Here is a 114,262-nt window from a genome sequence, read left to right as displayed (position 1 = left end):
TACTTTATCCCCGAGTTGCAGGGCGTTCAGTGCAATGAACCAGAATCCATATGAAATAATATTTACCAAGACAGAATTAATAGGTTCCATTATTTTTCAAGCCATAGCTCAGTTCGATAAGGTGTAATATGAAATACACATGTTAAACAAAACCAGGCTTCAGTCAACAAACTGAAGGGGTACTTTATAGATGAAGATTAGGATCAATTACATGATTGATGGTTCTCATTCCTGGAAGTCTGGGTCGACATTGGATATCCAAGAGGCCGTAAATGTTCAGGAGACTATTTGCTGAATCAACATTGACCTTCGGTTCTCTGACCCACTGACACTGTCATGACCTCGACCATAAAGATAACGCTGACGATTATGTAACTGACCAGCAGTTCCTGACCAATACCAATCCATTTCCAGCTGTGAGACCTCCAGATTACCATTACTGATTGGTGCCCAGATGTTCTCGTACTTGGGACGGAATGTAATGTTGTAATGCTCATTTGGCCATGTGGCACCAATGGTGAGGGGATGGAGGTGTAGATATGGATGAGAGAAATCACGTGACGAAACCATTCCTTGATATCATGTGCTACTGCCATCCTTGGTGACTAACATATATATATATATATATATATATATATATATAAGTTTGATAGAAATAAGTAATTCCAAACACTAAATGGCGTATCGGGCCATCATCATCATCATCACCAAATAGGAGGAAATCTAGACTTGATTCATTTAGGGCTTTAGCATTGCAATAGGGACTGGGGAAATAGTGCGGTTCAGGGATTGTGAGAAAGCCTACCATACTCGGTACAGTTTAATCAAGTGATATCCAGCCCCAAATACCCAGAACAACGCATCGTGTTTCCAGAGCGAGGTTAGATGTAGATTCCATCGCGCTAAACGAAATGTAAATTAAACTCACAGCGAACGAACATAATAAGGTGTTACAAATAATATTACGTCGCAGTCAGCTATAGAATTTCAAGCTCTCTGATGTCTCTAAAACTTCACCATCATCATCATCATCATCACCATCACCATCACCATCATCACCATCATCATCATCATCACCATCATCACCATCACCATCACCATCACCATCATCATCATCATCATCATCATCCCCGTTTCCAGTGTGTTAAACATCTGAGATCTGGATCACTTCGGGCATTCCTCCCACATTAAGCAGACACGCCGTGGTATAACTTGAATAGTGTTGAATACGACATCAAACAAAACCCACTCACACATAATTATTTTAAAGTACCCACCGACAATGACTACACTACTTGTCTATCAGTAGGATCTTCCACGACGCTGCAATCATCAAGTCGATCAATTAGAAATGGTTATTGTGATAAAATACCTCTGGTGTACCAATCAGTATCAAATATTTCCTATAGCCTGGGTAAAATTGATATTTTCCATCTGAAAAAAACAGGTAAAATATGACAATGATCTCAAATATATTAACCCCAAATCATGTCTTTGTATCTACTGATTACACGTCTCCAAATAGACGGACTGTCAAAGAGACTCCCCTTTATAACACATGTGACGCCCCTTTATAACACATATGGCGCCCCATTATAAGCCCCCGTCTTTGTTTACACACTGCATAGCAATAATCGTGGCAGATCAAGGCCGTGCTTAACAGTAGAGGGTAAACACAGTGCGAAGGTCGAATATTATATAGTAAGTGGTAATGGTATGTTATTGACAACATGCTAACATGTGTTCAGGAGCATGAACCATGCCTCGCCATTCATTGCTGTGTCGTGCGTTATTGTCTTCACGGTCGAAGGTTTCGTTTTGATTTCTGCACCGTGGTTAGCAACACGACCCATCTGTGCACACATTTTGTAACTATAGCAACAGTTGATGGGTTCCAGGCATATTTGAATTCTGAAACTGAAACTGTGTGGTGTATATTTCAACTTCAACTGTGCAGTCTGTTAATGAAAAAATACGGCTATTATGTTCCACGTCAGATGTCGAGTTAACCTTGAGCGACAATGACCTCTATGGTGATACTGTAAATAGTCAACCAGGATCGCCATTCGATACTTGCCCTGGGATTCGATCGGTCCGTGATTATTTACAATACTCACATGACGGTATGTGTAGCTGTTCGATATACAACAATAGCAGAACTTAAGACCGAAAATAATATCTTCAAATGGCATTCCAGAAGCTGTAGGTTCAATGAAGCCCTTGATTATAAGTCTCTGTTAGCGACCTCGTGTTGCAGGTGCTGATTGATGATGAAGTAAGTGTCTCCCCAATTACATTCCACCAAACTATGGCTTTCATCACCGTTACATGAGGCATTGTTATAACTGAATATAACTGTTATAACAACCTATATAACCTATATAAGAAATAGAACCCATCAGTTGCGTTATGTTCATAGCAGTATCAGGACTGATGGGGTGTTACTTTTGTACGGTAGTGTATGCATATTATCACTTTCACATGATAATGATACTGTCTAGATGTCTGATAATATTATTATGTCCCAGAATTCTTCTTGAGGCTCGTTTTATCATCCTTATATCGTAAAGGTGGGGTTGCCTGGCCACGTAGAAGTCTTGTTCGATTTCCTGAATAGTTCCTAAGGGAAGTCAATTTCTGTATCTCCGGGAATTGTATTGAGGCTCGTTTCTTAATCTTTATATTGTAAAGGTAGGGTGGCCCAGTTGTTAAAGCACTCTGTCGTCACTCGGAAGTGCTGGGTTCCATTCCCTACTTAATTACGGTCAGCGAAGCCCATTTCTGTTGTTTTCTGCAATGGTATTCCTGGAATATCGCTGAAGACGAATCAAAACGCAACTCATTCACACTCACGTCCATACCGAACCGTTAGTCGTCGATAAAGAATACATGCAGCTTGCACATATCTGTCAAATGTATGCGTCGGTGTAGGATGACTTAGCATAGTTCACTACAGCCATTGTCGCTGACATAGCAGCGGTTGCAGAAATATACCTGTCATGCTGTTGACGTAGACAGGTGAGACCCACTGACTCGCTCAGGTAAAGGCCAAGGTGTTACAAACACAGCGTAAACAGACCTGTCAACACATTAATCAAATAGATGCATCGCTGGCCGTCTTCCCTTTTAACCGCAAACCAGACTGACGTATGGCTGTAGGTATTGTGCGCCATGTGAGCTACTCTGTGATCACCTGTAACAGTACACGAAACAACACAACTACACGTCGCGTATATGTTTGTCGCTTACAACGTTGCAGTATTGATAGCTCTGGCGAGAATTAAGGAATTTCCTGGAGATGATTGATTACATATTTCCATGTCAGACTTACTTCATTGTGTCGTAAATCCGGGTCCTGTCAATCGTCTTGATTAATGTAAGTATGGCGACGTTTCGACTATACCATATATAGTTTAAGTCAATTTCGGAGTTTTAACAGCATAACACAAATGGCTTCTTAATCAAACCAACGAATCTTTGAATAGTGGGTCAATGTATGGATGTATATTTATATAATATGTACATTATACAGTCTAATATACACCAGCTGTCTAATTAATACACATCGACTCACTCACACACTAAATCTCAGGCACACACACACACGCATTCTGCCACCCTCTCAAACAAGAGGATGATGCCGAATACAGATAAACCGTATTGCAGACTGTCAGCATATTCCATCTTCTCCGACTAATGTCATGGCTTTAGTGCAGGGAATGCTGAGCATGCGCTGTAGGCTCGGCGTTACAACAAAAGCGTCCGCTCAGCCTCGTCAGTAACGACAGACCACCGAGGGATCTGCCATCGAGACGCACACGACACACACAAACACTCTTCACCCTAGTCGTAATCCCTCTAATTTCCCGAATGTTGAAATTCGTCACTGCACATATACGTGTTTTAAGCTGTTGCTAATATTTACATAGTCTTACACGCCACTTTTGGCAGTGGTCACGTGACCTCATTCCACGTCTTCGATTCTCACCTTAACGGGTTTAAATTCAACAAAAGTAGACAGTTATTGAGGAGGTAACTCTTTTGTATATTCCTCGCAGAGGCTGTCGTGACAAACTTCTGTCTTAAAACTGGATATATATCTCTCGCGCCATGACGAGTCGGTGATCCCATCTCAGCGCCATCTCGAGGCGATAACCCAGCACCCCCTTCCCCCACCCCCTCTCCACATCATGTCGAGGCTATGACCTTGACCCAGGCTCTATGGTTTGCTGTTGACACGTAGCGTAGGGTTTATTATCATTTGCTCAAATAACACAATGCGCAAAAGCAAACAAACAGATGTTAACATAGCTGATCGGGCCCTTGACGCAGGTCACTTGGTCCGGCTGATGCAACACTGTCATAATAATTCAAGATATAGAATTTCAGCGAGGAATCAGAAACGTCAGTTATCATGGTGAATCAGCACATACACAGCTGAAAGTCTTCGTACTTGGTCGCACCGAGAATTGCATAATGTCATGCTATTTCGATAACTATCTGACGTAAAGTTATGTGCGGACTCCTGTGTATTAAGTGCTTTCTACAAAGTCCGAAATGTTACCGCTATATTAGTAGATGTACGTACTTGACTGTACGGACTTTTACCAGATTATAACAAGTTATACTCATGCCAATAATGGTTGTAACCCCTCCCACCCCAACCCCCCACACCCACACACCCACACCCCTCTCCAATAAAATAATTGAAGGGTGTGACAACCATTATTGGCATGAGTATATTTGTACTGTACCTTTATTTCCATTATAATTCCATACGACAGATCGGAAGTAAAGACATGAAATTAGGTTTTAAAGGAAAATATACCGAAAACAATTATTGCGAACTTGTTCCAAGTTCCAGTTTTCCTATATACAATGTATATTTAGTTATTTTCCGAGAGAGAAAGATTAATGATATTTGTGGAAAGAAAATGAAATGTTTGCCTGAAAGTGCAGAATGCACACGTTCTGAAATTGGTTTCCAAACACTCATGTTTGGGGGTGTGGCTAAAGTCTAAGTAGCTATGCATGACAAAGCTTTTCATTGGCTGATATGTGTTTTTAGGAGATGTGCATACAGTTTCTGCTATTTCTGTTAATTCTACGAAAATGTCGATGGTGAGTGTTTGATGTGTCACCATTGGTCTTGTGGACCTGAATAACAACAATACTAATTTCGAAAGTATCATATACTTGCTACAGAGATCATATACTTGCTACAGAGACCATATACTTGCTACAGAGATCATTTACTTGCTACAGAGACCATATACTTGCTACAGAGATCATATACTTGCTACAGAGACCATATACTTGCTACAGAGACCATATACTTACTTGCTACAGAGATCATATACTTGCTACAGAGACCATATACTTGCTACAGAGACCATATACTTGCTACAGAGACCATATACTTGCTACAGAGACCATATACTTGCTACAGAGACCATAGAGACCATACACTTGCTACAGAGACCATAGAGACCATATACTTGCTACAGAGACCATATACTTGCTACAGAGACCATATACTTGCTACAGAGACCATATACTTGCTACAGAGACCTTATACTTGCTACAGAGACCATATACTTGATACAGAGACCATATGCTTGCTACAGAGACCACTTGCTACAGAGACCATATGCTTGCTACAGAGACCATATACTTGCAACAGAGACCATATACCGGTATATGGTCTCTGACTGGCTGACAGCCTGTTTGGTCTCCATAAACAGTAGGTTCTTATTGTCCATCAGCTGACCGAGGAGTCCCCAACATCCGGTGGGCGCTTGTAACGCGTAGATAACGAGTTGCGACACACACTTCCCCATGAGACATCTCAGATTTACGCAATTTACAGCCAAACTAAAATTGAAAGAGCAGTGTGACAATCGGTCACCGGTGTCTGTTTGGCAAGTGGTTGCAGAAGCTGTCACTTCTCTCCTTCAACGACATAGTCAACATTTCCAAACAGCTTCATCTTCGTGGGTGGTACAAACTACAAGGGTTGTAATCACAGTGTTATCCTGCTCAATCAGCAGTATCTCAACTAATGTGTACAGACTGCCGGCATCGGACATGATTTGTTGGCGTCTCTCTAACCAGGAATTGAGAATAAACTCTCAATCAACCTGCGCATATGTTACAGAAAGAAAGAAAAGTATTTTACTTATGTGTCACATGCAGCATGGTAACACTATAAAGCACTTAATATAAAAACAACATCCGCCCAAAGGAGCTAATTATTCCCCGACCTAATGTAGCCGGGTGGGGGTGGGGGGTTACAAGTTTGTTATTACCCGGTCATAATGTGGCTTGTTAATGGGCCAAAGAAGATTGTAATGGGTTCACAGTCAATGCACCCTTCCATAAATTATGTTTTAGTCCATCCACAATGGAGTCACTGTCACAGAACTTTCATATTCTATACGCCATGGTAGTTTTATGGTGCGAAAAGGCACATCTTAATTCACTCGGTCTACACCGTACGTTACAGACAGACCTCTGTACATAAAATCCGGTTATCTTACCAAACTGTCTGTAGGTATGAAGCTTATTGCCATCAGGTTGCTCTCGGTTATTCCAAGGTTGAGTATTCCAGTTCCAATAATCCAAGGATAGAGCCCATAACAAAGCATGATTTAGTTCAAGTTAAGATATACTATACATCTCCGGCACTGGTAGATTAAGGTGTTTAACATATTTAAAACATTATTATTCCCAAATTCTCTAAGACCATCTACAAAGAGCACTCCGTATTATTGAGTGTTCAGTATTATACAGTTTATGCTGAAATCTTAGTAACTTCATACTGGCTTTGATAACGAGACATCCAGCCAATGTCGCTTCGAGTAGCCAAACTGAGAGTCTTGCTGTCGACAAGGCAAAATATAAATGCCTCTTTAGTTCCGGTATTCATACAACGGAATTGGTTGGTACTCGTAGTATGGCACAGCATCAAGGTTATTGTTGTTTGTGTTGAAGACGTTACGCGAACAACCAACGTCAGCTGTAACAACATCCAGTGCACGGCAAACAGGTAGTCTGTCATACAGACCCTGAAGCAAATATAGCCAAGAAAGCCCACGCAAGTCTAGATTTCCTCAGCTTCTGAAAATGAAGAAAGTCACAGGGCTCCTTTTCATTATATTATATTTTTTTTTATTATGAACTTTTTTCATTAAAATATGTTCATTTCAGAGACTACTTGCTAGTCTAGGCAAACAGGTTACGCCATATCGTTTGCAAGATTTTCTTGCCGCCAAACTCTAAAACACTTGTAAGCGCTACTGTAAGCTATACCCCTCTCGCCTAATCGTGTATAACAGTGGAATATTGTTTGTTATTTCGGTATATTTGTCGGTATTTCATTTCAACCAAATAAATGATTAATACCTTTAACTCAGCACATGTAGGTGAATCAGTTTTATATGTATATTTTGTTCGATATTGCCTAACTGATTGATATTCTCCACTCCAAGACTGAGGCGCCACATTCCTAGAAGTCCCCAGCACACGGCGATTCCTAGTCTGTCGTACAGACCCTGAAGCAAATATATCCAAGAAAGCACACGCAAGTCTAGAAAATGTGGCAAGTCTAGATTTCCTCAGATTCAGGAAAATGAAGAAAGTCTCAGGGCTCCTTTTCATTATATATATATTTTTTTTACTATGAACTTTTTTCAGTAAAATATGTTCATTTCAGAGACTAGTTGTTAGTCTAGGCGATTCCATGAGCGTGGATTCCGATGTATCCGCTCTGACAGGTGGCGGAGTGAGTCAGCTAGTTGACGGTGTATGACGGTGTTGACGGTGTTGACGGTGTATGTGGTGTCTCACTCTGAAAGGACATTAAGTATTCATATTTCAACTTTATATGCTGATGCTGTGTTGGTGGGTTCGTTGTTGCAAGTGTTGGGTCCCTGACACACGTACACAAGTCTTACAAGTAGTGGTACAAGTGTTGGGTGGCTTACTCACGTACACAAGTCTTACAAGTAGTGGTACAATTGTTGGGTGGCTTACTCACGTACACAAGTCTTACAAGTAGTGGTACAAGTGTTGGGTCCCTGACACACGTACACAAGTCTTACAAGTAGTGGTACAAGTGTTGGGTCCCTGACACACGTACACAAGTCTTACAAGTAGTGGTACAAGTGTTGGGTCCCTGACACACGTACACAAGTCTTACAAGTAGTTGTACAAGTGTTGGGTCCCTGACTCACGTACACAAGTCTTACAAGTAGTGGTACAAGTGTTGGGTCCCTTACTCACGTACACAATTCTTACAAGTAGTGGTACAAGTGTTGGGTCCCTGACTCACGTAAACAAGTCTTACAAGTAGTGGTACAAGTGCTGGGTCCCTGACTCACGTACACAAGTCTTACAAGTAGTGGTACAAGTGTTGGGTCCCTTACTCACGTACACAAGTCTTACACGTAGTGGTACAAGTGTTGGGTCACTGACTCACGTACACAAGTCTTACAAGTAGTGGTACAAGTGTTGGGTCCCTGACACACGTACACAAGTCTTACAAGTAGTGGTACAAGTGTTGGGTGCCTTACTCACGTACACAATTCTTACAAGTAGTGGTACACGTGTTGGGTCCCTGACTCACGTACACAAGTCTTACAAGTAGTGGTACAAGTGTTGGGTCCCTGACTCACGTACACAAGTCTTACAAGTAGTGGTACAAGTGTTGGGTCCCTTACAAACGTACACAAGTCTTACAAGTAGTTGTACAAGTGTTGGGTCCCTGACTCACGTACACAAGTCTTACAAGTAGTGGTACAAGTGTTGGGTCCCTTACTCACGTGCACAAGTCTTACAAGTAGTGGTACAAGTGTTGGGTCCCTGACTCACGTACACAATTCTTACAAGTAGTGGTACAAGTGTTGGGTCCCTGACACACGTACACAAGTCTTACAAGTAGTGGTACAAGTGTTGGGTCCCTGACTCACGTACACAAGTCTTACAAGTAGTGGTACAAGTGTTGGGTCCCTGACTCACGTACACAAGACTTACAAGTAGTGGTACAAGTGTTGGGTGCCTTACTCACGTACACAAGTCTTACAAGTAGTGGTACAAGTGTTGGGTCCCTGACTCACGTACACAAGTCTTACAAGTAGTGGTACAAGTGTTGGGTGCCTTACTCACGTACACAAGTCTTACAAGTAGTGGTACAAGTGTTGGGTCCCTGACTCACGTACACAAGTCTTACAAGTAGTGGTACAAGTGTTGGGTCCCTGACTCACGTACACAAGTCTTACAAGTAGTGGTACAAGTGTTGGGTCCCTGACACACGTACACAAGTCTTACAAGTAGTGGTACAAGTGTTGGGTCCCTGACTCACGTACACAAGTCTTACAAGTAGTGGTACAAGTGTTGGGTCCCTGACACACGTACACAAGTCTTACAAGTAGTGGTACAAGTGTTGGGTCCCTGACACACGTACACAAGTCTTACAAGTAGTTGTACAAGTGTTGGGTCCCTGACACACGTACACAAGTCTTACAAGTAGTGGTACAAGTGTTGGGTCCCTGACACACGTACACAAGTCTTACAAGTAGTGGTACAAGTGTTGGGTCCCTGACACACGTACACAAGTCTTACAAGTAGTGGTACAAGTGTTGGGTCCCTGACTCACGTACACAAGTCTTACAAGTAGTGGTACAAGTGTTGATGTTGATCTGGTTCCTCCACAAAACTGACACTGGAACTTTGACAAGGAATGAATGTAGTCATTATTCTGCTGATTCCGCCGCATTGTCTCTTATAATTGCTCCATCAACACCAATCCATTATTAAACATGACAACCGCTCTGAAATGCCATCATGGCCATTACCCCGTCATGTATGAATGTACAGTGATTGATTCTGCTGTTCTGCATTTTACTTTGGTGGTTTACAGCAGACAGACACTTGTCTGTCAGACATGACCCAAATAATCTACCTGCTGCTCTATGTCCTCCTCCACACAATGAATGCCTGTCAGGGATTAATCCTGACTTCTTGTAATTACCTATCACAGAGGGCAATCAATAGGAACAGCACACAGAAAACGCCCAAAATGCAGGCAGATTGATCTCAGGACGCATTGCTGACATAGCCAGCGCAGCGCCTCAAACAGCCGGAACCCGCTTTAGCGTCAGGGGAATTCCCTCAGTGGCAATTGTTTTCGATAGGGGGGAGATGTCGACTGTTTTACGCGTTATTCCCTGTTTGAAATCGAATTTAGGTCTAAATTAAGTATACCCTTAAGTAGTAAAGTCTTCAAAGTTTGAATTGCTCAGTTTACTGGACCTTCAACGATGCGTTAAGGACAAGAGCACTGAATTAGCGACGTGTAATCACGTAGGCCTGTGTGTGTGTATGTGTTTGAATGTATGTGTGTGTGCATGCGTGCGTATGTTCGTGTTGCTGCTTTCACTAATCCGTACTAGTTCCATAATGCCAGCTCACCGAGATAAAATGCTTACCCAATTCAGACACAATATACATACCAACGAGTTATTTTAGTGACGAGTACCAGGCAAGGAACTACCATCTTATGTCGTTTTGCGATTTAATTGGCCTTAATCTTCCATGTCCAAGGTCACAGTGGAGCTGAAATAATCATAGACACAATATTCTGGACTAAGCTATGTGAGAGAGTAAGCGAATTTAATTTTACACCGCTTTAAAATATTCCAGCAATACCACGGCGGGGAACGCTAGAAAACTGAGTTATGTAGCCACGTCGAAAATAAAAATACTGATATTCATTAAAACAGTTCCTACTTTGTTCGTTTGTCGTTTAACGCCGCGTTATTTTGCAGCTACATGACGGAAGTCAGTAAATAATTTGAACCAAACAATCAAGTGATTGAAATCCAGAGGTTTGATCTATACAATTGGGGTACAAGGACGTGTGTCAATGAGTCAAGAGGCTGACCACCCGATCCCGTTAGTCGACTCTAACAACAAGCATTGGTTGCTGAGGGCCAGTTCTAACCCGGATCTTCACTTGCCTGTGGTATGTGGTGCATATCAGGAATGGAAGCTGGAATAAATGAGTAGCACGGAGGAAGTCATGTCATCCCCAAATTGTACCTTTGCGTACAGTTTCGCCAGCCACATTGTTGGAATATTGCTTAGTGCAGCGTTAAACAGACAAATGCAGTGTCGCAGACAGTGATAACTTCATGTATCTGGTTGTTAGGGTCAACAGGTAGTCAAAAGCGTCAGGTTTATGTTTGATTTAGTTCCTCGCTCTAAAGAGTATGGGTTCGAATCGCGGATGCGACTTAATCCCGAGAATTCTGACTACTCGTTGACTCGTCGGATCTTAAATCTAGAAATTATGCATGCGCTTTCGTAGAGTTGAGGTAGAGTTGCGTCCCTGTGAATGCCGGATCTTTCTTTTTAGAAATTATTCAAGGTTGTGCGCTTTCGTAGAGTTGAGGTAGAGTTGCGTCCCCTGTGAATACCGGATCTTTCTTTTTAGAAATTATTCATAGTGGTGCGCTTTCGTAGAGTTGATGTAGAGTTGCGTCCCCTGTGAATGCCGGATCTTTCTTTTTAGAAATTATTCATAGTGGTGCGCTTTCGTAAAGTTGAGGTAGAGTTGCGTCCCCTGTGAATGCCGGATCTTTATTTTTAGAAATTCTTCATAGTGGTGCGCTTTCATAGAGTTGAGGTAGAGTTGCGTCCCCTGTGAATGCCGGATCTTTCTTTTTAGAAATTATTCATAGTGGTGAGCTTTCGTAGAGTTGAGGTAGAGTTGCGTCCCCTGTGAATGCCGGATCTTTCTTTTTAGACATTCTTCATAGTGGTGCGCTTTCGTAGAGTTGAGGTAGAGTTGCGTCCCTTGTGAATGCCGGATCTTTCTTTTTAGACATTCTTCATAGTGGTGCGCTTTCATAGAGTTGAGGTAGAGTTGCGTCCCTTGTGAATGCGGGATCTTATTTTTTAGAAATTATTCATACCCAAGTAGTGCGCTTTTGTAGAGTTGAGGTAGAGTTGCGTCCCTTGTGAATGTCGCATCTTAAATCTAGAAATTATCCATAGTGATACGTTGTCGTAGAGTTGAGGTAGAGTTGCGTATCTTGTGAATGCCCGAAACTTATGACTGTACATGACTCCGGGCCTTCCTCCCACACGAAGCAGACCCACTGTGGAATACTGTTCAAAGCGGCATTATATATGTATTGTTGAGCAAGAAGAGTCTGTGTTGATTTGGCTGATGGTCGTCATGGTCATAGCCTAAGTGGTGGGTTTCTGTTATAAATAATAAATCTGTTATCATAGTTACCGATGCACACATTATGAAAATATGAAATATTACTTCGAAGAAGCTGACATATTTTGGTGATAATGTCGCGTAAGTTTGGTGAAAATATGGACAGCTTACACAGGTTCATCGTCTACATAATTTGAAATGATATGATCATGCTACTGAATCAGTTTTAATATTCATTTATGATATTGCTAAATCAGTTTAATGTCACGTTTATGAGAGACGCACGAGCACAATCGACTGAAATTTAGGGCAAAGTCTTCCATAGTTAAAAACGTTATTGCACAATTTTCCATGTATAAGTTTACACGGTCAAATCCGTTACAAATATTGCGGTAGAAATGTCTATGGTTCTATTAGGCTATCCACCAAGGCTAGCGGTTATATAACATATCTGAGATCATATGCAGATCAATAAGCAAATATTACAAGGTTAATAAACCAACTCAAATTTCCATAACATATGCATGTACAGGGTCCTATGGGTGACACTGGGCGAAAAATGGGTAATTTGGACATCACAAGCCATCTTGGTTTCGAATATATATATATTCATTTTATATTTAATACATTTTTGGCAAAACATGTTTAAGAATCATGTTCAAAGACAGAAGTATCTTTTGTAGGGGAGTTCCTTTTTTGTGACAGTTAAATTGCACAATGTTACGTCTACTGTTGAAATACTGCAAGGTGTAATCTGATCTGTGTGATGAAATAATGTTAATATGTTCTGTTTATATGAAACACTTGAAATACAAATGTCAGCAACTGTAACGTGAGAAGAATACCTGAGGTTTTCACGTCAACATGGTGATTAACACTATATTAAATGTCATCGTGGTAGATTTACGATCACTTGTGGTTGGGCTCACTGACAATGTTGATTTCGTCATATTCAAATTTTTCTTCGAGATGAGAGGTTCATGAAAATTGCATTAAGGATTAACTGAATGCCTTGTTACTATAAATTAGCCATTCGGTATCACTTAATGATGAGATCTCAATGAATGTGAATTGAACAATAAACAGCGTAATTAATTGAATACCCTGTTACCATGAATTAAGCTTTTATCCACCCAGTACCACTCTGTGATTAGAGAGGGGCGGTGGGGTAGCCTAGTGGTTAAAGCGTTCGCTCGTCACGCCGAAGACCCGGGTTCGATTCCCCACATGGGTACAATGTGTGATATTGCTGGAATATTGCTAAAAAGCGGCGTAAAACCATACTCACTCACTCACTCACTGTGATTAGAGATAGTTTCAAACTGGGTAATTAAGAAGAAATTAAAGGTTACCTTGTTACTGTTAATATGTTCATTCACGATCACGTTTTCATGAGAGATAGCTGAACCTGCTCATTTAACAACGTAATTAATCCAATACAGTTTCACTGTAAGTTCATTAGTTCCTTCAGTATCATGGAGGTTGTTGAAAATTGCTAAAAACAACAACAAAACAACAATACTTGGTCAATCACTCGCATGACAGTACTGTTACCCTAATGACACACGGACATGTATATATATATATACTGTATATATGTCAGGTAAGGTTGTTTCTCAAATCACCCACACTGACAGCCCTATATATAATCAGGAGAAAGGTGGGGAAAACGTGCATATTAATTTACCGTTACACGTAATCAGACAGGTATGTGGGTTTCTCCTTTTTTGAGAAGTTAGAACATTGGTGTGTTTATGAACATCTTCCATGTAGCTATCTTCTTTTAAGAAAAAACAACACATTCACAAAAACAACTAAACATGTGAGAAACATGAAAGTAAGAAAAAGGTAGAAAAAGGGGATTAGTTGTGTAACAGGTTATTTGCTATTTTATGCTGTAGACGTTCTGTCACATGGTCTACACGTATTAGGCCCCAGATATGAATTTACAAAAAAATATAGAAAATAAAATAGAACCATATGCTCGACATTTAACGTGATATCTTAAATATCAACCTGGTTTATTAGTACGGGGGCGACATTTTATCGAGTGTTACAACACAGTAAATTCATGATGTCGACAACAGCAGAAACTATCCAGTTTTCATTTCCGTTCTCTTATGTGCTTTTCACTTGATGTGTTGAAAAGAAGATATCAACTACTAAATGTAAATAATACATCTTGCACAGGATATTTTTATAATCATATATAATTTCACCAAACAAATGAAATGCATGGTTGAATCAGTCGTTCATCTACGGTATATCCCGTCGGGCATGGCGCATCTCCGCTATATTCTGTCGTTCATCTCCGGTATATCCCGTCGGGCATGGCGCATCTCCGCTATATTCTGTCGTTCATCTCCGGTATATCCCGTCGGGCATGGCGCATCTCCGCTATATTCTGTCGTTCATCTCCGGTATATCCCGTCGGGCATGGCGCATCTCCGCTATATTCTGTCGTTCATCTCCGGTATATCCCGTAGTGCATCGTCGGTATAATCCTGCTGTGCATCTCTCATGCTGTAAACCTCTCCTAAATTGATCTCAGCGGTTTAAAACATGGACTCACACAAATGTCTGTATACATGGGATAATGGAAACTGTCTGGAATGTCGTTCACATAACTTCAACAAATTATCTTATAAACTAAATTATGGCCAACAATGTAGTTTATCTGACACTGCTTATATGGCGCTGGGATCGTGCGCTGCACTGTGTACGACCTGCTGCCTCGCTGTTGATAATCCATGACAGTCTAGTATTCGGATTAATGGATTTGCCAAACATAGCACCTTAAGTTTTATCTACACTTAAATTTAAATTGTTATCAAGGAAAAAGACATTGAGCTTATAAAGGATAATTTGAAGGTACCACTGCGATATATAATGGTTTGTTCACCTAATTATATCCTTCTGGTAACCCCGGGTAACCTGTCCTTGAACTTGTCACAGGGAGACGTTATTAATTTTTTCTCCACCCCAAGGATTACAATAATGTGTTACGTAACGCCCTGTCACAAGAAGCCCACACAGAGACGCTGTGTCGGGGGATACCTGTCCATCTTCATCAGAGGGTTTGTCATACGGATTACCCAGCTCATCTCGCCCAGTTTACCACACACACGTCTTGGGGGAGAGTGTGTGGGGCAGGTACATCTCGTGACCGTGTCGCCTGCAGCAACCACCACGTGTCCGTCACATCTTAGACGAAGTCCAATTGTCGCTGTGACAATGGCGCCGTTGGCCTGACCGTCAAGCGACACCGCATACTGTAGTCCCTGTGACCCCACGTGTGAACACTCACCCTGATGCCTCTCAACTGATAACATTTTCCACAATTGCAGATTTTTTCTGCGTAACTCACAGCTAATTTATAATGGGAGAATGAAAACGACACTTCAAGTAAAAATAGCTCACTTGAACGAGGTGTCACCTTGTCAGCGATAGAACAGTTTCCATTTATTAGGGACCAAAGTAGGCTCACCGAGGCGGGAGATATATAGGAGATAATCTGGGTCGTCATTGTTCATAGTTTAGAACATTAAAAAACAGAGACGTACAGATGTGCTCACGACGTTTAAATAAGGAATAGTGTAGCGTAATGTGAGACATCCATCTATGATGTGACCGTGATGACCAGTCACGCTACCTTCGACAGTTTACGCTTACTGCTGCAGTGTCACGTACTAAAACATCTTCCTTGTAAAGGAACCAGCATGGATCACGTGATTGTGTAAAACGAAGCACATTACGTTATTTTACTGTATGTAGCGCTATATGTTTTATTGTAGTCGTAACTTGATGGAATGAAAAGTTTTGGGGATTAGGGACCGTTCATAATTTATGGCTGGGGTGTGGGGTGTGGGGTGGGTGGTGGTGATGATTTTTATGGAGAAGCCTGTACAATGTGAATGCCCCCAAAAAAAAAAAAATTATGTACAAAATAAGTGACCCCCTTGCATGTCATGTACAAAATCAATGCCCCTCCCCTTCCCATAATTTCTAAGCATAATTTTAAACATATTTATATGTACAAAATTCCTGTCCCCTAGTACCTATGTACAAAAATTGCTGACCCCCTAACCCCCTGAACAAAATGGGTGACACCCCACCCCCCAACCCAAAAAATCACCATCAATCCCCCTAGCCATAAATTATGAACGGTCCCTTATTTTGCTTCTTATTTCTTGTACAAACAAGAAATTCGAAGTAGATCTTGAAATCAAGATTTACATGTAAAACGAAAGTAGAACCAGCTTTTTGAGTAAGTACTTACGGTAATATCGAACTGTAACGAGAGATGCCTTAAGGCAGAGGTACAGAGTTTAGTTTCAGCAGGAGGTAACCACCCCCAGACAAGACGGATCAGATACCCCTCAGTTGTAGACAGTGAGGAACATTTGAATAGTATTTTTATTCTTTCCGAATCTGATCTTCTTTAAATAGACTTGGTATCCATGTGCTCCAACATTAAGCCCGAGGGACACACTGGTGTACAAAAAGATGAAGAAATAGCAAGATTGTATATTTTGATAAAAAATACCGAAATCCGTATATAATTTACATTAAACTTCATACCTGGCATTTTGGTATTTTGCTGCTGGTGATTTTTGATTACAAATATCATTATTGTTGGGGGTGATAACAACCTTTATATTCTCACGCGGGGATTTATTGTCTTGGGAGTTATAATGTGCTTTCAGTAAGCAACTGTTTATTTGTGTGATGTTGATTGAGAGACAATGCGCTCCATACCTGCTTAGCAACACCAGCAGTGCTTCGCCAGTGCTGATCAACTTTATCTGAAAGGTGATTAACCTTTCATCTGAACACTGAGAATCTGCCGTGTAAAGCCAGCTGTGATAGTCCTGGTTGATAGGTTGATTAACACATCCATGCTCACAGGGTCATCCAGAAGCCCCATTTGTATCGCGTCGAAAAAACACAAGTTTTAGTGTCCCCAGAAATCCGTACCACATAAACCTCATCGGGTATTTCTACCAGAACACATACCCTTCAAATACGTTAAGGCCAGTCTGTTTCGAAATTGTCGTTGTAAAAATGCCGTAAACTTATAGTATGAGTCAACAGAGTGTTGTATGTCGCAGGTTGACGATACAAAGCTGTACTATGGCACTCGTGTTGGAGCGTGCGATTAATCATGTAGAGTTACATCCCTTAGGCGTACCAGGAACCAGGAACCTATGAACCTATGATCGTTTGTGAGCACCAACACGTGTTTCACAAGAGCGGAGAGGCCCGCATCACTGCAGACTTTCGTCCCACATCAAGGTATAAGTTCTGAGATTTGTTTTCCGCTCTCCCCAGCAAGGTCAAGGGTCCACTTTCAAGGGAGATCACAATCATCATAATCTCTTGATCTTCAAACGAAGCCACGCTTACATCTGGACTCATAAAACAATCCCGAAAATTTACAAAAGTGTCTCCCAACCCCCTTTGATGACAGGTACTGGGGTCGTTAAACTCGACAATAAAATTACGATAGCCAATATATGGATGATTAAGATAAGCAGGACCCAGGATATAAGGATACCAAACAGAGAAGCATATATTAACCCACCAGCGTGACAGGGTTTTCTTGCAGGTCAAATGTTTTCACATAGTCCCACCCCCATATATTTCCAATGTTAACTATTCCGCGTCCATTTGCCATCCAGAATGTTTGGTCGGTGATATAATGATTTATGCCTGTTTTTGAAAACATCGATCAATGACCCTTTCAACACTGAGAGTTGTTCTGGATAACGTTAAGTGTGCATGGTAAACAGTGTATATTTGCGCAGTCTTCGAAGTGAAGTGCCATGTGCACGTATTTGGAATCCAAACCGGTCTGCGACGTGATCAAGGATCTCAGTTGTATCGTGTCCGTTATAGTCCTGTATTACTGAATACACTCGTGTATCAAATAACTATATCATTCGGGCGCAATAGTCCGTTACGTCACATGCTTTCACAAAGCCCTTTCTTTATGCATCCATAAATTTCTTCCAATACATGTGTCTAAACTGTGGACCGAACGTGATAATGACACGATTCCTGAAATTACACACCTTCTTCTATATCATTATGGTCGAATTATACACAGGTGTTTGTTTCTACTGAAGCAATACAAGGGTTAATTAGCGTGGTTTAATCACTTTAAGAAATGAAAGCTACTTCTCTTCAACTTCTTTAGAAAAGGAGATTTTCAGACATCGCATTACGTATTGTTTTACTTCTGTATTTGAACATCAATCAATGCACTCTCTGAAGTAGGGCCCTTATTCTCGAAACGTTCGTAGCCCTAAGAATTCTTAACTTTGATCGCAGCCATTGTGTTAAGAATGGGCTTAAGAAGTTCGTAGGGCTGCGGACGTTTCTAGAATAGCTAGCCAAGGCCTCCTTTCACAAAGCATTAAGGTGATCGTAAGTCACTAAGGTAACCTTAGTGCAATGTTAAAGAATGGGAGTTAAGGTTATCTTTAGTAAAGGTTGCTTCATGAAAGAAGCCCCTGATTCTTAATCTTAATCAGATTGGTAAGTCTAGCATCTCGGGAGCGGTAACTAACAGTGCTTGTTTGAATGGACCATGCATCCATTGTGCTAAAAAGGGTTTAGTATTCCAAAATGGATTTGCAGTTGGAAGTAGAAGTGCCTGATGTAGATTTTTTCAATTTCCGTCTACCTTCATCTCAATGCCGACCTGCATCCTTTACTAGGTATATATTCAGCCAGCTGCTGCAACAGAGGAAGCCTTGATATCTGTATCAACCATTGCAACACCGAGCGTTCTTCCTCTAGCCGACAACTGCCATGTGTTATGACAATATCACTATTTGAATATCTGCCCTCATTATATGGAGCAATCTACGTCGCCGTCAGCGAGACAGACGCAGCCCTTGTACATCAAGGTCCAACAGTCAGCTGATCACAACGTGTCTCTGTGTGAGCCAATAACGTGGTGAGTACGTCAGCGTCAGCCACAACGACTTCATTCTTCCACATCCCATGGTTTCTGTAATCACCGAATTACTCAGAGAACATCGGGGAAATATAACTCCGTTTTTTCCCTGTCTGTTTACTAGATGCGGGTTCAAGTCACGTCACTAATATTTAACGAACCAGACCCTGACCGACATAAATTTTGTTACACTGTGATTTGAATGGTTTTATGTTTTAACGGTACCCGGTCTTCCTTTACGGAACTCCAAACTCGCTTCCCGTGATTGACGTAACTACCGATTGTGGTAACTGGCTGGATCTAATGGTGGCTAGATCTAATGGTGGTTAGATCTAATGGTGGCTAGATCTAATGGTGGTTAGGAAAATCAATCATTGATTTCGCAACCTCACAATGGCATTTATTGAAGAATTCCCGGAAATAATGATATTAATTGGAGAAGATTATCCGTTTTAGGGACTTCAGAAGATCCAAAGGTATTGGCGAGAATACTTCGATGAGTCCTTGCCGAGCCGCTGAACATAGAATGAAACGACATTATTGTTTACAAGAGAAATGCACCACTTGGTTTGAGTATAAGTTGAACGTGCTTAGTGATGGAGAGGCTCATTCCAAAACAGAACCAGGCCGTCGGTCTGGTCTGTATCCAATGTAGGATAAGGCCATATATGGCTAACTGGAATATAAAAACATACTGGTAATGAAAACATAAGTAAGCAGAAAGTCAATTGTCAGATATGTTCAATATTATGACACTTATGGGAAATATTTGACTGATAACATGTTTTTATTCCCGAAATTTGGAAATATCAAATAAGGTTAAGTGATCAAATTTTTCAACTTCCATCTAACCATGAGCATTTCAGTCCACAACACAAATTATATGATTTACCATATCTTCCTAAAGTCATAGTCCTTGTTGCCAAATACCGCGGCTATAAACAACGCTCAGTCACTGACACTGTCCTTATCAAATCCTATCGCGAGACTCGGAACTGTGAGCATGTTCCCAATAAAGGATGTCACGGCTGAATACAAAACAACGCTGCGTGTACTAGGTCAGGCCAAGTTTGTTAGACTCCCCACATCTGTTATTGTACAACGCAAATTCGATTTGTACAACACAATCGTTAAGAATATCCATGCTTACTGTAAATCTGACCAACCTCCGTGAAATATATCCTGTTCATATCTTATCATTGTATGGCCCTTTGAAATGTTGCTTGGACTGGGAGGGAAAAAATTCACAATGTCCCCTTTACCCTCCCCGAAAGTTGTCGAGCTTCACACAAAAGTGGGACACGAGAGACTCACTACGTTGTGGTCCTTTTAAAGCAACGTCCGGTCTATTCATGTCATATGACAAAGGGCACAGCTCAGCGTGTCGCACAGAAACTGGAACAACTTTCGGTCGTTTTGCTTTTTCGCACGAAATCCACGAAACATCTAAATTACATAGACTGATCAATCCTTTAAACCCGGGATATCGGCAATACATACCCTTATCAGTCTTTCAATCCACGAAGCATCGACAATACATTGACTAATCAACCTTTTATACCATCAAGCATCTGAAACACACAGACCCGTCAATCCTTTAATTAATGGAGAACAAACAAAATTATAGACCAGTCAATCTTTCATCCCAGGGACACTCAGCTTCCACACAGTCGTTGAAAGCTAGGAGCGTCTGTCGATTTCAATAATTTCATAATTTGCTTAAATATGGCTGAAAGACCATGGTCTACGCGACGGCTGTAATGTGTCCTTAGGATCACGGTTCTTGGACATCCTCTGGACGTTTTGGTGATGATGATGATGATGATGATGATGATGATGATGATGATGATCATAGTACTGATACCGATTTATGTAAGCGACAGTTTGAAAAACATGTTTACATGTCGAAATAATGCAGAACGATAATAGAAGCCTGTGTATGCTGCGGTAATATAACACTATATAAAGCTAGATAATTACGATACATGTGTATAACACGATCGGTGACAATAACAAAGCTTATTTACAAAATGTACAATTATATGTCAATGATATGCTAACAATGATAATCGGGTCAGTTCAGTATTTATAAAAAATAGTGTTCTCCGATTCTTATGAATGAGTGAGTTTAGTTTTACGCCGCACTCCGGCGGCCGATTCTTATGACGGAAGAAGATCAGAAGTAATCAAATTCATTTAGTATTTCAACAATCACAGGTGACGTTTGGACTTAATAAGGTAGTCCAAAGGCTAGGGCTGAATGGCTGAATAGACCCATGATTGCTTAATCACAGCACGTAATGTTTTCGTCTCCTATTCAGAAGTAACTTGAACACACGATTAACTTCTTAAAGATCAATATCTTATTTGACATTCAGTATGACAACATTACACGCTTGATCGGTCCACCACGTCCCTTCGCTAAGGTGTTTTTTCGACCTTGGCTCAGAATCGTACGCAGACAAGGACTGACTGACTGACTGAGTTTGGTTTTACGCCGCTTTTAGTAATATTCCAGCAACATCACGGCGGGGGACACCAGAAATGGGCTTCACACATTGTACCAATGTGGGGATTCGAACCCGGGTCTTCGGCGTGACGAGCCAACGCTTTAACCATTAGGCTACTCCACCGCCCCCCGCAGACAAGGAAACAAATACTAGTGTGCTGACTAAGATCCATTTGTGTCAGGTAATGAATAATAATAATAATGGCCTTTTATAATGCGCCCATTTCCACACACTTGTGCATGCTCCAGACGTTAATGCTGCTACAAGGCTGTAGTGTACTATAAGTCCAAGGATGTATAGTGATTCTATTTCTAAAATAGCAAGTCAAGATTGGCCGACAGTGTGTGTGCGTGACTGCATACCATAGCAATTTCGCAGTTCCACTGTTTTCTCTTTGACTATGTTTCCCAGGATTCTATTTTTGTACATTCCCAGGAACCATATATACTAGTGTACTTGCTGAACCAACGCTGCCACGTGTGCTGTAGCGAATAAATGGGAGACTAGCTGGCCAAGGATCTATACTTCTCTTGACCGTTGGTCAGCTACTGCGTAGTTAGGTAGATTACATCCTTCAGCGTGGTGGAAACACTATCTGCAGTGTGTGGCATGGAGTATGTTAGCTGTGGTTAGCTCGACGTGAAGCAGGGTGGTTTTGTTCTGAGATGAGGAGAGACATTTTGTCTGCTTTGGTAGAATGATCACAATTTTCCATTCGTGTCATTCCGGGACAGGCCGATGGACGAGGTAAGGCAAGAAGCAAGTGGCGATGATGATGATTATTATGATGATGATGATGATGATGATGATGATGATGATGGTGTTGAATATGAAGATGACAATGATGATGATGGATCAAAGTAATCAAACATTCTATTGGTGAGTAAGAAGAGTGAATCGATGGCCGCAAATGTCAGTGAATCCACGGTGGGACAACATACATCAAAGCAAGATGTGTGAACAAATATGACTGCAAGACATGTAGCGAGCGAGTTTAGTTTTACGCCATTTATAGCAACATTCCAGCAACATCACGGCAGGGAGCACCAGACATAGACTTCACACATTGTACCCATTGTACTCGAACCCGGACCTTCGACGTGACGAGCAAACGCTTTTACCATTAGACTACCCAATCGTCCCACTTGCATTGTAGATTCCCCAGGGATTGATACTGGAAATACCCAATGCACACTTACCCACTGACCGCGACCGTAAATACTGCAGTTGTTGGAACATATAATACGTACATAGTTATTATGATGAATGAATGTAAAAATAACCACCTAATACCGTATAATGTCATAAAGTAATCAATTGTAGCAACCTAAGTCGGCGACTTATCTGCACCTCGCCACACACCTGACTCTAATCACGGACTCTGCCAGTGTAAATATCAGAGGGTTCATTAAGCCGCCAGGCTGGCACTAGCGGTTCCTGCAACATTTATACAGATTACGTTTCTTGTTCCACTGTAATTGGGTTCTTTGAAATGGATTTATCGTAGTAAGCCACGAAGTGTCTATCACAGGCAGGTCTCTGTGGATCTAAGGGAGCTCCTCGCACCGTTATAGCAATGCTACAGCTTGTTATCCGCGTGTTCTTGTGCGATACCTACGTTTTACACACGACGCCTGCACATTCATCCGGTCATATGGCACGGCTTTAAAGTCTATTTTCTACTTCAGCTCACATGTGTTTTACCAGAGACATCGGTGTTATCTGTTGATTATGGTTAGGGGTGAATGACAGTTTGGTCTCATAGACGGTTGTGCGCAGATTTTGATAGAATAAATATAGTGAGCGTGAGTGAGTTTAGTTTTACGCCGCACTCAGCAATATTCCAGCTATATGGCGGCGGCCTGTAAATAATCGAGTCTGGACCAAACAATCCAGTGATCAATAGTATAAACATCGATCTACGCAATTGGGATACGGTGACGCGTGTCAAACAAGTCAGCGAGCCTGATCATCCGATCCCGTTATTCACCTGTTATAATAGCTCATTTCTTCATGACCTAAAGCAACCGTCAAATATTGTTTACTTATTTATTTACCAGCAGTGATGGCAGCCTGTGTTGTGTGAGTGAGAGTGGGTGGGGGTGATTGGGTGGGTGAGAGAGAGAGTGAGTGAGTGAGTGCGTGTATTGCTGGATACGTCGCTTGATGACTATCGCTTGCAGTCAGTGTGTGAATGAGTTATAACGCTCACATCCGTTTTACATCAATATCACGTTTGCTTCAATGAGTGAGTGAGGATAATGATGTCATTGAGCATGCTTACGTTAAATATTGATCATTTTCACATAAGAGTTGAGATGAAATTCTCCTCGTCTTCCGTTATCGGGTCCAGTTACAACCTGTCTACCCACGTCTTGTACTGTCATGGCACTTGACACGTTGTTGTGAAAGGCCATAATTGAAGCCATTACTGAGGAAATCGATCACGTCCAAGTAAAGTTTTAGGCCTTTGAAAGCGGATATATATTTTATTATAATGTTGGGGAAAGAGGGTTTCTATACATCAAACACGCGTAGTTAACAACTATAGAGGATGATAAGCCTGTTAAGCCTGAAAGAGCGTTGATCCAAACTATCACGGGACTGCCAATGTAAAAAGCCTGAACGACATTCATTCTGACGTCAAAGCGCCTTATATCGATGTACATTGAACGGAACAGAGATATTTTTAGACTGAGGATAGTCTGTTGGACCTGGTGTGAGTCTCATAACCCCACGACTTAACGTTATGTGGGCCATGGGTATACACGTGTGAGCACGGAAGGCTGGTAGGAAAGGCCGCACTTGTGAAAATCACAACCGTTGTATTGATCAACATTGGTCTGATTCATAACCCACAGGAAAAGCCGGGAACGGGTCTAAGAGTATGGATATCTATACATAGAACAGGAGCATTATGAAATGCTACGAAGCACGGCCTTATTGACAGAGGCTAACATACCCTTGCTTTCGCTGTGATCATGAAAATGTTGATCAGTGTGGGGACAGTACGAGGTTGTTCGCCAGGACTGACACTGTGTTCATCAACAAGCAGTCAATGGAGGAGCTAGCGCAGCTATTGATCTACGGAACACTCACCACTTTCATCTACTATAGTGTAGAACGTGAGTATCGTCTGCTTCTCTCCCTACGTCATCCCATTCCCGGAAATCGTCTGCCGACCTCTGTTTGGTATTTCCCGCCAAAAATAACTCGGCTAATAATATCGTATATAATTTGAGGGAATTACCTGAACTCACGAGAGTGTATCTGTGTACATCAACAGAATTGAGTAGAATTACAAAAACCAGTGAAACGATGCAAAATCTAACAAATACACATGCACGGGCAGAGGTATACTGTATTTCATCTTTTGAGATTTCCCGAGAGCGTGCATTTCGTTTTACGCGCTTTAACACCATTCCAGCAACATCACGGCGGGAACACCGGAAATGGTCTTCACACATTGTATCCATGAGGGGAATCGAACTCGGACAATCGGCATAATAAAGAGATCATTTTACCACCGGTTCCCCCGCCGCATCTGATATTTACTAGTGTTATTTCTGCACGTTTTCTCGCCACGTATGAATTTTGAAATGTATACTGTCAGTGTGAAACAACATCTGTTGGTGGTTTCCGACAGATTGGAAGTCCCCGTACTGAACTAGGGTAATTGGTTGGCCTGTGTTCAATTCAATGTCACCTTCAGTGTCAGCGTATGTTCACATGTGGTTTCCTCGTATCTCTGACCACTTGAAAATTTGATGCTGATGTGTGGATGTATATATTTTGACGAGTATGATATTGATGCAACACAGCTGTGACCATTGAGTATCATTCGTTTATTGACCTACCAGAGCTGACAGAAACACACACTAAGTCATCGAGGTATTGATTCACACGTCCCATTCAGCAATCTTCCTGTTCACTCACTTATCCAAACTCGGTTTATGCGGAGGAATGTGTTGTACAGAGTTGCCCCCCTTCGGTGAGCCAGGAAACTGTTACTGTGGGTCCAAACCCCACAAAACTGGAAAACGTCTGAGTACTCAATCACAGTGGGTTTCCACCTATAGTATGCTAACATGTCGTAATATAACACAGTGACCGTTTACAGCCACGTCAACACAACTGAACCCGTTCACTCACTCACTCCGAATAAAACAGAAACCATGTGACGTCATACTTTAATCATACGGCATAGTCACAATTACTTAGACACCCCATAAGCAGATTGAATTTTTCCTTCATGGGAATACAACTAAAATCACAATATTACTTTCAATACAACTGGTCATCTATCACAAAATACTCCATCCACCAAGATAAGTGTTTTTTAATATTTGAAATTGTTTTTCATTGATCGCCGTCACCAATCATAGTTGGAGAACATTTTCCTTGTCAGTCAATATATGAGGCGAGTTGATCCCGTACATCTCTTATACTGCGACATCAGTTTCCTGAAAGTGTCTTTCAGAAATGGATAGCCAGTTGAGTGAGTTTCTATAAGTACTTGTTCCCTGAAATATCAACAATATGTCCGTCGATGTGGACCCTCATGTCATTTTTACCACGGACGCCATTCGACGAAATATTTTTCAAAACACGCCTTGTGTCCAGTTGCACTGCCAAGAAAACAATACCTGATTTTTCAGTTCCAGCTATGCTATCTCACAGACCCTTAGCCACATTATTTTCCCTAATGCAAAACCCCTAAATTAAGCAAGTCTAGATTTACTTAGGTTCTGAATCGCCGAGTTCAGTTGGATTCCTTGTCAATATAAATGGAATTATTTGTTGCTGTCAACTTGTTCTCTGAGACTAGGCGTTAGTCTAGGTTCCAACAGACATCACCAGGAACGTGTACACAGATTCGGTAAACGTGACTTTATTAGAGTAGTTTCAATATAGTGAAGGCCATATCGGAATCTTGAGGCTACGGCCATCCATGAACCCGTGGCCTCCCTTCCCCTGTGTTGAGCTGGTGCTAAACATACTAATTAGTGATATATTCAGCCAGTCAGACCAAGGCGCACCCTGGCCCTCTCCCTACATAGCCGATGACCGACATACGGTGATATACTGCCGACCTTGCCACAGATTACATAGTGTAAATGTTACTGTTGTCAGTGTGAGACCAACAGGTGGCCGGGTATGAACTGGTCTGACCATTTATCTCTCGCGACAATTTAAAGGCACATATCTTTTTATGAAATATTATTTACGCCAAAGCGTTATTAAAACAACTCACACCCATAAACATAAGGAGATCAGCTGTCAATAATCTTTGGTCGTCCCCTGTATCCAAGAGTAAGTTTGGGTAAGTAACTGGTTAAAGCGTTCGCCCGTCACGGTACAGCCCGGGTTTTATTCTCCATGTGAGAATGTGTGTCCATTTCTGGTGTTCCTGGTCGTGATAATGGAGCGTAAAGTAACACAGCAAATGAAGAGTTTGATTTTACTTTTTTCTTTCTAGTCGTAAAATGTTGGAGAATTACTGATACGACGTAAAATAGTACTCACTCACTCAACCTTTTCTCGAACAGCTGGGCCCAGTTCAACAAAGCGCTCCGACTGTTGTAAGCCAGTAGACACCACGGACGTGGGAGTTACGATCACCTTAGCGGATGTTCCCCTTGTTGAACCGAGCCCTATAGTAACATTAATTACACAATGACTCGTTACAAGTGGTGACCTAAATAAGTTCAATCTACATAAGACGGGCTCACCATCCACCCACCAACCACCCGCTCCCCGTCCAAACTAATCCAGCCCTGCGTATTCCATTGACAGGCACTTCCTGTTATATATGCATGTCACTTCGTGATGCTCAAGTACGACATTGTAGTTTATTAATAGTCGGAAGTAATTAATTTTCGCAAGCATGAAACCTGAAATGTGTATGATCTCCTCTGTGAGTCGTCCTCAACGCCGTGTTCAATGTCAACACCGGCCGCTTCTCCCTAAGATAGAACTGGTGTTGGCTGAGTGTCTAGAGATCGTTCAAATCCGCCTGGAGATTTAGAAAACTGTGCGTGAGGTCTTTGAGCCGTATTGGGTTGAGCCGAGAACTGTTGACACACAAGGTCTCATTGACACAACAACGTTACAGCTACCCCTGCTTCATGATTGCGTTCATGGTCTGTCGCCTGGACGTTTGATGGCCATGGTCAAAATATTCGTGATCAGTTTCTGAATCCGTTCATCACACCTCGAGCGAAGTCGTCACTCTCTTACATTTACAGATATAGAATTGTATGGTGTATGGTGTTACAGATTGTATGGTGTTACAGATTGTATGGTGTTACACATTAATAATTAATCCAAATCATTGAGTTTTTATAATGTCTAATGCTAACGGCAGAGTTGATTGCATGGACTATATAGTGAATATGGGGTCATGAATCACTTGAGATAAATAATGATATTTTGTAACCCTGAACAAACAACTTTTGACCAAGAACCACGTCACGTTATATGAAATCTTTGAAACGAAGCATGTTCTTACAAGTTGGAAAATATCGACACAAAATGTAGGAAGTGCTCGAATATTGCTCGACCTAAAGGGAAAGTTGCCAATTGGGAAAGACAGAGACAACACCAAGTCAATAAATGTCGACACCTTTCTGTGAAACCCATGGACAAAGTGAAGCAAATAGTTTGTCATCATCAAACTATGTGATGAATATAACCTTATGTCTTATACGGTGAACCTGACAGATTTGAAAAGTTCGTTAGGGTTGCCTTTAATGCTATCGAAGGACTCCTCTATCTACAGTTGATAGTCGATAGTACATGTACATCTAGGACTGGACAGATGTATTTGTATGGTCATTGCCCAGTATCGATCCTGCATGCACTCATCAGCAGTCGGAACACGAAGCTGATTTCCCAAGAGCTCATCGTTTCATTACCGGCAGGACGTTTGAGCTGACACAGACGCGCTTTCTCTGTCTGCCTAGCTGTCTTATACACCTGGTAAGAAGGACATTTTTGCAAACATGTCAAGTTATCATATGTATTAATAATGTAGTGGTTTAGGTGTGTCAGTGCGTGTACATTTTCTTTGTGTGTGTCTATTTGAACATTCCGATGTGGCAGGTTATTTTATGTATTAGTGGTGTGCTAAGGTATTGGTAATTGGCAATTAATGATTGTCAGTAATTTGTGTTCGACCATGTGATTGTGCAGGAGTGGTCTGTGACAACATATTATTTCAGCTAATGAAAGTTTTTTTGCAAACAGATTATTCAAGCCTCAGGGTATTCACAATAATATGGATTCGTTGAAACGTACACAAACGACACGTTTGTCAGAGAAAGCCAACAGACTTAGACCGTAGAATGGAAACCCATCACGGTAGTTTCTTAAGCTGGTTACATGTTTATAAAACATGCAAAACCTTTTTTATAATCATAAACAATTCTGCTATATGCAATTTCGATCGTACGATTCCGACTATATTATGAGCATGTGGTTATGAATGACAGCCATGCAGATAGTGACAACAGGTGTTTGTGAAAAGGTCAGCGTGTCATGGGAAGAGGTCAAAGTGTTTTTACACAGTGTGTTAAATTGTGTTGAATATTGATAGTAGCTCATTAAGCATACGTGTCGATACCTCAATTACCCTCACAATAGCTTCATAGCTGAAGCGTTCACGATAAGCAAGTTATGTAGATGTAACGTAGAGGGAAGCAAACGTGGCAGGTTCGCTTTCTGAAACATCCCGACCAGAGCATGTCAAGATATCCTATAGCGCTAATTGTCGTGTATATCAGTTCCACACATCGTTCACTTGATGTCATATCTAACATAACAAACAATTAAAAAAGCGTACCGACAACATATAAACTCATATCATGAAGTCGTTAAGATTGAGAGCAAGCACTCGGATATCATATACCATTAAAATGCATGAATAATGTTAATTCCATTTCTGATTTCATCTGAGTATATTAGATACATTATTTTTGTCATCTGTTGTTATTAGTTTCTTGATTAGTTTCTTTGATTTCCTTCCTTTTTCATAAATTTTGATATCTAGTGAATCGTCTTTGCCTTATTCATATTACATTTCATTTTTCATATTTACCAGTCAATTTGAGCACTCTTTGTCATTTAGGACAGTTTAACGAAACCTACACTCTCACTCAAATCTGACCAATGTGATTATTTTATTCACGACAGTTCACACTAAATGATAGCACAGATGCCAGAACAATTACTACTATGGGTAACAAAAGTCTGTCATTCCCTGTGAATACAGTACTTAAAATTGCTTGTTTACCAATATATGTTAAGATAAAAATGTTTAACAAAAAGTTACCGAACTGTTTGTTTAACACTATTAAGAAGTTGTTAAATACATGCTGACTTGGTCAGGAATGCGACGTCGATCCGCATACCAAGCCAACTTTACTGGTTGTTGGGGTAAGGTCGGGAGTAGTAACACTCGTTGTTTGTTGCTGTACACCGTTATCAGGCTTCCTCTGAGTGTATCTTCTTCAACTTGAGATATCATTTTGTGACTTCACTTAGACCACGAGTGTCTGAACAAACACTGCCCTAGCATAAACACGAGCCTGTAAACCACACTGTCACTGTACCAAGCCTGTAAACCACACTGTCACTGTACCCAGCCTGTAAACCACACTGTCACTGTACCCAGCCTGTAAACCACACTGTCACTGTACTCAGCCTGTAAACCACACTGTCACTGTAACCAGTCTGTAAACCACACTGTCACTGTACCCAGCCTGTAAACCACACTGTCACTGTACCCAGTCTGTAAACCACACTGTCACTGTAACCAGCCTGTAAACCACACTGTCACTGTACCCAGTCTGTAAACCACACTGTCACTGTACCCAGCCTGTAAACCACACTGTCACTGTACCCAGTCTGTAAACCACACTGTCACTGTAACCAGTCTGTAAACCACACTGTCACTGTACCCAGCCTGTAAACCACACTGTCACTGTACCCAGCCTGTAAACCACACTGTCACTGTACCCAGCCTGTAAACCACACTGTCACTGTAACCAGTCTGTAAACCACACTGTCACTGTAACCAGTCTGTAAACCACACTGTCACTGTAACCAGTCTGTAAACCACACTGTCACTGTAACCAGTCTGTAAACCACACTGTCACTGTACCCAGCCTGTAAACCACACTGTCACTGTACCCAGTCTGTAAACCACACTGTCACTGTAACCAGTCTGTAAACTACACTGTCACTGTACCCAGTCTGTAAACCACACTGTCACTGTAACCAGTCTGTAAACCACACTGTCACTGTAACCAGTCTGTAAACCACACTGTCACTGTAACCAGTCTGTAAACCACACTGTCACTGTAACCAGTCTGTAAACCACACTGTCACTGTACCCAGCCTGTAAACCACACTGTCACTGTACCCAGTCTGTAAACCACACTGTCACTGTAACCAGTCTGTAAACCACACTGTCACTGTACCCAGCCTGTAAACCACACTGTCACTGTACCCAGTCTGTAAACCACACTGTCACTGTAACCAGTCTGTAAACCACACTGTCACTGTAACCAGCCTGTAAACCACACTGTCACTGTAACCAGCCTGTAAACCACACTGTCACTGTACCCAGTCTGTAAACCACACTGTCACTGTACCCAGCCTGTAAACCACACTGTCACTGTAACCAGCCTGTAAACCACACTGTCACTGTAACCAGCCTGTAAACCACACTGTCACTGTAACCAGTCTATTGAATTTCAGCATCCAAGAAAGAACAACTATAGGTTGTTTGTAATTCGCGAGATAAACCAGACTTGTATTTACTTTGCATTTTGTTCCAGTGTTCTGAGACATTATTCTATAAGGCGCCCATCGTGAATGTTGCTCTTGTGGACCCGCGGATCAATATATTTATGATTATTTAAGGTTTTCAGTTTCAAGTATTTTGTGGTGATTGAATTATAGTCCATCAACGCCAGAGAATACCCAGTTTGATTATCCACTTTCCACTTTGCGTAAAATGCAAAAAGTCGTGGAAATCAATGCTGACACCAGGCAATCAGTAACATGATCAATATATTCATTAGAATTTCAAACTCCTTGAGTTGAGAGTTCATTAGAATTATATTTAAGCTTGCTAGTCCTACAGACCATCCTTCTAGGTTCAGCTTTATTTCTGAGTTTGGATTTGTAGGTCATATTTAGTCAAGTTTTACACCGAAGACCTGTGGTTGACCTCCTCTGTGTGAAAAATGTGAAACACACTCTTGCGCCCGTTTCGATATTACATGATTATATTAAAAAGAGCAAAATTGTTCAGAGCTACACATTCTGATATGCACTTATTAGATCATACTGTTTCTGGAGAAAACGTATTGGCCCTTCAACATACCATAAAGATATAATGGTTAGCACATATGGTCATTTTTTGTGTTTCCATAAAAGCGTAATATTACAGCACGTGATCGTGAAGCCGATAATGTGTTTTTAGGGTGTTGTGTTTGTCCGAACTGTACAAAATGTCCCTCTGTCATAATCTGGTGAACCCTAGATTCGTCCCTTTCTGACAGGATCTGGTGAACCGTAGATTCGTCCCTTTCTATCAGGATCTGGTGAACCCTAGATTCGTCCCTTTCTCATAGGATCGGGTGAACCGTAGATTCGTCCCTTTCTATCAGGATCTGGTGAACCCTAGGTTCGTCTCTTTCTGACAGGATCTGGTGAACCCAAGATTCGTCCCTTTCTATCAGGATCTGGTGAACCGTAGATTCGTCCCTTTCTATCAGGATCTGGTGAACCCTAGATTCGTCCCTTTCTCATCAGGATCCCTAGATTCGTCCCTTTCTCATAGGATCGGGTGAACCCAAGATTCGTCCCTTTCTATCAGGGTCTGGTGAACCCTAGGTTCGTCTCTTTTTGTCAGGATCTGGTGAACCCAAGATTCGTCCCTTTCTATCAGGGTCTGGTGAACCCTAGATTCGTCCCTTTCTCATAGGATCGGGTGAACCCAAGATTCGTCCCTTTCTATCAGGGTCTGGTGAACCCTAGGTTCGTCTCTTTTGTCAGGATCTGGTGAAACCAAGATTCGTCCCCTTTCTATCAGGGTCTGGTGAACCCAAGATTCGTCTCTTTTTGTCCTTTCTATCAGGGTCTGGTGAACCCAAGATTCGTCTCTCTTTTGTCAGGATCTGGTGAACCCAAGATTCGTCCCTTTCTATCAGGATCTGGTGAACCGTAGATTCGTCCCTTTCTATCAGGATCTGGTGAACCCTAGATTCGTCCCTTTCTCATAGGATCGGGTGAACCCAAGATTCGTCCCTTTCTATCAGGGTCTGGTGAACCCTAGGTTCGTCTCTTTTTGTCAGGATCTGGTGAACCCAAGATTCGTCCCTTTCTATCAGGGTCTGGTGAACCCAAGATTCGTCTCTTTTTGTCAGGATCTGGTGAACCCAAGATTCGTCCCTTTCTATCAGGGTCTGGTGAACCCAAGATTCGTCTCTTTCTGTCAGGATCTGGTGAACCCAAGATTCGTCCCTTTCTATCAGGATCTGGTGAACCGTAGATTCGTCCCTTTCTATCAGGATCTGGTGAACCCTAGATTCGTCCCTTTCTCATAGGATCGGGTGAACCCAAGATTCGTCCCTTTCTATCAGGGTCTGGTGAACCCTAGGTTCGTCTCTTTTTGTCAGGATCTGGTGAACCCAAGATTCGTCCCTTTCTATCAGGGTCTGGTGAACCCTAGATTCGTCCCTTTCTCATAGGATCGGGTGAACCCAAGATTCGTCCCTTTCTATCAGGGTCTGGTGAACCCTAGGTTCGTCTCTTTTTGTCAGGATCTGGTGAACCCAAGATTCGTCCCTTTTTGTCAGGATCTGGTGAACCCAAGATTCGTCCCTTTCTATCAGGGTCTGGTGAACCCAAGATTCGTCTCTTTTTGTCAGGATCTGGTGAACCCAAGATTCGTCCCTTTCTATCAGGGTCTGGTGAACCCAAGATTCGTCCCTTTCTTGGTCAGGATCTGGTGAACCCAAGATTCGTCCCCTTTCAGGTCTCTTTCGCCCTTTCTGTCAGGGATCTGGTGAACCGTAAGATTCGTCTCTTTTTGTCAGGATCTGGTGAACCCAAGATTCGTCCCTTTCTATCAGGGTCTGGTGAACCCAAGATTCGTCCCTTTCCGTCAGGATCTGGTGAACCCGTGATTCGTCCCTTTCTATCAGGATCTGGTGAACCCAAGATTTCCCCTTTCTGTCAGGATCTGGTGAACCCTTGATTCGTCATACAGGGACTCTGAGTTTCATCTGAGTAGTAACCTGTCACCTGAGCAATAACCTGTAACATGTTTAGTAAAGTGTAAAGTGTGTATGAACCTGTAACCTTCATCGACTAGGACCTCCCTCCCTTGTCATACAATGCTAAAGTGGCAGTTCTATTAAATGCGCTCGTAAACCAAAAACTCGATTTATTCATGAATGCCAGCGCGAAATGAGATTCACGTTCGTATCCGCTTCATTTACAACATACATCAGGTTGCTGTGTTTCTCGTAAACATGTATCTGACGCAGGTCAGAATTAAGTAGGTCGTTGTATTTTCGAGATACAGTTTTTTGGTTCGTGATAGCGTATCTCCAACACAGAACACAACAAGGGCCTCTCTGTGACCCTGCATAATGAAGGTCAAATACTCTGTTATTTGCATCCAGCTAGTCAGCTGTTAATGAGGCCAACCTTATTCTGCAAGACACACATTCCGTCATATCATGTACGCCCGGTAACATCTGCTTGTCCCACATTATAGTTCGATAGTGTATTTATAGCCCTGTATTTATTCAACAGATTATTGTATGGCCTTTCGAAAAAAATACATTTGAAATAGATCTGATCCGAATCTAATGGGAAAGTGGAAAATACAAATATTACGTGGATATCTACTGTTGAGGGATACATTCATTGATAACCTTCAACGATAGTTAAGTACCCTTCGACAAATTTTACCTTTTTGCGCAAGCTACATTTATAATTACTGTGTGTTTAATTGGAGTCTTCTCATTTCCTACCTGATGTCGGAGGCATTGAGACGCCTCCACACATATTCATGTGCTGCTCACACACTTTTATGGTACTGAAGTGCGTCTATTTTAAGATAATCAGTATTTCGTATGTTTGTTCTGCTCCCTGTTTGGGTGATCTCAAGAAATGTTCGATCACGATACAAGTCTTTGAGTGTTATAAAATTGCCAAGTGTTGCGTCTTGTGTAAATGATTTATCAGGTCAGACCTACCCTCGCCTACTGACATAGGAGCAAGGATGGCAAGGTCAATGTGAAACACACGTGCACTACCACGCGGTACAGGAAATCGCTTAGCGCTACACAACGACATAACACATTGTGTGCTCTCAGGGGTGGAATGTGGTGCTGTGGATAACTTGTATCAGTTTGAAATGTGGGTCTAGGCGGTGTAGCTGTGTATGTAGGAACACAGACGTGATGTAGCTGAGTGTATGTAGGAACACAGACGTGATGTAGCTGAGTGTATGTAGGAACACAGACGTGATGTAGCTGAGTGTATGTAGGAACACAGACGTGGTGAAGCTGAGTGTATGTAGGAACACAGACGTGGTGTAGTGATGTAGGCTGAGTGTATGTAGGAACACAGCTGATGTAGGAACACAGACGTGATGTAGCTGAGTGTATGTAGGAACACAGACGTGATGTAGCTGAGTGTATGTAGGAACAGTGACGTGTGATGTAGCTGATGTGCTGAGTGTATGTAGGAACACAGACGTGATGTAGCGTGAGTGTATGTAGGAACACAGACGTGATGTGATGTAGCTGAGTGTAGCGTGATGTAGTGAGTGTATGTAGGAACACAGACGTGATGTAGCTGAGTGTATGTAGGAACACAGACGTGATGTAGCTGATGTAGACGTGATGTAGCTGAGTGTATGTAGGAACACAGACGTGATGTAGCTGACAGACGTGATGTAGACGTGATGTAGCTGAGTGTATGTAGGAACACAGACGTGATGTAGCTGAGTGTATGTAGGAACACAGACGTGATGTAGCTGAGTGTATGTAGGAACACAGACGTGATGTAGGAACACAGACGTGTGTATGTGTAGGAACACAGACGTGATGTAGCTGGGTATGTAGGAACACAGACGTGATGTAGCTGGGTGTATGTAGGAACACAGACGTGATGTGAGTGTATGTAGGAACACAGACGTGATGTAGCTGTAGTGTATGTAGGAACACAGACGTGATGTAGCTGAGTGTATGTAGGAACACAGACGTGATGTAGCTGAGTGATGTAGGAACACAGACGTGATGTAGCTGAGGTGTAGGAACACAGACGTGATGTGTAGCGTGATGTAGCTGAGTGTATGTAGGAACAGACGTGACATGACGTGATGTAGCTGAGTGTATGTAGGAACACAGACGTGATGTAGCTGAGTGTATGTAGGAACACAGACGTGATGTAGCTGAGTGTATGTAGGAACACAGACTGAGTGATGTAGGAACACAGACGTGTATGTATGTAGGAACACAGACGTGATGTAGCTGAGTGTATGTAGGAACACAGACGTGATGTAGCTGAGTGTATGTAGGAACACAGACGTGATGTAGCTGAGTGTATGTAGGAACACAGACGTGATGTAGCTGAGTGTATGTAGGAACACAGACGTGATGTAGCTGAGTGTATGTAGGAACACAGACGTGATGTAGCTGAGTGTATGTAGGAACACAGACGTGATGTAGCTGAGTGTATGTAGGAACACAGACGTGATGTAGCTGAGTGTATGTAGGAACACAGACGAGGTGTAGCTGGGTGTATGTAGGAACACAGACGTGATATAGCTGTGCCATCTGTGTATAGGTGCAAAGACCTCTAAGGACCTGAAATGTGTCGGAAATAGGATGCAATATAGAGGAATAACGTGTATGTATAAATCCGGATGCAATGTAGCTGAGTGTTCTGCGTGTGGGAATACGGACTCGATGTGACTGAATGTTCTGCATGTTGGAATACGGATGCAGTGTAGTGATCTGAGGTTCCGTGTTTGGTCCATCTGCCATCATCGATGAGCATCAACTGTCTGGCGATTTCTACATTATTGATCTATAATTACAAACGACCGCGGGATGCCCTAGGTACTGGCGCTGCCTACACCGTCTTAGCGTATGGTGCAGAAACACATCGATGTTTACACATCAAGCCCAGCAGTCTTTCCGCTGACTTGATGAATTTATCAGAACGTTGTAATTATAGGAACGTATGTAATGAACGTATTGTTTCAAACATGGAATGAGCTGTTCCAGATTTATCAGGATTCAGTACTATTTTGCTCCCAAGCAAATTTTACGATTTGTACAAAAATCACATTTCCGAGACAAACGTTCTTCCTCTGTCAGTACAAATAAACCACCAAACAAGACTGCATTTACCCATTCTACGACAGATGCAGTCCTCCAGAAGGGCCCGTGGCGGTCGGTATTAGATTGACTTGAATAGCGTCTTCCTCAATGTACGCAGGTGACAACGTGGTCGTTTGTCGGAATAGACAGACAAACAGACAGACAGACAGACATTTTATGTCAGTAGTGTAGGCCATTGGCCCATAATACAAACAAAATGCAAGCATAAATAATACCTACATGCCGGATGTAGGATCATGAGTGAAATACAGGGTCAGTTGACTGTAGTGGTGGGTTTACTTCTTAATTTTAATACAGCAGAGAGGAGTGTACTTAATGTTTTTAGATAATTAATGCTGTTACAGGTAATTAAACGCACAAATACATATAACTTGAATATTTAACGGGGTTGACGTGTACTAAATCCTCAGATATGTTGCAGAAAATGTCATATTTAAGCAGATCATAAACAAACAAATAACCTCCAGGACAAACCAGTAATTGTGAACCACGACCTTCACCTTCAGGGCGCGCAATCAAGCAACTGATCACCTGATCCCTATAAGTCGCCTCCTACGACAATCATAAGCTGTAAAGAACTATATAATGCGAACAGCAACCACCACGGGGGGTAAAAGAATAAAGGTATGAAAAGCTCTTGATGAATGGGAATATAAAGTTGTTATGATATTAACATATATTTTCTCATCCAAGTCCGAAAGGGCTTAGTTAATGACAGTAGGCTCGGCTGAAACGCACAGACGTTCTCTACGTCCGGAACATGAAGACGTCCAGGCGTGAAAACAGTATCGACAATATCTATAGTGAATCAATGGTATGTTCACAAAACACTTGACCTCCCTCGCTGAGACTGAATAGGGGTTGGAGCTGTTGTGGTCAGTCGCATAATTCACATTTTTTACCCGTGCTAATCCGTACATTCAGACAGTAATTACAGGTGACTGACAAAACTCTTGCCTTGAACCCAAACTATCACGACACCTGTCAGGTGTCCACGCGTCCACAACAACCGTTATGATGTAACAGTGAACGGCCTTTTAATATACTTGGGTCATATCTGCTATCTATATCCTTTCTCTATTATTGTGTACTCAGGAAAACAACACTTACTGTTCACACTATCACGCGTGTTATAACGGTTTGATGACAAAACATGAGGTTCTGTCTACAGTGCACTTTCACTAATAATAAGGTTCCTGGTGAACATTTTCTTTACCTGTTTATCATGAGATTATTACTCTTTTCATGTTTAATATGAAATCTCTTTTCAAAAGAACAGATAAAAATATTGTCAACAACGTTTTGGCTCTATAAGAACGGGCACGGGTGGCCCAGTAGTGTGAGGCGCCACTATTCGCTGCGCAGAGTTTGCGTCCCTTAGGCATGATCACCACGATTATGTTTCTAGTATAGTCAGAACCATATTTCATGTTCGTGCTCATTAGTTTCACGTTTGTGGTAGACTTCGGCGATCTTGCCAGAATGCATTTTTAGCTCTCTGGCAGTGGTAATTCCTATAGTTTAGTATAGACTTGTCGTTGCGCTACGATCGCTTTGAGGTCCGTTACAAAAACAAGAATCATTTCAGATGCTTGATTGGCATTTTAGAAGATGATATTTGATGAACATAGAGATTTTTCTGGGTTACATCTTCTTTTTATTCTCGAGTACAACGTTTCAGGGCTTGTTCTGGCCCCATCATCAGGTAAACTGAACAGTAACTGTTAACTCTGGCCGTGACGTCACAATGCTTATGACGTCACAATGCTATGACGACGCAATACATGTGGTGATCAATAGATACAGATGACATGGCTAATAGAATATATGTTATTATGAATATATAAGATGTCATTTACTGCAAAATTAATGGATCAATTTAGAACTGTGCAGATACTTATACAATATTGTTGATTGAATTAGAAATGTACACAGACGTATTTATAAATGTATAGAATGTAAAGTAATAGCAGTGTATACATAGAAATTATGCTTTATACATGGGAACAGTGACGAGGTAGGGTATTGTCTTATTGTTTTATGTACCATGCATTTGGGAGGTAGACACCCTGGTCCCTGTTTATTGCTGGTTTTGTGCGTTTGATGAAGATAGCTTCAATCAACTTGCGTTTACGCCAGTCACTGATGTTTTTTGAGACGACTTCAGTTTCCCAGTCAATTTCATGATCGGGATTATTATTATTAAAACACATCAAACGCACAAAACCAGCAATAAACAGGGACCAGGGTGTCTACCTCCCAAATGCAAGGTACATAAAACAATAAGACAATACCCTACCTCGTCACTGTTCCCATGTATAAAGCATAATTTCTATGTATACACTGCTATTACTTTACATTCTATACATTTATAAATACGTCTCTGTACATTTCTAATTCAATCAACAATTTTGCATAAGTATCTGCACAGTTCTAAATTGATCCATTAATTTTGCAGTAAATGACATCTTATATATTCATAATAACATGTATTCTATTAGCCATGTCATCTGTATCTATTGACCACCACATGTATTGCGTCTTCATAGCATTGTGACGTCATAAGCATTGTGACGTCACGGCCAGAGTTAACAGTTACTGTTCAGTTTACCTGATGATGGGGCCAGAACAAGCCCTGAAACGTTGTACTCGAGAATAAAAAGAAGATGTAACCCAGAAAAATCTCTATGTTCAAGAATCATTTCACCACAATCGATTATCAAATTATAAAAGTTCTACGGTTAGAAGGTTACACGTTAATGTGCACATAAGACTTAATTAGTTGTCAAAGTGTTCTTGGTGATTAAGGAGGCTAAAGAGATTTATTTTCTTACGATCCTCTCACAGTAATATCCTATGTCGCTATGTAATATAGTTTAAGTAGCCATTAATAAGGTACGGAGGTCGTCCTTGTACTACCAAGAGGGCGTGGGGTAGCCGTGAAGGTGAAGGTGCATACCTGGGTCATCTACCTGTGTTACCAGGTTGTACCACGTAACACCTGTGTATAGGCTAGGCTTTATTCCAGATAACCTGACAGGCTATATATATATATATATATATATATATATATATATATATATAAAACTGAAATACTGGTCAACGCAAGGTTAAAGCCAGCGACCCCACTCCCATGTATATCCTATACCCAGATGATCCAATGAGTGAATTCTTGTGTAAAGTACAGAGCTCAAACATTGATAAAATGATTAAATCATTTTCATACAATAAATAACACACATATACTAACGCTAACAAACACTAGGAATCATTTAAAAGATTAATACTGGCAGGAACAAAGGATTTCATGGCACGAATGGATTTAAGGCAGTAATTTATACTCATAGTGGATGGGATGATCTAGATCAGATCAGGGCTGACTTCTTTCTTCATATATTTCATTTAGGTTAGCAAAAGATACACCTGCAATTGTACTGGCTAATAAAACTATTCTGTGGGACAGTTTCTGTTTTTAAGGGGTTCCACACCAGCATTGTACAGAAAAAGCCAGAACACTTTGAATAAAGCACTGATAGAAAAGACACATTATTAATTGATTAACATTGGAAGATCTCAATTTGCGCAAGAGGTGTAACTTTTTTTGACACTTCTTGAATATAGCATCAGTGTTTACATTAAAATTCAGTTTGTTATCAATATATGTACCAAGATACTTGTATTCATTACGGTTTCAACAGGTTCATTGTTCATTATAACTGGCAACTTGGTGTTCTTCTTAGTTCTAAAGTAAATACTAAGTTCCTTAGTTTTCTTCACATTCACTTGAAGATAATTATGTTCACACCATGATACAAAGTCACTTATATCATCTCTATAATGCTGTTCATCCTCATTCTGTATGAGCCCTACCAGGGCTGCATCATCCGCAAACTTGACCGTTAGACAATTAGATTTGCGGCTGATGCAGTCATTGGTGTACAAGATAAATAATACAGGCGATAGAACACAGCCTTGCGGCGCACCGGTATTTGTCTTTATAGACAAACTGCAACCTGTCAGTAAGAAACTGTTCACCCCACAGCAATATGTTACTTTTGACATTCATGGAAATGAGGTTCCATAATAAAATATGTAGTTGAATAGTATTGAATTCTGAAGAGAAATCTACAAATAGGATACATACATGTGATTTAGCAACATCTAAATGTTTATATACAGTATCAATTTTGCATCCTCCACACCCCGTCTGGCTCTGTATGCGAACTGAAATGCATCTAACATCCAACAAGTCCAACATCTCGTATGAGATGCGACAGAACAATCCGTTCAAAACATTTCATAACAACTGGTGTGAGGGCAACTGGTCGAAAGTCAAATACCAGCAGTAAAACCTTAATCAGAGGAAAACTCAGCTAAAAGCAAAGACAGCTGTACGATTCCGACTTTAGCACAAATATTTGTTCTATAAATCACCATGAAACAGTGAAGATGCTATGGGATTTACGACAAGTTGATGTATTCTGCACGACCTTCACAAACACATGCAAAGGCTAATCAATTGTTCATCTGAAAAAGCTCATGAACAAATGGTGCAGATCAAATTAGGGTACTACATGAAATGATGCCATGGTAACTGTCTACCAAGACATGTTTTCTGACAAATTGGTCTCGAATTGTCATTGAATGCTACTTAGTAATATATACTTTTTGTAGACATATGCATTTACGTTATTTGAAAGAGGAGTTTCACTGTTTTGTTCATATGAAAAACCAATTCGTTACATATTTGGGTAATATTCTGTAAATGGCAATTAGGTAAATTAATCAAATAAAACAGGTAATCCTCACGTGTCAGCTCACGTGGCAACATATTGCAAAGAATAGTGTTCTCCGTGGATATGTCAATTGATTAAAGTTGAAAATTATATCTACATGGTTGTGCGTGATCGCTGCGTGGGCTGAATCAAAGACTATCTTCTGTCCACAATATCAGAATCGAATTACATTTACGCAGTGAAATCCTCCCAAGTGTTTTGTTTTCTACAGGGATCCAATAATGGTTTTATAGCCACTTCAACAAGCGTGTTTTAACAAATCTGGCATTGTGCATGGTCTGGTATGTGGTTGACATTTAAATTATATTGGCGCTGAGCCTACAGAGCGCCTGTTGTTCTCTCCACGTTGTGCTATAAGGAAATTCAGAAGGTCTGACGTCAAGGACATTTACATTGTTTTAACCGAGCTATAACCGGGCGGCCTGACCTGCTCACTGCACTCCAATACCCATAACTGCTGATCACGTATTTGAGTAAATAGATTACACGTGTTAAGATTCTGGCACCGTGGAGCACACCATGTGACCTGTTGTTGTAATAAAGGTATGGATTATTGTTTTATCAATACGGAATGGTGTGATTGTAGCGTGTCATGAATAACGATTATATTCCTGATTATACAGAAGGTCATTTGGCTCTCCTTACATTACACGGTTAATGGTACAGGCGTGTTTAAACGTGGTTTAACCTCGAACTCGAAAAATATATGAATACACAATGACATTTAGAAAGTAGTCAAATGTAACGTTTGCTCTTTGGGGATTGCACTTTCTCAGTAAAGTACAGATTCTAGTACTTTTGTTAAGTTGAGTCCCATCCGGGATTCGAACCCACACCCTCAGATATAAGTTATATGACTGCACCGTGTAAATAGCTGAGTCCAGACAATCACGTGATTGATGATGTGAGCAACACATCACAGGTGACACGTGATCAACCCAGGTATCGGGCGTAAATACCCCCATCCATCAGAGTTGTCTCGTACTACCAGCGCATGTTCCCGACGCTCCACACTGAAGGGGTAACATTTCAAAATGTTTAATGACATGTAGTGGATATTTCCAAACTTTAACGCATCAACGACAAAACAAAAAAGTCTGGTGCGATTCCTAGTTTTGACTCATGCTCTATACGTTCCCTTGTGTTTGTTTGGGGTTTCTTTGTCTGACGAACAATTGGCATGCCTTTGCATGTGTTTATGACAAATGCGACCTGCACCGGTGAAGCATTGTACGCAAACCTTTCCACGAACACCTATTATCACCACTTTTTGAAAGTGATTCATATAATTACATGCTCACGGTAGTATCAGAATCTTACAGTGGATTCTCCTTTCGCCATAGATTTCTAAAGAGTATGGAAAGCGTTTTGTTACGAGCTTGTATAGAAGCATCCTATACTTTTCACATGGAATGCAAAATACTATCAGTTTAGTTTGCTGTACAGAAACCATAAGTGATAACGCCATCCATACACTCAAATGAACTCCCAACCTCTCGTGATATATTCACGCGTAGCCATAATACATCTTGTATTCATTTGATGACTCACTGCCTAGATAAATATGATTGCTGTCACAATACCCTATTGTTCTGTACTGCATAATTAACATTAATATTCTGAGCAATAAACACTGTCAACGCAATGCCTTGGGGTATTCATATCCGTCTCCCTGTCACCACAAAACCTATAAAAAGAACAAAATTCATGAATCTGAATTGCTGCGTAAAAAATGTGACTTTCAACATTTTCCCAAATGTTTTAATAAACTGACCGACAAATCAAGATACTTACGTATAAGATGTATATTGTGCACTGAAATATTCTCAACATCTGCAGGGGTTCGACAAGGCTGCATTCTCAGCCCAGTGTTATTTATATTATATATAAATGAACTTGTAACAGCCATGTATAGATCGTGTACAAGTGGAATATTCGTCACCCAAGATATTGAAGACTTGATGCTCCTACTTTTTGCGGATGACGTTGTGTTATTTTCATTTACTATCATCGGCTTACAGAGACAGCTAAACACACTGGAATCCTACTGCTCAGAATCAGGACTACAACTGAATTTTAATAAATCCAAGATTATAGTTTTTAGAAATGGTGGAAAACTGGCACAGAATGAAAAATGGACTTATAAAGGACTGTCTATCGAAACCGTCACCTATTACAAATACCTTGGACTTATCTTCTCATCACGACTGGTATGGACGAAAGCATGTGACACTCTCGCACAACAAGCTAGTAAGGCATGCCTCGCAATAAATAGATTCCTACAGAAAAATAAAGAAGTAACGTTTTCAACTGCATGTTCGATATTCGACACTAAAGTTTTACCAATACTCCTCTATGGAGCAGAAGTGTCGGGATGCAAGTATTCAGCTTCAATTGAAAAAGTTCAGTTAAACTACTTTAAACACCTTCTCAAAGTTGGAAAATTTGCTTCAAACAAGGCAATTCTTGGCGACACTGGAAGACATTTGATTTATATATCAACACAAGTAAAGGCCATCAAGTACTGGATAAAAGTTCTACGAATGACAACCGATCGCCACGCACACCAGTGTTACCGAATGCTTAAATCACTCGATGATGTAGGAAAAAGAAACTGGACCTCTAATATTAGAGAAACATTGTCCAAGATAGGATTCTCACATGTATGGATCGCACAGGATGTCGGAGATGTAAATAATTTCTTATCATGTTTAAAACAGCGCCTCAAAGATATATCACACCAAAACTGGCATTATGAGATAAACAGTTCAAGTTTCCTTACCCACTACGCTTCATTCAAGTTTTCACTGGAAAGAGAATCATATATCACGAACATGAGGAACAAACAACTAATAAGAGTCTACTTCAAATTTAGAGCTTCGCTAACAAACTTTAAGATAAACAAGCTAAGAACCAATAAAGATACAACGGCAATCAACCCCATCTGTGAACTTTGTAATCATAACCTTAATGAAGATGAGAACCATGTATTTTTTGTTTGTGATAAGTATAATCAAGCCAGAACTCTATATCTACAGAAGCTACAATCAGTCTACAGAGGCCCACTTACCATTCAGGCAATTTTTATGTCACAAAATAGTAATGTACAGCATCTAACAGCTATCTATCTCAATGAGATATTCAAAATAAGATCAATATGAAACTCAAATGTTTATGATCACGTGTAATCTAAATTGTATATGTCAACTGTATCATACTGTATCATAGGCCTTATGGCCTAAATACTACTGAATAAACTTCTCTCTCTATATTGTGCATGTTTAATTTTAACATCAATATAACGTACTATACGTATTTGTTCACGTCTCGAATTTGGGTTATTTGCTTACAATTTGAATCTACAATTTGAATCCGTAAAATCATCATTCAGTTAGACATGAAATAGAAACATATTTATTGTCATTAATTAACAGCATTTATCGACCATCCGGCTAAATTAGTAGTTTAGTTTCTTTTGATTTTCGAGAAATGTGAAGCCGATGAGTATGTATCTGCAAGTTTGTAAACATTTTCTACAACGTAACATATCAACTCCGTAATGCTCCCAGTGTTACAGCATGCAAAACGTCAAATGTCACCATTGACGCTTAAATAATGCCATGGGTCATGTTACTAATATTGTAGTCTAAATTCTATGACGACTGAACATTTGAGTGACTTATTCGAGGTCTGAGTCCAGATCACACTGACTGGTCAAGAACACTTGATATGCTCGAATCCAAACGAGGCCATTGTCCATTCCCCGATCTGTCAGGCACAGAAAATAGGACCAGCAACACAGTGGAACCCAGGGAATCGTCCCGTCGTATCTCAGTCAGCACCAATCATCAGGAGCCTTCAATCCAATATCTGCCCCCAGTTATTCTGACATAATTTCGAACTCCTTCATCGATCGTCTGCTCGCATCCCCCGGTACTGGCAGACGACTCTTCGGGAGATTGTGTAAATCGACCTTGAACGACATTGGTGCCGCTATTGTAAGGTTTATCATATTATATAGCTTGCTTTAGACAGTTTTGTGACAGAGTTTTATGTCTCAATTTATTATCGCTGTGACGCTGTTGTCGTAGAGCCTTTCATCCAGATGATAGATCGGACAATGTGACGTAGCTTCCATTCTGGAATCCCGTATTCTACAGCTCTGTCCATCACACACTGTATGTGTAGCGTAGTCAGCATGTTCTAGATAGGACTCGCATGTTGTGTCCACAATGTGTGGATATATAGAAGAATCACCTCTCCTTATGTTCAATCGGACAGTATTGGAAGGCACACGTTCACTTCAGACGTGGTTACTCTGAAATATGTAGGCACGATCGATGCAAGTGTTCGTAATATCAGGAACAATCAATATATAATGAGTGAACGAACGATTGCAACGCTAGCGGAAAGTGAAAGATTACAAAATATATTTACCCGACACTTGTCAATACATGACATGAATCATGTCATGCCAGATAGAATCCTTGAAAGGCAAATCAGTCACACATTTTTTACGGACAAGCAGTTATTCGTGGATAACAGAAAAACTGTACTCTTGAATTCTCGACCTGGGAAGCCTAATCGTTCATGTTCTTATGAACAAACGTTTTCACATAAGCATGCGCAGTATAAAGCTTGCGTGATGGATGACGAGTTTGACGTTTGGACAAATGCTTGAAATGTTGTAATGCACCAGAAAAGTTTGTGGAGGAGAGCTATATGAAAATGGATACAGCATTGTTTCATTATTAACTCCGATGGTATGTCACCGGAACGACCGGGGCATGGATGTTATCAAAGGACTGGTGACAGTCATCCTGTAGTGGCAAAAATGGCTTGTCCGGTAGCGAGTCAAGATTATCATAACAGATGATAAATGTTCACACATGCATGTGTAATCTACAAACATGCATGTATGTGTCTGAGATATAATATGTATCAGACACTCAGTAATTAAGGTTTCGCGTAGATCAGAGAAAGATTGAGACAGTGGGTATACTTGCTTCTACTGCCATTGAGACATTCTAGGCTGCTGCAATGTGCAGGAATCAGACACCGGGTGTTATGTAAGCACCACTTCATGCCTTCATGGCAGGCCATGTGCACGCGACTATCATGGTGGCCCCGACACAAGACCTGCTACAAATGCCAGGCATTAATTACAGAGTTGAGGGTTTTGTTTATTCGTGAGCAAAGCAAGATGCAGAAGCTGCACTTATCTGAGTACCCCGAGCTGGGTGAATGTGAAACATGTCACTTGAATTGAAGTACATATAAAGCATCTACCAGGATGTAGACGGTTCTATAAATATTACATGTTATTAGCCGTGTTACAACGCAGACATGCTGACATTTCAAGCTGTCTCGGAATGATTGTAAATGAGTGAAAGAACGTAGGATCAATGACTTAATCAATCAAAAAGTTCATGTAACTTGCGTTTGTTAACAACGATCACAGGGTTGTAAAGTACATGTAACTTGCGTTTGTTAACAACGATCACAGGATTGTAAAGTTCTTGTAAACTGCGTTTGTGAACAGCAATCACATGGTTGTAAAGTTCATGTAACCTGCGTTTGTTAACAGCGATCACATCTTGTATACATAGGACGTTGACACCATTTGCAATTCTATCGAGAAAGAGAAGTTAGAGCTATGCATAGACAAGGGAGGACCAAGTTGCTTTCCTTGCGTCACAACCCCAAGATGGCAGATTCAAATGCCCGATTCATCCTGATTATATCTCCTTGTTTGTCTGGAGGATGCTGGCGGGTCCAGCCGCAGTGGTAAACGCCCCAGACCTACACCAGTGCTGGCTTTCCACGTCTTCAAGCTCACCGTGGAATAACTAAAACATTGTTTGCGTTGTATAACATGTTTGGGAATAACGGCCACACAGCGATACTCATTGACCTCTGTCTCTCTTAATCATGTCCATCCGAATCCCTTTACGTCAAAAGCGAAACAAAGAAGACAATTATTTAGATATATCTACGTTTTCTAGGGTGACATGTGCATTACACTAGATCATTAATCATATATGGCGGAGCTTGAAACTGTAGATGGCATTCTGACAGCAACAGGAATTGACTGTGAAAATATTCAAACGAAGGATTAGGTGCTGGGTTAATGTCTAGTTCGATATTTTGGGACTTTAACGCACGTGTTGTTGCATACTAACGCCAGTTTTGATAGGTCTAGCCCACTGAGATACATACCATGCTGTAGTCGAAAATAGATGCCCCTCTAAGACACTGAATATCCCTAACCGACCCGTCCTTGTGTACCCAGGTAATGTCGAAGTCCATGCAGGTTAACTATATAGATGTATCCTCTTTTAACATCAATATGACGTTAGCAGAGACAGAACAACGGCCCTCCGCTCTTTGAACGGGCTAATCAGACATACCATTAATCAGTGTAACTTTATAAAAAAATATACAATGAAATCACGTATTAGTGTTTAGAATAATAAATATGTTATTGTGTCATTTGCAACTCATTCAGAGTTTGTGTGTGTGCAGTGTTTTGGCTTGGAAGGGTATTCAACTGCTGGAAGATGTTGCTACTGACGATCACAGGGTTGTACAGTTCTTGTGACCTGCGTTTGTGAACATCAATCACAGGATTGTAAAGTTCTTGTAACCAGCATTTGTTAACAGCAATCACAGGATTGTAAAGTTCTTGTAACCAGTGTTTGTCAACAGCAATCAGAGGGTTGTAAAGTTCATATAACCTGCGTTTGTTAACAGCAATCACAGGATTGTAAAGTTCATATAACCTGCGTTTGTTAACAGCAATCACAGGATTGTAAAGTTCATATAACCTGCGTTTGTTAACAGCAATCACAGGGTTGTAAAGTTCATGTAACCAGCATTTGTTAACAGCAATCACAGGATTGTAAAGTTCATATAACCTGCGTTTGTTAACAGCAATCAGAGGGTTGTAAAGTTCATATAACCTGCGTTTGTCCACAGCAATCACAGGATTGTAAAGTTCATATAACCTGCGTTTGTTAACAGCAATCACAGGATTGTAAAGTTCATATAACCTGCGTTTGTCCACAGCAATCACAGGATTGTAAAGTTCATATAACCTGTGTTTGTTAACAGCAATCACAGGATTGTAAAGTTCTTGTAACCAGCGTTTGTCAACAGCAATCAGAGGGTTGTAAAGTTCATATAACCTGCGTTTGTTAACAGCAATCACAGGATTGTAAAGTTCTTGTAACCAGCGTTTGTCAACAGCAATCAGAGGGTTGTAAAGTTCATGTAACCAGCATTTGTTAACAGCAATCACAGGATTGTAAAGTTCATGTAACCTGCGTTTGTTAACAGCAATCACAGGATTGTAAAGTTCATATAACCTGCGTTTGTTAACAGCAATCACAGGATTGTAAAGTTCTTGTAACCAGCGTTTGTCAACAGCAATCAGAGGGTTGTAAAGTTCATGTAACCAGCATTTGTTAACAGCAATCACAGGATTGTAAAGTTCATATAACCTGCGTTTGTTAACAGCAATCACAGGATTGTAAAGTTCTTGTAACCAGCGTTTGTCAACAGCAATCAGAGGGTTGTAAAGTTCATATAACCTGCGTTTGTTAACAGCAATCACAGGATTGTAAAGTTCTTGTAACCAGCGTTTGTCAACAGCAATCAGAGGGTTGTAAAGTTCATGTAACCAGCATTTGTTAACAGCAATCACAGGGTTGTAAAGTTCATGTAACCTGCGTTTGTTAACAGCAATCACAGGATTGTAAAGTTCATGTAACCTGCGTTTGTTAACAGCAATCACAGGATTGTAAAGTTCTTGTAACCAGCGTTTGTCAACAGCAATCAGAGGGTTGTAAAGTTCATATAACCTGCGTTTGTTAACAGCAATCACAGGATTGTAAAGTTCTTGTAACCAGCGTTTGTCAACAGCAATCAGAGGGTTGTAAAGTTCATGTAACCAGCATTTGTTAACAGCAATCACAGGATTGTAAAGTTCATGTAACCTGCGTTTGTTAACAGCAATCACAGGATTGTAAAGTTCATATAACATGCGTTTGTTAACAACGATCACATCTTGTGTTGACAGGAATGTGTTTGTTGTTTCGTTGTTTGAATCTATACAACAGCCTATGATTGAGAAGTCTGTACAGACATTACACGATTATCCCGTCAACGTTGCTCAACAAAGCTTTCTGAAAATACATTTTGCTCATATATTCATGCAATGCTTATCATTTAAAAGAATGATATAGTAAATATGTTTCATGGTCTGAAAGATTACATGTTATCTTCGTTAAAAAGGAATTGGACACATTTTACACATTCATGGTTTCACTATAACCTGACAATGATTTTTGCTGTAATATCTTTCAATTATTAAAACCAAAACTAGTTCCGCTCGGGAGAGAGATGAATTATAACAAAGTAGTTCATTTCTGGTGAGTTTCAGTTTACAAGAGAAACAAGACGTATGCTAGGACGAATGACTTTGTCATCATCATCATCATCATCATCATCATTTAACTTTGTGACGTTGTTGTGACCTTTATGTGACGGCCAGGTTGCACCCAGTGAAATAATTACACAAACAAGAGAGACGTGAGAGCACACACCAGAGCAAACAGTGTTTGTATGTCGCTGTATTCTCCGACCGCCGCCCTGGTGTAGTGGTTAGAGCGTCCGCCCGGAGAGCGGAAGGTCGCGGGTTTGATCCCCGGCCGCGTCATACCAAAAGACGTTAAAATATGGCACTTGGTCCCTGTCTGGCGCTCGGCATTAATGGACACAGCAAGGACTGGTCGGGTGGGAGTCAGTATAATGTGTCTGACTGGGCTATTCATGCTTAACTGCGACACTGGTTTTCAGTGAGCTAGCACTATAAAACCAGCTATATACTGGGCTTGTACGAGCAGCCACACATACACAGGCATGCACGTCGTCATATGAGCGAAATAATCTTAAGTACGACGTTAAACCCCATTTCACCTCACCTGTATCTTCCTATACTCTAATCTCTTTGTCCGGAGAAGCTGACTTGCGTTGCTTTGACACAACCCAGTTTAGAGGCATCTCCTTCGTGACCATCTTATCGCATCTTGGACGCTGTGATGCAATCGTGCAGATATCGCAAGTAGATGGCATATAATTAATAACCCCTTAATAACGTCCACGGAGAGATAATGATGTACATAATGTGATAAATTGGTTTTATCTCCTTCCCCACGGAGCGACCATGTTGAGACCAGTGCTTGTCTAAATCTATTAGATCTTGCGGTCAACACAGAAGCCAGCGGTAGGCGGAGTTTGGCTAGGCATTATGCTTTGACCACTTTATCAAACTTTACGTCATCGACTTATGTATGACACAGTATCATTTAGTAAACACTCAATGGGCGAACTGAAGTAAAAGTTCAAATGCTGCGGAATTATTCTCATACGATCCTAACTGTCGGGGCAAAAAAGTACACAGTTGCCAAATTGAACTGTATTTGGCCAAAACATTACAGACGTTATGGGTACACAATATTAATGTCGCTTAGAAAGTGGTCAAATGTTAGAAATGCTATATTTAGGATTACACTTTTTCAGTAAAATCAGAAACCTCGGTGATTTGTGTGCTGGCGATTAGCTGCCTGACTCTGAGGGTGTGGCTTCGAATCGGTGTCCGCCCGGGAAAGCCACATTTGAAAAATACCAATTGCCGCTAAAGCCACATTTCAAGTACAAACCTCGGTGCCGCGAATCGCCGCGAAAGTCACAATGAGTAAGGGAATTAATACCGTTTTTCAAATAAGCGTCACCCATTGATCATAATGGATCGAAATTATTTTAGTGACTTGTCCTTTTTAAATTATTTCACACACATGTCCTCCGCTGCATGAGATCAGAAGCACTAAAACTAACTGCTGCAATAACGTCGCATCTCAATGAACGCCCTTACTCGATGCGCGTCATTATCGACCCAAAAAACTGCATCGTCACATGAGAGAAACGGAGACGCTGCAGACATTGACAGTTTAAATAAAAAACTTAGTTAAATGCCTTAAACGTCGGTTTACCGAATCAAGCACAGAAACCTTCGTAACACATTCGTTACAAACCGAAAAAATACCGTTTTGGTCATCGGATGTCATGTCTCACGAAAATGTTTTTAAGATAATAAAAATCATAAAAAATTGTCATGTAAGAGTGTTGACGCTGCAAGTAAACACATTGTAAACATCACTCAATGCATTTACGAACACGCTGTGAAAATCTGCTGATTCAGCTGAACCAACGTACTGAATTGCTCACTTCAACTGAAAAAGAAATGGCATATCAAAGTGAATTCGTGTATTTGGCAGTCGATGTCTGTTGCTGTATACACATTTACTAATCTTTTGATGGTAAAAAAGGAACAGTCACAATATTTTTATATAATTATGCTTGCTAAAGATATGTGGCGTAACTCACAAGGATGACTAATGCTTCATGGTAGGACAAGCAAACACGGGTAGGCACTTTGTCACGCAACATAATTATCAGAAGGGAAAACGTACAAAGAAGATTTTGTTTTCAATGTTCTGTTCATGAATATTCCAAAGTCATGTTTCAACAGTTCGTTAAACTCTTCAACGCCGTGCTTTCATGTCGATAACGTCCCCTGCTCGTCACGTAATAATGCCAGTAAAAGCTAAAAACTATCAAATACATTTATTTCTGGATATGAAAACTTCATATAATGATACTTTAGCTTTTTCAAAGACTTGTACGCTCACCCTGCTTTAGCCGAATCGATAGATATATCGATAATGTTCTGTGTAATTGGTACACCTTGATCGTTTTCTGTAAAGTATCCCGATCTTTAAAACGGAGTTCGATATCACATACAAACGGTGTCCGCCCGGGAAGCCACATTTGAAAAATACCAATTGCCGCTAAAGCCACATTTCAAGTACAAACCTCGATGCCGCGAATGCCTTCATGCAAACTACTTCGGTTTGTATGATTGGTATATTGCATCAGCAGAGAAGTTTGGACAAGAATTTTCCATCAAATTTATTGTAACGTTTCAACTTTAAGTAATAATTTGATTACTGCAGCGGCGGCAAAAATACTGATTTTGGAACATCTAGTCATACATTTTGCTTAAAAACAGCTATGAAATGGAAAGAGTTAGGCATTTAACACGAGAACGATTATGGCCAGATTGAAGATTTCAAGAAGGGAATATGATATGCGTATCATGCAGACTTAGTTCCTCTTATACTAACAGACAGCCTATGTTATATAATGGTGTCTTGCGTCCCGCTGGGCAATGGGAGGAGACCTCCTCATTATGTTCTGACCACGCGTGATCTGATGACATTGAAATGCACCAGAGAATACAGAAGCTCTGACGTGAGATATGATGTGAGATGGGGATGTTACTATGATGTCGGCATGGTGCCTAGAACTAACCACACTGCAGGGTATATTATCCACGATATATCAATTTATTGAAAACTGAATCCATAAAACTACCTCGATGTGTGTGGAGTTATTTGATTTCAAAATACACCTCATTATGTGAAATAAAAACATATTTATATATGGGGATAAGGACATATATGAATATAAGGACTTATATTATGAGAAGAAGAAACATATCTTAACGTGAGGATTGAAACATGCTCGTTTTCTGTCTGTGATGTTTCAGATATTAATTGAATCAAAGGATTGTAGGTGAAAATGTGAATGGGATTTGAAATGCTTATCTTGACTGATAAAGCTTGTACTCGGTGTAGTGCTGGACAAACACCCACTGGTAGCTTCATGGGTTTATCAGACCGTGTGTAATGACTGCCATTGTAACTTCCCGTATACACACGCAATCTTGGAGACTATTATCACTTTGTAGAGTGGTACAGGATTGCAATGAGTAAAGTATAAAATTCATATATTTTCATTCGCCAGCACATCTATAAACATGTACGAAATACAGGGTTGTCCCATTTAAATATGTGGTTTCATTAATCTTGTGACACCACGTATGAATATCAAATGTTACAGACGAACGTCAAGTGAACGTAGCTGGGAAAACATGATACCATTTGTTCATTGTCAGGTGCGTGTAAACATTTAACTCTCTCTGTTTAGTAACAGTATATTATGTTAGTTTTTGTGTTACTGGATGCGTCGGACATTGTGGGACCCAACATTTCCTCTCAGGGCAATTAACTTAACCGGATAATATCCAACGCAAGACTGATAAAAACTGGCCTTACCTGATACCGCCTATATACTAACCTAGTATATTACATTTTTTTAACAATTTGACACATTATAATGATACGAAGTTTATAATTCGTCATCACTTATCACATTTTAGCAAGTGTGATTTTGTTACATGTCTGCCTTGTTTGAGTGATTTCATTCCTTCAGCGTAAGAGATCAAATTCATAATAATTAATCCCCAAGCACCGACACTGCTCACCTGGCAGTTGTCTCAATCACGAACCCTAATGATGTGCTGCAAAGTCCATTTACAGTCAGATAACATGAAATACTCTATTCATCGACAATAACCCTCCTGAAAAAGTACCCTGAATATCACAACATCCTCGTTTAAGTAACCTCTCTCTCTGTCTCTCTGTCTCTCTCTCCCTCTGTCACTCTCTGTCTCTCTCTCTCTCTGTCTCTGTCTCTGTCTCTCTGCCTCTCTCTGCCTCTCTCTCTCTCTCTCTCTCTCTCTCTCTCTCTCTCCGTATATACAATACGTCAAAGCGTACGTTATATCTCCAAATCATCATCATCACCATGTTACATTTGAAGCGAATATTTGATGTCCATTACATCTCTAGCTTTAACGGGGGCAGTCGTTCAGGAACAAACCCCTTTGAAAACTACGGCACCCCTTGCACTCCACAGTGTACACTATCATTAACGTTGATACCAATAACATGTTTCTTATCAGAGTATGTCAAATGTTTATTGGTTTTATGAAGCTCTTGTCTTTATTGCATTGTAAAACAGTGCTCCAAGAGGTGGACGTGACCTGTTAAACGTTTCTATACCTTCAGCACACAAGCCAATAATTACATAAAATATTATCATGTGATAGGACACGTGTCAAACAATGAAAGACTAATACACATGTATGTTTAACAGAAAGCATAAGATGACGCCGCTCACACCCCAGTGACCTCTCGCCCTCATGTTTCGCAGACATACTGGACAACGGCTAGTCTGTCTCACAGTCCCTGAACCACATTATTTTCCCCACTGCCAAGCCCTCCCTGAAGTGCTAAAGCCCTAAATAAAGCAAGTCTAGATTTTCCCAGGTTCAGGGTTCTGAATCTCTGGTCTACCTAGGGCTCCTTTTCAATTTAAATGGGCTTGTTTGTTACTATCAAAATTATATATATTCAGAGACTAAGCCTTAGTCTAGACAACGGCCAGCGTTAGCCCTTGTACATCGGCACCATTAAATAGCTAATACTGTGTCCCATGTTATGTCTTAGATATGTCCTTGGGAGGAGCTTGTGTCGATCCTTCGCCCTGTCACTGTGTGAGTCATCGATGTTTAACCTGTAACTCCCGTGGGTTCTGCTCGTGTGTGTTATACATGTTGTGATCTGTAAATTGTTTCATCCGTCAACTTGTAAGAACTGTCTCTCCAGCAATCCACGTGTTGACTGTCAGACTGACCGAGACTTCAGTGTGTCCATGTGGTGTTCACTCTGACAGATGACCATATCACAGAGACAGGCAACACATAATTAACGCACATCGTTGTCGTGGGATGACCTGTTATTGAAATCTGGACTGGTGTACAAGAGGTCTGTCAGTTAAATATGCCTTTCTCTCTCCGCTGAGGACATGCATTCCATGCAGGCGTCCTTCCTCTGTTGACAGATCGTGCATGTTAGACCCTACACCTAATGTACCTACTGATAACGGTGCTCGTACAAACACCTCACTTAAAATTGGTAGGGGAAACACAAACAATCTCTACTCCAAAATATAATAACAAGGCGTAATGCGAGATTTCAAATGAACACTAAATACAAACAGAAGCTCAGAGGATGTATACCTAACAGAGACCTATACAAACACAAGAAGAAAATGACTATGAAAATTCATGAACAAAATGACGTTAAGAAATTATAAATTACGATACTGGTTTGGCCGGGATGTATTCAATCCAACCCACTGCACACACTAATCGGTTCCGTCGTTCTTAAGAGGCATACACATTACTTAATGCCTACACAAATATCAACTGAATAATATTGCCCATATGCACACAAGTTATGTTTGATCGTAAAATAAAATACTGCCTTTCATATAGACTAACGCTTAGTCACGGACTATACATAATTTTGATAGTAACAAACAAGCCCATTTAAATTGAAAAGGAGCCCCAGGGAGACCAGAGATTTCGCCTGAACCTGAGGAAATCTAGACTTGCTTTATTTAGAGCTCTACAAATGCAGACAGGGCTTGGCAGTGGGGAAAATAATGTGGTTCAGGGACTGTGAGACCTTTCATGTACCTTATCCCGTAGCAACCCATAACTCCAACTGAAGGGGATATTACACGAATCAACATATGTTACACTAATCCCCCATCACTAATCCGTTGATTTGATCATCATGACCCCTTCCCCATGTATTGTCCCCATCGGATGAGTTGATAACGTTGCAATTTATCAACGTTATTTATCAATCAACTGTGTTGAAGACGACATGACCAATCACCTGCCATGTGATGTTCGTTGTGCTGTTGCAGGCTGGTTGGCTATATATTGCTCCGCCCTGGTTGTCGAGTACAGCAATCTCCAGCAGGCAGTCCGTCAGTTGAGACACCGATACACAGTAGGCATCATGAGTTGGGGATACACCACAGAGAATGGTAAGTTGCTGTCGGATAACTGTTCTTATTATTCTTTAATGTTCTTCAGCAAGCCTTGCTTGATCAAGTCGGATGTATGTCATGTTGTTTAAGTAAGTTTGTTTTATTACTATTTCAAGAACGAAGTTTGTTCGTTCTGCGCTTTCTTACTTTTGTATTTACAACTTTCAAAAATCATATTTCAATTAAATTGCATAGATATTTCATAAATAATACACAATCCATGCATTTACATAATTTTCTCCCAGATGAGCTCTTAGTATTTTTAGATAATTCCAAAGATTTAAATAATTTACATCACATATCGTTTACAAATTATATTAGTAATTTTAATCTTTTTATTTTTATATTATTCAGGCTTTAATCGTACACTCGTACTTAGTTATTATAAGACATTATAATTGTGCATTGTCATACACAGTTTTTAACTCGAGTTCGATGCATATATGTTCACAGCGCGATAAACATGCACACTGTGCAGTAACTAAGCAACGCTTCGTCCTAAAGGTGAAAACAATTAATATTCGTTTGCTTTGAATCTATACATGTTTCTATGGGCAATTATGACTGAAGATTTCATAACGAAAATCGTTGACAATGTATATTTATCTTTTCGCAAGCGCTTCTGCGAAATGAGGGAGTTCCCGCCAGATTCGCAGTGAAGGTTAAACGCATTCGTTCGGGTTTTGCCCTTGAACTAATGATCCCACGATTGTGGGCCGTTTGTTATTTGAAATACACACTGGGTTCTGTCTCAAGCAACACGTGTTCGCATATGTGTGAATTCACAGTTTCCACAAGGAACGCTTGGCAACGGGAGGCAAGGGTTTTGTTCTTGTATATACTGTCCATATATTTCTTTTAAGTTTCCTTATCTTTAGTAACAATCTAATGACTTTATAACATTTTGGCAAATTTCACAATTGAGGTTTTGATTCTTAATAGGTATTGTTCAAAACGTATTTCCGAATTAGACTTTGCATATCTGTTTTAAGTCCCTATTGCAACGTCGAATGCATGCGTTTGTAAATGTCATCGAGTGAGTGAGTAAATATTCAACGTCACACGGCCAGTATTTCAGCCATACCGTGACGAGAACAATCTATAGTTTAAACCTAAATAAAATCATACCATAAAAAATTGTCGTCAAAGGACAGTAAACATCATATTTGGGCAGTCTAAGTAAACTTAGCCTCAGCACTATTCGTTACACTCCTCTAAGTTTACTTAGACTGCAGATTTGGGTTAAAACCAGCATGTTACAATAAACCTATCACTACAGAAAACAATACAATATCAAAATGGGCTACGGTTACCAGCAGCCAAAGTTAGGCCACCGTACTATGGACGTAAATGTCATCGAAACGACATGTTACAGTGCGGGCGACTTACTTAATGCCAGTTCACCCCTCGTTACAGGAATGCATCACAAGTGACGGGTAGATCCTTACGTAGGTCTGTTGTGAAGGTTACAGTGATAGGTCGTCCAGTACAAGTAGGGCTTAGCAAGTCGGTGTAGTGTTGTCAGTTGTCTGGGAATACACCATCGACCTCCTGGTACCTGCAGTGCTGTGAGACAGGCGCATGGCGAGCTGTGCATGACGTGTGCGGTTAACAGTGAACTTTAGTCCTTATGGACATGCCACGTGACATAAAGTGACAAGTTTCAACAGCGGATAGTTATAACGGCAGAAAACCTTGGGTTATATTCAACAAAATCGTTTTCCATGAAAGACCAGTAACTGTAAAATGTATGATATATTGTTTATATTGATCTATTGATATGGGATGATGTTGAAGGAAATGTTGGTGAGATGTCCGAGGTTGTATCGGGCCCAAACTCACCATGTTTATACAGGACATAATTGTCTCCCGCGTGGAATTTGACGGATTTGCAACGTGTCCATCCGATATGTGTGCGCACCCCCCACCCAACCCTCTCTCCAACGACCAAATTTCCCTGAGGAGCATTTCCCCCTAACCTTTGCACTTCATGATACATGTGGAACCCACTTCTCCAATATCCTGGATACGCCCCTGTTTGTTACACATCATTTAACATCTTCTTCCTGTTTTCATGAGAGTGTTATTGTAATACTGTATATGAAATCACTTTGACACGTTCCACGGCTGTTACCATCTTGTATGTACAATTAAATATTAAAGACTTGCGTAAAATTAAATGTCCCAAAGAAGCAAAATTAAAGCTAAAATCCATCATTTCACTATGTCACTCTGACAATGTCACTTTGACCTACACTTGTAACGTAAATACCTTCGTACGCAGCAACAGTTTTTATTTTGCAAAACAATTCGCGAGGAACATTGATGTTGAACAATTACTAAGGCTAGAAATATGAACAGTTGTGACCAGTAAGGGGCAGATATCTTCATGAAAGTATACATGCATTTGATGAAACCTATTTAAGGAACCCGTTCTTTATCTGGAATGATATCCACCTTTTCTTCTCGGAACATGTTTTGCATTTGCGATTCTTGATAATGGAGGGGGCACAAGAACTGTCTTAAACCCTCACGTAGCATCTTCTGATATCATGTGATATCCCCTTGTGTTTCAGGACCAAAGACATGGGTCAACAACTTCCCCATCGCCGCTGGCCAGCAACAGTCTCCGGTGGACATCACCTCGGCCAATGTCCAGTTCGACGAGAAGCTGGCCGCCAACCCGCTTTCTGTCAAATATTACGTGGAACAGAACATGGACTTCGAGAACACTGGGTTCTCCGTCAAGGCCAACATCCGGGAACCGTCCAGTGAGTCTCATTCCAAAACACGTCCAACCTACTAAATGTCAAAGTCAACACAACAAAACACCTTACTCAATTAACGTGAGAATGAATGTCGTTTTACGCCACAGTTCGTCATATCCTAAGGCATCACAGAAGCTTGTAAATTGTTACCTATGGGCAAGAGAAGGATCAGCACTAGCGGGATTCCACGAAATGCGATTAATTAAGTTACCACAATAGCCATTTTGTCCACCCAGATATGTGGACACAACAAGATTTATCCTTTCTCTGTAGAATATGCTACAGATCTGCTCATACATGGCATCCTCGTGTTTAGTCTTGTGTACCTGTGTTGCAGCTATCTCTGGGGGTCCCCTGGACAACACATATCAACTTGAACAGTTTCATCTTCACTGGGGGTCATGTGACGAGAGGGGCTCGGAACACACTGTAGAGGGCAAGACGTTCCCAGCCGAGGTACTCCAATTGTCAAATATACCTCTCCTATAAATTTCAAATACTTTGAATTATAATTATTCAAAAGTAACGATTGCCAACTACTTTGAGCCTTTATACTAAGGCTTTATACTAAGGCTTACCAAATACAGTCTTAGTAAGCAGTAATCCATATTTTTGATATTAGATATTGTGATTTCACATATGGATATATGTTTTCAGCTTCATCTAGTCCATTGGAACCGTGACAAATATTCCAGCTTTGGAGAGGCGGCAGACAAGCCTGATGGTTTGGCAGTGTTTGGCATCTTTTTGGAGGTAGATATCTCTAATGTATTTCCTTAATGAAACGTGTGGCTAATTCTTACAGGTCTTCCTTGTGAATAAAGCACCTGTAGAACATATCAAATGAAAGACAGCACGCGAAATGTATATTTTATGAATGCTTATCGCACTCTGATGATTTTCCGAGTTCATCGTCCGTCAACCTCGGTTCCAATTAAAGCAATGAAACAACATCCCTTTCTTCAATCATCTATTGCAACAACTAGTAGAATGTCATTATTTTAGTCCGAACTTGGGATTTAAGTGTTTTCACAATTGTTCCTAAACTATGTTATCCAAACCTTCCGTGAACACAATGAGAGACGTTTATGCAGCATGAAAGCTAATGTACACATATTTGTCTTCAGGTTGGTGCTGAACATGCGGGTTTCAAACCTTTAACCGACGGCTTAGAAGCTGTCAAATTCCGTTCCAAACATGAGCAGGTCAAAGGCCAGTTCAACCCCAAATGCTTCCTTCCAGGTGAGTTGTGCTGTCATTCTTTTATTCATCTGTATTTCCATCTGTCTATCTGTCCACAAATGGATATGCAGAATTCATACAAACATAAAGTGTCTTATTTAACTCAAGATTCAAAACCTAACACCTATGTGTATGTAGAGACCGATATTTCTTCTCCTCAGAATCCCTGTCCGAGTACTGGACTTACCCCGGGTCTCTGACCACGCCCCCATGCTACGAGAGTGTCACGTGGATTGTATTTAAAGAACACATGGTAGTATCTGAGAGCCAGGTAGGTACAGATAACCAACATTTACAGAGAATATAGCTTAGGAAATTGATTAGAATCTTATTTACAGAAAATGTATCTTTAAGGTGAGCCAATGAACTTGTGCCTCTCAGTTGAGCGCATATGTGTGATTTAGTATGTATCATATCATTAACAATTGTTTAGAAAGAAATATAGGAAGACCCTTAAAGCCTAGTTAGTCCTGATGTAAGGGAGGAGACGTCAGCTGATTGTCCTGCGGCCAAATTACCATTCCAGTCCTCAAAGTGACATGAGCAATAACAGTTGACTCTTTGCCAGTAATCAATACACGAAAAGCAAGACTTGAAGACGTATAAACCTAATGGACAGCTGTTCCTAAGAAGTCAGCATCAGAGCATAAACAGTCTCGACGGTTTAGATTGAAGTCAAGCCCACTGACTTTTATCATTCCATGTCTAAGACACTTTTTGTTCGGTTTCAGTTGAAGGCCCTCCGGAGCATGTTTTGCGGGGACTGCGAGGGCGACTGCATCGTTGACAACTACAGGCCCCCATGTGATCTAGGCAGCAGGAAGGTCCGAGCAGCATTCAAGCAGTGACTGTGATACATTGTGGCTGTAACCAAACCTGACTGACACAAGGACTGGAGATCATGATGACTGTCCCCGTTTGGTGGAAGGAATTGTAGAACACTGCCGGAAATATTTGTGACTATCAAAATATAGGAATAGAGTGACATTGTTCCAGATTTATAGAATTACAGGAGCTTACTGGATCTGGGTCATAAACAATAGACTTCAGCTTGAGTCAATGAGCTGACACATATCTGTTGAGCAAATCTTCGAGCATGTGGAGCTGAACGAATGTTCTTCACTATATTCAGGTCATGAGTAGTAACGAATGGGAGACCAGCAAGGTAATTCACAGTTCCCTTACGGCACCAAACTGATCGAACCTTCATCGGGGGTCCCACCATCATTGAGTATGATTGTTTCTGGGTGAATGGGTCATGGTATGTCAACATTAATGCAATGTCTTTCATCATATCATAGTACGGATGTCACTAGAATTTTACTTTTACTATTGCAATAAATCAGTGCCTAGTATGTAGTTGTTGATTAAAATATTTGCAATGTTCTTTTTTGTTTGTTCACTCACTCTTCGATTGCCACCCGAAATGTTTGTTTGACGACATGACGTGGAACATACTCCATAGTTCGAGTAATTGAATTCAATTGAATTGAACTATCCTTAATCTTGTCACGTTGTGTGAACTGAATCAGGACTGGGTAATCCACAGTGTCCCGCACGGATAAAGTATGCCGCGTTGGTGAAACACATCACTAACAAACCAGTTGTGAAACAAACCCATAGTAACAACACATCAACGCCGATGTTCACGGTACTCTCACACCACAGTTCTGACAAATCCGTGATCACAGTACTGAGTAACCCATGATCATAGCTCTGAGAAACAGTATTGGCAAACACATGATCTCAGTTCTGACTAGTCTGTCATACAGACCATGAATCAAATATATCCAAGAAAGCCCATGCAAGTTTAGAACATGTGGAACATATGTGTATTTCAGAAACTAGTTCTGATCTCAGTATTGGCAAACACGTGATCACAGTCCTGACAAAAAACGGTGGTCTTAAGACTGACAAACACATTTTCATTGTACTCAAACCCAGAGCAATCGACATGTAGACCATTAATGTGTGGATGCAGTCACATACAGGCCTGTTGTGGGAACATCAACATGGTGTCTTTGAAATATCATCTCCCGTAACAGGTTATCAATAGTCCTACCATTGATCGGGGAATGATTAAAACAGAGTACATATTCCTACTGCAATTACAGGCTGCTGCAATGTGCAAGAATCTGACACCGGGAGTTATGTAAAGCACCACTCTATGCCTTCATGACTGGTTTGTTGCTTGGCTGGCTGGTTTGTTGCTTGGCTGGCTGGTCTGTTGCTTGGCTGGCTGCTTGAGATGCTGTGCGCCATGTGGTGATGATGATTTGGAGATTTTACGTGCGCTTTCCGCCATGAAGTGTATTTCGAACACGGGCCCGCCAGGCCATTTATTGTTTAATCGAAAGAAAAAATATTATTACCGAAAGATAGAGCAACCTGTAGGGAGTGTTAGGGTTGCATAAACATTTTGTATGAAATGTAAACTTGGAAACGTTTAGAGGTCTTTGGGTATATTTTATGTGTTTCAACCCATAGGTAGAACGTTCAAAATGTCTTTAGGATTTAAACCAGTCCCGTTGTCTATGTGTTTACATTCTGAACACATTTTCCCTGTGCATATAGTTAGTTATTACGTGACGGGGATCAGGGTGTACTCAATTAAAGGGGTAACGCGTGGACATTTATAACCGAGTTTCACCTGTTTTCACCACTATCTCCGAAGATCATTATCTCGGATCACCGGTATAAGATGACTTTGGCTTAGTGGTTGTAGGAGTCAGTAAGACATATAAGAAACCCATGATAGAAGTGTAATGGCCTCTGTAAATAGATGCTGTACATAGAAGGATTTACTTTCTTTGATATGGTTTATTCACGCATATTTACACTGCCATTTCCTGCACGTGTCAACAGCTTAGTCACGTGACAGTATATCGTTTGCTGTACTTGGATTTGTTAAGCAAGATACGTAACGCCTATTTTCCGCATTATGTCGGAAAGCGATCGTTAAATCTCCAGTTCATCATCACTGTCATCATCATCACCGTCATCATCATCATCATCATCATCATCATCATCATCATCATCATCATCATCATCATCATCATCATTGTCGTCGTCGTCATCATCATCATCATCATCATCGTCGTCATCATCATCATCATCATCATCATCATCATTGTCGTCGTCGTCATCGTCATCGTCCTTGTCGTCGTCGTACTCGATTCTGTGAATATCATCATCACAGTTCAAGATGACGTGTAATCCGTTGGCGAGTATATTCCCCCACTGTCACATGTATTTCACATCTGCCAATAAGACTTCCACAAATATGTCTATTATATGTGAATTTTAGATTTACATTAAACGTTTTTCGCATGTTAACAAATGCCACCCAAATTGTGTAATTTAATCAACGAAATTAAACAGTGACTGCCCAGTCGGCATTCAGCGGGTATTGAGGGAAAACAAAGACATGTACGCCGTCATGTATGTCTGTTCCGTCTGTATCAACTTTGTCATTTATAAAATAATTATATTGGATGCAAATAGGACAAACCAATGCAACCCCCTTTCCCCTTAATTAACATATATCAACATGTAGATTATACAGAGCCACACAGGCTCCCAGCGGTATACTTAATGTCATGCTAACTCTCTTCATACGACGCCATCTAAACAGTGACCCTATCGCCATTGGAATACACACTGTAACTGTAACGTAACCTATGCCCCACTTTGACGTATATCACTAAAAATCACTTTCTTGTCGAAATGGGTCTTCTGAGTAAAATATGGAATTGACTTAAAAGATGCAAGCGGTATCAAAAGGTCGCCGACAAACTGCCTACTTAGTGCCCAGAAGAATACTTTGTTCCAGTAGCACATCACCATCTAAATACAGACAACCCAGTGATCAACAGCATGAGCATCGATCTACGCAATTGGGATACGCTGACATGACCATGTCAACCAAGTCAGCAAGCCTGACGGGGCTGTGGGGTAGCCTAGTGGTTAAAGCGTTGGCTCGTCACGCCGAAGACCCGGGTTCGAATCCCCACAAGGGTACAATGTGTGGGTTCTGGTGTTCCCCGCCGTGATGTTGCTGGAATATTGCTAAAAGCGGCGTAAAACCAAACTCAGTCAGTCAGCAAGCCTGACCACCCGATCATGTTTGTCGCCTCTTACGACAAGCATGGGTTACTGAATACCAATTCTAACCCGGATCTTTACGGGGATACACACATTAGTACATAATACCTATTCTGTGACCATTTGAGCATATATTAATATTTTTGTTTTTATTCTTTGGCTCACTGAACTCGTTTACAGCTGGTGTCTGTCACAGACATCAAGTCTTCTAATTTGAAGCAGACATATACTTTATCAAAGATATAAAACGTGTTTGTGCTACCACCTCAGTCCTTCACAACTGATGGACACAATGCGTGTTTGTTTGTAGTTATTTAACACAAATATCGTAGAAAATAAATCAAGTAATATAATTGATAAGTATGTGGAAATCATGTAAACGTCCACCGCCTGCCTCGGATTCTCCATTACATGGCTATTTCCTGTTTACAACAGGTGCCCGTCACTGTCCATTTGACACCACCACCATTGAGACCAGACTGAAACTTTCCAGAAGGGAATGCGATAAGCTTATCATGCACACCTAGTTCCATCTTTTACTGGCTAGGAACCAGATATATTTGTTGAGTCATTTGTCTTGTGTCAACCTGGTCAATGGGTGGGAACTCTCGCATGGCTTCTGACCACATGGGATCTGATGACATCGACCTGGACAGAAGCTTGGGTAAGATGTTGTGTAAGATGGGATTTTATGACGTCATTAATAAAGCGGAATGAAGCATGCAGAAAGCCACCATCTGTATCCAACACTTGGAGTTAATACTCAACTGAATCTATATCTAGGAGAGTAAATTAAATGAATGATGTTTTGAATGATATTGATTCGAAATCAATAGGAGGAATAATGTTGTATCTCAATAGGAGGAATAATGTTGTATCTCAATAGGAGGAATAATGTTGTATCTCAATAGGAGGAATAATGATGTATCTCAATAGGAGGAATAATGATGTATCTCAATAGGAGGAATAATGATGTATCTCAATAGGAGGAATAATGATGTATCTCAATAGGAGGAATAATGATGTATCTCAATAGGAGGAATAATGTTGTATCTCAATAGGAGGAATAATGTTGTATCTCAATAGGAGGAATAATGTTGTATCTCAATAGGAGGAATAATGTTGTATATCAATAGGAGGAATAATGATGTATCTCAATAGGAGGAATAATGATGTATCTCAATAGGAGGAATAATGATGTATCTCAATAGGAGGAATAATGATGTATCTCAATAGGAGGAATAATGATGTATCTCAATAGGAGGAATAATGATGTATCTCAATAGGAGGAATAATGATGTATCTCAATAGGAGGAATAATGATGTATCTCAATAGGAGGAATAATGATGTATCTTAATAGGAGGAACAATGATATATCTAAGTAGGAGGAATAATGATATATCTAAGTAGGAGGAATAAGGTTATGTCTCATTTGGGCGAATATTGATACATCATAATCGGTGAAATAGTAATATATCTCATTAGGAGGATATGGATTATAATTCATTAGGAGGAATAATACAATCTCTCAATATGAGGAATAATGTGATGGGAAAACAACATGCTTGTTGTGAGGGATAATGTCTGACTTACAGTTCAATTACTGGCCAGGTCTTACAGGCATCACCAGTCAGAATGACCTGTATGTGAACTGTAAACAGACAGGACGGATTGGAAATGCTTTTCTGGATTGACAGTGCTTGGGCTCAGTGTATTGCTGTGCAAATGACCACTGCTCCAACTGGTGTTTCTGTGACTAAGAATGTCCCGTCCCGTATACATGCATACTCTTGAAGATTACTGATACATTTGTGAGTGGTAGTGACTTTCGACGACAAGAACAAATATTCATAAATAGTCATACTCCTCTATAAAACTGAGTTTTTGATTTACCCGTATAGAATGCTGACCATCGTGAAGCAACAAACCATATTACCTTACACTTAACGGACTAGAGTGTACAACACCATTATCACGATTCTACACAGGGGCAGATACAGCTTTTTGAGAAGGGGGGATAGGGGGATGCACACTATTTGAGAAAGGGGGTTAGGGGGATGCACACTATTTGAGAAAAGGGGGTGCCCACTTCATTTTCACCCGAGTTTCAATGGTCATTTAATAAACTTTCAGGACAAAAAAAAAGGGGGGGGGGGGGATCCGCCTATGCTACACAAAGGGAAGATAGTACTATATATCTCATGTCATGTCTTAATTATCAGGGGGCGATGGGGTAGCCTAGAGGTTACAGCGTTCGCTCGTCACGCCAAAGACTCGGGTTCGATTCCCCACATGGGTACAATGTGTGAAACCTATTTCTGGTGTCCCCCGCCGTGATATTGCTGGAATATTGCTAAAAGCAGCGTAAAACTAAACTCACTCACTCTTAAATATCACTTTGGGAGGATACTGCGTCAGTCCTTCCCCTGTCACTGTCAGCCTCATTAATTTATAAGATTGAAACTCGCGTCTGTTCTGTCGGTGTTGGTTGTGTGCAGTATAGATGTTGTCATCCGTAAAGTGTGTCATCCGTAAAGTGTGTCATCCGTAAATTGTGTCATCCGTAAAGTGTGTCATCCGTAAAGTGTGTCATCCGTAAAGTGTGTCATCCGTAAATTGTGTCATCCGTCAACTTGTAAGAATTGTCTCTCCAGCAATCCACGTGTTGACTGTCAGGCTGACCGAGACTCCAGTATGTCCATCTATTGACTGTCAGGCTGACCGAGACTTCAGTATGTCCATGTGTTGTCCACTCTGACACATGACCATATCACAGAGACAGGCTGGACATACTTAACGCACACCGTTGTCGTGGGATGACGTGTTACTGAAAGCTAGACTGGTGTACAAGAGGTCTGTCAATTAAATATGCCTTGTCACTCTCCGCTGATTAAAAGCATTCCATGCAAGTCGGACGTTCTCGTTATACAGATCGTGCATCTTAGACCCGAAATTATCGACTGAAAATGGTGCTTGTACAGACACAATGCTCAGATTACATTTTCTAAAACAGTATACATGAATGTTATATACATTAAACACAATGGTTATTTATTTGATGGGAAAAACAATCTCAAACTATTAATTATGACAATAGATGACAATAGGTAGCACGATGTGACACAGAGATTCACCATAAACTGAGAGTTGATACAGATCAAACAGGGACAAGATTAACTATATATGCATAAAAGAATATGGATGCATGTATGTATGCATGTATGCATGCATGCATGCATGTATGTGTGTGTATGCATGTATGCATGCATGTATGTATGCATGTATGTATGTATGTGTGTGTGTGAATGTATGTATGTGTGTGTATGTATGTATGTATGTATGTGTATGTATGTATGTATGTATGTATGTATGTATGTATGTATGTGTGTGTATGTATGTATGTGTGTGTGTATGTATGTATGTGTGTGTTGGTGTGTGTATGTATGTATGTATGTATGTGTGTGTATGTGTGTATGTATGTATGTATGTATGTATGTATGTATGTATGTATGTATGTATGTATGTATGTGTGTGTGTGTGTATGTATGTATGTGTGTGTGTATGTATGTATGTGTGTATGTATGTGTGTGTATGTATGTGTGTATGTATGTATGTATGTATGTATGTATGTATGTATGTATGTATGTATGTATGTATGTATGTATGTATGTATGTATGTATGTATGTATGTATGTATGTATGTATGTATGTATGTATGTATGTGTGTATGTATGTATCTATCTCTCACTCACTCAATCTCTGTACATATAATGAAATGACTTCTTTTCAAACTGAATGACATGACGACTGTTCAATACAAAACACTCATATGCTGCCGTCGGACATATTAGGCATACATATCAACCAATAAATCTCCATTCAAGAATCTTGTACTTTTGACACTGGCATTATATGTGTTATTGTAACACACCACACCGGCTACCGTCAGCCATTATAGGTATACTGATTACTTAATGAATATAGAAATATCATTATGCAGTTACATTTCATCACAAAGTGAAAAGGTAGTCTTTCATATTCTTTATCCGGTGTTAACACATGACTCTGATAAATCATCCGTGGATATACGTTAATCCTCTGTTTAACGCAATAAACCCTGCGTGTAGCTTTCACCGGGGGTGGGTTGATAACGTTGCAATTTATCGATGTTATGTATCAATCAACTGTGTTGAAGACGACATGACCAATCACCTGCCATGTGATGTTCGTTGTGCTGTTGCAGGCTGGTTGGCTATATATTGCTCCGCCCTGGTTGTCGAGTACAACAATCTCCAGCAGGCAGTCCGTCAGTTGAGACACCGATACACAGCAGTCGTCATGAGTTGGGGATACACCACAGAGAACGGTAAGATGCTGAGGAGTCATAAGTTGCTGAACAGACAGGCACGAGAAACAGACATAGTTGAAGGAATAGGCCACTGACGATGCACGTCTGCGATTGCAGTTAGACATGTATGCGCATCATAGCAAATGTATTTGTGAATATCGATGTGTTGAATCAAAACCATTTGTAACAGTAATCTTTCTTTGAAGATAAAGTTGAAAATCGCGTTGTCATGCATGGTTTTGTGGATTTCGTCGTCAATTACTGTATTGCTCTATGGAGGATAATAAACCATAAAGGCCGAAGACTGACTTAGTAATTGATTAAGACTTTCTGACCTTCAAAGTTTGTTAATATGACGTATAAATAAGCAGTGTTATATGTCATAGTAGTGTTCATAGGGTAGGCACATACTGTGTGCGGTTTATGAAGATATTTATATTATATCTAAGTCTGATATCGTTATAAAGTAGGACAGGAAATAACACAATCAGAATCTTAGAAGCTCTCCATGGTAATCGTGGCTCATATCATTTTATCAGGTTGTTTGATACGCGTACGTTGCGTTGTTTGGTATCCTGTCACGTTGTCTGGTATCCGTTTGTCCTCGGATATCATGTGATATCCCCTTGTGTTTCAGGACCAAAGACATGGTTCAACAACTTCCCCATCGCCGCTGGCCAGCAACAGTCTCCGGTGGACATCATCTCGGCCAATGTCCAGTTCGATGAGAAGCTGGCCGCCAACCCGCTTTCTGTCAAGTATTACGTGGAACAGAACATGGACTTCGAGAACACTGGGTTCTCCGTCAAGGCCAACATCCGGGAACCGTCCAGTGAGTCTCATTGCAAAACACGTCCCGCTTACTAAATGTCAAAGTAAACACAACATGTTTACGACAAGCTTTCCTTTCTCTGTACAAACTCATACAGTTCTGCCCATATATGACATCCTCGTGTTTACCATTGTGTACCTGTGTTGCAGCTATCTCTGGGGATCCCCTGTAGAAACTCCTACAGTTCTGCCCATACATGGCATCCTCGTGTTTACCATTGTGTACCTGTGTTGCAGCTATCTCTGGGGGTCCCCTGTAGAAACTCCTACAGTTCTGCCCATATATGGCGTCCTCGTGTTTACCATTGTGTACCTGTGTTGCAGCTATCTCTGGGGGTCGCCTGTAGAAACTCCTACAGTTCTGCCCATATATGGTGTCCTCATGTTTACCATTGTGTACCTGTGTTGCAGCTATCTCTGGGGGTCCCCTGTAGAAACTCCTACAGTTCTGCCCATATATGGCACCCCCTGTTTACCATTGTGTACCTGTGTTGCAGCTATCTCTGGGGGTCCCCTGGACAACACATATCAACTTGAACAGTTCCATCTTCACTGGGGGTCATGTGACGAGAGGGGGTCGGAGCACACCGTCGAGGGCAAGATGTTCCCAGCCGAGGTACTCCTATGTCAAACATATCCGTCTGTTTCAGTTTGCCCAAAGGCAACGTACCGTCGCCGTTTAAAATTATGAATACTTTGAAATATATTCAAAAGAAATGATGAATAAAAACTACGTGTTTGATTATGCTAAGGCTAACCCAATACAGTCTTAGTAAGCAATAGTCAGTTTTTTCGATATTCGATACTGTGAATGGTCTGACATGTGGATATGTTTCCAGCTTCATCTAGTCCATTGGAACCGTGATAAATATTCCAGCTTTGGAGAGGCGGCAGACAAGCCTGATGGTTTGGCAGTGTTTGGCATCTTTTTGGAGGTAAATCCTGGTTTAATCAAACGTGTCCAATAGTTTTAAGGCCTTTTTAGCGACTGAAATATATTAGTGAATAGTGTATTTTATGAATGCTTCTCACAGGTGATGTTTGGTCGGAGGAAGACTAACGATTTCATAGCCAAAACAGATCTGTATATTCTGTTGTAGCTTTCCAAACCTTCAGTAAACACACAGAGTGAGAACTGATCAAAACAACAGGTGAATTGTATATTGTACGTCAAATTCAGAATTCCCATATGCGTATAAAGATATAGTCCTCTCTGCAACTTTGCATAAACAATCTCCATTCCTGTTTTATTCAATCCTTCAGTGAGCAGATCTAGAGATGTGACATGTACGCTTATGTACATTTATTTGTCTCCAGGTTGGTGCTGAACATGCGGGTTTCAAACCTTTAACCGACGGCTTAGAAGCTGTCAAGTTCCGCTCCAAACATGAGCAGGTCAAAGGCCAGTTCAACCCCAAATGCTTCCTTCCAGGTGAAGTTGTTCATTTAGCTATCTGTCTCCATCTCTCTATATGTCTGTACCCTTCTTGCTAGCCGACAGTTCATCGACCTTTTTGCAGAACCGTAGGGTTCCGTTGATATCCAGTTATGTTTGTATGCACCGTATGCACGTATTCGTGTGTCCTGTGTACTCGATTAACAATAGATTCCTTTAACGCACCTGTACGACATTTCTTCTCCTCAGAATCATTGTCCGAGTACTGGACTTATTCCGGGTCACTGACCACGCCCCCATGCTACGAGAGTGTCACGTGGATTGTATTTAAGGAGCACATGGTAGTATCTGAGAGCCAGGTAAGTACAGATAACCAACACGAATATAGTTTAGAATCCCATCTGAGTAACACAAGGTGTATTTTCTGAAAAGATATGATGAACTGAAAATTGATAAATCCCAACAACAAGATCCCGTCTCTTCTAAAAACAGCTGTTCTTTTGACATTAACAATCATTGCGATGGTCATACAAGTCCGAATATACAGGACTAGTCATCATTGAGTGTCCCGTGGCCACATTACCATTCACGTTTCCATGGTTACTTCAGCAATAGCAATTCCGTTTTTTATCTATAAAATGAAACAAAAACATTATTCAGTCGCTGAAAAACAATGAACTAATAAAACGCCAGCAGCAGATAACAAAGAGACTCAAATAATATGTACAAAGTATAAATGTAAAGATTTAATCCATTTGTCACTTGTCATACCATGTCTAAATTAGATTGTATTCGGTTTCAGTTGAAGGCCCTCCGTAGCATGTGTTGCGGGGACTGCGAGGGCGACTGCATCGTTGACAACTACAGGCCCCCATGTGATCTAGGCAGCAGGAAGGTCCGAGCAGCATTTAAGCAGTGACTGTGATACATTGTGGCTGTAACCAAACCTGACTGACACAAGGACTGGAGATCATGATGACTGTCCCCGTTTGGTGGAAGGAATTGCAGAACACTGCCGGAAATATTTGTGACTAGACTGGCATTGTTCCAGATTACATCAGAACTATCGCAGGACACTGGATCTAGATCATATTAGAGTTGAAGAAGAAGAAGTTGATCTGACTGGGGCATGTGAAGTTGTACAAATGTTGCTGCACTTTATTTGAGTCATTAGTAGTAGAAATTAGAGTGTGAAATCGTCAATGCATATCACAATTCAGGCTCCACTATGCCTTGTACCTCGGTTGCGCTGATTAATTAAATCTGTGATTCGCTTACTGCCGACTTTGTTGACAGCATCACACTGGTCGCTGAACACAGGGTCACATCGTCAGTGTGTAGGGGAGGTTCAGGTTTGCCTGGATCGTGGTATTTCACCATGCAATATCTTTCATCATATCATGGAAGTCCATAGTGACCGAGATCAATGTATTGTATAGAGTTGTTGATTAAAATAATTTAAATGTACTTTGTCTTTGGTCATTCGCCAATCTTCTGATATCTGCTGGGCTGATATGAAAATATAAAATAAAATAATATGTGGTTGGTTCAACGCATTTCACCATTATACTAAGTGATTGAAATTCATGACCACAGAACTGACACACCCAGGATCACAAAACTGACAAACCCATGATCACATCCCTGACAAACCCACGATCACATCCCTGACAAACCCACGATCACATCACTGACAAACCCATGATCACATCACTGACAAACCCACGATCACATCACTGACAAACCCACGATCACATCACTGACAAAACCACGATCACATCACTGACAAACCCAAAGTCACACCCCTGACAAACCCACGATCACATCACTGACAAACCCATGATCAATATATATATATATATATATATATATATATATATATGTAATATATATATGTTTCATCATGCTTGACAATAAGCATTGCCACGACAAGTATTAAATAGGGTAACGCACATTTTTTATGCTATATTTTGTGTGTAAAATGCTTGTTAATTTTGAGGTATATGTGGGCGTAATAGTGGATCACACACGATTCAAGATTATACTTGAACTAAGGTTGAGAGGACTTGATTGGTCACCAAGCGTCCTTATGCTCCAGCTGCATTCAAAGAACCTTATTGGACATGTTCAGCTCTTTCGATGAGCGATATATGTACACATCAATGATTCCGCTTCTGCTACCATGCCCAACACACACAAAGAAGATAATTCACGAACACCAAATCGACTTGCCAGTTCCAGTTGTGATCTGAACACAAATCATGCTTGAGGCTCTCAATGTTTGGTTTTCCGTATGCTCACTGACGTAACACTTTAACCACTTGGAATAGTCTTTGCATCCCGTGCCTGCACGATGGATGCTACACACATGGTCTGAACGTAGCCCTACGCACATTATAATGCTATACATACACTTTCTTAATCCCGATATGAAATATTAAAAGCTTTAATCCACATTTGTGAAATATTTACTTCCATGTCACGAATTTTTATACTGACTTCATAAATTCAAATGTTCGAGCGTTGACAACATTCCAAACTAAAATTTGAAAATAGAGAAATACTCTTGCTGGCAAGATTGTGTCCTGCTTCTTACTGGTGAAACCAGCAACATTCCAGCTTCTTCTTAATCTTCTTGGTACCCGTGAAGATCCGGGTTAGAATATTGATCTTCAGTAACCCATGCTTGTTGTAAGAGGCGACTAACGGGATCGGGTGGTCAGGCTCGCTGACTTGGTTGACACATGTCATCGGTTCCCAATTGCGTAGATCGATGCTCATGCTGCTGATCACTGGATTGTCTGGATCAGACTCGATTATTTACAGACCGATGCCATATAGCTGGAATATTGCTGAGTGCGGCATAAAACTAAACTCACTCACTCACTCAATGTTCTTGTGATTCTGAAATATAAAAGAGTAAACTTGTTTTAATGGAAAATGAAAGTGGTTGCAGACATTTTGGATGTCTTCATCGTTTGGATAAACAGGGTGATAATGGAACGATGATAAAACAAGGGTAAAATGAAGGATACAGGCACGTGTTGAATTTTCTTCCATGAATCGAAGACATTCCCTGATACGAGGAGACGGGGAGACTCACATCGTAGATGTGTTGAATAAAGCTGAATCATTAAATCAAAGATCATTATCGTCAGTTCTTGAATAGAGACACCAATGTCGGTGAAGTTACAGACACATGATTCAGATGTACATAGAATGAAACTGTTGTTCTGCAACCATGTCGCCATCAGCCTACCTTTGCTGAATACTGATTGATTTACCAGAACAGGTGATGGGGCGTGGCCTCAGTTCACCTTAAGTAGGAGTCGTGTTGTATTCAGTGACAGATACGCGCCGGGAACCTCATCATGGAAGCTGGATGTGGACCTGAAGACGGTAAGGACTTTATTTTCATTAATGCCGACAAAATGTACCTACTGATTTTAATCCTTTAGCGTTTCGCTCAAGTCTTATCTTTCAATTATAATTTGATTACTTGCTATCAAATACATAATAATCAGAACCTTTCAAAACGAGAGAGTTTCGTTCAAACCTAAATTTGTCACCTCAGTAAAAATGAATTAATGTGACAAACAGCTTCTTTCTTCGTGTTATTTACTGCTGCAGGACCTACTCACTGGATCCTGGCATGTCCCAATGCAGGGGGACACCACCAGTCTCCTATCGATATCGAAACTGAATTGGTTAAATTTGATCATCACCTCCACCAACATCACCTTAAGATTGACATCGAAAAGGAGCACAACCCTGAAGTAATGAACAATGGACACACCTTTGAAGTGGAAATAAGGGAGCATTCGAGTAAGTTTCTGGTTCATATAAAACCAGTTCAGGTGGTGTGGCATTCTCAGAACCTCCAATATTGATCACTGGCATGGGTTGATAACAATTGAAGAAGCTACATATATGTTTAGCCGCAAATCTGCTGAAGTTGTTCGCTAAATAATTTTCATATACATCATGTAAACCTAGAAAGTGTCTAATCTAAATTCCATTCCTATCAATTCAGCTTTAACTGGGGGAATCCTCGGCCACGAAGAATACCATTTAAGGCAGTTCCATTTCCACTGGGGACTCACCGACCATACTGGCTCAGAACATACGGTCAATGGGAAACACTATGCTGCAGAGGTGCGTGATTCAACAAGCAGTCTACGGCAAAAACGTTCTGTAACAGTTTGAACTGACAGAAATGCATCTTAAACTTTGACTCGTTAATCTTATAATAATACACATTGCTTATTCGTGGTTGGTTTGCTGTTGTGTATTCCCGGTGTGTTGCATGTAGTTTAACATATCATGGTCAATGTACAAGCATTTACTCCTTTCAGGAAGGATATATTTCACGTGTCAAAGTTCAAAATTTTAAGCTTGTAAGTTTATTGATCTTGGTCGCTTGCATTGACACATTCTTGTTGGAAAAACACAAAGGTTCTCGAGGAGAGGACATGAAAGTGAAATCTTAGGGAATTTCCGCAAATGTTTCATACCTCTGTACTCAACGATACTTTTTTTTTTTTTTCATGAAACCAAAGTCTTCCGTCATAAACGGCGGTATGACATATACAAATTCGGCGGACATTTCTATCTGGAACATTCACATTTCAGCTTCATTTCGTGACCTATGACCCTAAACAATACGGAACATTTAAGGAGGCTGTTACCAAAAGGGGTGGTGTGGCTGTCCTTGCGGTTTTCATCAAGGTTGTACAATATTTCGTTATTTTGTTGAATATGTTTAAGAGAATACACATGAAAATGGTTAGCGAATGATCATATTTAACTATAGAACAATCTTTCTTGACTATGAGTTCTATTTCCATTTCAGGTTGGAAAACAGGACCATAGAGAATTCCGAAAGCTCTGTGATCTGATGCGCTCAGTCGAGAAAGCTCACACCAGCTGCCACATGAAGGGTGTTTTTCATCCCTCTAAACTGCTGCCGTGTAAGTTCAGTTAATGAATGAGGAATGGTAATTAAGTGAGTGAATAAGTAAACTGTGTTTGAAAACCAGTCGACTCTTAAAAGTAACAGAAGTTCGTAGATGGCTCTTTCCCATGAGTAGCATGTGTGCAAAATGTTCACATGATTGTGGCTTTACAGACCATGCTGTTAAAATATATGTGTTTACTGTATTGCAGCTGATACAACCAAGTATTATACATACTCTGGATCTCTAACCACGCCCCCTTTGTCGGAATGTGTCACGTGGATAGTGATGGAAGAACCCATCCATGTGTCTGAACACCAGGTTTGTAACCTGTTCCTTGTATCCAACAATTACCTTTTTTGACTATCACACCAGAGACCATGTCTCTGATCACACTAAGCAATCAGAAGACCACTTCCGTATATTATCTTTCACCAAAACGCTGGGTTATAAACAGCGATTGTAACGTTTCCATCGTCTTCAGGGGCGTAGCTACCATTATAAGAAAAAGCCCGGGTTTACACATGATTGTTGCTAAAAAGGTTGGGCAAGACCTCAATACTATCTAAATATAAAACTTTGGAACCTATCGGAACCTAATTGGCTTGCTACGCGCCTGGGCCTAGATTTTCGAAGCTCTCTTACGACTATCTTAGAGCTAAGAGAGCTTCGAAAATCTAGGACCTGGTCTTAACTACTGTGGTTTAGGATAGGATTACGCCAGTCGTATCACTACGGTCGCGTTGTGAAACTGGACCCTGGTACACTGCCGATGGTGTATTTTGTCGAAACAGGTTAATAGTATTATTGGTGCTTTGTGCATATGGAAGTGCTGTTTATTTGCGCGTGGCATGTGACAAATTTTTATCTTGTTTACAAACACTATCTTTGTTATCAGCTGAAATGCCTGAGACAGCTTGAAGATGCACATGGAAGATACATTGACGACAACCTCCGACCCACCATGCCACTTGGAGACAGGGTTGTCAAAGCGTCCTTCAAGTGATGAAGTGATAGGAACGATGTGGACACTGGATCGGATATGTTGTACCTAATGGGCATTCTTTTACTTTTTTTTACATTTCTTGTGCACTTAACGTTCAATAGAATAGTGTCAGCCCTCTACTTTAGCTAGATTGAATAACAGAAACCGTGTCAGCACTTGTATCATCGAGAGACGAACGTAGACCCTTTTGACTGGCTCGCTCGTCATTCCCCCAGACTACGTATAATTATGTTGAAACAATACACGTGCTTATAAATACATTACTTCTGCGGCCATGTTAATAGAATGCTGTCAGTCCTCTGCCATAGCTATAATGAATAGCATAACACAGCACTTGCTTCAGTGATAGATGAACGGAGACCCTGCTGTGTCATCGTATCCCAGTTGTATAGATCGATGCCCATGTTGTTGATCACTGGGTTGTCTGGTCTAAACTCAATTATTTACAGACCGCCGCCACAGGAAACATTGCCGAGTGCGGGCCGGCGTTAAACAATAATCAATCAATCAGTCTCACATTTATTAAAGGTAAACGTCATTCTCCAAGACTCCCATAAATGTGTTGGAGCATATAGAGAAAAGCTGTTCACAAGTGTACCTATAAATACAACTTTTGCGACCTTCAGTGATGTGAACCCGAAGTTGTTTTGAAATGTTTACTACGTGTGTTTTTAAATAATTCTTTATGAGTTTGTATAGCCAGAAATTAATCCAAAATATTTAATTGAGAAAAATATCTAAATATACATGTACATTTAGATAGTTCAATAAAGACCTTTTGCCAAACTCACTTTAATTGTACATTTTGATTATTTTGTGTGCTGTTCACTTGGCATGTGCCTTACAGCGTTGTGTCAGACAGGGTGATGCGTGGTATATTTTACCTGCGCATCAGACACCTATTCTTCGATATTGGTAGTTCCCGGCGTAGTTTATTGGTTATGGTTAAAACACGGTATAGTTTGAAGTGTGTTTCAGGGGTAGTGAGTGAGTGAGTATGGTTTTACGCCGTTTTCACCAATATTCCAGCAAAATCACGGCGGGGGACACCAGAAATAAGCTTCTCACATTGTACCCAGTTTCAGGGGGAAGATGTCACTAGTCTATATATAAGACAAATACAAGGTATCTGTACTAACATTTTAGTATGACATATGTGGAATTTGCCTTAAAAATTACCACTTACAAAAAATGAAGTCTTCTTGTGCACATGACACACATGGTGAAATGTCTCCAATAGGTACATTTTAACTACATGTATTGTATTAAGTCTATGTTTGTTTGAGAAAATACATGTAACAAATTACATGTAATTTTCATCAAGGCTTGTTATAAACCATGTCGTCAATATAGCTTCAAGATTAAGCTAAAAATGCATTCTCTTTGTAAAGCTTGAACCTACCTACAGAACAGTTTTCTTCCTTAAGTGGAATAGTTTTCCTTCCCCATGCTGTTTCATGTTACTGTATTTATAGTGGTCACGCTTTGTAATATATACGCCAGGATGAATGTTGTGGGATAGTGAAGTACAAAGTTAAAATATCACATGCTTTCACAGAATTGAGCGGCGTTGTTTAAATGCACTTACAGAACAACACGGATACTTTGTCATGCTTTCAAGAAACAGAGTTTATTTGTGCAAAGACTTCTTAGAATGAGATTCGATCCATGACGACGTTGTGTTTGATTGTCTTATTCCTAAATCAAATTTGACAAAACATGTTTTCGAAGTTGGCAAATATACTTTGTACGACCTATGCTGGACCAATTCGTAGCATACACTTCTGAGTATTCAAGGTTTAACCTCAACGAGGACCTTCGGTACCATTCTGGTTACCACATTAGGCAATTTAGGCCTTTTTCCATTTACATTCTAAAGAAATACTACCCACCATCTTGTTATTGTCTTAAAATTTATTGCTGGGTTCGAATGGAAATTTGTGACAGCACCATACCCGTGGTAAAGGTCCAAAGCCTTCAAGCTTTCTTCAAACATATCCACTGTGACATAACTGGGATATCTATGAAAGGACATATTAAGATGATTTGGTGAAAAATTGTTTTATGTCGGGCTCCCGTTTGACTGAAGTTCATGCATGTGTTTGTGTGGCTGCCTGTGTGTGGCCGAGCTACACATGTATTGAAGATTGTGTAATGCTAGCCAGTTGCGACACCATGTCGGAGATTACGACGTGCAACCCTCTCAGACACTGTGTGCCGATTCCGAACCGACTTGTACTTGTTTGATTCCCTTAATGTCAACCACCGGGCAGGAATCAAATACCATCTTTGACGAATGAGTCGATGGCCAAACCCAGCGTCAAAACAGTGACGTTCATCTCTCGTCGTAGACGCTATGTCCTTACACCACAAACAGACTTACTTATGGAGTAAATTGGCATTCAAATACAACAAGCAAAAGTAGTACAAAAATATAATTTATTAACATACTGGTTTTATATGTGGCATCACTTGATATCATACGTCTTGGACCATGCGTTGATGACCAAACCGAAGGTCAAAACACCGACCTCTCCCATCGCAGGCGCTATGTCCTTACACCACAAACAGACTTGCTCATGGAGCAAACTGACATTCACACAAATAAATACAATAAGCAAAGGTATTACAAAAGTATAAGTTATTAACATAGGTCATATGTAGTATAACTTGACGTGGGACAGAAACCAAACGCTTCGATCAAACGATGAATGTATTGATGCGTCCCTACAATCATTATAATTGTACTATGTGAAGCCTTGACTGAGATAATAGTCATTCCAATAACATCATGAACCACTCTAAAAGACATTTACCAGCTGCATCGTCTCTTTTGGCACAGCTTTGTGGATGCTATGGCTGTGATGCCAGCTGGTTGGAGGTGTATGACGAAATGGTCACCTCGATAATGACTTATTGTTTTCCCTTCTCACAGCTATCGTAACATTGGTATGAGGTTCTAAACAAGGAACAACTTTCATCTTTCAATTGTTTCTCCATAAATCCAAGTGCGCATATATTAATCACCTAGAAAGAATTAACTTTCTGTGTGTTTAACGTTGTATATTGTAAATATATCCAAAAGAAATATATTGTTATACATGTCTACATATTCTGTGAATGCATTTTCATTTACAGGATAATAACTGATGGCAATGTCTGATTATGATATTCAGAATCAAAACAACTCACAGGGCATCACATTAAAGTAATAAATTATAGCACTCAACATAAGTTAGAGAACACATGACTTTCCCTTTGCAGTTGGAGCCATGACAGAATAAATACATTCAATTTATATCTTCTTTAACGTTTTGTAATTTTGTTGACGTTTGATTGTATGACGTGAGTGACGTCCACTTTCTCAAGTCTTCAATCTTGGCAGACAAGCTGTGCATGTACGTATCACATTAACAAGAAGAACATAGGTGTGTTGTGTACAAGGTGGTACCGTTCAGACATCAGCCAGATATAATTTACAATACTATCATTTTTTCCCTGAATATTGACGAAGTATGAACACGTATCTCCTTGCATGTTGTCTGTCAGGCCCTGGTACAGAATGACGCCCTGACAACCCTGTCTCCAAGAGGGTTAATGGTCCGGAAGTTGTCGACAATATTATCTTCATAGCAGCCTCCTTCGTCGTTGCTGTGGCAACCACCAATCAGGCTCCTCAGATGCATCAACTGAAAATACCATTTTGTATATATAAACAGTTACTGATTGTTGTGTTATTTAGGAGAGATAACTGGCGTCTACCACACCAGTTATATCGCTTTGAACATTGTTCCAGTTATGTCACGGCGTATCTGGTTAATGCGGGAGGAACGCCCGGAGTTATACACGTCTTATACGCTTACAGTTCGGTTGAAACCCACGACCTTTGGCATGATGCCGTCAACGTTGGAAACATGGTTGAGAGGACCCGGGATTCGAACCCATGGTTTCTGACATGCTCAAGGGATATAACTCTGCATAGCGAAAACCGTCGCTTTTGCCGACCTGGCCACCCCGCCATATTCTAATAATGGTGTATACCCCAAGGGCTCAGCTTGAAGTTTAGTTTGAATTCATTTATTTCAGGTGAGTGAGTGAATGCGTTCAGTTTTACGCCGCACTCAGCAATATTCCAGCTATATGGCGGCGGTCTGTAAATAATCGAGTCTGGATCAGACAATCCAGTGATCAACAGCATGAACATCGATCTACGCAATTGGGAACCGATGACATGTGTCAACCAAGTCAGCGAGCCTGATCACCCGATCCCGTTAGTCGCCTCTTACGACAAGCATAGTCGCCTTTCGTGGCAAGCATGGGTTGCTGAAGACCTATTCTACCCCGGATCTTCACGGGTTTATTTCAGGTGGAATTCCTAATGAAGACATAGTAATCTACACATTTTATGCATTGATCTGAGCGAATACACGTCTAACGTCTAGTCTCTAATGAAAATATTTTACAGAAAAACAGTTCTTAAAATAACTAAGAAAATGCGGTATGAACAAGCCAAGTAATATAGACTATTCCAGACTTCCATGGGGTTTCTCGGATATATATGGTTCGCTGTCTGTATAACAAAACAGAAAACACGAACTAAACAATGCAACTGATTAACTTCACACACATAGCACAAAACAGAACTGGATTCCGCTCGTGACATTGGTCACCTGTAATATAACTCCGACCACTTGGTTTTGCAACAAACAAACTGAGCATTTGCTCCATGACATGGAAAACGTATATATCATGATTACAAACATTTAAACCAGATCGGCACGAATTGTGCATAACCTTCAGTCAGATTGTAACAACTACGGTAAGAATGCAAAACGTTGGAACCTGAGAATAAAACGGAAACGTACACCCATGATTATGATACCGTAGGTAAGAGGTGAAGGTTACGCTGTTTTCGTTTACCCTGTTTGTGACACGGACCTGGTGAACTTGTACTTAATGACCTGCTGTCTTATTACATGAACACTCACACTTGCGATATCTCATGGCATTACAGTAATAAACGCACCTGGCTATGAGACAAGCAGATAGCCTCTTCTAGGAGTATCCATGTGACGCTTTCATAGCAGGGGGGCGTGGTCAGAGAGCCAGGGTACGTCCAGTACTTGTCGACATTTCCTGTAACCAAGAACAATAAATTGCCTGGTGACATTATATAACCTTATAATATTCAGTCGAACACTGTCGTAACGAAGTTGAGGTGACCAACGGAAGTACTTCGAGTTATCCAAAGTTCCACGAAACTGCACAACGATAACTCGATAAGGACTACAAGGAAGCAAGCTTGTAAGCTGTTGATCACTGGATTGTCTGGTCCAGACTATTATTTACAGACCGCCGCCATATAGCTGGAATATTGCTGGGTGCGGCGTTAAACAACCAACCAACCACGCTTTTACTTGAGACAACCGTATGCTCAACTCAAAGTTCGACAGAAATGGGTTCCCTTGTATCTTGCTTTTGTGGATACAATTACGGGACTGTTTGACAGAATGGTTTTAGGGACACGTGGTATTTATGATTAATATGCAACCAGTGACGGGAGGTGGCACATCTGATGCCGGAGGCTGGAATAATATTGTCAAATGATTACAAATTGTAAATCGCAAGGGACATTTAGTTTGGAAAGTTTTGTTATTGTTTGGATTTTGAACATGTACTCGTTTAACTTAGTGACAAACAAAGTAACCCCTCCTGTGAAACAAGACCATGAGGTGACTGACACGGGGCAATGCTATGTCCACATCTAGAAGATCCCAACTTGAAGACAAGGTCATTTTTATGAAAACATTTAGGTCAGTCATTCTTACGTGGCAGCAGACAGCGGGGATCGAACATCGTCCCGACGTTGGTCGTCGTGTAAGGGTCCAGGACCTCATGCATCACGTCCGTCAGTTTCTTAAATTCTTTATTTTCTTGGCCCACCTGAAATTGGATGTTACAAACAACGGTCAATAAAACGTATATATCTAGATCGTACATGTATGCACCTTGCTCAACATGGAATGATTGAAAAATCTGGGACATCCCCCAGATGATATGTTAACAGGTAAAATAGTGTGATATTGGGTGAATGTGCAATTAGCGACGTGTATGGACGTGTGTGTTTGTCAAGAGAAAACTAAAACTGTTTTATGGTGGTAGCCGTGTGACATAAGATTTCCCAGTAAGCATGGGTAACCCAATCGGACACCGAGCTGATCAGGCGATATTTCCCCAGTGCATTGAGTACACAGTGCACCAAACATCCTTAACAACCAGTTTAGTTCCGCATTAGCATCAATCTTCAGCAAATCATTCTTGTCGGGGTCGCTGATTTGGACCTTGAGGTACTGGATTGTCTGGCCCCGCCACGATGATTTACAGACTGTCGGTTTTATACAAACCCAAACAAAACCTTTGTTTAACGTCTGTGTATATGACGCGGCCAGGGGTTCGAACCGCCGACCTTCCTCTTTCCACATTGCTCCACTAAGCCACGGACATGTTCCTTAGAAGTACAGCGAGCAATACTGACACATACCTTGATGAAGACCCCGAGCACTGTCAGACCGTCCTCCTTGTCTACAGCATCTTCAAACGTGGAGTATTTGGCGGCATTCCAGTGAACGAAATGCAGCTGAAACATTTTGGATACGTATTCTAATTTCCTAATGTTTACGAACTGTTAATTTCTAGGATTAGTTGCATGATGGCAATGAATGATTTGGGAACATGTTCCGACCGTTAGCGAGGTAGACACTCTGGGTTCTTAAAGAGACTGGGGAAAATATAGTGATGGAATCTACCCTCATTGACGCGACGAAGCACACTGCGTTAGAGTCTCTCATTAGCGTTTTCCTTCAATTTCATTCGTCATTTTAGAGGCTGATTTCATAGAGCTTGGTTTCGGTTCAGTAGAACCTGAACGCATGTCGGTAAATACGTAATCCTTTCATACAGCTGTCACCACTGTTGCCTGCATTACGACCAAGACATCTGATAATCGAGATTCCCTGGCTTTGACGTTATATATTTAGATATTACGTCGTGGTGAATATTTTACTGACAATCCTCACGCACTCAACTGAATTTGTAAATTAGAAGTATAAATACTGTACTGTTGTCCAAAATCACTCGCAGGGTAAACTTCTCCATTTTAGTAGTAAGCTGTTAGTTGAATCACATACCTCTGCGGAATAGTTTTTGCCGTCAACTTTATGCTCGGAGCCCTGCAGGTCGGAGCTTCCCCAGTGGAAATGGAACTGTTTCAGGTAGTGCGTGGCATCACCGAGGGGGCCACCGCTTATACCTGTTTTGAAAAATGTGTGTTCTTTAGAACAAATACGCCAAATGGAACTACAAGAAAATAACACACAAACGAAACTTCGAAGACCCAATGATTTGAAATGTCAGTTATATTTGACATTCGCATCAATTTAACGTGCTTTAGTGATTAAGTTGTATTTAACTTCGACTGGAACGGTACTTCGCTTATAGTGTAAGGCGTGTCACACATGAAGCAGGTAAAACCCATGATGAAGTGCTGCCAAATCAAGCATCAGCCCAGTCGGAGTTTCCAAATCATGATCACAGCAAAGGAAGATAACTTCAAGTTGCAGTTCCTGAGACAACTTGGTCACCCGGTTATATACTCTCCAAATAAAGTAGAAGAACTTCATTTTTAATTTACGATTGAAAACATTGGGAGATATATCGGGAGTCAATCAATGTTTACATGATAATAATGAATGTTTTGAGAGTGCATCACCACTTGCACTTCCTTATGACCATAGTTGTTTGTACAGTAATCGCTCTTGAAAGATGATTGGTGTATGACGTGAAATTTGTATGTGTACGATTTTCATTTTCAAACAAAAAGAAACCCGGCAAGAAACAAACACTAACAACTGTGTGATGCAAGATTATTGTCAAAACTATTGGTGTACAGTGATTTATCGACCTTCTTAAAAACCGTCAAAATAAACAATGACGCCCCATGCACGTGTATGGGGCTACTGTGTTGTGTAGGTGCATCCCATACGTTGTGCTTAGGGGTGGTGATAAATAGAAATGGCGGTGTGTTCATACGATATCTGTCTTTGAAAAGTTTGTCAACGCTTATACTTCCTATCCAAATTGAAAGTTCAGGTTCCCCTACCTTTTCGAAGGTGAGGTGAGGTGAAATTGGGTTTAACGTCGTGATTGAGAATATTTCGCTCATATGACGACGTGCATGCGTGTGTATGTGTAGCTGCTTGTACTAGCCCAGACTTAAGCTGGTTTTATAGTGCTAGCTCACTGAGATACCATGCCGCAGTGAAGCATGAATATCCCCCTCAGACACATTATACTGACTCCGAGCCGACCAGTCCTTGTTGTACCCAATAATGCCGAGCGCCAGGCAGGGACCAACAAGTACCATATTTTAACTTCTTTGGTATGACGCGGTCGGGGATCGAACCCGCGACCTTCCGCTCTCCGGGCGGACGCTCTAACCACTACACCACGGAGGCGGTACCTTTTCGAAGAGTATATCATGATTTAATGAAGGTTATACAAGCCCAGTCTAATGTTTCAGGTCGTACTTAACTTGATATTGCTGAAGAACAAAAGTACATACTTGAGCTGTCGTCCACATCAGCTTGAAAGGAGTGGCCATTGTTCTCCACTTCCAGATTGTATTGCCGAGCGTGCTGGATTCTCAGGGGATGGTACCAGAGCTCGGGGTCGTATTCAGTCGTCTCAGTTCTGATGTCTATGGGGGACTGGTGTGGCCCGGCCGCAGCCTCGTAGTGCTCGATCCAGTGTAAAGGCCCTAGGGGTACGACACGAGTGAGCAGTAAAGATACCGTGGAAAGGAGAAAGTGGAACACGAGTGTGCTGGTACCTTATAAATACATATAGTGCATTTGGGGACAACAATTTGTTATCTAAGTGGGAGGCACTGTGTAAATATGAAAACAAGCGTTTGAAAATAATAACGCAATTGAGTCACACTAGCTGTCGAATGTCCTGAAATAATGAATAGCGGCTACTAAAGTTCCTGTCAGAGGAAAAAGGTCTTGAATGGCCGATTAAATATGTTGTCACACACACAGTACCGCTCTCACCTCCACCACCCCTCCCGCCACTGCACACACGCACACACACCCGACCCATAACATTTGACAGTATGTCGAATACAAGGTTAGACAAAATGCCTTAAAGGTAGGGTGTGTATATGTGTGTGCATGACTTGTACGTGCATGTGTGCGCACACGTGTGTGCATGGTTCCGGTTTCTAGTCAGATGCTCTATCCGCTATTATCTGTTTGCTGGAATTGTTTTAGAAATATTACACCCCACGTCAGTAATGCTTATTTACCCTACCTATTTATTAAATATTATATCACGTTACTTCCACGTCGTAGTCCTTGTGTTTACATTTCTGTATGGTATACTGTTCGAACATGGGTATTCTTCCACACGATGTGCGAGAGTGGGTTTGGAAAATTAGAGTATTTCAGCGATATCACGGATCGTCAACGCGATTCAGGAGACAAGTGGAAAGTGATGCAGACGTGTACCACGTGATGCCCACGAGAACGGGTATGGTCCCCTGGAAACATAATCAGACCAAGTCTGGGAATTTTACCCATAATAATGGGTTTCCGACACACTGATGGATTAAATTCAGCCAATAGTGACATCATAGAGAGTCGTCCATTCACTCATGATAATATCCCAACAGGAAGCTATAGCTAACCAAACAGAACCTCGAAGAAAGGAAAACAGACTACATCCCTAGTCTGGCGGATAGAGGTTATGACCGGAGAGCGGGAGGTCAGGGTTCGAGTCCCTGCCGAAAACACAAACAGAAGATTGTTGTTACCTGCGTCTGGTGCTCGACATTAAGGTGATAATGGTCGGGATGGGTAGGAACGTGTATGACCAGATTCCACTGATTTGGTAACTTAGGCGGACAGGATTAAAAAAAACCCGACATTTGTCAAGACTATTTCCCTCGACAATACTCATGGGTACGCAAATGTGTGCGGGGCGGTTGGGTAGCCTAATGGTTAAAGCGTCCGTTCGTCACGTCGGAGACAGTGTTCGATTCTCAACATGGGTACAATGTGTGATGCCCACTTCTGGTGTCCCCCGCCGTGATATAGCTGGAATATTGCTAAAAGCGGCGTAAAACCATACTCACTCACGATATATATTCAAGCCGATATGTGTTATTATCTTAACAGCGGTGTTGAACGCCATGCCGCCTCGTCTCAACTCACTGCACCTCACTTCACGTCAATAAAACATTAATTTACTAACATTCACTCACAAACTAGGTCACTTTAACTGCTCGTTGTAGAATACATATCTCAGTGTCGTGAGTATATATAATAATAACACAGCTTGACATACGTCTGTACCCTGTGTCTGATATTTTCAAATATGAAATATATAATGAGGATGTGGTGAGAGTTCCGCCCTTAACCCTCGTTTGAAATGTATTCTATTAATTATGATTATTTCGAGGGGTTGGGGTTTAGGGTTAGATTTAAGGTTAAGCTTTTTATTTTTAAAAACCCATCTATTCTTAGGCATAGAATGATAAAAAACATAACCGGGGGTTACGGGCGGAAATATTTCCGAGGATGTCATACAACTGAAGGAAACGTTCTTTGATAGTAACACTGATTGATCACTTATTTTCTCATCGAAGGAAATACTGTATCACCATCTAAGGTAGAAACTTTCATATTAATAAGAGACAAAACATTAAATGAAATATGTTCTCACCATTAGTGTCACTGTATCCCCAGCTCATGGTCACGTCTCTGTGCTGATGTAGAAGATGACTGGAAGGACGCCACAAACGGCTTATATCTTACATTGTTGTGAGAATGATGAGATCTGATTGGCTCACGTGATATTGATGAACAATATATCTCCCGCCGGGAAATGAAATAAAGGTCTGAGTGACGGAATGAATCCCTTATACCCGGATACAACGAAGAAAGCGTGCACATATTTCTGAGCAGGAGAATAAGCGCATTATACTCTAAACTAAAAGATGCACGTTGTTTTCATGCTGGTGGCAGTCACGCGACACAGCACATGGTAACCTCAGCTCAATTGAACATCTGTTTTCTATCCGTTTTAAATTTATTTTAATCCTTTCACAATATTAATTGAAACATGCGGGTTGGCTTTCATACCACGAACCTGTGAAAGATAAGGTGGGACAAAGAAAACTCACTAACTTATACAACAACTTGTATTATATGAATATTCAATTGTTTATTACAAACAACCCAGTTGCCTGTAAACATGGGGGATCAGGTATCACGAAAATGATGCAAGAAGGGATGGGTTCGCTCCTCCACCCCCAGCGCTGTTGTGAATTGGGCAAGAAATATAGGGCAGTACGTTAAGGTCGATTGAACATTAGCTACCGTCGTCTGTCGGAAAACACAAAAGCACTTATCCCACTTTCTATGTTAGTATCTATACAAGGACGAAGTCTCATCAACAAGAGGCAGATATCGCAAGGTCCACAAATAACCTAATGACTCCCCGATCTAAACAATTTTCAATCGTAGCTTTTAGATGATTGGTCCATTAAACATATTTATCAAGCATATACAGATGCTTCATGTTATATATACCTCACACCTGTAATATGATGGTTGAAGTATCCATGTAAACCATCATAAAATATGAAATATGAAATGTTCCACTGAGAGACATTGTATATCCTTATATAGTCTTTTGCCGGTTTTAGTAAGCAGTTCGAACCCCCACGTCACTATATCTGCGTGACGCGAGTGATCCCATGCTTGCTGTGTCACACCCGGCTTGCTCCAGTAACCCACATAGTAGGCCTTGAACGGAAACGTGACTTCTTGAATGGAGAGATGGAAGCGTGTAACACAACCTGTATACGCCTTTCTCGTATTGGCCTCACACCGCGCGTAAACACCACGTAACCCAGAATCTCATCATATTTCTATGAATCAGATTACAGCAAAGTGTGTAAGGTTTCATCGCAGAGAATTGTAGAGGTTTCAATTTCGGTAAATAAAGATTTGAATTACATCAAATTGTTAGGTTTCGATTTCTCACAATTGAAGAAGGATGGGTCAACTTGAAAGTATTTTGTCAAAGTGTTGAAAAGCGGTGTGTTGTGTTAACTGCGTCCTGAAGCAAGATCTATCATTTCCAACAAAATATACATTTGTTTGGGAGAATATCCGCCACTCTGTGACGTCACAATGCCTATCTCAGGAGGGAGCAGTACGTGTCACTCTCAGTTTACAACGGATTAGATTCTATGTGAATTTGAATGAGATGTCAGCCGTATTACTCTTACTGGTTTGTCTGGTATAGTTGATTCATTCTATGTTCGCTCTGTGACCTTGACTGACTGAACCTACTGACCTCAAAGTCATTCAGATACAGATTAATGTCGATTATTGTTTCCTAGAGATGTGGATGTATATATTTATATGTTCAAGACGCAACGACTGAGATTTTGTAGGCAATCGTTACAGGCGTTTAAGCATTAACATAAAAACGATGTCTATGTCGGCATTTGCCGACACGTGCCTCCGGGATGTTGTCACGGAAGTACTACCCAGCGACACGTCCGTGAATAGCATGTAACGGTGTTCTTCCAGTCACGTTAACGGCATGTCGGCAACACCACACAGTTGCACCTTTCAAGGAAGTTCAAAAGTAAACCTACATTCATCATTTGCCCGTCGACGATTGGTCCAGCGATGCCGCTCCTGACGTCGTCTTGTAGTAATGAGATAACACGAGGACGTCAGGCACGCAGGTTCGAATCGTCTGTCCGTTCACACTAACAACTAGCTCTGTGAAGCTCATCCCCAATTTGAGAGGCACTTTGACCACAGTCGTTCTGATGAAACGTTGGTTGGTTTTATAGTTTTAGGGCGACGTGGAACAAGAAGACGCCTATTTGCGCCCAACTCACTTACTTGATTTATTACAAATCACAGGTCATGACATCGCCATAAGGATAGTTTAGATAACATGAGAGAGACGTCAGAACTAAACATATTTATTTGGTGAGGTGAGTTTAACATCGAACTTACGAATATTTCGCTTATATGATGACGCGCATGCGTGTGTAAGTTTGGCTCCGAGCCTACCAGGCAGGGACCAATAAGTACCATATTTTAACGTCTTTGGGTATGACGCGTCCGGGGATCAAACCCGCGACCTTCAGATCTCCGGGCGGAAGCTCTAACCACTACACCACCGGGCCGTCAACATATATTTGGATACACATATACATATAAGAATAACCAGTCTTCTGTTTTGTTCCATGTTCCAACACACCAATTATAGTAGCCTCGCCAGGGGTGACGGACGCCATATGTAAAAAAAGAACAATCTTCAGTCAGGTTGTATCAAAGTTATGTACAGCAACACACTGGAAAGTGTCACTGTTAATTTCGAATTTGCACATCATGAAAAACGCGTGTTTGCACGAAATTCATGACACGTTGTTGATTGTATAATAATGATCACAATCCTTATAAAAGCATGATGTCACCCACAAAGTACTTTTCCCCAATTTGAAAGTATGTATATGGATAATCTGATATCATTCTGTAATGGTGAAATAGCCAGTACACCTTCCACTGATTGAAAGGTCGTGGTACACTCACTTAAGGTGTGCTGTTCAACCAGGACAAGGGGCAGTATGGTAGCCAAGTGGTTAAAGGGCTCGTTCAGCATGCTGAAGGCCAGAGTTCGATTCCCCAGATGGGTGCAATGTATGAAGCCTATTTCTGGTGTTCCCCCCCAGTGATATTGCTGGACTATTTCTAAAGGCGGCGTAAACACTCACTTGCTCGCTCCCTCAGTCACTCACTCACTCTCACTCACTCACTCCACCAGGACAAGACACAAATGTGTTGTCGAACCAGCAGCCATACCCATACAAAATGGGTGACCCCCTTTAAAATCACCATCACCCCACTAGCCATAAAGTATGATCGTTTTCCATCATCTCTAGGCTCACAATGTTTCACACACTCTTCGTTTGTTCTTTATATGTACAATCTGAACAGAAAACAGCTGAAATTGTTTTTTTAAAATTTCTCATGATTATAGAACACATTTTTTACTTTTATATTTTAACCAATATCTCTGTTTTCATTCTACATTTGCATAAATAAACAATAGATTTATTAATTATCCTGTGACAAAATAGGAGTTTAAAATCATGGTCAGTATTCCGTGTCAACTAATAATGACACATGTCAAGCATTTACAGGGAGAAAAACGGTTGGCATTCTGGGTAAGCGTATGCGCACCTTGCAACCCAGGTATGTCGCACTCACTCACTCACTGAGTTTGGTTTTACGCCGCTTTTAGCAATATTCCAGCAACATCACGGCGGGGGACACCAGAAATGGGCTTCACACATTTTACCCATGTGGGGATTCGAACCCGGGTTTTCAGCGTGACGAGCCAACGCTTTAACCACTAGGCTACCCCACCGCCCCTGGTATGTCGCAAGACTCACGCCTTGTGCAACCTGACTGTTTGTATGTAAACATATCCCAGTGGCATGGATCAGTCGTCATGTCAGTCACTGGACTGGCTGATTTGTACTCCATTATTTACAGATAACGGGACCGCCTCCGTGGTGTAGTGGTTAGAACGTCCGCCCAGAGAGCGGAAGGTCGCGGGTTCGATCCCCGACTGCGTCATACCAAAAGACGTTAAAATATGGTGCTTGTTGGTCCCTGTCTGGCGCTCGGCATTAATGGGTACAACAAGGACTGGTCGGCTCGGAGTCAGTATGATGTGTCTGAGTGGGGTATTCATGATTCACTGCGGCATGTTATCTCAGTTGGCTAGCACTATAAAACCAGCTTCAGTCTGGGCTAGTACAAGCAGCCGCACATACACACGCATGCACGTCGTCATATGAGCGAAATATTCTCAAGCACGACGTTAAACCCAATTCCACCTCACCTCACTTCACAGATAACGTGATTTTGCAAGAATATTGCTGAATGCAAGGTTAAATAACAATCACACTAAACCAACTGTTGACATCTCCCACTGCCCGAACCAACAAATTGTTTCAGAGGTAGAACTCCAGTAGGGCAAGCTCTACAGCTTCATGTGCTCAGTACAGTCTATTGTGCTCCTTTGTGACTCAGATCAGCACGCCAGTCTTGACACTTGACCTTGGAGGTTGTGTGTCACCCTTCCCAAATAAATGGATGTCGATGTTTGCAAGTTTGTTTGGCAACTATGCTATTTGTGAAAGATGGAATAACATTCACTCCTCCGCTGGACCTTAAGATAAATAGTCATTTGCACAAATGTAAATGTGACGTGGAAAATACACAAAAAACAAATTGAATGTATTTTTTGTTTTTTGCAGATGCCTTTATTGAACTTTTAAAATGTGCACACGGTACTAAACCAGTCAAAGGTCCTCGAGTGAAAGAAGCATAATATATGAACGAAATTCTATGACTATACACCTGTGTAAAGCAATATTCTAATACACATACGGTAAAATACATTTTCAAAAGAGCTTCCTGATGTAATCACCATGGTCAGAAACGAATTATTTTCATAAACATGTGTATGGTTTCAACAGAATTATGTACAGGTTGTACAGTTATCAAGTGCTTGTGCTGTTTTGTCATTCATGCTAGCTATAGTTGAAGGTTGACAATATTTTGTTATTAACTTTAAGTGAACAGAGTAAAGAGTGATGTCTATGTAGAAAAAAGACATATCCGATCCAATATCCATCTCGGTCCATCCGCCTCATCACTTGAAGGACGCTTTGACAACCCTGTCTCCAAGTGGCATGGTGGGACGGAAGTTGTCTTCAAGAGGTCCGCCATGGGCATCTTTCAAGTGTCTAAGACACTTCAACTGTAACCAAGATTGCTTTTTGAAACCACCAAATATATACAAGTTATTCTATGCATGACTCATTAAAGAATAACTACTAACCAACACCCTTGACTTAAGATTTGTACAGCCGACTTACTGTAAACCAAGGTTTTGTTTTACCCTCTGACTAAAACCTTTGAATTAAGATATCCTGCAGCCGATGTGCTGTATGCTGGGCCTGTTTCTGTAAATGTATCTCTATTTGGCTATCGACTTAATACCCGTTGAATAGATGGGACATTGTATAGCAAAGGAATATGCTGCCTTTGTGTGCCACTGACAACTTACTGACAATTCGGGTTAGGTATCACTGGTAACAATACATAGAATTCTTGAAATTTAGTAGATATTTCGTACGGTCGTTGAAACGCTGTTAATACAATCGATATGGGGCTATAACATTTGTCCTTTCCGATTTAGAAACTCATCTACGCTTCATAAAGTCACTTCATCATCTTATGAATAGTTCCGATGCTGAATCAATTAACCAATCAGCACGCTCCGTGCCTTTACTGCTGCACAGCTTGTCGCTAAGGCGCCATTTGGTCCCCCAAGCTTTTGGTGTATCCAAGGACATAGCTGTCAGCGATTGACTGAGTGTTTTGGATATCCGATCTTTTAATAACATGTCTAATAAGGAACAAACCTGGTGTTCAGACACATGGATTGGTTCTTCCATTATTATCCACCTGACACATTCCGACAAAGGGGGCGTGGTTAGAGATCCAGGGTAGGTATAATATTTGGTTGTATCAGCTGTAAAAGAGAAAGCATCATGTACGTTTTTGTACGTCATCATTGTGTCATAAGCCACAATCACTCACACAGACATTTTACACACATGGTATTCATATGAAACAAGCAGGCAGTTACTTCGATTACTTGTAAGAGTCGACTGGTCGACCAGCAATTGGTTAATGGGTTTCAGAGACTGTTTACCTTTTCACTGACTTAATTACCATTCCTCATTCATTCACTGAACTCACATGGCAGCAGTTTAGAGGGATGAAAAACACCCTTCATGTGACAGCTGGTGTGAGCTTTCTCGACAGAGTGCATCAGATCACAGAGCTTTTCGAATTCTTTATTTTCGTGTTTTCCAACCTGAAATGTTCAATCCTAAATGAAATGGAATTAACAGGCTAAGAATCAAAATACATACAGGTTTTATATATTTAGTTGTCAGCTGATCATGCTTACAGAGTCAGACTGGACGCAATGAAGACGATAGCACCGGTACCAAATACATGCAATGGCAACACAAATAAGTTGAAATCCATTCATCAATAGTGGCTTTCTTGATGCTAGTACTTCTAAAATGCCTGGTAAAACGTACTGTTGGCACTGACTACATAAGAGCAAGGACACGTGTTCACAGACAGTCAAGCTTAGATTCCAATCTTCAGCTCCTTCAAATATACTCATGCCAATAAAGGTTGTCAGCCCCTTCAATTATTTTTATTGCAGAGGGTGTGTGGGGTGGGTGAGTGGGGTGGGTGTGGGGTTGGGGTGGGAGGGGAGTGACAACCATTATTGGCATGAGTATATATCGATGATATCATGGCTTGTTTGATGGACATGAAACACGGGTATTATACTTTTATGTCTAGGTTCTTCGGGTCGTGGGCGAAAAAAAATAAAAATAATAATAATGGATATTTTTAGTGCGCCATTTTCCACCCACTGATACATGCTTAAGGCGCTACATAAAAGCATGCATACAATACATACAGAGGATAAAATAGCAAAATAAGTATACATTGAAATTGATGACAGAAAAATTGATTTTAGGGATAGGCTTTGGAAAAAAAGAAAGTCTTCAACTTAATTTTGAAAGTTTCCAATGTGGGAGACTGCTTTATGTGGAGAGGGAGAGAATTCCACAGAGTAGGACCAGCGTACTGGAAAGACCTCTTGCCAAAAGAAGAAAGGAGAACTTTGGGAACGGAGAGAAGACATTGGTCTTGAGATCTGAGAGTTCTGGTAGGGGAGTACACAGTGAGAAGTTCAGAGAGATATGAAGGAGCTTGATTATGCAAACATTTATACACAATGCAAAGAAGTTTGAAGTCAATCCGGAACTTGATTGGAAGCCAGTGTAATGATGAGAGTACAGGGGTGATATGGTCTCGTTTAGTGGTAAGGGATATAATACGTGCTGCTGTATTTTGGACTTTTTGTAGTTTATTGATGCTACAACTCATATGGCACACGTTGCTTTGTTGGTGAATCTAACGCTTAGGGTTACAAAATAATGACATTGTGTTGACCTTGATGAACACTGCCAGCACAGCCAGGCCGTCCTTCTTGGCCAGAGCCTCGTTAAATGTTCCGTACTTCTTTGGGTCATAGGTCACGAAATGAAGCTGAAATGTTAAAAATAACACAGATGGAAACGTCTGGCAGAACAAATTCCAAGAGGTGTGAAAGGTAAAATAAAACAGTTATCTCCCCTTCCGGTTGGACACGCCACACATATTTGATAGTGTAGTACCGGTGAAGTTTGAGATGTGAAAAGTTTAAGTTAGTAAGACAAATCTTTCATTTAATGAGTAAGATGGTACCCGCACATATGCTGGAAGCATGTTCTTCTCGCGTAGACACACAGGATTTGTCAAGATACGTAGAAAAGTATGTAAGTAAATTTAAGTTATGAACAAGAAATATCGTCAGTGATTTGACGAAAAATTCAAATGCATTTTCTGCAAGTTCAAACAGAGGACTTCTTGTGTTAAACAGCCTGTTGAATCACCTCTGCAGCATAGTGTTTCCCATTGACCGTATGTTCTGAGCCGGTATGGTCCGTGAGTCCCCAGTGGAAATGGAACTGCCTTAAATGGTATTCCTCGTGGCCGAGGATTCCCCCAGTTAAAGCTGTATTGATAGAAAGGGAATTTAGATTAGACACTTTCTAGGTTTACATGATGTATATGAAAATTATTTAGCGAACAACTTCAGCAGATTTGAGGCTAAACATAAATGTAGCTTCTTCAATTGCTATCAACCCATGCCCGTGATCAATACTGGAGGTTCATACAATACCACACCTCCTAAACTGGTTTTATATGAACCAGACCACTTACTCGAATGCTCCCTTATTTCCACTTCAAAGGAGTGTCCATTGTTCATTACTTCCGGGTTGTGCTCCTTTTCGATGTCAATCTTAAGGTGATGTTGGTGGAGGTGATGATCAAATTTAACCAAATCAGTTTCGATATCGATAGGAGACTGGTGGCGCCCCCCTGCATTGGGACATGCCAGGATCCAGTGTGTAGGTCCTGCAGCAGTAAATAACACGATGAAAGAAGCTGTTTGTCACATAGCAGCAGTAAATAACACGATGAAAGAAGCTGTTTGTCACATAGCAGCAGCAAATAACACGATGAAAGAAGCTGTTTGTCACATAGCAGCAGTAAATAACACGATGAAAGAAGCTGTTTGTCACATAGCAGCAGTAAATAACACGATGAAAGAAGCTGTTTGTCACATAGCAGCAGTAAATAACACGATGAAAGAAGCTGTTTGTCACATAGCAGAAGTAAATAACACGATGAAAGAAGCTGTTTGTCACATAGCAGCAGTAAATAACACGATGAAAGAAGCTGTTTGTCACATAGCAGCAGTAAATAACACGAAGAAAGAAGCTGTTTATCACATTGTGTCAGCGTTAACCAGACTAAGGTGACAAATATAGGCTGAACATTGTAATGGTTTGAACTGTTGTGATCACTTTTCCCGTGCGCATTCAAATCCAAAACTATCAAAATATAAATGAGAATTAATAGATTCGTTTGAAGCAAACGACAGAATGATTAAAACCAGTTGTTAAATTATGCAAAGTATTGAAGGAAATAAAATCCTTACCGTCGTCAGGTCCGTAGCCAAATTCCATGATGATGTTCCCGATGTGTACCAGCTTCTGAATACAGACGGCGTGTGTGGCTCCTATTTAAGGTAAACTGAGGACACGCCTCTTTACATGTTCAGGTATATTAGTATTCTGGTGTTGTCGGTTTGCACATTGTATTATTGCCAGTTAGCATTTTGAAATGTGGTTCGTACTTATTAGGCACTTAACGGAGCAACAATTTGCACTTTTCACATATTTTAGCTCGAGGTATTTCAAAATTGGTTCATGTTGAATCGGTATAGCTGCTGGTTTTAATGAAATAACTGTCGCCAGCCACAGCAAATTAGGTATTACTGAAAGGGTAATATTAGGCTGGATTATTAGACTAGTTATGGCGTCATATGAGGTTTGTCATCTTTTAGGGGAGCTAAAAATTACATCATTTTCATGGATTAATTACATGTGAGGGTGTTGACTGTCCAAGTTTCACTTTCATCGATTAGAACCAGTGAACAACTGAGACAACTCCGTTCCGCTTAATTTGCCATGGAAACGAAAATTGGTTGAGAGAAATCCAAAGTAGAAGAGAGATGTAAAGCAAAAGTAGTTGCCCAGGCTAAAGTATTGTTCTTCCTCAGAATGCGTTATACAATTTTTCCATGACAATATTGATGTCCGATGACTAGTTTTTACATGTGTTTATGAATTGTTGTTTAGCGTCGCACTCAGCAGTATTCCAGCTATAAAGAATTATTACAATAAACATGCAGTAAACACTCAAAACAACTTCAGTTTCTGATCATTGAAGGTCGCAAGGGTTTATCTATCGGTACATATGTGCACCGCATTTCTGTATGGTTTCAACACATCTATGGGAGTCTTGGAAAAGGACGTTTACCTTCAGTAAATGTAAGACTGATTATTTGACTGTTGTTTAACGCCGCACTCAGCAATGTTCCAGTCATTTGGTGGCGGTTGTGTAAATAATCGAGCCTGGACCACACAATCCAGTGACCAACAGCATGAGCGTCTATCTAACTGGAATACGATGACATGAATCAACCAAGTCAGCGATCCTGACCATCCGATCCCGTTAAGCCGCATCTTACGACAATCGTAGGTTGCTGAAGACTAATTCTAACACAGATCTTTAATAGGTTTTTGTACGTAAATTGGGAGGTGCTTATTAGGTTCCAGGTGTATATGTGGATTCTGTTCCTTGGCCCTATGTGAGGCACTTACACCACGTGGATGCAATAATCTTTGAAAAATAAGAGAAAGGACATTGGGCTAGTCAGAATCGAAGGGCATATTGCAATCAGGCTGTTGATGCACCCAGACACTGTCTGTTGGACTTGTGGGGATCAAGCGACTTTTGCTTGTCATGGGGGGCAACTACATGGATGGGTAGGCCATACTTGCAGACTTGGTTGATGGTATGGGTAGGCCATACTTGCAGACTTGGTTGATGGTATGGGTAGGCCATACTTGCAGACTTGGTTGATGGTATGGGTAGGCCATACTTGCAGACTTGGTTGATGGCATGGGTAGGCCATACTTGCAGACTTGGTTGATGGTATGGGTAGGCCATACTTGCAGACTTGGTTGATGGTATGGGTAGGCCATACTTGCAGACTTGGTTGATGGTATGGGTAGGCCATACTTGCAGACTTGGTTGATGGTATGGGTAGGCCATACTTGCAGACTTGGTTGATGGTATGGGTAGGCCATACTTGCAGACTTGGTTGATGGTATGGGTAGGCCATACTTGCAGACTTGGTTGATGGTATGGGTAGGCCATACTTGCAGACTTGGTTGATGGTATGGGTAGGCCATACTTGCAGACTTGGTTGATGGTATGGGTAGGCCATACTTGCAGACTTGGTTGATGGTATGGGTAGGCCATACTTGCAGACTTGGTTGATGGTATGGGTAGGCCATACTTGCAGACTTGGTTGATGGTATGGGTAGGCCATACTTGCAGACTTGGTTGATGGTATGGGTAGGCCATACTTGCAGACTTGGTTGATGTACGTATGTTCTTAATGTCAGTCACTGGATTGTCCGGTCCATACACTCCAAGTGGATCCGTATGAAAGCACAAATTCAGATAGAGTGCAATGATGACCTATGGTTTTAGTTAGCAGGTCCGCGGTTTTTCAAAGCTCCTGTTAGACCATCCTGCATGACGTTTCAGATAAATAATTACCGAATAAACATTTCTGTAATGAAGCAATAGCGGCTGGCTTGTGACGTGTTGACCAATATATCAACAAGGACCTTACATTCAGCACCAAACCGTGGCCCTACATCTTACATGATATACGATCTGGTGCCACCACATACATATTTAACCCACTAATACATGTACCTCTGACATGCGGACGAGAGCATCTTTCAGGAACATGGACGCTCAGTACAGCATATATTCTATACATGACCACCAGTCGTGCCTTTGTCTGGGAATACAGCAAATGTACTGTCTGGTTTGTTAAAATGTATAAATGTATAACACACTATATTGTATTGTACTTACAATTGTAAGTGCAACAGTTGTGGCAGTGGTCCTATGTGTTTTTAAGAAAACAATTGTGGAAGACGAAAAATCGACGTTAAAGCAATTGGATCAAACTGCAAGCACAAAATAACTTGAGATGGAAACGAGTTCAGTATTTGATGATAATAACCAAACATCATTAACACGCCATCACCAAGTGTCCTTATTGCCAAGAGCGCCTGAATACAAAGTATGTCGAACGTAAACACAGATATCTTCTTGCATGTACACCATCCATGGGAACAAAATACAGAAACCGTCGGATTATTTGTTAATTCAAATACAATGTGTGAAGCCCATTTCTGGTGTCCCCCGCGATATTGCTTGGATATTGCTAAAAGCGGCGCAAAACTAGTCACTCACTCACTCACTTTGTAGCAACAGTTGAATGTGAGATTGAATTCAGGTCAGCCTACAAATTACTGTTGGGAACTGTTTAAATCTCACAATTGATGATTGGTTCATTACAACCGATCAATCATCGAAAATAATTGCTTAACGTCATTTATCAAATTCTCCTAGTTATGTTTGTTAATACACAAAAATATACCATAAACGTGCAGTTCTTTTAGGTATTTTGCAAATTGCACAAAATGCATTACAAATTTCACATCGTAAAAGGATGACTAGTATGTTAGGAAAATAAATTTCCTGGTGTCTTTGATAACTTCAATCATGACAAGGAATGAGCTAGTATGTGTGAAATGTAACAGACAAAACCAACCTTGTGCAAAATCATGTTAATGCAATCAAGTGTTCCAAAAATTGTTTGAGTTCGATTATGAGAAAACATGATTGATTGCTTGGTCGTTTAGTCATTGCGACCAATCTTCGATTATTTATTTTTTATTTTTTAGTTGGACCACCACTACAACTAATGTGACTGGATTGCAACATAAGATTCAACAAGTACTAGCACATAAGTTACTAGACGGTAAGACTGTAAATTCTTAAATGTTGAAGTGATACGAAACGGACGCTTGACCATTAGAAACTGTCACATCGTATATTCTTTTAAAGCCTAATACAACACACACTACAGTAGGTGAGCACATCTATGTTTGTATACGTCGATTGTCAATGGCCTCATTAGTACCCTTCGTTTCGCGGTTTCTTCTATTGATCAGAGAGCAGGCTGATCTACGTGAATTTGTATTTAAATATTGCTGCATGGCAGTATAATTTATTGTAAAACTGTCGTGTAAGTGTTTTACATTGTTTCTGCTAAGATTCAGTAGAATCTAGTTTTAGATTGTCAGGTGTAAGCTGGAACCTTCCAGAACAGCACAAATTCATCCAGCTTAGTAAAGAAATGTCTGGAACATTTTAAGTAATGCAAACACATGCGTCTATCATCTAATGTTACAGACGAGTTATGGTCGACATTTTACCCTGGTATCCTGTCGAGACCTATTGGAACCATGGCCTGTTCTACTTTATGCTGCTAGTTTTGGTACATTTTCTGTATATCTGTAAACATAGTTATTTTGTTACGAAGTTGTCTGTCATTTCATGCCTTCAGGTAAAGATTTCTGTGTTAACTTCGACACGTGTAGGAATGGTTAACGGCCATAAGGCGTTGTTCTTTTTTACGTAACTGTACAAATTCACACTTTTCTAAATTCACAGTCGGCATGGCTGAAGATGGCACGGATCCTCTTCTGGAGCCTCTACCATTCAATGAAATGGGTGATGGCATAATTGATATGGACTCCCACTAGATTGCCGCTAATGTTGATGAGATGCTAGGAGATGTCTCGGGTGTTCTGGAGCTCAAATAGCACACTTTTGTATTGATAAAATCCATCTTGAGTAACAAGAGCTGTAACCCGCTCTGTCAGTGTAATCTGCCAATACCCCTTCATTAAGTCAAACTTGCTGACGTTCTTGGCTTGACCCAATGTGATGAAGTCATCAATCCTTGGTATTGTGAAGGAAGGTTTGTTTGATAGGTGGTACACTTCTTAGAGGGGTTGCTTGTGATTTTGACATGTGTTTGGGCTTGGGAACTTTAAGCATTGTGTGTGAGTGGACATTAGGACATATACTGAGTCAAAAAAGAAACTTCACATTCTTTCTTCAGGGCACTTTAAAAGAACAAGAGATGGTAAGATGGTTAAATTGTTATTATTTCATTGCTGAGATATGTGTGATGTACTCGATGCACTGACAGTGCCATAATCAGTTCCATTAGGCTACACCGCCGTTCCAAAACATGGGTATACAGAATGTCAAGTCACAAGAATAAAAATGCGAAATTTCACAGTTCAGTATCGTGTATGGCCGCCCCGCACATTCACCACTGCCAAACACCGTCTCCTCATCGACTGCCTGATGCTTGTGAACACGTGGTTGGGGATTCTGCGCCATTGCTCTTGCAAGGCAGCGCCAAGTTCCTGCAAAATCTGAGGTTGGTTCCTAAGAGCACAAAGCCTTCTCCCAAGTGCATCCCAAACGTGCTCTATTGGATTAAGGTCAGGGGACCTCGATGGCCAGTCCATAACGTTGATTCCAGCGTTTTGAAGGAAATTTCGTGTCAACATCGCGGTATGCGACCGAGCATTATCATGCTGGAACTGTAGACCTGGGCCATGAGCCGCCATGAAAGGAACGAGTTCAGGGGGTGAGCACCTGGTCGCGGTAAGCAGCAGCTGTGAGGTTTCCACGGATGACCAGAAGTCGGGAACGGTTGTTCCCACAGAAAGCACCCCACACCATGCAACTTCCGCCCCCGAATCTGTCGACTTCCTGTACACAACATTGGGCATACCGTTCACGACGTCGTCTCCAGACTCTATGCCTGCCGTCCGCGAATCTGAGGGTAAACCTGGATTCATCGCTAAAGACGACTCGATTCCAGTCTCTCTGGGTCCATCGGAGGTGACGTTGGGCCCAAAGCAGACGTTGACGTTGATGAAACGGCGTCAATATTGGCCCACGATATGGACGTCGGGAATAGAGATTGGCAGCCCGCAACCGATTTCGAATGGTCTGTGAGGACAGTCGACCTCTAAACATCTCAGCCCTGGTTCGTGTAGCCGGCAGATATCTGTCACGTAGGTGACGTAGGACGATTTGACGGTCTTCTGCTCGTGACGTCACACGTGGACGACCCGACCTTGGGCGATCAGAAGTGGTGCCAGTTTGTTGTAGACGACCTCGCAAGTCATACACAGTACGACGGCTGCATCCCATTGCTCTTGCGACGTCAATAACTGATCTTCCCGCTTGCAACATGCCAACGGCACGTTCACGTTGCACATTTGACAATCGTGGCATTTCAAGTACCGTTAGAACTGTGGTTTAAAAGTGTTTTTTCAATTCTTGAGGCCAATGCAAACACGTGCATATGAAGAAAACTTCGATGTGAAGATCACGTGATCGACTGCACGTGCAAAACCTGATTTGGCACTAACGTCATTTGCACGACGAATGGATGGGTTTGAGTGGGTTTTGCTAACGTTTTTCTAGAGTCGAAAGATAGGGATCCCATTTCGGATACATAGATGTATCATCAGAGAAACATTATTCATTATTTTTCAAATTACATTTTGTGAAGTTTCTTTTTTGACTCAGTATATATGTTGGTGAGCAGAAAGTTGATCCTGTATTTTAAGCTGCTATTTTGGCTATTTGTTAACACGTAGGAATCCTGGGGATGCAGGAATGTGCAGGGTGATACAACAGGAAAGGATATTTCACCCCACGATGTTCTCTTTCAGACATTTCTAAGTCTGGTTTAGAGTTGGATAACAAAAGGTTCTGCCCCAGTCAGTTCTAACGATATATCTAGATTTTCGCCAGAGCCTACTTGTATAAAAAGCTCACGCATAATAAAAAACCTGCTATTCTTCCCCAAATTCTTTTTTAACTGTAAAGCCATAACGTTTTTGTCGTTCGGCTAGTGAGGAGCGAGACAGGAGTATTTGGTTTTGTTAGCAGAGGTTTTGTGGCAGCTAAAGGTGACAGGTGTGGCTGATCCTAATGTTTGTCATAAGCCTACCACTTGGGATAGTATGAAAAATCTTCAAATAGTAATCCAGGACTTGTTTCTGTATTTTGTCACTTATGATAATATAAAGTACATTTCATTCAGGTAATTAGTACATGCATGCTATCACGTGTGAAGCCATTAGGAGTCCTGAGACCATTCTCCGACAGAAAGGTGTTGCTTATGTTAGTATCACGGTATTGGTCAGTTCATCCCAATGTTGGGTTTGCCCAGGAACATGAAGATCGGTTCTATTTTCCAACACTTAGGGCATCAGCTAGGTTAACTCAAGTGGATATAATCCTGAATAGTATTGAGCTAGATCAGTGACCTATTCAGTGAGAATACGTCAAGGCCTGGTACTTCAAGCCAGGGTGGATGTTATTTCAAAAATTAACTTTGAGATTTCTTACTTCCGTACATTTTGTCAGACATATAAGAATGTTGTAACTACTAATTTCCTTTACAAAGTGGTGGTGGAATTTGTTTGGGACTGCAACTATATGGCTCCTGTTCATACAATCCAATGATCAATAGACATGAGAATCGATCTACGCAATTGGGATACAATGACATGTGTCAACCAAGTCAGAGAGCCTGACCACCTGATCCCGTTAGTCGCCTCTTACGACAAGCATGGGTTACTGAAGACCAATTCTAACCCGGATCTTCACGGGGAGACAAGCATGGGTTACTGAAGGTTCATTCTAACCAGGATCTTCATGGGGAGACAAGCATGGGTTACTGAAGGTTCATTCTAACTCGGATCTTCACGGGCAACGTTTATAACCAAAACGCTTATAACATACTGAACTGTTGTTGGCATCTCAGCCACGTACTGTATATTTTGGTCGAAATGCGTATAACAAACTACGGTTATATCGAAGTTCAATTTTTGGTTCCTTTAAATTTACTATATGTACAATTGCATAGTACACACACACACACACACACACACACACACACACACACACACACACACACACACACACACACACACACACACACACACACACACACACACACACACACACACACACACACACACACTTGTATACACTGTGGAGTAAAACAAGGAAACTGTGTTTCTGCAGATGCTTTTATTGAACTTTCTAAATGTGCACGTGGTGATACAGCCTCTGGAGCAGCACCAAGTCCTTGACAGGAACAGGATGTGAATAATTAAGGCTGTCGTTCCTTCTCTGTTTTGAACAAAATTCGTAACGTAATATAGATGCATAAAGTATTATTCTAATACACATATAGTATCGTAAATATTTCAAAAGAACCTGTTACTGTGATCATTGAAGGTCGTAAGATCTCTCTGCATGGTTTCATCAAATTTAGAGGAATTCTGGGAGAACAACATTTATCTTCAGTGCCAAGTTTGACAAAGAACAGCAACTACATTTATTTCTCAGTGATACACGTGCTGGTTCAGGTATTCATTCTAGCCATCGTAGAGGGTTGACAATATTATAGTGTTAACTTTAAGTGAACAGAGTAAAGAGTGATTTCCATGTAGATAAAAGACATATCCGATCCAATATCCACCTCGGTCCATCCGCCTCATCACTTGAAGGACGCTTTGACAACTCTGTCTCCAAGTGGCATGGTGGGACGGAAGTTGTCTTCAAGAGGTCCGCCATGGGCATCTTTCAAGTGTCTAAGGCACTTCAACTGTAACCAAGATTGTTTTTTGAAACCACCAAATATATAGAAGTCAGCTGCAACCAAACATGTTATTGTTAAAAATATCAAATATATAGAAGTTGTGACATACCAATGTTGTCCCATGCATGGCTCAATGAAGAATAGCTACTTACCAACACCTTTGATTTAATATTCGTACAGACGACTTACTTAACAACTTACAATATCCGTTTCTATTAATGTAATTTTGTTAATTTGAAGTTGAGTAACTAAATGTTTGTCAGTTTCTGATTTACGGTCAGAATGGAATTTTGAGGTGCATAATAAGGTAAGGAATGAGGTGCAGGATTGATGTGCGTATGACAGGCCCGTTACAAACCATAGTAATGAAACAGTACATTCTTGAAGTTCAAAGACTGTACATATGGAGCTATAAAAGTCTGTAATTCCGATTATGGAACCAAGCTGAGTTTTAAAAGGCGAACATCAGGGGTCAAGACACTACATGATACCTGGATACTTTAACTGTCTCAGGCGAACAACGGACGAAACTTTGGATATGTTCATCACTATCTTATAGGGATTCATAAACACATGCTCTGTCACCGTATCGCATGGTGACAATCACTGGATTGTCTGGTCCAGACTATTGTTCACAAACAACATGGTACAGCTGCTTTACTGCTGAAACAAATACATACTCATTGTATAGTCACAACTGTACAATCGACTCTGATTTTAGCAGATATTTCTTATGGATGTGGAAAGGGTTTTGTCGCTTCTATTTACATTAGAAGACATAAGAACAAACCTGGTGTTCAGACACATGGATGGGTTCTTCCATTATTATCCACCTGACACATTCCGACAAAGGGGGGCGTGGTCAGAGATCCAGGGTAGGTATAATACTTTGTCGTATCAGCTGCAAAACAGTAGACACCAAATGTACATATATAACAGAATGCACATAATACTCATGGAGAGGGGCATGGTGAGAGATCCAGGGTAGATAAATTTTGTTGTTGTATCAGTTGCAAGAGAGTAATGACCACATGAACGTTTTACCAACATTGTTTCATGGGCCACAATCACCCATCTGGACATTTTGCACACATAGTAACTTCAGTTTCTGGTCGACAAGCATCTGGTTAAAGGCTTGCAGTTAATGGCTTTCAGATACCGTTTACCTTTTCACTCACTTAATCACCATGCCTCATTATTTCACTGAACTTACATGGCAGCAGTTTAGAGGGATGAAAAACACCCTTCATGTGACAGCTGGTGTGAGCTTTCTCGACAGAGTGCATCAGATCACAGAGCTTTTCGAATTCTTTATTTTCGTGTTTTCCAACCTGAAATGTTCAATCCTAAATGAAAGGGAATTAACAGGCTAAGAATCAAAATACATACAGGTTTTATATATTTAGTTGTCAGCTGATCATGCTTACAGAGTCAGACTGGACGCAATGAAGACGGCTGTACCTGCACCAACTACATTCAGTGGAAACTAAAATGCGTTGAAATCCATTCATCAATGTTGTCAATCCTGATGCTTCAGCTTCCAAAAAATGCCTGATAAAAAGTATTGTTGGCACTGAAAACATCCAAACAAGGACACGTGTTGGCAGAGAGTCAAGCTTAGATTCCAACCTTCAGCTGCTTCTTAAAATATATTGGTGATATCATGGCTTGTTTGATGGATAAGAAACACGGATATCATACTTTTATGTCACAGATTCGACTGGTTCACGTGATAAAATACTGACAAGGAAATACTTTTCTAATACATTTCGAAATACAGTTCGCAAAAAAAACTGAGACATGTCGGCAAGATGTATTCGTAGTAGCAGTATCACTCGGGGTAACTTTGTGTTAATACTTTAAAAGACAGGTTCTATGGCACTTCGGCTAGGTTCTTCGGCTCGTGGGACGAATAAAACCACATTTGATACAACTCATATGGCACACGTTGCTTTGTTGGTGAATCTAACGCTTAGGATTACAAAGTAATGACATTGTGTTGACCTTGATGAACACTGCAAGCACAGCCAGGCCGTCCTCCTTGCCCAGAGCCTCCTTAAATGTTCCGTACTTCTTAGGGTCATAGGTCACGAAATGAAGCTGAAATGTCCAATCAAACAGACTGAAATGTCCAATCAAACAGACTGAAATGTCTGTCAGAACAGCTTCCAAGAGGTGTGAAAGGTAAAAAAGGATAATTATCTCCCCCTTCCTGTTGGACACGCCACTCACGTATAATTTATATAGTTAAGTACCGGTAGAGTTTGAGATGTGAAATCTTCATGTGAATAATTAGCCTCCTCTAATATATTTTGCGTGGTTCCGATAAGAGTGTGACATTGCAAAGTTAATTCAAACAAATGAATGTTTAAGAGCGTAACACAAATCTTCCCTTTAATGAGTAAGCTGGTACCGGTACACGTGCTTGAAGTATGTTCTTCCGCCGTAGACACATGATGTGTCACGTAAGTATATTAAACTTAAGACTAACAAATTGCTCTATCATTAGACTGAAAAGTCACAGTTTCAGAAGTATTTCTCTTTGTTCAAAAATATATTCCTCCCTGTGGTAAACTAACTGTTGAATCACCTCTGCAGCATAGTGTTTCCCATTGACCGTATGTTCTGAGCCAGTATGGTCGGTGAGTCCCCAGTGAAAATGGAACTGCCTTAAATGGTATTCCTCATGGCCGAGGATTCCGCCAGTTAAAGCTGTATTGATAGAAAGGGAATTTAGATTAGACACTTTCTAGGTTTACATGATGTATATGAAAATTATTTAGCGAACAACTTCAGCAGATTTGAGGCTAAACATACATGTAGCTTCTTCAGTTGTTATCAATCCATGACCGTAATAAATATTGGAGGTTCTGACAATACCACACCTCCTAAACTGGTTTTATATGAATCAGACACTTACTCGAATGCTCCCTTATTTCCACTTCAAAGGAGTGTCCATTGTTCATTACTTCCGGGTTGTGCTCCTTTTCGAAGTCAATCTTAAGGTGATGTCGGTGGAGGTGATGATCAAATTTAACCATTTCAGTTTCGATATCGATTGGAGACTGGTGGCGTCCCCCTGCATTGGGACATGCCAGGATCCAGTGAGTAGGTCCTGCAGCAGTAAATAACACGATGAAAGAAGCTGTTTGTCACATAGCAGCAGTAAATAACACGATGAAAGAAGCTGTTTGTCACATAGCAGCAGTAAATAACACGAAGAAAGAAGCTGTTTGTCACATAGCAGCAGTAAATAACACGATGAAAGAAGCTGTTTGTCACATAGCAGCAGTAAATAACACGATGAAAGAAGCTGTTTGTCACATAGCAGCAGTAAATAACACGATGAAAGAAGCTGTTCGTCACATAGCAGCAGTAAATAACACTATGAAAGAAGCTGTTTGTCACATAGCAGCAGTAAATAACACTATAAAAGAAGCTGTTCGTCACATAGCAGCAGTAAATAACACGATGAAAGAAGCTGTTCGTCACATAGTAGCAGTAAATAACACTATGAAAGAAGCTGTTTGTCACATAGCAGCAGTAAATAACACGATGAAAGAAGCTGTTCGTCACATAGCAGCAGTAAATAACACTATGAAAGAAGCTGTTTGTCACATAGCAGCAGCAAATAACACGATGAAAGAAGCTGTTTGTCACATAGCAGCAGTAAATAACACTATGAAAGAAGCTGTTCGTCACATAGCAGCAGTAAATAACACTATGAAAGAAGCTGTTTGTCACATTGTGTCAGCGTTAACCAGACTAAGGTGATCAATATAGTCTGAACTTCACAGAACCTGTCTATCATATATGGGCCGGTGAGGTAGGTTAGTGGCTCGATCCCCCTCATGGGTACAATGTGCGAAGACTATTTTTGGTGTCCACCGCCGTGATATTGCTGGAATGTTGCCAACAGCTGCGAAAAACTTAACTCACTCACTGTATTTCAAACAGTATCAGTTTAACCATAACCAGAATACGATAATGTTTGCAAGAACTGAACTCAATAGAATTATGGCTTTGTTTTTTTATGTTCTACGTTGCTACATGTATTCACTTTTCCTGTATGTGTTCAAATTCAGCAAAACATAATCATGTTTGATTGACATTTTAGAAGTTAATGAATAATAAGAAAGCTGGTATATTTTATGGATGGCAACCTCTTGGGGCAATGGAGAAATACTATCCAAAAATATCCAGGACTTCACCAAAAGAAACTGGCAGAAGCAGTTACAATCCACCGACACAAACTCTCAATCAACAGAGATCAAGGATATCTCGACCCATCTGCACACAATGAACTGATAAAAAGCAACAGAGCAGAAGACTCCAACTATCATTGCCATTTAATCCTATCAGCCATGTATAATTTGTTCCCTATTATGAACAGTTGGCATCCTCCTATTGTCACTGCATTATTACCAATATCAATTGTAATCCCTGTTGATGTTTATACGTCTGTTCTGTACTGTAGTATCACCCGTGTGCGAGGTACTCAGCATGTCGGAAAGCGCACGTTAAATCTCCAAATCATCATCATCGTGTGGTATTTCACCCTTTATTGACAACGGTATAAGAACCGATACCGAAACGTCGCATCATAATATAATAAAGCGGTTTTCTTTGATTGGCATTCTAGAAATTGAGCAGATGAAGACTGAGGACAATTTGTATGGATATACAACTTCTTTATTCTGTGTAAGCGATGTTTCCACATAGATTCTTATGTCGTTGTCAAACAAGTCAAACTTTAATAAGGAAGTTGTCATCCTTAAAGTATTTTAGCATTCTTATTCAACAAATCAAATTATAAGTAATGATGAAAGGGTACCATTTAAAGATTATAACGAATTGTTACATTGTGCAAAGTATTGAAGGAATTAAAGTTTTTACCGTCGTCAGGTCCGTAGCCAAATTCCATGATGATGTTCCCGATGTGTACCAGCTTCTGAATACAGAGCGGCATCTGTGGTCCTATTTAAGGTAAACGGTGACCAAGTCCCCTCACATGTTCAGGTATATTAGTATTCTGGTTCTGTCGTTTGGTACATGATATTCTTGCAGATTAGCAGTTTCTAGCATAGTCATTTTGAGTTTGTAACCATTATGCCCTATACTGGGTAAAATACGAGAAATAAAATTTTACATTTTTAGCTATTTTGAATATGGTTAATGTTAAACATATATGTATAGTTGCCTTCACGTTTACAAGTATCCGAGTCTGTAGCTGATACACAACCTTAGTGTACCGTAACGTTACACTAACAAGGCTCTGATTAGTGAATGCCATCTTTATATGGACCAAGGGTGGGACCCGTGAAGATCCGGGCAAGAATTGATCTTCAGTAACCCATGCTTGTCGTAAGAGGCGGCTAATGGGATCAGATGGTCAGGCTCGCTGATTTGGTTGACACATGTCATTGTATCCCAATTGCGTAGATCGATTGTCATGTCTGTTGATCACTGGATTGTATGAACAGGAGTCTTATAGTTGCAGTCCCAAACAAATTCCACCTCCACTTTGTAAAGGAAATTAGTAGCTACAACATTCTTATATGTCTGACAAAATGTACGGAAGTAAGCAGCCATACCTAGAAATCTCAAAGTTTATTTTTGCTTGGGAAATGTGGAATTTTGAAATAACGTCCACCCTGGCTTAAATGGAACTACCAGGCCTTGACGTATTCTACCTGAATAGGTGAATAACAGAACCAGCACGTGTATCATTGACAGATAAATGTAGTTGCTGTTCTTTGCCAAACTGGGCATTGAAGATAAATGTTGTTCTCCCAGAATTCCTCTAAATTTGATGAAACCATGCAGAGACATCTTGCGACCTTCAATGATCATTATAACAGGTTCTTTTGAAATATTTACGATGCTATATGTGTATTAGAATAATACTTTATGCATCTTTATTACGTTACGAAATATGTTAAAAAAAAGAGACGAAACGACAGCCTTAATTATTCACATCCTGTTCCTATCAAGGACTTGGTGCTGCTCCAGAGGCTGTATCACCACGTGCACATTAAAAAAGTTCAATTAAAGCATCTGCAGAAACACAGTTTCCTTGTTTTACTCCACCGTGTATATACAAATGTGCATGTGTGTGTGTGTGTGTGTGCTCTCTGTGTGTGTGTGTGTGTGTGTGTGTGTGTGTGTGTGTGTGTGTGTGTGTGTGTGTGTGTACTATGCAATTGCATATATAGTAAATTTAAAGGAACCAAAGATTGAACTTCGATATAACCGTAGTTCATTATACGCATTTCGACTAAAATGTACAGTACGTGGCTGGGACGCCACGTGCACATTAAAAAGTTCAATAAAGGCATCTGCAGAAACACAGTTTCCTTGTTTTACTCCATCGTGTATATACAAATGTATGTGTGTGTGCATATGTGTGTGTGTGTATATATATATATGTGTGTGTGTATATATGTGTATATATATATATATATATATATATGTGTGTGTGTGTGTGTGTGTTTGTGTGTGTGTGTACTATGCAATTGTATATATACTCTCCGAAAAAAGAAACGCATATAGGAATTTCAACTGTATTTTTATGTTTATTTTGAAACTTCTTGTAGGCTTTATGAGTCAACGGAATATAGCGAAATTGCACACTGGGAATGCAGACTTATCCGTCTTTGGCACCAACTCGAGGAAAGTCAGGTTGAGTGTCACATGGAGACGTGTGGTGGCGCTGAAGTCAATACCTCGTGTGACCACCGTGGGCATCCAGAACTGCACGGCATCGCCTCGGCATCGAACGAATAAGTCTCAGAATCTCGTGTTGCCCAATCGCAGCCCACTCTGCCTGTAGTGCCTGTGAGAGTTGCTGAAGTGTCTGAGGGTTACGGCGTCGCACCCGTCTGTCCAGGGCATCCCACAGATGTTCGATCGGGTTTAAGTCCGGTGATCTTGGGGCCAGGGGAGCACATTGATGTTGTGGTTCCGAAGGAAGTCTCTAGTGTGACGTGCTGTGTTTGGCCTGGCATTGTCCTGTTGAAACAACTCCCTCTGGCGATCAATGATTGGAAGGAGGTGTGGGCGTAGGATTTCGTCACAGTACCGTTGAGCTGTCAGGTTGCCCTGGATCATCACCAAATCACTTCTCTTACGGCAGGTAATCGCTCCCCACATCATAACACTGTCCCGGCCGAATCTGTCCACCAGGGGAACGCAAGCATTGGCGAAACGTTCACGTCGACGTCTGTACACCCGCATTCTTCCATCGCGTCGCTCCAATAGAAATCGTGATTCATCACTGAACCAGATTGTACGCCAATTCGGTACGCTCCAGGCCTGAACGTTGGTGCACCATTGAACTCGATATCGACGAGTTTGTTGTCGAATCACAGGGCCAAAATAAGGTCTTCTGGCACGTCAACCAGCCTCTCTCAACCTGTTCCTGACGGTCTGTGCAGAAAGCCTCCTCAATCCGGGTATTTGTCGAGCGGTACTGGTCGCCGTAGCTGTTCGATGACGCAGGTGATGTACCCGGATGTAGCGATCCTGCGCCACAGTGGTCGCTCGAAGTCGAGGGGCATCTGCTACCGAATTCTGCCGGCGATATCTCTCCCAGAGCCGTGAAATGGTGCTTTGGTGAACATTCATGCGTCGGGCAACTGCACTTTGAGATTGGCCAGCTTCAAGCAAACCAATGGCGATATGACGGTTGGCTTCACTTAGACGTGGCATTTTGCGTTCGTCAACAATATTCCAAATACAGTTAATAATCGAAAGACAACGATCAACCTTTTATACCCATCATTGAGACTATCTGATCCCCAACTTTCACGTGCATTGCATGTGAATTGTGTATTCTGTGACAAATCATGCTGTTAAATACGGGTATTTTACGGATGGTTCGTTTTGTTGTGATGTTTCAAAACAAAAACACCATAGGGCTCATAAACAGAGCAAAACCTTTTGTAAAATGAATCACGTTTAAATTCATTGCTACATGAAATTGCTATTTTCATGATGCGTTTCTTTTTGGGGAGAGTATATTATAAATTTAAAGGGACCAGAAGTTGAACTTAACCGCAACCGTAGTTCATTATACGCATTTCGATTAGAATATTGAGTATGTGACTGGGACGCCATCAACAGTTAGTTGTATCTGTCAGTGTATTATGAGCGTGTTCGTTATAAACCTTACCCGTGAAGATCCGGGATAGAATTGGTCTTCAGTAACCCATGTTTGTCTCCCGTGAAGATCCGGGATAGAACTGGTCTTCAGTAACCCATGTTTGTCGTAAGAGGCGATCAGGTGGTCAGGTTCGCTGACTTGGTCGACATATGTCATCGTGGCCCAATTGAATAGATCGATCATCGATGCTCATGCTCATCACTGGATTGTCTGGTACAGACTCGATTATTTACAGACGACTGCCATATAGCTGGAATATTGCTGAGTGCGGCGTAAAACTAAACTCAATCACTCACCGAGGGATGTCATCGTTTTATGAATGCATTGAACAGGTTTGTGTTGGCATACAAAGAGTTAAACTTCAGTTAGCTATCTCTGATTAGAGCCAATGAACATTTTTTAACAAGAAACGCATGTTCGTACAACAGAATACACCTAATCCCACTGGGTTACCTGTGCCCTCAAAAAGCAGAACAGGCAAAAATATGCAGAGACGAAAATACATAGGCAGAATAAGAATAGATCGTCTCTTCCTTGATAATGGTGTTTTAACAAACGTCGCTCCTAATTGTAATTGTGAAGAAGCTGGACATCCTTAGACCGCATCCTTACTTGATACTGCA

General features: G+C 40.9%; 6 protein-coding genes across 6 annotated transcripts; 3 read left to right on the top strand and 3 right to left on the bottom strand.

Moving 5' to 3' along the window:
• Positions 1–24,494: 24,494 nt before the first annotated feature.
• LOC124292229 (carbonic anhydrase 2-like) lies at positions 24,495–62,203 on the top strand. Its single transcript, XM_046729281.1, has 8 exons — positions 24,495–24,828; positions 56,682–56,804; positions 59,384–59,578; positions 59,913–60,031; positions 60,233–60,328; positions 60,703–60,817; positions 60,979–61,088; positions 61,549–62,203. Exons 1-8 carry the CDS (start codon positions 24,762–24,764, stop codon positions 61,663–61,665), a joined length of 942 nt encoding a protein of 313 aa, XP_046585237.1. The 5' UTR covers positions 24,495–24,761; the 3' UTR covers positions 61,666–62,203.
• Positions 62,204–65,533: 3,330 nt separating this feature from the next.
• Positions 65,534–72,885, top strand: LOC124292195 (carbonic anhydrase 2-like). Its single transcript, XM_046729248.1, has 8 exons — positions 65,534–65,585; positions 69,166–69,288; positions 69,908–70,102; positions 70,599–70,717; positions 70,941–71,036; positions 71,419–71,533; positions 71,747–71,856; positions 72,300–72,885. Exons 1-8 carry the CDS (start codon positions 65,534–65,536, stop codon positions 72,414–72,416), a joined length of 927 nt encoding a protein of 308 aa, XP_046585204.1. The 3' UTR covers positions 72,417–72,885.
• Positions 72,886–74,868: 1,983 nt separating this feature from the next.
• On the top strand, positions 74,869–77,458 carry LOC124292194 (carbonic anhydrase 5B, mitochondrial-like). Its single transcript, XM_046729247.1, has 6 exons — positions 74,869–74,896; positions 75,531–75,652; positions 76,130–76,225; positions 76,350–76,467; positions 76,664–76,773; positions 77,351–77,458. The coding sequence occupies exons 1-6, from the start codon at positions 74,869–74,871 to the stop codon at positions 77,456–77,458; spliced, it is 582 nt and encodes a 193-aa protein (XP_046585203.1).
• Positions 77,459–79,883: 2,425 nt separating this feature from the next.
• On the bottom strand, positions 79,884–88,349 carry LOC124292220 (carbonic anhydrase 2-like). Its single transcript, XM_046729275.1, has 7 exons — positions 88,241–88,349; positions 86,079–86,273; positions 84,646–84,767; positions 84,000–84,095; positions 83,287–83,401; positions 82,485–82,594; positions 79,884–81,147 (listed from the first exon to the last, which is right to left on the bottom strand). Exons 1-7 carry the CDS (start codon positions 88,266–88,268, stop codon positions 81,004–81,006), a joined length of 810 nt encoding a protein of 269 aa, XP_046585231.1. The 5' UTR covers positions 88,269–88,349; the 3' UTR covers positions 79,884–81,003.
• A 4,912-nt stretch (positions 88,350–93,261) lies between these two features.
• On the bottom strand, positions 93,262–97,295 carry LOC124292193 (carbonic anhydrase 2-like). The gene is made up of 7 exons (XM_046729244.1): positions 97,268–97,295; positions 96,487–96,681; positions 96,156–96,277; positions 95,674–95,769; positions 94,390–94,507; positions 94,050–94,159; positions 93,262–93,382 (listed from the first exon to the last, which is right to left on the bottom strand). Exons 1-7 carry the CDS (start codon positions 97,293–97,295, stop codon positions 93,275–93,277), a joined length of 777 nt encoding a protein of 258 aa, XP_046585200.1. The 3' UTR covers positions 93,262–93,274.
• Positions 97,296–105,373: 8,078 nt separating this feature from the next.
• Positions 105,374–110,444, bottom strand: LOC124292192 (carbonic anhydrase 2-like). Its single transcript, XM_046729243.1, is given in 8 exon segments — positions 105,374–105,481; positions 106,266–106,331; positions 106,333–106,376; positions 106,689–106,806; positions 107,480–107,575; positions 108,066–108,187; positions 108,396–108,590; positions 110,372–110,444. Coding segments are annotated over 8 exon segments (822 nt in total).
• Positions 110,445–114,262: the final 3,818 nt, after the last annotated feature.

Source organism: Haliotis rubra, unplaced genomic scaffold (assembly GCF_003918875.1).
Source record: "Haliotis rubra isolate DU_JTF1 unplaced genomic scaffold, ASM391887v1 Scf51, whole genome shotgun sequence".
NCBI classification, from domain to species: Eukaryota; Metazoa; Mollusca; class Gastropoda; order Lepetellida; family Haliotidae; genus Haliotis; species Haliotis rubra.
The sequence above is the reverse complement of the archived record's forward strand: the minus strand, read 5'-3'. Positions and strand labels throughout refer to the sequence as shown.

Coding starts and splice junctions, on each gene's coding strand:
- LOC124292195 (XM_046729248.1), top strand. CDS start 65,534: ATGGCTTCTGACCACATGGGATCTGATGACATCGACCTGGACAGAAGC. Junction 70,718..70,940: donor GCAAGATGTTCCCAGCCGAG/GTACTCCTATGT, acceptor ATATGTTTCCAG/CTTCATCTAGTCCATTGGAA. Junction 71,037..71,418: donor TGTTTGGCATCTTTTTGGAG/GTAAATCCTGGT, acceptor ATTTGTCTCCAG/GTTGGTGCTGAACATGCGGG.
- LOC124292194 (XM_046729247.1), top strand. CDS start 74,869: ATGGAAGCTGGATGTGGACCTGAAGACG. Junction 74,897..75,530: donor TGGATGTGGACCTGAAGACG/GTAAGGACTTTA, acceptor CTATCAATTCAG/CTTTAACTGGGGGAATCCTC. Junction 76,226..76,349: donor TCCTTGCGGTTTTCATCAAG/GTTGTACAATAT, acceptor TTTCCATTTCAG/GTTGGAAAACAGGACCATAG.
- LOC124292229 (XM_046729281.1), top strand. CDS start 24,762: ATGGAGGAGCTAGCGCAGCTATTGATCTACGGAACACTCACCACTTTC. Junction 24,829..56,681: donor CATCTACTATAGTGTAGAAC/GTGAGTATCGTC, acceptor GTGCTGTTGCAG/GCTGGTTGGCTATATATTGC. Junction 60,329..60,702: donor TGTTTGGCATCTTTTTGGAG/GTAGATATCTCT, acceptor ATTTGTCTTCAG/GTTGGTGCTGAACATGCGGG.
- LOC124292220 (XM_046729275.1), bottom strand. CDS start 88,268: ATGAGCTGGGGATACAGTGACACTAATG. Junction 84,096..84,645: donor GCAAAAACTATTCCGCAGAG/GTATGTGATTCA, acceptor AAAATGTTTCAG/CTGCATTTCGTTCACTGGAA. Junction 83,402..83,999: donor TGCTCGGGGTCTTCATCAAG/GTATGTGTCAGT, acceptor ATCCAATTTCAG/GTGGGCCAAGAAAATAAAGA.
- LOC124292193 (XM_046729244.1), bottom strand. CDS start 97,295: ATGGAATTTGGCTACGGACCTGACGACG. Junction 96,278..96,486: donor GGAAATAAGGGAGCATTCGA/GTAAGTGGTCTG, acceptor CTATCAATACAG/CTTTAACTGGGGGAATCCTC. Junction 95,770..96,155: donor GGAAACACTATGCTGCAGAG/GTGATTCAACAG, acceptor TTAACATTTCAG/CTTCATTTCGTGACCTATGA.